This window comes from Oncorhynchus mykiss, chromosome 4 (assembly GCF_013265735.2).
Source record: "Oncorhynchus mykiss isolate Arlee chromosome 4, USDA_OmykA_1.1, whole genome shotgun sequence".
Taxonomy (NCBI): Eukaryota; Metazoa; Chordata; class Actinopteri; order Salmoniformes; family Salmonidae; genus Oncorhynchus; species Oncorhynchus mykiss.
Genome location: NC_048568.1, coordinates 31,975,176 through 32,119,354, shown reverse-complemented (window position 1 = coordinate 32,119,354; position 144,179 = coordinate 31,975,176). Strand labels below are relative to the sequence as shown.

The 144,179-nt window shown below is 42.6% G+C and overlaps 5 protein-coding genes, 1 non-coding gene and 1 pseudogene across 8 annotated transcripts; 3 read left to right on the top strand and 4 right to left on the bottom strand.

Annotated features, from left to right (window-relative positions):
- Window positions 1–26,908: 26,908 nt before the first annotated feature.
- LOC118964510 lies at window positions 26,909–27,195 on the bottom strand. The gene has a single exon (XR_005051571.1).
- A 3,581-nt stretch (window positions 27,196–30,776) lies between these two features.
- On the top strand, window positions 30,777–32,801 carry glrx5 (glutaredoxin 5 homolog (S. cerevisiae)). Its single transcript, NM_001160697.1, is given in 2 exon segments — window positions 30,777–31,137; window positions 31,694–32,801. Coding segments are annotated over 2 exon segments (474 nt in total). The 5' UTR covers window positions 30,777–30,836; the 3' UTR covers window positions 31,867–32,801.
- A 4,225-nt stretch (window positions 32,802–37,026) lies between these two features.
- Window positions 37,027–46,594, bottom strand: LOC110521080 (annotated as a pseudogene).
- Window positions 46,595–48,769: 2,175 nt separating this feature from the next.
- On the top strand, window positions 48,770–66,324 carry pla2g7 (phospholipase A2, group VII (platelet-activating factor acetylhydrolase, plasma)). Its single transcript, XM_021600941.2, has 11 exons — window positions 48,770–49,195; window positions 49,691–49,818; window positions 49,924–50,074; window positions 50,254–50,347; window positions 50,462–50,530; window positions 55,418–55,592; window positions 55,963–56,076; window positions 61,796–61,887; window positions 63,465–63,641; window positions 65,234–65,382; window positions 65,519–66,324. Exons 1-11 carry the CDS (start codon window positions 49,126–49,128, stop codon window positions 65,608–65,610), a joined length of 1,311 nt encoding a protein of 436 aa, XP_021456616.1. The 5' UTR covers window positions 48,770–49,125; the 3' UTR covers window positions 65,611–66,324.
- A 188-nt stretch (window positions 66,325–66,512) lies between these two features.
- On the bottom strand, window positions 66,513–91,315 carry tdrd6 (tudor domain containing 6). 3 transcript variants are annotated; one of them, XM_021600940.2, is made up of 17 exons: window positions 90,952–91,315; window positions 83,146–83,193; window positions 76,922–82,904; window positions 76,580–76,707; window positions 76,368–76,448; window positions 76,196–76,241; window positions 75,994–76,061; window positions 75,677–75,731; window positions 75,357–75,439; window positions 75,200–75,269; window positions 75,013–75,092; window positions 74,871–74,919; window positions 74,716–74,792; window positions 69,778–69,811; window positions 69,532–69,655; window positions 68,887–68,938; window positions 66,513–67,204 (listed from the first exon to the last, which is right to left on the bottom strand). In XM_021600940.2, the coding sequence occupies exons 3-17, from the start codon at window positions 82,821–82,823 to the stop codon at window positions 67,196–67,198; spliced, it is 6,858 nt and encodes a 2,285-aa protein (XP_021456615.2). In that variant the 5' UTR covers window positions 82,824–82,904; window positions 83,146–83,193; window positions 90,952–91,315; the 3' UTR covers window positions 66,513–67,195. The 3 variants fall into 3 exon arrangements, 2 of the variants coding, with proteins under 2 accessions (XP_021456615.2, XP_021456614.2); XM_021600939.2 differs by having other exon boundaries at window positions 69,579–69,655; window positions 90,952–91,314; XR_002473332.2 differs by having other exon boundaries at window positions 67,116–67,204; window positions 69,528–69,655.
- A 2,871-nt stretch (window positions 91,316–94,186) lies between these two features.
- On the top strand, window positions 94,187–102,939 carry pm14 (Pre-mRNA branch site protein p14). Its single transcript, NM_001160525.1, is given in 4 exon segments — window positions 94,187–94,245; window positions 94,676–94,794; window positions 101,349–101,487; window positions 102,348–102,939. Coding segments are annotated over 4 exon segments (378 nt in total). The 5' UTR covers window positions 94,187–94,215; the 3' UTR covers window positions 102,438–102,939.
- A 545-nt stretch (window positions 102,940–103,484) lies between these two features.
- On the bottom strand, window positions 103,485–138,760 carry LOC110522501 (visinin-like protein 1). Its single transcript, XM_021600937.2, has 4 exons — window positions 138,477–138,760; window positions 132,459–132,625; window positions 106,424–106,639; window positions 103,485–105,844 (listed from the first exon to the last, which is right to left on the bottom strand). Exons 2-4 carry the CDS (start codon window positions 132,618–132,620, stop codon window positions 105,647–105,649), a joined length of 576 nt encoding a protein of 191 aa, XP_021456612.1. The 5' UTR covers window positions 132,621–132,625; window positions 138,477–138,760; the 3' UTR covers window positions 103,485–105,646.
- Between the last annotated feature and the right edge of the window lie 5,419 nt (window positions 138,761–144,179).

Here is a 144,179-nt window from a genome sequence, read left to right as displayed (position 1 = left end):
TGGAAAAAGTCAACTAAGGAAATGCCTAATTTCGGCCCCAAATATTTTGATACACTACTTATACCCTACCATGACCCAAAAATGTGTTGTGTATCCTGAGCAGATTAACAGATAAACTATGATTTTTCCTTCTACAACATAATCTTCATCTATTGTTACTTTAAACAGCTTCCAAGTGGTACTCCTTCCTGAATGAGTTTCAGGGTATTCTTCAATGAAACCGCAGAGAAGTCGGTTGTGTTTGTAAAAATGGGCGAGACCCCAGCCGCTTTTTAGTAGACTTTCTAAACTAGGCTTTCTTCTTGAGGAACTTCTTGAGGTATTTCTGCCCGCCTGTGTGAAAATACCAATCAAGGTGTTAATGGACTGTGTTCAGGAAGCTGTTTTGTTATTGCATGAGTAAAGGTTTTTGTCACGGCCTGGCCATAGAGAGGATTTTATTCTCTATTTTGGTTAGGCCAGGGTGTGACTAGGCTGGGGATTCTAGTTTCTTTATTTCTATGTTTTCTGTTTCTATGTTTTGGCCGGGTATGGTTCTCAATCAGGGACAGCTGTCTATCGTTGTCTCTGATTGGGAATCATACTTAGGCAGCCTGTTTTTCCACCTTAGTTGTGGGTTGTTGTCTTTGTTAGTGGCCTGTATAGCCCTAGTAAGCGTCACTGTCGTTTTTTGGGGGGATTGTTTATTGTTGGCGACATTTAAAGAAATAAAGAGAAAATTTATTTATTGTATTTAACTAGGCAAGTCAATTAAAAACAAATTCGTATTTACAATGACAGCCTACCAAGAGGCAAAAGGCCTGCTGGGGGGAAAAAAATAGTTGGACAAAACACACATCATGAAAAGAGAGGCACCACAACACTACATAAAGAGAGACCTAAGACAACAACGCAACATGGCAGCAACACATGACAACACAGTATGGTACCAACACAACATGACAACAACGCGGTAGCAGCACAACATAGTAGCAGCACAAACATGGTACAAACATTGTTAGGCACAGAAAACAGCATGAAGGGCAAAAATCCAGAGACAACAATACATCAAGCTAAGCAGCAACAAGTGTCAGTTAGAGTGTCCATGATTGAGTCTTTGAATGTAGAAATGGAGATAAAACTGTTGAGTTTTAGTGGGGGGTTTTAAGTTCGTTCCAGTTGCTAGCAAACTGGAAAAATAGGAGCGACTCAGGGATGTGTGTGCTTTGGGGACCTTTAACAGAATGTGACTGTCAGAACAGGTGTTGTATGTGGAGGATGAGGGTTGCAGTAGATATCTCAGATAGGGGGGAGTGAGACCTAGGAGGGTTTAATAATTAAGCATCAACCAGTGGGTCTTGCGTCGGGTATACAGAGATGACCAGTTTACAGAGGAGTATAGAGTGCAGTGATGTGTCCTATAAGGAGCATTGGTGAAAAATCTGAAGGCCGAATGGTAAAGAACATCTAGCCGCTCAAAAGCACCCTTACATGCCAGTCTATAAATTATGTCACCGTAATCTAGCATGGGTAGGATGGTCATCTGAATCAGGGTTAGTTTGGCAGCTGGGGTGAAAGAGGAGCGATTACGTTAGTTTAAACCTTAGCCTGCAGCTTGGATATGTGCTGACAGAAGGACAGTGTACCATCCAGCCATTCTCCCAGCCATTCTCTAAACCCTCAGAGGTAGTAATCACACCTGTGGGGAGAGGGGCATACTTCTTACCGAACCACATGACCTGTGTTTTGGAGGTGTTCAGAACAAGGTTAAGGACAGAGAAAGCTTGTTGGACACTAAGAAAGCATTGTTGTAGATTGTTTAACACAAAATCTGGGGAGGGGCCAGCTGAGTATAACACTGTATCATCTGCATATAAATGGAGGAGAGAGCTTCCTACTGCCTGAGCTGTGTTGTTGATGTAAATTGGGAAGAGAGTGGGGCCTAGGATCGAGCCTTGAGGTACTCCCGGAAATCCAAGATGGCGTAGCAGTCCGGACGTGTGTTTGTCTTGTCCTGTCTTGTCCCATGTAAATAGTCGGTCTCATCGTTTTTTCGTACAGATTTTAATCTCACTTTCCACCTACGATCTAAATATACTTTCCTGCAACCCACCTCACCCAATGTGGTACGGATCTGCTATTTTTACACTTTATAACTGGAACCCCCATCAGAAGCTAGCCAGCTAACTAGCTACTAGCTGGAAGTCATTGTTAGCCACGGCTAGCGGTCTTCACCTTTAGCTCGGTCACCAGCCAGCTTTAGCTCGGTCAAAACCTACTAGTCTACACAGCGCTATATCGGACTGCTTTTCTCCACCACATCACCGGATTCCTGCCGCAGGCTCTGGGCTATTACATTGGATCATTGCAGCTAGCTAGCTGCAATTCAGTGGCCACCGCTGGGTAACGCCTCTGTCCCAAAGCAATCGCCAGTTAGCCTTGAGCTAGCCTCAAGTTAGGCCCATCTCCCGGCTAGCCAAAGAGGTATAACTTCTAATTCATGGGCTACAATACCTCTTTTGCCAATTGGCCTGGACACTTTATTGCCGGCACGGAGCCCCGCTGATCCATCACACTCTGCCGACGTAATCGTCCGATGTGGTTTCAAAAGGCTTTTCTGTTGCCTTGTCACCGAAGACCCATCTGCTAGCTCTGGCCCGCTAGCTTTCTGAACGCCGTGCTTCCCGCTCGCCTAGCATAGTAGTGACTACACAACGGCTCCTGGACTCACCTATTGCTGCTCATTGGACCCTATGATCACTCGGCTACACATGCCTCTCTCTAATGTCAATATGCCTTGTCTTCTGCTTTTTCGGTTAGTTATTGCCTTAGATCTTTTGTCACACATCCCACACATGGGGAGACCTCACCTGGCTTAGCTGGTGTCTCCAGAGATGCAAGCTCTCTCATTGTCACTCAATGCCTAGGTTTACCCCCGCTGTACTCACATCTTACTATACCCTTGTCTGTACATTATGCCCTGAATCCATTTTACCACGCCCAGAAATCTGCCCCTTTTATTCTCTGTTCCCAAATCACTAGACGACCAGTTCTTTTAGCCTTTAGCCGTACCCTTATCCTACTCCTCCTCTGTTCCTCTGGTGATTTAGAGGTTAACCCCAGGCCCTGTAGTCCCCAGCATCACACCTATTCCCCAGGCGCTCTCATTTGTTTACTTCTGTAACCATAAAAGGCCTTGGTTTCATTCATGTTAACATCAGAAGCCTCCTCCCTAATTTGTTTTATTCTCTGCTTTAGCACACTCTGCCAAACCTGATGTCCTAGCCATGTCTGAATCCTAGCTTAGGAAGGCCACCAAAAATTAAGAAATTTCTATCCCATACTGCAACATTTTCCATCAAGATAGAACTGCCAAAGAGGGCGGAGTTGCAATCTACTGCAGAGATAGCCTGCAGAGTTCTGTCATACTATCCAAGTCTGTGACTAAACAGTTTGAGCTTCTACTTTTAAAAATCCACTTTTCCAGAAATAAGTCTGTCACTGTTGCTGCTTTTTATAGACCCACCTCAGCCCCTAGCCATGCCCTGGACACCACATGTGAATTGATTGCCCCCCATCTATCTTCAGAGTTCGTACTGTTAGGTGACTTAAACTGGGATATGTTTAGCACCCCGGCCATCCTACAATCTAAGCTAGATGCCCTCAAACTCACACAAATTATCAAGGAACCTACCAGGTACAACCCTAAATCCATAAACATGGGCACCCTCATAGATATCATCCTGACCAACATGCCTTCTAAATACACTTCTGCTGTCTTCAACCACGATCTCAGCGATCACTGCCTCATTGCCTGCGTCCGTAAGGGGCCCGTGGTCAAACAACCACCCCTCATCACTGTCAAACACTACCTAACACACTTCAGTGACCATCTTAAATAAGCATGCCCCATTCAAAAAAAATTTGAACTAAGAACAGATATAGCCCTTGGTTCACTCCAGACTTGACTGACCTTGACCAGCACAAAAATATCCTGTGGCGTACTGCATTAACATTGAATAGCCCCTGCGTTACGCAACTTTTCAGGGAAGTCAGGAACCAATATACACAGTCAGTTATGAAAGTTAAGCCTAGCTTTTCAAACAGACATATGCATCCTGTAGCACCAATTCCAAAATGTTTTGGGGCACTGTAAAGTCTATGGAGAATAAGAGCACCTCCTCCCAGCCCACTGCACTGAGGCTAGGAAATACTGTCACCACTGATAAATCTACAATAATTGAGAATTTCAAGCATTTTTCTACGGCTGGCCATGCTTTCCACCTGGCTACCCCTACAATTGCCAACAGCTTTGCTCCCCTGACTAACCCAAGCCCCCCTGATCCTTGCAAATCAGCTTGGATAGAACAACAAGAAAATAGCTTAAAGTGTTTAGTCCAAATACTGGTGGAGTCAACAAATACAATAATGGACGACCTGACCAGAGAGGTCCAGAACCTAAAGAACAGTTTGCAGTTCTCCCATGGTCAGCTCAAGGAGTTTAAATAGGAGAACAGCAAGGTAAGAGCAATCTGTGTGTCTTTGAGAGAGGATATCAGTTCTGTATGTGAATCCATGATTACAATGACAGAGAAATCAGATTATCTCGGGGGACAATCAAGGCGGAACAACATGGTTGTGGACGGAATTGCAGAATCTCCGCATGAGACCTGGACGGAGTCTGAGGACAAAGTGAGGGAAATGATCTCAGAGAAACTGAATGTGGACCACAGGGAGACTGCGGTGGAGCCAATAACTATATATCTTCCTCAACGAGGACCTGAAGCTATGCGCCAGAAGAGGAAAAATCTTGTCCCAGACATGAAAGCTGCCAGAGCATGTGGGGACATTGCTTACATCTGCTATGACAGGCTCATTGTCCACCCTCCCTACCTCCCAAAAGCCTGGAAGGGATGAGAGAGCAAAGCCTATAGGTCCCTAGCTTCAACCCCGCAGCACACTCTCACACCAACTGACCAATGCACTGCTGAATGCATTTTCTTCTCTTGCTTTATTTGCTCCTTTCCATCAAATCAATAACTTGCTAACATCAGATAACATGAATATATTAGCCATTTCTGAGATTCACAGATAATTCATTTGGTGATACAGGAGTAGCAATACAAGGATATAACATCTATAGAAGAGACAGGAATGCTTATGGGGGAGGTGTTGCTGTATATATTATGAGCCATATCTTTGTAATGCTTAGAGAATATCTAATGTCAAGTGTTTTGATGTGTGGTTGCAGGTTCACCTGGCACATCTAAAGCCTTTTCTTTTGGGGTGTTGCTATAGACCACCAAGTGCTAACAGTCGGTATCTAAATAATATGTGTGAAATGCGTGTATGTGATGTAAACAGAGAGGTCTACTTTCTTGAGGACCTGAATATTGACTGGTTGTCATCAAGCTGTCCGCTCAAGAGAAAGCTTCTCACTGTAACCAGTGCCTGTAATCTTGTTCAGGTTGTTAATCAACCTGCCAGGGTGTTTACAAACACTACAGGAACAAGCTCATCCACATGTATCGATCACATTTTTACTAATACTGTAGAACTTTGTTCTAAAGCTGTATCCGTACCCATTGGATGCAGTGATCACAATATAGTGGCTATATCCAGGAAAGCAGAAGTTCCAAAAGCTGGGCCTAAAATAGTGTAGAAGAGATCATACATAATGTTTTGCTGTGACTCTTATTTGGGTGATGTTAAAATATTTGTTTGTCTGATGTGGTTAATAAGGAGCATCCAGACACTGCACTTGATGAATTTATTTACCTGTTAGAACTGTTAAGGCACCATGGATTGATGAGGAATTGAAAAACGGTATGGTTGAAAGAGATGAGGCAACAGGAGAGGCTAATAAGTCTGGCTGCACATCTGTGTAAGGGGGTGCGTGCTGGTGGCAGGGAAGTCAGGCACAGGAGATCGAACTTGGTATAAACGGAGCAGTTTAATAAGTGCTCAAAAACTCTGAAAACCAAAATATACAAAATAATACAAGTGGATACAAAACCCGTTGCACACCAGAAAATAACTTGCACATAGCTTACAAACAAACAATCACTGACAAGGACATGAGGGGGAACAGAGGGTTAAATACACAACATGTAATTGATGGGATTTGAACCAGGTGTGATACAAGACAAGACAAAACCAAAGGAAAATTAAAAGAGGATCAGCGATGGCTAGAAAACCGCCGAACGCCGCCCGAACAAGGAGAGGGACCAACTTCGGCGGAAGTCGTGACAATCTGACTGGCTAACTTCCTGCAAATTGAGAAATGATGTAACTTAACTCAACAAAAAGAAGAATAACCTGTAATATGAAGCCAAGATTAATGATATAAAGAATGATACAAAAAAAACTTTAAATTCAATTATGGGCAGAAAGACAAATTCAAATCCATCTTTCATTGAATAAGATGGCTTATTCATCACAAAACCATTTGATGTTGCCAATTATTTTATTTGATTACTTCATTGGCAACTGCTCTGCATCTGACCGTAAGGCGCTACAGAGGGTAGTGCCTACGACCCAGTACATCACTGGGGCCAAGCTTCCTGCAATCAAGGACCTATATAATAGGCGGTGTCAGAGGAAAGCACATAAAATCGTCAGAGACTCCAGTCACCTAAGTCATAATCTGTTTTCTCTGCTACCACACGGCAAGCGGTACCGGAGCGCCAAGTTCAGGACCAAAAGGCTCCTTAACAGCTTCTACCCCCAAGCCATAAGACTGCTGAACAATTAAGCAAATGGCCACCAGACTACTTACATTGACAACCCCCCTCCATTTGTTTTGTACACTGCTGCTACTGGCTGTTTATTATCTATGCATAGTCACTTCATCCCCACCTACATGTACAAATTTCCTCAACTAACCTGTAACCCTGCACACTGACTCAGTACCTGTACCCCCTGTATATAGCCTAGTTACTATTATTTTATTGTGTTACTTTTTATTCGTTTTTACTTTGGCTCTGTATAAACGGAGCAGTTTATTTGGTAAATATGTTCTTAACTCTTCTTGAACTGCACTGTTGGTAAAGGGCTTGCAAGTAAGCATTTCACGGTAAGGTCAACACTCGTTGTATTCAGCGCATGTGACAAATAAATAATTGATTTGATTTGATTGGCAAAGTGGTCAAACTTAGACATGAAATGCCAACAACGAACAGTGAGCCACCATAGTCATGTATACAAAAACAAATAATGAAATAAAAGCATTGCAAGTTTGAATTTTTTAAAGTTAGTGTGGGAGAGCTCTCTAGGCCTTGTACTCTTTTCTATTTTTTCCAGAAGAAATTCAAGGAAGTATTATACAGAGCCATGAGTGCATGGAACTCCCTTCCATCTTATATACAGTATTATACAGAGCCATGAGTGCATGGAACTCCCTTCCATCTTATATACAGTATTATACAGAGACATGAGTGCATGGAACTCCCTTCCATCTTATATACAGTATTATACAGAGCCATGAGTGCATGGAACTCCCTTCCATCTTATATACAGTATTATACAGAGCCATGAGTGCATGGAACTCCCTTCCATCTTATATACAGTATTATACAGAGCCATGAGTGCATGGAACTCCCTTCCATCTTATATACAGTATTATACAGAGCCATGAGTGCATGGAACTCCCTTCCATCTTATATACAGTATTATACAGAACCATTAGAGTGCATGGAACTCCCTTCCATCTTATATACAGTATTATACAGAGCCATGAGTGCATGGAACTCCCTTCCATCTTATATATCGCAAGTGAATAGAAAAACTGGTTTTAAAAAAACAAATAAAGCAACACCTCACGACACAACACCTCACGGCCCAACACCTCACGGCACAACACCTCTCCCCCATGTGACCTACTTGTGTGTATGTACTGACATGTACAGTGCCTTGCGAAAGTATTCGGCCCCCTTGAACTTTGCGACCTTTTGCCACATTTCAGGCTTCAAACATAAAGATATAAAACTGTATTTTTTTGTGAAGAATCAACAACAACTGGGACACAATCATGAAGTGGAACGACATTTATTGGATATTTCAAACTTTTTTAACAAATCAAAAACTGAAAAATTGGGCGTGCAAAATTATTCAGCCCCTTTACTTTCAGTGCAGCAAACTCTCTCCAGAAGTTCAGTGAGGATTTCTGAATGATCCAATGTTGACCTAAATGACTAATGATGATAAATACAATCCACCTGTGTGTAATCAAGTCTCCGTATAAATGCACCTGCCCTGTGATAGTCTCAGAGGTCCGTTAAAAGCGCAGAGAGCATCATGAAGAACAAGGAACACACCAGGCAGGTCCGAGATACTGTTGTGAAGAAGTTTAAAGCCGGATTTGGATACAAAAAGATTTCCCAAGCTTTTAACATCCCAAGGAGCACTGTGCAAGCGATAATATTGAAATGGAAGGAGTATCAGACCACTGCAAATCTACCAAGACCTGGCCGTCCCTCTAAACTTTCAGCTCATACAAGGAGAAGACTGATCAGAGATGCAGCCAAGAGGCCCATGATCACTCTGGATGAACTGCAGAGATCTACAGCTGAGGTGGGAGACTCTGTCCATAGGACAACAATCAGTCGTATATTGCACAAACCTGGCCTTTATGGAAGAGTGGCAAGAAGAAAGCCATTTCTTAAAGATATCCATAAAAAGTGTAGTTTAAAGTTTGCCACAAGCCACCTGGCAGACACACCAAACATGTGGAAGAAGGTGCTCTGGTCAGATGAAACCAAAATTGAACTTTTTGGCAACAATACAAAATGTTATGTTTGGCGTAAAAGCAACACAGCTCATCACCCTGAACACACCATCCCCACTGTCAAACATGGTGGTGGCAGCATCATGGTTTGGGCCTGCTTTTCTTCAGCAGGGACAGGGAAGATGGTTAAAATTGATGGGAAGATGGATGGAGCCAAATACAGGACCATTCTGGAAGAAAACCTGATGGAGTCTGCAAAAGACCTGAGACTGGGACGGAGATTTGTCTTCCAACAAGACAATGATCCAAAACATAAAGCAAAATCTACAATGGAATGGTTGAAAAATAAACATATCCAGGTGTTAGAATGGCCAAGTCAAAGTCCAGACCTGAATCCAATCAAGAATCTGTGGAAAGAACTGAAAACTGCTGTTCACAAATGCTCTCCATCCAACCTCACTGAGCTCGAGCTGTTTTGCAAGGAGGAATGGGAAAAAATGTCAGTCTCTCGATGTGCAAAACTGATAGAGACATACCCCAAGCGACTTACAGCTGTAATCGCAGGAAAAGGTGGCGCTACAAAGTATTAACTTAAGGGGGCTGAATAATTTTGCACGCCCAATTTTTCAGTTTTTGTTTTGTTAAAAAAGTTTGAAATATCCAATAAATGTTGTTCCACTTCATGATTGTGTCCCACTTGTTGTTGATTCTTCACAAAAAAATACAGTTTTATATCTTTATGTTTGAAGCCTGAAATGTGGCAAAAGGTCGCAAAGTTCAAGGGGGCCGAATACTTTCGCAAGGCACTGTTTGTGTAACTGATAGATGCACACAAACACGACATGTTAATGTTTTAAAAGCGTTGTAAATTGTAGTCTTTGGACTGTACTGTATTTTTTGTTACATGTCGGACCCCAGTAAGACTAGCTGTCGCCACAACACGTGTGGCCCTGTGGAAAAGGTCACTCAGCACATTGCACCATCAATATACACACACATCCACGCACACACATAATGCAAACCTAGACATGCACATATGCATGTACGTACGCACACACACACAAATGCAAATCCACCCACCTGCCCACACACACACCCATCCACCCACACACTCAAACAAACACCCAAACCCTCCCTCCCTCCCTTGAGGTGAGTCGAGGCCAGTGTACCCATGTTTGAGGTTTGAAAGCCAGAAGACCATCCTGGTTGTGGAGAGAGGCTCCTCCAGGGGCTGAACCTCTCCCTTGGGCAGCAGAATGAGGGAAGCCAGTCTGAGGGAAGCCCGGTGAAGTGGAAGGAAAGCCCGGCACGGCCCCCTCCACCATGCCTCCCCTAGGCTGGCTTCCCTCCACCAGGCCTCCCCCAGACAGGTAGTATCGTACGTCATGGTGACCTCCACGGTCGACGACAGGTGCACGTGGAAACGCCTGTTGATGGTGTGACACCTGTAGAATGGATGCTCCGACTTACCTGTAGGCAGATGCAAATGCACTGTAGACAGGGTAGCCACCACCCGCTCCTCGGTTACGTTCCCCAGTCCCATGACAGTGAGCAGCTCAGTCGGAGTGAGAGTGCCAGAGACCGTCAAGAGGAGACCAAGGGCCGAGACCAGGCCCAGGCTGTGGCCGGGCCGGATGCTGGCCAGGTCATGGTAGGGGCTGAAGGGCGGGGTTGAGGGCCAAGGTATCCAGCTGCTGGCCAGGTCATGGTAGGGGCTGAAGGGCAGGGTTGAGGGCCAAGGTGGCCAGCTGCTGGCCAGGTCATGGTAGGGGCTGAAGGGCAGGGTTGAGGGCCAAGGTGTCCAGCTGCTGGCCAGGTCATGGTAGGGGCTGAAGGGCAGGGTTGAGGGCCAAGGTGTCCAGCTGCTGGCCAGGTCATGGTAGGGGCTGAAGGGCAGGGTTGAGGGCCAAGGTGTCCAGCTGCTGGCCAGGTCATGGTAGGGGCTGAAGGGCAGGGTTGAGGGCCAAGGTGTCCAGCTGCTGGCCAGGTCATGGTAGGGGCTGAAGGGCAGGGTTGAGGGCCAAGGTGTCCAGCTGCTGACCAGGTCATGGTAGGGGCTGAAGGGCAGGGTTGAGGGCCAAGGTGGCCAGCTGCTGGCCAGGTCATGGTAGGGGCTGAAGGGCAGGGTTGAGGGCCAAGGTGTCCAGCTGCTGGCCAGGTCATGGTAGGGACTGAAGGGCAGGGTTGAGGGCCAAGGTGGCCAGCTGCTGGCCAGGTCATGGTAGGGGCTGAAGGGCAGGGTTGATGGCCAATGTTTACAGCTGCTGCAGTTGCCCTGCCTGGTGCCCTGGTCCTCCTCTCTCTTCGCCACCTCTGGGAGGGTCTTCTGGAAGTGCTGTCATGGCAACGGATAGTAGTCCTGAGAGCCCAGCTAGCGCTGTTAGCCATGTTATGCTATTCATTACTAACACCTACACTATATATACAAAATTATGAGGACACCCCTTTAACTTCTGCCACACATGTTGCTGACAGATGTATAAAATTGAGCACACAGCCATGCAAATCGCTCACTACCGGTTCCAAACTGCCTCTGGAAGCAACGTCAGCACAAGAACTGTTCGTCAGGAGGCTCATGAAATGGGTTTCCATGTCCGAAAAGCCTCCCACAAGACACAAGACTAAGCATCGGCTGGAGTGGTGTAAAGCTCGCCGCCAATGGACTCTGGAGCAGTGGAAACGCGTTTTCTGGAGTGATGAATTACACTTCACTATCTGGCATTCCGACAAACAACTCTGGGTTTGGTGAATGCCAGGAGAATGCCACCTGCTCCAATGCATAGTGCCAACTGTAATGTTTATCCTGGAGGAAGATACATGGTCTGGGGCTGTTGTTCATGGTTTGGCCTAGGTCCCTTAGTTCCAGTGAAGGGAAATCTTAATGCTACAGTATACAATGACATTCAAACGATTCTGTGCTTCTAACTTGTGGCAACAGTTTTAGGAAGGTCCTTTCCTGTTTCAACATGAAAATGCCCCCATGCACAAAGTTAGGTCCATTAAGAAATGGTTTGTCGGAGTTCTTGTAGAAGAACTTGACTGGCCTGCACAGAGCCCTGACCTTAACCCCATCGAACACCTTTGGGATGAATTGAAAGGACGACTGCGAGCCAGGTCTCATCGTCCAACATCAGTGCACAACCTCGCTAATGCTATTTTGGCTAAATGAATGCAAGTCCCCGCAGCAATGTTCCAACATCTAGTGGAAAGCCTTCCCAGAATAGTGGAGGCTGTTATAGCATCAAAGGGGGAAGCAACTCCATATTAATGCCCATGATTTTGGAATGAGATGTTAGATGAGCAGGTGTCCAGATACCTTTGGTCATGTAGTGCATTCTAATCTATTCATCAATGTCTTGCCTGGCCGATCCACAGAGGTCCGCGTGAGCTCTCATTCATATACGTAACTCTGTTCAAACTCCAGTCTCTGGTTGTTGTTTTCAAGCGTTGGCTGACTGGGTGGATGTTGAAATGTATTGATCTCTCTGACCAGTCATTGACCCACAGGCTGACGTTGAACAAACTGCACGTAGCTTGGTTCTAGGAACAAAAGACCCAGGGACACATGGTGGTGGGTGAGTAGCAGAGAGAGGGTGCACTCCGGACGTGGCCCCTTCTCATGATCCCTGCCTGCTGTGCTGCTCACACACAGAGTTTAAAGTAACAGTCACATCAGTGGTTTATGTGTGTAACTAATGTTACACAAACTCTCAGCCAAAGAAATCTGCGTTTATGCAAAGTAAAAATGACATCTGTTACTGTATTTTAATTAAGTGAGGACAATAGAATATTTACCCAGTTTTTTAATTTTCACAGTCAAAGGGGTGCTTAAAGTTGTAATGTTTACAGAATATATAAAGTTAATGAAATAATCAAAATAACACCTGATTTCACAGATAAAATGCATTTCATTTGTAATTAATCCCTAAAGTTCAGCTCATTATGTGAATATGTGTGCAGCTTGTGACAGAGCTTGTTACTGCTAGTGTGTCTGTTGAAATGTCAATGTGCTCATTAATCACTGCTTGCATGAACTCACAATGATACCCATGCTAATTACCTGTCTGGCAGTCTGTTTGTAACCAGGTTTACGGCATTGGAACTAATCTGAGATACACTAGCAAACTACTTACCTGGTCTTGTGTTGCCATCTTGTGGCTAATAATATACTGGTGTAATAGACCTGATTCCGTTGGACTGTGGTTGCTTTGTTGAAACTCATTTTATTAAGAGGTCTAGACTAGAGACAGCTCTGTTGGTTTTTGAGTTCATATACATGTACCTGAAACAGTTTCAGTTTCTGAGTTCATAGTACAGGTATAACAGTAAGTTATTTGAGTCTGAGGTGTCTGTAGAAGAAACTGCAGAAGTTCAGATGGGATGGATTAAGAGACCGCAGCATCAGCAGCAGCTCCATCGCCGATGTCATTACATCCACAAGGTGGCGCCACAGTCCCAGAAATAACACCATCACTAAAAGACCAGGCGGGTGTAGCGAAATGCTTGTGTTCCTAGCTCTAACAGTGCAGTAGTATCTAACAATTCACAACAATATAAACATCTAAAAGTAAAATAATGGAATTAAGAAATATATAAATATTAGGACGAGCAATGTTGTAGTGGCATTGACTAAACTACAGTAGAATACAGTGTATATATATATATATATATATATATATATATATATATGAAATGTATATATATATATATATATATATATATATATATATATATATATATATATATATATATATGAAATGTATATATATATATATATATATGAAATGAGTAAAGCAGTATGTAAACATTATTGAAGTGACTAGTGTTCCATTATTAAAGTGACCAGTGATTCCATGTCTAGGGCAGCAGCCTCTAAGGTGCAGGGTTGAGTAACTGGGTGGTAGTTGGATAACGATGGACCCAGCTTTGACGCACCTGTACTGACCTTGCATTCTGGATGATAGCCTTGAACAGGCCGTGGATGATGTCCTTGATAATATTTTTGGCCTTCCTGTGACATTGATTGCTGTAGGTGTTCCCAGTGATGCATTGGGCTGACCGCACCAACCTCTGGAGAGCCCTGCGGTTGAAGCCGGTGCAGTTGCAGTACCAGGTGGTGATATAGCCTGACAGGATGCTCTCAATTGTGCATCTGTAGAAGGTTGTGAGGGTCTTAGGGACCAAGTCAAATTTCTTCAGCCTCTCTGCCTTTTGAACAGCCTGCTGGAGAATCTGAGGGCCTCGGAAACTGTAACCATTTTTAAGAAAAATTTTAAGACACCTTATTGGCCAAGCTTTTAGGGTGCTTTTTATTCATACCATTTATTTTAAGCATTAGTCTCTCAGGTCCACTGTTTATTGTTTTACTATTTTAATTTGTCTCTTTTTAGAAAACATTTCGTATTTATCTTTCTCATCTGGTATTTTTTTATTTGTTGAGCACTTTGTAATGCATATTCTATAAGAAATGTGCTCTATTGTCACATTCTGACCATTATTTGAGTTGTTTGTTTCTATGTTTTGTTTGGTCAGGGTGTGATATGAGTGGGCATTCTATGTTGCATGTCTAGTTAGTCTGTTTCTATGTGTTTTGGCCTGATATGGTTCTCAATCAGTGGCAGGTGTTTGTCGTTGTCTCTGATTGGGAACCATATTTAGGTAGCCTGTTTTGTATTGTGGTTTGTGGGTTATTGTCTATGTGTAGTTGCCTGTGTCTGCACGCGGTGGCATGTTTTTTTCGTATCTCTAAGTGGTCGTCGTCATGGTTTTTTTTTGTCATTCAATAAAATAATGGATTCACACCACGCTACGCTTTGGTCTACTCCATACAACGATCGTGACTTCTATAAATAAAGTTTGATTTAATTAACCTAGAATTGACTGAAGGCAACTCCCTGAGACAATTGCAAGTGTTTCTGTAATGTTCAGAGTAAAGAATATTCACTGTAGATTAACATAACATGATGCCAGTGAATTTTCACTGTTTGCAGAAATCTATTTTTCTGAAAGAGTGAAGTCACTTTGTTGATGAGAAGGATGTGTGTCCAAATCCTCCATACTGTCTCCATGTGTGTCCTCCCTGAGATGGACTCCCTCTGTAGCCTCCTTCTCCTTTACAACTTCCCCCTCTTCTGTCTCTTTCATTTCCTCCAGCATAACCTCAGCCTCCTTTTTCTCATCTTTCTCCTCCTTCACAACTTTTTCTTCTTTCTCGGCCTCTTTCTCCTCCTCGTTCACAACTTCATCCTACTTTCTCCCTTTCACAACCTCATCCTCCTCTTCTCTTCTAAGTCTTCATCTGCATTTACTTCTTCCTCCATAGCTGTTTGTTCCTCCACAACCATCCTCTCTGTAATCTCTACCATAGCTGTTTGTTCCTCCACAACCATCCTCTCTGTAATCTCTACCATAGCTGTTTGTTCCTCCACAACCATCCTCTCTGTAATCTCTACCATACCTGTTTGTTCCTCCACAACCATCCTCTCTGTAATCTCTACCATAGCTGTTTGTTCCTCCACAACCATCCTCTCTATAATCTCTACCATAGCTGTTTGTTCCTCCACAACCATCCTCTCTGTAATCTCTACCATAGCTGTTTGTTCCTCCACAACCATCCTCTCTGTAATCTCTACCATAGCTGTTTGTTCCTCCACAACCATCCTCTCTGTAATCTCTACCATAGCTGTTTGTTCCTCCACAACCATCCTCTCTGTAATCTCTACCATAGCTGTTTGTTCCTCCACAACCATCCTCTCTGTAATCTCTACCATAGCTGTTTGTTCCTCCACAACCATCCTCTCTGTAATCTCTACCATAGCTGTTTGTTCCTCCACAACCATCCTCTCTGTAATCTCTACCATAGCTGTTTGTTCCTCCACAACCATCCTCTCTGTAATCTCTACCATAGCTGTTTGTTCCTCCACAACCATCCTCTCTGTAATCTCTACCATAGCTGTTTGTTCCTCCACAACCATCCTCTCTGTAATCTCTACCATAGCTGTTTGTTCCTCCACAACCATCCTCTCTGTAATCTCTACCATAGCTGTTTGTTCCTCCACAACCATCCTCTCTGTAATCTCTACCATAGCTGTTTGTTCCTCCACAACCATCCTCTCTATAATCTCTACCATAGCTGTTTGTTCCTCCAAAACCATCCTCTCTGTAATCTCTACCATAGCTGTTTGTTCCTCCACAACCATCCTCTCTGTAATCTCTACCATAGCTGTTTGTTCCTACACAACCATCCTCCCTAAAATCTCTACCATTTCTCTGGCACCATCTAACTCTACTCCATCTTCCTCCTCTGTCGTGAACTCTGCCCTCTCCAGATGAGGGACTGAGACCATTTCCTTCACTACCCCATACTTTTATTTTTCCTCTTCCTCCTCCTCTTCAAAATTTTCTCCTGCTGTCACTTCTTTATCTCTAACCCGCTCCTTGTCACTGTCCTGTACAATCTCTTCCAGTGATCTCCCTGAGATAATCTCCCTCTATACCCTCGTCCTCCCTCTCAAATTCCATCTTATTTCCCCTCCTTATTCTCCTCCTCTCCAAAGTCCTCTGTACTCACCTCTTCCTTCACAACCAACGTCTTTCTAACCTCTGTTAACATCTCCTCTGTCACACTCTCCTCCATCCTGAACTCCAGCCTCCCCTGTCCGGGGACTGTGAGTGTTTCCTGACCTCCTCCTCCTGTTCTTTCTTCTCCTCCTCGTTTACTTCCTCCTGTTCTAAGTTATCTTCTCCCTTAAAATATTACTGTTCTTTGCCACTGTGCTGTTCATGCTCTCCTGAATACAGCCCAGTGTTCTTGTTTTAAGACTGGGCTCCCTCCTCTCCTTCCAGCTCTACAGCACCATTCCTCAGGGTGACTGACGACTCTATAAACTGGGGCTCACATTCAGATTCACTGTCTTCTATCACCTCTGATTCAGATCTAATACCAACTGTGGGTTTGTCTGCAAGCTGCTCGCTGTCAGCTCTATCCCTGATACTACTCCTTAGTGCTGATTAATGATGGGGGGAAAAAATATCATTTTTGATTATGTATCGTTTTGACAGTATCGCAATATTATTTTTGCAGTAGTTGGCTGTACCTGCACCAAAACTCCTGTATTCTTCCTTCATAGCTTGTTCTCCGTCGTCTTTTCAATTAGGGAGACAATTTGTTTTCAGCAATTATTTACATACCTGTTCAAAACTTGTTTTCTTATGGCTCTCTTTGTCCCTCTGCAGCAGAAATACGCTGAGCAAAATGTTTGGAACATCGAATCGCAAAAAAATCACAGTATTGAATCGCAATACATATAGAATCATGATAATCACAATACATATCATACTGGCACCGTGAGGTCCCTGGCAATTCCCAGCCCTAGTGTTGATCAGAACATACTGACTGATGGCTGGCATCTTCCTTGTTCAGGATGTAACTGTGCGCATCCTCCTCGTTTGAGTCCAGTATTGATAATGTGTAGACCCCTTGCTGTGTAGTCTGCTCCTCAGCAGACTTCTCCATCCAGGTCCACATATTATACATTTATATTTGAGTCACTTAGTAGACGCTCTTATTCAGAGCAATTAGGGTTATGTACTTTGCTCAAGGAATTAGGGTTATGTACTTTGCTCAAGGAATTAGGGTTATGTACTTTGCTCAAGGAATTAGGGTTATGTACTTTGCTCAAGGAATTAGGGTTATGTACTTTGCTCAAGGAATTAGGGTTATGTATTTTGCTCAAGGAATTAGGGTTATGTACTTTGCTCAAGGGCACATTGAACCAGTGGCCTTTCGTTCACTGGCCAAATGCTCCTAACCGCTAGGCTACCTGCCACCCTGACCCTCAGCAGACAGCAGAGTCTAGATCCAGATTTAACCAGACGTTTTGCTCAGGGGCACTCAAAGAGCTCCAAGTATATTTACTCAGACCCAATGGGCTGACATACTGGGAATCATTGTATTCATGATGTTTTAATTCCTAGTGATGTGGAACTGATTCGAATCTCCCCTATGGCGCTCTGAGGGGTGGTCTGGTTAGGGTTGGGAACAGTGGTTTCTGCTGGGGTGAGGGTCTCTGGTGTTGGTTGGTAGTACGGTCTCTGAACAGGATTGAGCTCATTTCAAAGATGCAGTGTCCTAATGAAAAATAAATACAATAATTGAAAGAACCGGTTGTATTATTGTATAAAGGGCCACAATATGGCCACAATTAAGACATGACACTCACCTCATCCATTTGGAAGTGTGGTTCAAAAGTTTGGGTCACTTAGAAATGTCCTTGTTTTAGAAAAAGCAAATGTGTTGTCCATTAAAATAACATCAAAATGATCAGAAATACAGTGTAGATGGGCCTCCCGAGTGGGGCAGTGGTCTAAGGCACTGCATTGCAGTGCTAGCTGTGCCACTAGAGATTCTGAGTTCGAGTTCAGGCCGCTGCCGGCAGGCACATGGGGCGGTGCACAATTGGCCCAGCGTCGTCTGGGTTAGGGAGGGTTTGGCCGGCAGGGATATCCTTGTCTCATCGTGGACTAGTGACTCCTGTGGCAGGCCGGGCGCAGTGCATGCTGACACGGTCGCCAGTTGTATGGTGTTTTCTCCGACACATTGGTGCAGCTGGCTTCCGAGTTGGATTGGCATTGTGTCAAGAAGCAGTGCGGTTGGGTTGTGTTTCGGAGGATGCATGGCCCTCAACCTTCACCTCTCCCGAGTCCGTACGGGAGTTGCAGTGATGAGACAAGACTGTAACTACCAATTGGGGAAAAAAATAAATACAGTGTAGACATTGTTAATGTTGTAAATGACTATTGTAGCTGGAAACAGCTGATTTCTAATGGAATATCTACAGTTGAAGTCGGAAGTTTACATACACCTTAGCCAAATACATTTAAAAACTCAGTTTTTCACAATTCCTGACATTTAAACCTAGTACAATTATAAAAAAATTCTGTCTTAGGTCAGTTAGGATCATCACTTTATTTTAAGAATGTGAAATGTCCCAGTGGGTCAGAAGGTTGCATTCCCAGTGGGTCAGAAGTTTGCAGACACTCAATTATTATTTGGTAGCATTGCCTTAAATTGTTTAACTTAGGTCAAACGTTTCAGGTAGCCTTCCACAAGCTTCCCACACTAAGTTGGGTGATTTTTGGCCCATTCCTCCTGACAGAGCTGGTGTAACTGAGTCAGGTTTGTAGGCCTCCTTGCTCACACACACTTTTTCAGTTCTGCCCACAAATCTTCTACAGTATTGAGGTCAGGGCTTTGTGATGGCCACTCCAATACCTTGACTTTGTTGTCCTTAAGCCATTTTGCCACAACTTTGGAAGTATGCTTGGGGTTAATGTCCATTTGGAAGACCCATTTGCGACCAAGCTTCAACTTCAACTTCCATCTATTTTGTGAAGTGCACCAGTCCCTCCTGCAGCAACACACCCCCACGACATGATGCTGCCACCTCCGTGCTTCACGGTTGGGATGGTGTTCTTTGGCTTGCAAGCCTCCCCCTTTTTCCTCCAAACATAATGATGGTTATTATGGCCAAACAGTTCTATTTTTGTTTCATCAGACCAGAGGACATTTCTCCCAAAATTACAATCTTCATCCCCATGTGCAGTTGCAAATTGTAATCTGTATTTTTTATGGCAGTTTTGGAGCAGTGGCTTCTTCCTTGCTGAGTGGCCTTTCAGGTTATGTTGAAATATGACTAGTTTTACTGTGGATATAGATACTTTTGTACCTGTTTCCTCCAGCATCTTCAGAAGGTCCTTTGCTGTTGTTCTGGGATTGATTTGCACTTTTCGCACCAAAGCATGTTCATCTCTAGGAGACAGAACACGTCTCATTCCTGAGCGGTATGACGGCTGCGTGGTCCCATGGTGTTTATACTTGCGTACTATTTTTTGTACAGATGAACGTGGTACATTCAGGCGTTTGGAAATTGTTCCCAAGGATGAACCAGACTTGTGGAGGTCTTGGCTGATTTCTTTTGATTTTCCCAAAATGTCAAGCAAAGAGGCACTGAGTTTGAAGGTAGGCCTTGAAATATTTTTTTTATTATTATTTTTGAAATACATCCAGAGGTACACATCCAATTGATTCAAATGATGTCAATTAGCCTATCAGAAGCTTCTAAAGCCATGACATCATTTTCTGGAATTTTCCAAGCTCTTTAAAGGCACAGTCAACTTAGTGTATGTAAACTTCTGACCCACTGGAATTGTGATACAGTGAATTATAAGTGAAATAATCTGTCTGTAAACAATTTTTGGAAAAATGAATTGTGTCATGCACAAAGTAGATGTCCTAACCGACTTGCCAAATCTATAGTTTGTTAACAAGAAATTTGTGGAGAGGTTGAAAACTTCCGACTTCAACTGTACATAGACGTGCAGAGGCCCATTATCAGCAACCTGTATTCCAATGGCACGTTGTGTTAGCTAATCCAAGTTTATAATTTTAAAAGGATAATTGCTTGTTAGAAAATCCTTTTGCCATTATGTTACCACAGCTGAAAAATGTTGTCCTGATTAAAGAAGAAATAAAACTGGCCTTCTTTAGACTAGTTGAGAATCTGGAGCAACAGCATGTGGGTTCGATTACAGGCTCAAAATGGCTACAAAGAACTTCCTTCTGAAACTCGTCAGTCTATTCTTGTTCTGATGAAATGAAGGATATTCCATGTGAGAGATTGCCAAGAAACTGAGAAAAAAGGGAATCAGTCGCCGATCACTTATTTCTCAGATAAATGCTACCGTACCAAACAAATTGGCTTTCTTGTGCCTTGTCATCGGAACCCTTGGAGATGTTGAAGATGTCCAATGGGAGGAATATCCACCTTTCACCAAGCCATTGCATTTGTTCGTTATTAGTAGGACTGACAAAATTCAAACTAAGTAGTGAAATAACTTGTGTGTTAGTTCCACATCATTTAAAAAACAAGGTGGTGTTGTGTCAACCAGAGAATCTTGTTTGAACACACTATAACTCCTAGTGCGCAATCTGAAATGACCTGGCTAGTAAATTTCAGGGTTGGGGAGTAATGGATTACATGTAATCTGTTACATGATCCTGTCTAGTAACTGATTACAAAAAAACAAACTGTAATGTTATATTGTAATAAGATTATAGATATTTTTGTAGAAGTCAATTATTACTTCTAAGATTACTTTTAATTTCAGATAGGATGTTTTGCAGGGAAGAAATACATTGACACTTCAGTTCTTAATGACATTCAACTCAGCATTGAAAAAGGCACACTTTTAATGTAGTTTTTCCGCCTGAGCAATTCTGACCACACTCAGGGGACCATTCCAATTATTAAAGTTCCTCTTTACTGGAAATTTGACAAGACTAGGTTTATTATCCTAATCGTATTATCTGTATTAAAGTTGAAAGCAATGGGTTAGAAGCCTACATAACTACAAGTAAAATGCAACATCCATTTATGTCCAGCTATGCTAACATCAACATTGATTTATCCTGCAATAGATGTTGTTCGCTTTGAGGACAATACAGTGCCTCTGACACGGCCCGCTACCAAAGCCTGCGGGCTCTTCTTCACCGTGGCCAACATGAGTAAAACATTTAAACGTGTTAACCCTCGCAAGGCTGCCGGGTCAGACGGCATCCCTAGCCGCATCTTCAGAGCATGCTCAGACCAGCTGGCTGGTGTGTTTACGGACATATTCAATCAATCCCTATCCCAGTCTGCTGTTCCCACATGCTTCAAGATGGCCAGCATTGTTCCTGTTCGCAAAAAAGCACAGGTAACTGAACTAAATTACTATCACCCTAGACCCACTCCAATTTGCTTACCACCCCAATAGGTCCACAGACGACGCAATCGCCATCACACCGCACACTGCCCTAACCCATCTAGACAAGAGGAATACCTATGTAAGAATGCTGTTCATTGACTAAAGCACAGTATTTAACACCATAGTACCCTCCAAACTCATCATTAAGCTTGAGACCCTGGGTCTCGACCCCGCCCTGTGCAACTGGGTCCTGGACTTCCTGACGGGCCGCCCTCAGGTGGTGAGGGTAGGAAACAACATCTCCACCCCGCTGATCCTCAACACTGGGGCCCCACAAGGATGCGTTCTCAGCCCTCTCCTGTACTCCCTGTTCACCCTTGATTGCGTGGCCATGCACGTCTCCAACTCAATCATCAAGATTGCAAATTACACTACAGTGGTAGGCTTGACTACCAACAATGACGAGACGCCCTACAGGGAGGAGGTGAGGGCCCTCGGAGTGTGGTGTCAGGAAAATAACCTCTCACTCCTAGTCAAAAAAACAAAAGAGATGATTGTGGACATCAGGAAACAGCAGAGGTAGCATCCCCACATCCACGGGAAAGTAGTGGAGAAGGTGGAAAGTTTTAAGTTCCTCGGCGTACACATCACAGACAAATTAAAATGGTCCACCCACACAGACAGCGTGGTGAAGAAGGCACAACCGGGCCTCTTCAACCTCAGGAGGATGAAGAAATTTGGCTTGCCACCGAACGCTCACAAAATTTTACAGATGCACAATCGAGAGCATCCTATCGGGCTGTATCACGGCAACTGCTCCGCCCACAACCGCAAGGCTCTCCAGAGGGTGGTGCGGTCTGCACAACGCATCACCGGGGGCAAACTACCTGCCCTCCAGGACACCTACACCACCCAATGTCACAGGAAGGCCAAAATGATCATCAAGGACAACAACCACCTGAGCCACTGCCTGTTCACCCCGCTATCATTCAGAAGACAAGGTCAGTGCATCAAAGCTGGGACCGAGAGACTGAAAAACAGCTTCTATCTCAAGGCCATCAGACTGTTGAACAGCCATCACTGACATAGAGTGGCTGCTGCCAACATACAGACTCAAATCTCTAGCCACTTTAATAAATGTAATAAATGGAGTTAATAAAGGTATCACTGGTCACTTTAAATAACGCCACTTTAATAATGTTTACACATCCTACTGTCACGCCCTGACCGTAGAGATCTTTTTATTCTCTATGTTTGGTTGGTCAGGGTGTGACTCGGGTGGGAAACTCTATGTTCTCTGTTTCTATGTATTGGCTGGGTATGGTTCTCAATCAGGGACAGCTGTCTATCGTTGTCTCTGATTGGGAATCATACTTAGGCAGCCTTTTTTCCTTTTGTATTTGTGGGTAGTTGTCTTTGTTAGTGGCCTGTATAGCCCTAGTAAGCTTCACGCTCGTTTTGTTGTCGACATTCTTAGTAAAGTAAATGTACACTCACCACGCTGCACCTTGGTCCGGTCATTTTCAGGACGATGTGCGTGACAGAACTACCCACCACAAACGGACCAAGCGGCGTGGCCGGGAGGAGCAGGCAGAGTGGACATGGGAAGACATTCTGGAAAGAAAGGGATCCAGGACGTGGGAGGAGATCCTGGCTGGAAAGGATCGCCTGCCGTGGGAGCAGGTGGAAGCAGCGAGGAGGGCGGAAGCAGCTAGTCAAGGGGACCAGCGTTACATAGGGTCAAGGCTGGCAAGGAAGACCGGGAAGCCACTCCCCCAAAAAATGTGGGGCTCTACGCTTGAGACCTCCAGTGCGCCTCCACAGCCCAGTGTATCCGGTGCCTGCTCCACACACCAGGCTTCCAGTGCATCTCCCCAGTCTGGTGAGACCTGTTCCGGTTCCACGTACCAGGCCTCCAGTATGTCTCCCCAGCCTGTGGCAGCTCCACCCATACATCTCCTCAGTCCGGTGAGACCGGTGATGATCGATGGCCTGAAGCCTCCAGTGATGATCCATGGCACGAAGCCTCCAGTGATGATCCATGGCACGAAGCCTCCAGTGATGATCCATGGAAGGAAGCCTCCAGTGATGATTCATGGCACGGAGCCTCCAGTGATGATCCATGGCACGAAGCCTCCAGTGATGATACATGGCACAAAGCCTCCAGTAATGATCCATGGCCCGGAGCCTGCAGTGAGGATCCACGGCACGAAGCCTCCAGGGTTGATCCACAGTCCGGAGCCTCCAGCGACGGTCCCCAGTCCAGAGCCTCCAGTGACGGTCCCCAGTCCGGGGCCTCCGGCGAGGGTCCCCAGTCCGGGGCCTGCAACGAGGGTCCCCAATCCGGGGCTTGCAACAAGGGTCCCCAGTCCAGGGCCTACGGTGACGGTCCCCAGTCCGGGGCCTCCGGCGAGGGTTCCGAGTCCGGGGCCTGCAACGAGGGTCCCCAGTCCGGGGCCTGCAGAGAGGGTCCCCAGTCCAGGGCCTGCAGAGAGGGTCCCCAGTCCGGGGTCGGCGACAAGGGTCCCCAGTCCGGGGCCTGTAGAGAGGGTCCCCAGTCCGGGGTCTGTAGATAGGGTCCCCAGTCCGGGGTCTGCAGAGAGGGTCCCCAGTCCGGGGTCTGTAAAGAGGGTCCCCAGTCCGGGGTCTGCAGAGAGGGTCCCCAGTCCGGGGCCTGCAGAGAGGGTCCCCAGTCCGGGGCCTGTAGAGAGGGTCGCCAGTCCGGGGTCTGCAGAGAGGGTCCCCAGTCCGGGGTCTGCAGAGAGGGTCCCCAGTCCGGGGTCTGTAGAGAGGGTCCCTAGTCCGGGGCCTGTAGAGAGGGTCCCCAGTCCGGGGCCTGTAGAGAGGGTCCCCAGTCCGGGGCCTGCAGAGAGGGTCCCCAGTCCGGGGCCTGCAGAGAAGGTCCCCAGTCCGGGGCCTGCAGAGAGGGTCCCCAGTCCGGGGCCTGCAGAGAGGGTCCCCAGTCCGGGGCCTGTAGAGAGGGTCCCCAGTCCGGGGCCTGTAGAGAGGGTCCCCAGTCCGGGGTCAGAGACAAGGGTCCCCAGTCCGGGGCCTGTAGAGAGGGTCCCCAGTCCGGGGCCTGCAGAGAGGGTCCCCAGTCCGGGGTCTGCAGAGAGGGTCCCCAGTCCGGGGTCGGAGACAATGGTCCCTGCACCAGAGGCACCTCCTTTTTTCCTTTTGTATTTGTGGGTAGTTGTCTTTGTTAGTGGCCTGTATAGCCCTAGTCAGCTTCGCATTCGTTTTTGTGGTTTCTTGTTTTGATGGTGACATTTATAAGAAAGTAAAATGTACGCTCACAACGCTGCACCTTGGTCCGGTCATTTTCAAGACGACATTCATGACACCTACATTACTCATCTCATATGTATATACTGTATTCTATACCATCTACTGCATCTGGATTATGCTGCACGGCCATCACTCATCCATTTATTTATATGTACATATCCCTTTCCATTTGTGTTAAGGTATTCATTGTGAATTTGTTAGATTACTTGTTAGATATTACTGCACTGTCGGAACTAGAAGCACAAGCATTTTGCTACACTCGCATTACCATCTGGTAACCATGTGTATGTGACCAATAAAATGTGATTTGATTTTATTGGTAAAATGAATTTTTGTATTATTCTAATCCATTTTAAAAGGAAATTAATCAGATTACATTACTGAGTTTGGGTAATCCAAAAACTATGTTACGGATTACAATTTTGGACAGTTAACTAGTAACTGATTACATTTGAAAAGTAACCATCCCAACTCGTTACTCCCCAACTGTGATTACGATCCAGATAAATTTAGATTGCGCACTAGGAGATCTAGTGTGTTCAGGCAAGATTCTCTGGTTGACTCAACACCACCTTGTTTTTTTACTGATGTGGAACCAACTAACAAAAGTTATTTCTGTACAGTATGCATCCCACGTTGTCCTGTAGTGTGCCTGTTAGGAAGTAGGGCAGACAGTAGCCAACCTAGAACCACACAACGCATCATTGCACTGGCCTTCCTATCAGTCAAAACGAACAAAAGATCATTAACCGCAGTGCTTCAGCATGGACATTTAGTTAAAGGGAATGAATGGATTTATTGACTATGGAAAAAGCGACGTAGGCCCTCCAGGACTATGACAATGGTCTAGGGTCTATGGGAAATTATAACATATGTATATCCAAGAGCATAGCCTAATATATTAACGGTCTGTATTTGTGTGTGAACTGCACCACCCCAGGCTTGAGTCCTGCCAAGCCTGGCAGGGTGCTGGGTGTCCTGTATTTCCTGGTATTATGCTTCACTATGAGGGAAATGGGTTTCTGTGATGGGCAACATGCTTCAAAACCACTGTCATACTCAACACCCCATACTTGCTTAAACAACTCATAATTTTCCTTGCTGCACGCCTCAGTGATTCCTCCCACATCCCAGTCCCCAACCTCAACATCCCAGCAATGTGTCCCGAGTCAAAACCCACAGAGCCCAGCATCATCCTATTGTCATCCATCCTCTCCGGGTTGGCAGGAATTTTGTCATCATCTTCACTCTGGTTGTAACTCAAGCTGACCAGACAGGTGAGAGTGCACAGGGAGGCTGTGTTGGGGTCCAGAATCACAGGGCTGTGTTTAGCTATTCCCTACATCTTCTCTGATACACAGAAGGACAGATTGCCTAGGTGTTTGGCCAAGTCTATCAGCATCCTGAGTCCAACTTTGGGTCTGGTAGTCTGCACAGTTATTTTCACTGTGACCTTGTAGGTGTGCAGTAAAGAGATGCTTTCAGCTCCTCCTCTATGGTTGTGATTGTAACTGAAAGTGATGACATCTCTCTGTTCATCCTTTCAATCTTAATATACACTGTCGACTTATAGCAGGTCTGTTTCACTTCATCAAAGGCCATCATCTTCTTCTTTAGGGGCTCCAGTGAAGTTGACTGTCTCCTTACAATCATGTGCAGCTTCGTCAGTCAGGCAGAAGTTGTGAACTTTATGTAGGTTCAAGGTCTGATACCACACAGATGAGCTGTTTTCCCTCCACACAGAAAAGCATGAGTTTCTCCTCCCTGTGCAGACTGCAGAACACCCCAGACCCAGCAGTCTCTGAAGCTCTCCAACTCCTCTCCTGGAGAAAGGCGTCGCACAGGTTCTTTACGACCAGGTTACAGAGTGGATTGTATTTCTTAAATATTTTCCGACACACTGGTCATTCCCGAGGTCCCTTATGTCTCCATTTTTCCTGCAGACATGCTTTACACAAGCTGTGACTACAAAAGAGGATAACGGGATCCCTGAAGATGTCAACACACACACGACACCAGCCATGCTTTACAATACCTGTTCAGAGAGACACAGAAACAACAGGGTTTATAAAAAGGTATGACAGAGGTAATTAAATTCAAAAACAGAGCCAACCAACAGCTGTTGAGGGCCAAAGACTGAATCCTAGCTCTACAGGTATAGATACTAGAGAATGTGACAAATCAAGTGTTCGACAGGAAAACCTTCCCCTTCCAAACAATAGCTGGTTACCACACAAGGCTTTTTCTTCCTGCTTCAAGAAAGGTGAGGGTACATGATGGTCCGTCACCGCCGTGGAAAGCAGGGCTCTCTGAAGACAATCTGTCCAAGGAACATCGCACGTAGAACTCCTCAACCTCCAGAAGTCCCGCCTTAGCTTCCTTGTTTTGCTTTATGTAACCATGTTTCGCCACAAGCAATTGTCCTTGCAAGAGGCTGTATCACAAGGTTACAAATTATGAGCTATGACAGAGGACGACTGTGTATCACTTGGATGTTGCAGGACTCGACCAGCATGCCACAGCTAACTGTTAGCTAGCTACTCACACACAAACAATCTCAACTTCTTTCTAACCCCAAACCTTCTTATCAACTGTGTTGTTAAATATATAAAGCACGGTTTTCAGTGCAATACAATTAGTAGCACTACTCATAATATGTTACAAACCTGTGTTGTATAAATGATTGCACATTTTGACTGTCGGATGAACAACTTTTTTGTTTGTTTTTTACGCTAAAAGTGGGAAGCCACTGACGTCACAAAACCGGAAGCTAATGTTCACATGTTATGTTAAAATGTTTAAGAAAGACAAAATGTCTGACGTTTCTGTTTAATAATATATATATTTTTTTATCTAGGACTATTTATTATTATCAAAGTAAATATTTTGGTATGCTATTTCATCACCCACAATTGTGTAATTTACGTAATCGGTGTTAACTTGAAAGAATACCACACGTGCAGGAATTTATGCTGTCCAATCAACATTCAGATCTAGTTGCTTCCATTTTGTCACATGACATGGAGGTTGATATTTGTCTCAACTATAAATGTGTTGCTCTGCTCCCGAGCAGTGATGCAAACTTAGCTATTTTGTTGCTAGATTTAGCAACTTTTCAGAGTACCCTGGCAACTTTTTTTTCAAACAGCACCTTGCAACAAATTTAGCTACTTTAAAATATATATTTTCTGTGTCACACACTCAGTCACAACACACGTGCCTGGCTGCAAAACTGCATTGTGAGTGATGTCAGCAGCAGGCGCTCAGCTCGTGCACAGGCAGCAGCAGGCCAGCAGCAAATTGCAAATCATTGTTGGCTGACTGCAGCAGCAGTAGTATGCATTCGACGAGACAAACCCAATGAATATAGGTGGTCAAAAGTGTTTGATCTTGAACAGAACTTACAACATCAATCGACATGTCTCAATCAAAAATGTACAGACAGAAGTACAGAAAAGAGTGGGAGTCTTTACCTGAATTTAAAGGGTGGCTGAAGCCAGTAATTGGGGATGATTGTTGGGCATACTGTGCATTCTGCAAATCAGATATGCTTGCAAAAATGTATGACATCAAAAAACATTGTGCTACAGCAACGCATATAAATAAATCAAAACCGTACAACCCCACAACGCAGTCTACATTACCACAGTTGGTTACAAAAGTGGATAACTGCAAAAGAGCAGAAGCTACTATAGAAATGGCCATTGCGGAGCATTGTTCGCTGCTAGCATGCGACCATTTAGGTATGACTTGCAAAGCTGCCTTTTCAGATTCTGTGGCAGCAAACTTCCAAGTGCACAGAAATGATTAGGAGAGTACTGGCTCCTTAATCTCTCAAAAGGGTAACATCAGATGTGGGGGATGAGAAGTTCAGTCTCCTTTTGGATGAGTCCACTGATGTCAGTGTCTCGAAATACCTGGGTGTGGTGATTCAGTATTTCAGTGCTAAAAAAAGAACCGTTGTGTCCACATTTCTCAGCCTGGTTGAATTGGAGGGGGGTGATGCCAGATTAATAGCAAAGGCGGTAGTTGAGTTTCTTGAGAATTGTAACCTTAAAAAATAGAATCTTCAGGGTATTGGCACTGATAATGCGTCCGTGATGACTGGGGTGCACAACGGGGTGCACAAGATTTTAAAGGAAGAATGTGCATTGCCCAATTTGGTACTCATCCGCTGTGTGTGGCAGTCTTTACAATTGGCTGTCTGTGCAGCATCCAAAGAAACCATCCCTAGGAGTGTTGAGTACTTAATCAGGGAAACCTACAACTAGTTTTTGATTTCCCCAAGACGGCACGAGGCGTACAAAGCAGTGTATGCCACCATTAATTGTGGCCAGAAACCCCTGCAGATCACCAAAGTGTGTGCCACACGTTGGCTATCGATTGAGCCTGCGGTAAGTCGTATATTGAGCCAGTGGGAAGAACTGAAACTCCACTTTGAGGTGACCAAGGCCAGTGAGCATTGCTACATGACAGATGTGCTCCACGGCCATGTCCATGGACAAGTTGCAATGAAGTCATTTGAGAGAGAGCAAACAGATCTGGTCAAGCTTTTGGACAATCTGGGACACCTCTTAACATCAATTTGCAGCAGAGTAGTCAACCCTATGGCAAAAATTGATGTCCTGGAGGATGCCATTGATGGACATCTCAGTCCATTACCATACCTTCAGTACCTTTTCGAGAGCACAGTGTACCAACTCAGTCTTGCGCCAGAGGACAAAAAGGTCATTCGGAGACAGTGCATCAACTACATTGTTGCTTTAAGCAAGGAGCTGCAAGCAAGGCACCCAGACAACCTAGAAGCCTTGCGACACATGGCCTTGTTCAGTGTTAAGGAAACGCTAAAGCACAATAAAGGCACCACTGAAATTATTAAAGTAGCTGAGCTACTGGGATACCAGCCCCAAACAATTGATAAAATTGTTTCCCAATGGAGAAACGTCCATCTGTTTAGGTGGGACTCAACTGAAAATACAGTCGAGTTTTGGAGTGAAGTCAATAACTACACGGACTCTTCCAGGTCAAATCCATTTGAAGAACTGTGCAAAGCTGCACTTGCTGCCCTCTCCTTGCTACACTCAAATGCGGAGGTTGAAAGGCTAATAAATAGTTAATAAATAGAATGTCACTGCACACTCTCAACTCCATACTCCTGGTGTGATATGGACTGAATCTGGCTGGTGATACCTTTTACCAGCATAAACTACCAAGTGAAGTTCTGCAGCAGTTTGGCACCACAGCAGCATGCAGCTTTAAGGCCACTCCATCCTCTTCTGCTGGTTCCAGCTCCGTGACAATGCAGTTGGACAGTGAATATGAAGAGGATTTCCTTGCCAATCTATGATTCATGATGTTTACAGTACGTATGCAAGGAGTGGACTTTCTGGAACTGGCGGAGACACACAGCTGATGGTGGCAGTGTGCACTGCAGTGTGTGCGAGAACAGTGGCAATATCTGGAGGAAACCATTGAGCAGCTAGCCAGCCAAGCAGCACAACAACCTGGAGAGAGCTGGAGAGTGATGCCTAGCGCATACATCATTATTTTAGTTAAGTTGCTTGTTCAATAAGATAGCATATATACCTTGTTATTAGCCTGTACCTATAATTGTTGATCAGTTAGGTAGCATGTTAACTAACTACCAATACACTGCTTAAAACTATAATTGTTCAGAATGTGTAGGTTTACTAGTTAAAAATAAAATAAATAAAATGTAATAACATATTAATAATTCAATGTGTTGTGTTTAAAAATAAAAATGTGATCATAGAAAATGTGTTGTTTTATATTACTTTTACAAACAAAAAAATATATGATAATAAACAAACAAATCTAAACTAACAAATGTCAAATCATATTTTTCGCCGAGATGGCCAGTCAATTTGAGTAACGTTATTGTGTAATCTACGTAATGACGCTATTTTCGTTATTGCGTAATTGCGTCATCACCCAATGACATCACAACGTCATTTAGCAACTTTTAGCAACAAATCGACCTGCCTCTAGCAACTTTCCCTGAAAATTAGTTGGTAACACTGCTCCCGAGTGTGTGAAAGTGTCTCTGTCTGTTTATAACTTCCTTCAAACGAAGACAATGAACAACCTAATTCGGTCGACAGTTCGCTGTCTTCGGTTGAGTTCGTCGGTCTATCCACCGAAGCAAGTTGATGGACAACATGCATCGTTGGTGTCCTCGGCCCGGCTCATGTGTTCTGCGGCCTTACAGAAAGACCTTGGTGATATGGTGAAGAAGGACAAGGTGGTGGTGTTTATAAAAGGGACGCCTGCCCAGCCAATGTGTGGTTTCAGTAATGCCGTGGTTCAGATACTGAGGATGCATGGTGTGAATGAATATACTGCATATAACGTGTTGGATGACCAGGATCTCAGACAAGGTCAGTACAGCTCGCTACTTTTTACTTCAAAATACTAGCCTACATTTTATCCTGATCGTTTTTAACCTTGTAGTTAGTAACAATAGTTTCATTAAGATGACAGAAATTAACTATATGTGGCTGGCTGTATGTATGTATGGTACATCAACCTGTCCAAAAGTAGTTGTGCTCCTTTTCAAATCTAGCTAACTAGGTTCACAGTATTTTTTTTATCAGTGTTTTGCAGCAAGGACAAAGAGGGTGTGGTTAATTTCAAACATTATACTACTTATGTACTGACATTTATTAGGCTTGTTATAGCAATATGTTACTAGGTAGTCCCCTTAATGTTTTACTGTGGCTGTTGCTATACAATGGGACTAGTAGAGACAACATTGTGTAACAGTCTATGAACATAAGGAAATGCTAACTTGCAACACAAGTGCGTCAAAGGAATGTCAGTTGGGGAACTGTTATCTTACAGCATCATCATACTGCTGAAATTGGGCCATAATGGAAATGTTGTATGGATATTGTTAATAGTTACACATGTTAACTCTTTCTGTCTCTCTCACAGGAGTGAAGGACTTCTCCAACTGGCCCACGATCCCACAGATATTCTTAAATGGAGAGTTTGTGGGTGGCTGTGACATCTTCCTACAGATGCACCAGAATGGAGACTTGGTAGAGGAGCTCCAGAAGCTTGGGATCCGCTCTGCGCTGCTGGACGCTGAGAAAGAATCCAAGTAGACAAACCAGTCGGTCGGTTTCCAGTGTAGAGAAAGCTGGTGGTTGACTTAGCCCCATAACCCCCTAGGCACTTGTGTAGATCTTAGAAGATGTGTTATATGTACGTGAAAGCGCACCTTTTTCAGCCACATACTGAATGTTTTCAGAAGACACTGGCAAGGTGAAGCTACAAGCATGTTGTGCAGGTAGCTTAGTGGCTAAGAGCATTGTAACCCAAAAGGTTGCTTGTTTAAATTCCTGAGCCAACTAGGTGAAAAATCTGTCGATGTGCCCTTGAGCAAGACACCTAATTGCTCCTGAAAGTCGCTCTGGATAAGAGCGTCTGCTAAATGACTAAACTGTTCTGTACATAACCATCTATTTCAGATCTACAAAAGAGCCTGGGGGCTAAGGGTTGGTTTGGGCGTATGAAATGTTGCCCCTTCCACAAGTCCTATAAGAAGGTGTGTAATACAATAGAACCTGCAGAAGACCAAACTGCCCTCAGGTGCCTAGGATATGAGATATCAAACCAGCCAGGGGATCCCTTCAAAACGTACTGCCTGTATACGTTTACTGTTTGACTGCATTATTCCACAAACATGTTCTCGCTAAAGCATTTAGAGCCGCTCAAATGCAACAATCCACATCTTTCCTTTCTTCCGCAATATGATCACTGATCCAGTTTAATTATATAGCGAGAAGTAATGTGATGAAGCTTGCTTTTGTCAAGTCAATAGTCTCATGTGGAGGAAGGGAGAGTACACATTAAAACAATATTCAAACAGGACAGACTTCCTGACAATCAGTACATCAACATTTCCATCTGCTGCATACATACATTTATGTTATCTAATGCTCATGTAGTACACTGTATATTTAAGATATTGTACATTGAAATATTATTACATGTATTTTAGGTGCATGTAAACTCTCAATTAAATATTTTCCCACACAAATGGTCAGTGTTCTGGAAATTCTAGATTGTGAGTATGTTGCACTCTTTCCTCAGTGTGAGGAAAGTCTTTTGTAGTTGACTTGTGTGCATGTGCAGCAGTCTAATGCCCTTGTAACTATTGATGCTAATTTTGTTGGAGCTATTTGTTGCTTTAGAGGTCATTGTGCCCTGCCTGGAAAATGATCTAGACTTACTTGGCCTATTTTCTCCACCTGCTCTCTCAGGAGGGTTTTCTCATTTGGGCAAAAGTCCATCTTTTCGCTGTGAACTGAAAACGTTAAGTGATTGAGTGTGTCAATTTGTTGGTAGGCAAAAAGTGTCTTCCTCGATAGCCACATTTCATTGAGAATACTTGTATCCTACCGTGGAAGAGTTTTGACACTTCCTCTTTGAATCAGCTTTTGTTTTGTCAGAGGAGTCATTTTTATTTCAAATTTACTTAACCAGATAGGCTAGTTGAGAAGTTCTAATTTAAGACTGCGACCTGACCAAGATAAAGCAAAGCAGTGCGACACAAACAACAGTTACACATGGAATAAACAAAACATACAGTCACACATGGAATAAACAAAACATACAGTCAATAACACAAGGTAAGATAAGGGAGGTAAGGAAATAAATAGGCAATTTAGCAATTAAACACTGGAGTGATGTGCAGAAGCTGAATGTGCAAGTAGAGCTACTGGGGTGCAAAGGACCAAAAAAATAACAGTATGGGGATGAGGTAGTTAGATGGGCTATGTGCAGTGATCTGACAGCTGGTGCTTAAAGCTAGTGAGGGAGATATGAGTCCAGCTTCAGTGATTTTTGCAATTCGGCTTTGGGGGTGACCAGTGAAATATACCTGCTGGAGCGTGTGCTATGTATATGTATATGTATATGTCGTGTGGTGGGTGCTGCTATGGTGACCAGTGATCTAAGGCGGGGCTTTACCTAGCAAATACTTATATATGATCTGGAGCCAGTGGGTTTGGTGACGAATATGAAGCGAGGGCCAGCCAACGAGAGCATACAGGTCGCAGTGATGGGTAGTATATAGGGCTTTGGTGACAAAACGGATGGCACTGTGATAGACTGCATTCAATTTGCTGAGTAGACTGTTGGAGGCTATTTTGTAAATAACATCGCCAAAGTCAAGGATCGGTTGGATAGTCAGTTTTACGAGGGTGTGTTTGGCAGCATGAGTGAAGGAAGCTTTGTTGCGAAATAGGAAGCCAATTATAGATTTAATTTTGGATTGGAGATGCTTAATGTGAGTCTGGAAGGATAGTTTACAGTCTAATCAGACACCTAGGTGTTTGTAAATGTCCACATATTCTAAGTCAGAACCGTCCAGAGTAGTGATGCTAGATGGGCGGGCAGGTGCTGGTAGCGATCAGTTGAAGAGCATGCATTTAGTTTTACTTGCATTTTAGAGCAGTTGGAGGCCACAGAAGGAGAGTTGTATAGCATTTGAAGCTTGTCTGGAGGTTAGTTAACACAGTATCCAAAGAAGGGCCAGAAGTATACAGAATTGTATTGCGTAGAGGTGGATCAGAGAATCACCAGCAGCAAGAGCAACATCATTGATGTATACAGAGAAAAGAGTCAGTCCGAGAATTGAACCCTGTGGCACCCCCATAGAGACTGCCAGAGGTCCGGACAACAGGCCCTCCGATTTGACACACTGAACTCTGTCTGTGAAGTAGTTGGTGAACCAGGCGAGGCAGTCATTTAAGAAACCAAGGATGTTGAGTCTCCTGAAAATAATGTGGTGATTGACAGAGTCGAAAGCCTTGGCCAGGTCGATGAATACAGCTGCACAGTATTGTCTCTTTTCAATGGAGGTTATGATATCGTTTAGGACCTTGAGCGTTGCTGAGGTGCACCCATGACCAGCTCGGAAACCAGTTTGCTTAGCGGAGAAGGAACGGTGGGATTCGAAATGGTCGGTGATCTGTTTGATAACTTGGCTTTCGAAGACGTTAGAAAGGCAGGGTAGGATAGATATAGGTCTGTAGCAGTTTGGGTCTAGTGTGTCTCCCCCTTTGAAGAGGGTGATGACCGTGGCAGCTTTCCAATCTTTGGGGATCTCAGATTATATGAAAGAGAGGATGAACAGGCTAGTAATAGGGGTTGCAATAATTTCAGCTGATCATTTTAGTAAGAGTGTCCAGATTGTCTAGTCCTGCTGATTTGTAGGGGTCCAGATTTTGCAGCTCTTTCAGAACATCAGCTATCTGGATTTGGGTGAAGGAGAAATGGGGAGGCTTGGGCAAGTTGCTGTAGAGGGTGCAGGGCTGTTGACCGGGGTAGGGGTAGCCAGGTGGAAAGCATGGCCAGCTGTAGGAAAATGCTTATTGAAATTCTCAATTATCGTGGATTTATTGGTGGCGACAGTGTTTCCTTGCCTCAGTGCAGTGGGCAGCTGCGAGGAGGTGCTCTTATTCTCCATGGACTTTAGTGTCCCAGAACATTTGGGAGTTTGTGCTGCAGGATGCACATTTCTGTTTGAAAAAGCTAGCCTTTGCTTACTGCCTGTGTGTATTGGTTCCTAACTTCCCTGAAAAGTTGCATATCGCGGGGCTGTTTGATTCTAATGCAGAATGCCACAGGATGTTTTTGTGCTGGTCAAGGGCAATCAAGTCTGGCGTGAACCACAGGCTATATCTGTTCCTGGTTCAAAATTTTACTGAAGGAATGTGGCGTTGGTCAGCTTTAAGTCCCTTGGCTTGCACATCACTGACAATCTGAAATGGTCCATTCACACAGACAGTGGTGAAGAAACAACTCCCCTTCAACCTCAGGATGAAGAATTTCAAATGGGCCCTTAAGACCCTCACAAATTACAGATGCACCATAGAGAGCTTCTTGTCAGGCTGTATCACCGCTTGGTACGGCAATTTCACCGTCCGCACCCGCAGGGCACTCCAGAGGGTGGTGCGGTCGCATCACCGGGGGCACACTGCCTACCCTCCAGGACCTGGGGTCACAGTAAGGCCAAGGATCTGTCGCCCGAGCCACAGCCTGTTCACCCTGCTACCATCTAGAACATGGAGACGGTACAGGGGCATCCAAGCTGGTGTGTATGACCAATAAAATGTGATTATAGAGCGTTTAAGCTATAACAATTGTTGTGAAATTAAGATTGAATTGTTACTGTAAATTGTGGAAATAATGCATAATGTAGAAGATTAAGATGTCCTGAAGTATTTGTAACACCTTGGCATTGAAGTGATGTATTTTGACTAAATGGAGCCTAGTCTCTAGCAATGTACTATGGGAGCATGACCAAGCTGGTTTTCATGGCCTCCAAGTGGCAGTATTCAGGAACTGCAATGATCAATAATAATGGATTCTCCCCAAATGACTTCTGTAAAGCATTGTCACTTACTCCTTGGTGGAATAAACAATCGCTTTCTCACCTTTTGTTGATTTTCCCTGAGAGGCTTGAACAGGCTGGTGGGAGGAGCTATAGGACAGGGTCATTATAATGGCTGGAATGTAATCATTGGACTTGTACCAAACGCATGGAAACATTTGACTCTGTTGCATTAGATTCCAGTCAAGACAATGAGCCTGTTATACAACTACCAGCCTCCTCTGGACTAGAATGAACAGTGTACATTTTCTACTGCAGTATTACTTTAGTGCCTTATTGCAAAAAGGATGCATGTTTTGGAATATTTTTTATTCTGTACAGGTTTCCTTTTCACTCCGTTTAGGTTAGTATTGTGGAGTAACTACAAGGTTGTTGATCTATCCTCAGTTCTCCTATCAAAGCCATTAACCTGTTTTAAATCACCATTAGTTTCATGGTGAAATTCCTGAGCGTTTTGCTTCCTCTCTGTCAACTGAGTTAGGAAGGACGCCTGTATGTCTGAAGTGACCAAAGTGTATGTGATAACTTCACCATGCTCAAAGGGATATTCAATGTCTGCTTTTTAAATTTGTTTTACCCATTTACTAAAAGGTACCCTTCTTTACAAAGCATTGGAAAACCTCCCTGGTCTTTGTCGTTGAATATATGCTTGAAATTCACTGCTGGACTGAGGGGGTACAGAGATGGGTTATTTTAAACACCATTATTGCACACAGAGTTAGTCCATGCAACTTATTATCTGACTTGTTCAGCAAATGTTTACTCCTGAAGTTATTTATGCTTGCCAAAACAAATGGGTTGAATACTAATTAGCTCAAGACATTTCAGCTTTTCAATTTTTATACATTTGTTATGGCAAGCCTAAAACATAATTCCACTTTGGCATTACAGGGTATTGTGTGTAGATCAGTGACACAATCTAAATGTAATCTATTTGAAATTCAGGCTGCAACAACAAAATGTGGAACATGTCAGGGGGTGTGAAAACCTTCTGAAGGAACTGTACATGTATAATAGCAGTGCCTTCCTTATAAAAGTTCCAGGTGTGTATTGAGTACCTGGACCTCCGTGAGCAGCTTGGAGACCTGGTGGAAGTTGAGGCGAGTATCGATGGGACAGTACACACACTTCATGGCCAGTGGCTGGTACGGGGCTACCGCATCCAGGTAGGATGCATCCAGGAAGTCTGGTTCTGTGGGAGTAAGATAGAACCATTTAAAAAAAACATTCATAGTTCAGTAGACCACATATTTGGAACCATGGGATCTAACCTTCTGTTTTATATCGTCTAATGGTATACGAACAATGGAACAAAGTTTTAATGACAGGTCAAGTCTCTTGTGACAGACCAGCTAGCGCAGGATTTGGTTTTGGGTTCTGAGATTAGGGACAGGCTACCATGGTTGGTAAACTTGCCATGTTCTGGTACAGTTGTGCTCACCAGTGAAGACGATAGTGTTGAGGCTGGATTTGTCCCACAGTTCCATAAAGTGCACCACGTCCCCGAAGAGACGGGTGCCTGTTGAACACCACACACGGCTGCCGGACCTCACTACTGAAGTCGCCATGGGTACTAGGGTAGTGCTTCAACTTGTTGGTCTGGATCAACAGAGAGATACATAGACAGAAAGACAGACAAGTGTCTGAGATAGGCCAACATACAACTATAGCTAAATTATCAAATGAACAGTGTCCAAAAATCTGATAGATTGAGTAAATTAAAGATAAAACTGTTAAATATAGTGCAATGTAATTTCAATTGGCACCAACTCGCTTTTAAACAAATCAATTTAAAGACCAACAGCCTTACCTCAGAGTGAGGGAAAGGAGGTTCTGGAAGGTAAACCTTAGACTGCTTATAAAGCCTTCCAGAAGATAAGAAAAAGGGGAAAAGACTGGGTGTCACATCTCCACAGGCAGGTCTGCTACCAACAGTAAGTTTTAATTTAACCCATTTATGCACAGAGCCCACTGTAAATATTGGTACACCGAAGTCTTCTTTTGGCTCTATACTCCAAAAGTTTGAATTTGAAACGATGACTATGAGGTTAAAATGCAGCCTGTGAGCTTTCATTTGAGGGTATTTTTATACATATCAGGTGAGTCGTGTAGACATTACAGCACTTTATGTACATAGTCCACCCATTTCAGGGGACCAAAAGTTTTGGGACAAATTAACATATGTCTGTTGAAGTAGTAAAACATATTTGTTCCCCGTTTCTAATGGTAAATAAATGTGTCATTAAGGAGTCTCTTATTGTAAATAAGAATAGAATATGGAGCATATGCTGCAGATGTGCATGTAGATTGTGTGTGTGAGAGTATGCAGTGATAAGTAAATTGTCCGGAAAGGAAACGTCAACTATCAAATCAAATTTTATATATGTCACATACACATGGTTAGCAGATGTCTCGTCATTGTTGGTAATCAAGCCTACCACTGTAGTGTCGTCTGCAAACTTGATGATTGAGTTGGAGGCGTGCGTGGCCATGCAGTCATGGGTGAACAGGGAGTACAGGAGAGGGCTGAGAACGCACCCTTGTGGGGACGGGTGGAGATGTTGTTTCCCACCCTCACCACCTGGGGGCGGCCCGTCAGGAAGTCCAGGACCCAGTTGCACAGGGTGGGGTCGAGACCCAAGGTCTCGAGCTTAGTAACACGTTTCGAGGGTACTATGGTGTTAAATGCTGAGCTATAGTCGATGAACAGCATTCTTACATAGATATTCCTCTTGTCCAGATGGGTTAGGGCAGTGTGGAGTGTGATTGCGATTGCGTCATCTGTGGACCTATTGGGGCGGTAAGCAAATTGGAGTGGGTCTAGGGTGACAGGTAGGGTGGAGGTGATATGGTCCTTGACTAGTCTCTCAAAGCACTTCATGATGACGGAAGTGAGTGCTACGGGGCGATAGTCATTTAGCTCAGTTACCTTTGCTTTCTTGGGAACAGGAACAATGGTGGCCCTCTTGAAGCATGTGGGAACAGCAGAGTGGGATAAGGATCGATTGAATATGTCCGTAAACACTCCAGCCAGCTGGTCTGCGCATGCTCTGAGGACATGGCTGGGGATGCCGTCTGGGCCTGCAGCCTTGCGAGGGTTAACAAGTTTAAATGTTTTACTCACATTGGCTGCAGTGAAGGAGAACCTGCAGGTTTTGGTAGCGGGCCGTGTCGGTGGCACTGTATTGTCCTCAAAGCGAGCAAAGAAGTTTAGTTTGTCTGGGAACAAGACATTGTGGTCCGCATTTGGTTATATCCCCTCCAAAAATGCTAACCTTCCCAGTTATTGTAATGGTGAGTGGTTAGCATATCATTACCAGCTTGATGTAGACATTAAATTACATAAAATGATATGGGACCAAATACTAAACTTTTTACTACTTTAATACACATAAATGAATTTGTCCCAATCATTTTGGCCCCATAAATTGAGAGGGGGGAGGCCGATGTACAAAAACTGCTGATATTTCTAAACGGTTCAAATTAAAGTAGACAGTCTGCACTTTAACGTCATAGTCATTATTTGATTTGAACTTTTGGAGTACAAAATAAAAAAATACTGTCTCAATAATTATGGAGGACACTGTAGGTTAGTCTCATTAACACTGTAGGTTAGTCTCATTAACACTGTAGGTTAGTCTCATTAACACTGTAGGTTAGTCTCATTAACACTGTAGGTTAGTCTTATTAACAATGTAGGTTAGTCTCATTAACACTGTAGGTTAGTCTCATTAACACTGTAGGTTAGTCTCATTAACACTGTAGGTTAGTCTCATTAACACTGTAGGTTAGTCTCATTAACACTGTAGGTTAGTCTTATTAACACTGTAGGTTAGTCTCATTAACACTGTAGGTTAGTCTCATTAACACTGTAGGTTAGTCTCATTAACACTGTAGGTTAGTCTCATTAACACTGTAGGTTAGTCTTATTAACAATGTAGGTTAGTCTCATTAACACTGTAGGTTAGTCTCATTAACACTGTAGGTTAGTCTCGTTAACACTGTAGGTTAGTCTCATTAACACTGTAGGTTAGTCTCATTAACACTGTAGGTTAGTCTCATTAACACTGTAGGTTAGTCTCATTAACACTGTAGGTTAGTCTCATTAACACTGTAGGTTAGTCTCATTAACACTGTAGGTTAGTCTCATTAACACTGAAGGTTAGTCTCATTAACACTGTAGGTTAGTCTCATTAACACTGTAGGTTAGTCTCATTAACACTGTAGGTTAGTCTCATTAACACTGTAGGTTAGTCTCATTAACACTGTAGGTTAGTCTCATTAACACTGTAGGTTAGTCTCATTAACACTGTAGGTTAGTCTCATTAACACTGTAGGTTAGTCTCATTAACACTGTAGGTTAGTCTCATTAACACTGTAGGTTAGTCTCATTAACACTGAAGGTTAGTCTCATTAACACTGCAGGTTAGTCTCATTAACACTGTAGGTTAGTCTCAACACTGTAGGTTAGTCTCATTAACACTGTAGGTTAGTCTCATTAACACTGCAGGTTAGTCTCATTAACACTGTAGGTTAGTCTCAACACTGTAGGTTAGTCTCATTAACACTGTAGGTTAGTCTCATTAACACTGTAGGTTAGTCTCATTAACACTGTAGGTTAGTCTCATTAACACTGTAGGTTAGTCTCATTAACACTGTAGGTTAGTCTCATTAACCCCGTTTTCACACAGTTTTTATGAGTAGTCATTCCATATATATAAAAAATCACGACAGCTGTGATGGAAACGGTACAATTCGGTACAATTTTATAAAAGCCGACAGATAATTTGTTCATTTGAAATGGTGGGATCTTTTTTTGTCAGTATAACGTATGCATCCTGTATGCATCCTGCATCCTGTATGCATCCTGTAGCTCTAACTCCAAAAAGTTCTGGAACACTGAAGTCCATGGAGAACAAGAGCACCTCCTCCCAGCTGCCCACTGCACTGAGGCTAGGTAACACGGTCACCACCGATAAATCCATGATTATCGAAAACTTCAACAAGCATTTCTCAACGGCTGGCCATGCCTTCCTCCTGGCTACTCCAACCTCGGCCAACAGCTCCGCCCCCCCCGCAGCTACTCGCCCAAGCCTCTCCAGGTTCTCCTTTACCCAAATCCAGATAGCAGATGTTCTGAAAGAGCTGCAAAACCTGGACCCGTACAAATCAGCTGGGCTTGACAATCTGGACCCTCTATTTCTGAAACTATCCGCCGCCATTGTCGCAACCCCTATTACCAGCCTGTTCAACCTCTCTTTCATATCGTCTGAGATCCCCAAGGATTGGAAAGCTGCCGCAGTCCTCCCCCTCTTCAAAGGGGGAGACACCCTGGACCCAAACTGTTACAGACCTATATCCATCCTGCCCTGCCTATCTAAGGTCTTCGAAAGCCAAGTCAACAAACAGGTCACGGACCATCTCGAATCCCACCGTACCTTCTCCGCTGTGCAATCTGGTTTCCGAGCAGGTCACGGGTGCACCTCAGCCACGCTCAAGGTACTAAACGATATCATAACCGCCATCGATAAAAGACAGTACTGTGCAGCCGTCTTCATCGACCTTGCCAAGGCTTTCGACTCTGTCAATCACCATATTCTTATCGGCAGACTCAGTAGCCTCGGTTTTTCTGATGACTGCCTTGCCTGGTTCACCAACTACTTTGCAGACAGAGTTCAGTGTGTCAAATCGGAGGGCATGCTGTCCGGTCCCACTGGCTGTCTATGGGGGTGCCACAGGGTTCAATTCTCGGGACGACTTTTCTCTGTATATATCAATGATGTTGCTCTTGCTGCGGGCGATTCCCTGATCCACCTCTACGCAGACGACACCATTCTGTATACTTCCGGCCCGTCCTTGGACACTGTGCTATCTAACCTCCAAACGAGCTTCAATGCCATACAACACTCCTTCCGTGGCCTCCAACTGCTCTTAAACGCTAGTAAAACCAAATGCATGCTTTTAAACCGTTCGCTGCCTGCATCCGCACGCCCGACTAGCATCACCACCCTGGATGGTTCCGACCTAGAATATGTGGACATCTATAAGTACCTAGGTGTCTGGCTAGACTGTAAACTCTCCTTCCAGACTCATATCAAACATCTCCAATCTAAAATCAAATCTAGAGTCGGCTTTCTATTCCGCAACAAAGCCTCCTTCACTCACGCCGCCAAACTTACCCTAGTAAAACTGACTATCCTACCGATCCTCGACTTCGGCGATGTCATCTACAAAATAGCTTCCAATACTCTACTCAGCAAACTGGGTGCAGTTTATCACAGTGCCATCCGTTTTGTTACTAAAGCACCTTATACCACCCACCACTGCGACCTGTATGCTCTAGTCGGCTGGCCCTCGCTACATATTCGTCGCCAGACCCACTGGCTCCAGGTCATCTACAAGTCCATGCTAGGTAAAGCTCCGCCTTTTCTCAGTTCACTGCTCACGATGGCAACACCCACCCGTAGCACGCGCTCCAGCAGGTGTATCTCACTGATCATCCCTAAAGCCAACACCTCATTTGGCCGCCTTTCGTTCCAGTTCTCTGCTGCCTGTGACTGGAACGAATTGCAAAAATCGCTGAAGTTGGAGACTTATCTCCCTCACGAACTTCAAACATCTGCTATCTGAGCAGCTAAACGATTGCTGCAGCTGTACATAGTCTATCGGTAAATAGCCCACCCAATTTTACCTACCTCAACCCCATACTGTTTATATTTATTTACTTTTCGGCTCTTTGGCACACCAATATCTCTACCTGTACATGACCATCTGATCATTTATCACTCCAGTGTTAATCTGCAAAATTGTAATTATTCGCCTACCTCCTCATGCCTTTTGCACACAATGTATATAGACTCTTTTTTTTCTCTACTGTGTTATTGACTTGTTAATTGTTTACTCCGTGTGTAACTCTGTGTTGTCTGTTCACACTGCTATGCTTTATCTTGGCCAGGTCGCAGTTGCAAATGAGAACTTGTTCTCAACTAGCCTACCTGGTTAAATAAAGGTGAAATAAAACATAAAATAAAATATGAGAAATGGCGGTGGAAATTATTATATCAAATATTGATTTATTGAACTATCATATCGACGTAAACTTGGGAGTCAGGCGATGATGTGGTTGTGGTCCTCCCACTAGGACTCGGGAAACCATGCAGTTTATTAAGATACAGATTAAATAAGTTATGATTAACTTCACAGGGTGGTGAAGTGTACGGTGATCTTGATGCTCCTTTCCAATAAATATTGAGGGTCTGATTCTTGTGACATGATGATCGATGCTTGACTGCTGTTTCACAAATAAAAATATTCTGTCTCTTCTCCATAATAATGTCATCATGTAGACTAGCCTACCTGCACTGTATCTGCCAGCTGTTGGCTAGAGAACACATATCAAGACCAGAGTAAGGCACATTTGCTATTTAATGCAACAGTTTGTGACAAAAACTATTGGTAGTTTACTTTTATTCAGTACACGAAAACTTCAGCTAAAAAGTACATTTTGTGTGCACTATGTCATCACGCACTGATTTTTATCTGGCAACAAGTCTGTTTGGTGGAAACGCTACTGGTGGGGAAATTAGCATTTTTTCTTTATGTGGATTTTTTTATATTCGCATGAAAATCTGTCACCAAGTGGATCGAAACCAAGCTAGTGAGATTTAAAAAATCTATTTTACAAGAGACCTGTGAGATAGTAGTAGTCAAATCTACAGATGGCTCAAAAATCACAGGTCATAGAAATAGAATCGTAGAATAATTTTAATTCTATGGCTCTGGAACTCACCACTGCGAAAATCTGTGAGAACTCTAGAGAGCTGTTGGCCACAGGCGAGATAAAGTAGAAGGGGGTGGAGCTCAGGTTGGCGTTCTCTATGAACTGGTAAAGACACTCAAAGAGATCATAGATCAGCCCTGAGAAATAGCAAGGCACCAGCACGTTGCCCCCTGCACGGATCGTCATGGCTACAAGTACAACAGACTGTTTGGTCAGACACAACGCCATATGTCAACCTGTAATTAGTTTAATGTGTACCTATCTAAAGATATTCAATTTCATTACATTTCAAACCTGTTTCTAAACGTTTTTAGTCTCCACCACTTCTATCTTACATATGAATTCAATTTTGAATGCACTGTGTTTATGGGTACTATGCAAGATTCCAAAGATTAGGTAATTGTACTGTTGATGGCGCTATGAACATATAGCCAATGACTATAGGAGTTGGCGAGACAGCACAGACAGACTTGGGACCAGGACACAACATACCTAGGTTACTGCAGAAGTCCCCTAGCATGCCATCTGGGTTGGCGGTTGGCATCTGTGTGAGGCCAGTCAGAATAAGAACATCATAGCGCTCTGATCCATGGGCTGTGGATGTTTGGTGAGGAGGGAGGAGCCAGAGACATAGGAAACCTTCTCATAATGTGATTGGATGATCCAGTTAGAGCAACCCAATGAGTAGCCAGAGCTCAGTGGTGTGACCTGCACGGCACCAAACAGCTCCTGGAGAGAGAAATGATAGAAGACACACGTTAGCTTTAGTTATTAGGTGAATTAATGCATATGTGTGTTTGAATTATAGTGCACAAGACAGACTTCTTACTACTTTCTGCGAGTAGCCCACGAGTTGCACCTTGCTGAGAGCAGAGTTGACATCCTGAATACTGTAGCATCTCTTCCAAGTCGACACTTCTACAGCATCCTTCAGCGGGCTGGGAAGCAGCCTAAAAATAAATTGTCTCAATGTTTTTTTTCTCATGAAAATAGTGTGCTCTCAGTTTGTGAATTACAAGTATAACATCAGCTGACAAATCCTAAACTAATTTGTGCAGGGCATTGGTCTGGCAGGTCACCTTTTGATTTCCTTATTCTTCCAGCAGGTGGCAGACTGGGCCTTGGGAACTCTCTCCATGAAGTTCACCAGCTCCTCCATCAGAAGATTAAGGGCAGATAGGTAGAATCAGCCGGATGCTATCCAGAACAGTTTTTAGGCTTATTCAATCCCTTCTAAGATCCCCTTGTAATTTTTTCTGGAATGTTGACATTCTAATGGTTTTAGAATGTGAATTGCTAGAATCACATTATTGAATCATTACATTTTCCTGCAATGATACTAATCAAAGTGATTCTAGAATGTGTTTTTAAAATGTCAATTGCATTTTTCTGGAATGTTGCCAATTCTGGTGATTCTAGAATGTCGCAGATGATTCTAGTCACATCAAGTCACCCTCTCTACCTGCCGATCTGCAGCATTGGCTCTGTGGCATACACGGTCCCAGTGAAGCCTGTGTGCTCCGTGATGTAAGGCAGGGCCATCATGCAGTGGTAGTTGGAGATCAGGATGACGTCTATGGTGGACAGGTCCAGCAGCTCTTTCTGAGTGAGGAGGATGGAGGAGGATGGACAAGGATGCGAAAAGCAAGACCAATATATCACCACATTATCAGACGATGTTACCCATAGTGGCTTCTAGTGACCTCATACCTTCTCAAGGTTAATCATGCTGTCTTTAAACACCCATCCTGGGAGCTTGGAAAGCCTTGGGCTGGAAAATATACAGGGTACCCTCCTCATCATGGCATGGCACTTGTTGGGGCCAATATGTCTATTCACAGTAAATGTCTTTGCAACGTTAACCTAAGGAAGAAATACAGTATAAAGGAGGAACAACCCCGATGAATACTGCTGTGTGGCCGATGTACAGCTGCCTTCTTGTTAACATCACTTCTGTCTCACCTGTGTACCAGAGGCAGTGGTAGAAACTGTAGCACAGATGTGGTGTCCAGTCCACAGTCCAACATGATTGTGGTGGATTTTAATTTTAGGACATTGCAAGGCAGTGTGGGGTGACCTGACAGACAGTACTGAATGGAAGAGATGCTACACATGTCATCTCTCAACAGGCATGAAAACAAGTTAGCTAAAACAACAATAGCAACTTGCATAGCAAATGCAACAGAATAAAACGCTGCGATACTGTCTTGTCAATGATTGGTTGCTGACTTGTCAGTGTTCAAAAACTTGCAAATGTATGATAGCTAGCTAGCGTGGCAGCCATGGCTAACAACAAACGATTAAAAAACTACTGTAACGTTAGTTGGCTAGCCTAGCCAAGTAACGTTTACCATATCAACTACATTACTTAGCATACCAAAAAATAGCGTATCAGTTATGGGGTAAATTCTCGCCTCTCCGTGTTAAATCAACTCACCAATTTCATATTTATCTCAAGTTCATCTTCAGCATGTCAGCATTGTGGACACAAACGCCGAGTTTACCACGGAGTTTCTAAACTCAGAGGCACAACATCGCGAGACTTCTGGGACAACTTGCAAAACAAGCTAAGCAGATCAGACCGGGGTTTGGGGTTTTAGAAGTCAACGAGAGAAGTGAACAATTCTTACTTGGTTGTTAAGTTTCTCGAAATCTATAGGTACAATCTAGATTCTAACCAAGTTATTAAGTAGATCAACATGTTATTACTCCAATCTCGTGAAAAAGACAAACTGACATGTTTTAATTTTAGTAAAAAACAACTTTATTTCGAAGGAGTCCCTTTGATTTGAAGGTCTGTACATGCAAAGTTCGGCGTGAGACGACCGTTAGACTCAAATGTTTCTGAATATCTTCTTACTGTACTGTCTTTAGTCTTACTTCTGGACTACCCACATGTAGTGAGTGATAGAGGCCTCTAGTGGCCAAAAGGCTGTTATAAACTGGGTGGTTAGAGCCCTGAATGCTGATTGACTGACAGCCGTGGTATATCAGACCGTATACCATGGGTATGACAAAACAATGCTTTTTACTGCTCTAATTACTTGGTAACTGGTTTATAATAGCAATAAGGCACCTCTGGGGTTTGTGATATATTGCCAATATACCACATCTAAGGGCTGTATCCAGGCACTCCGCATGGTGTTGTACGTACGAACAGCCCTTAGCCGTGGTATATTGGCTATAGACCACACCCCCTCGTGCCTCATTGCTTAATTTTACCATGTTCAGCACAATTGAGGGCTTCCACCATTTAAAGTAGTCAAAGTAGTCAACTGGGTGGGGATTAGCCTCAATGACGCTGCCCATGCTGTCACAGACGGCGGCAGGGTAGCCTAGTGGTAAGAGCGTTGGATTAGGAACCGGAAGGTTGCAAGTTCAAACCCCTGAGCTGTCGTTCTGCCCCTGAACAGGCAGTTAACCCACTGTTCCTAGGCTGTCATTGAAAATAAGAATTTGTTCTTAACTGACTTGCCTAGTTAAATAAAGGTAAATAAATAACAGACATTATAATGGCACAGATATAAAGATGAGTTCTCTAACTCAGTGTTTCCCAGTCCTCCAGCACCCCCAATAGTAGGCGTTGTTGTTGACCTGGACAAACACACCTCATTGAGGGATTGTTGACAAGTTGAATCAAATGTGCTTGTCCAGTGTTACAATAAAATTGTGTACTGTTGGGGGTACTCAAGGAGCAGGGTTGGGAAACGTTGTAGCTGTATCTATAGGATTACCACTTTGTTGAAAACTTAATGACATCTTACGTGGAGTACCAAATAAATGAAATAAATGACATCAACTGTTGCATTTACAGCCCCCTACAAGGGGGATGTCAAATGTAAATGCCAAACAATTAGCCAGAAAAACGTTATGTTGTGTAAGGAATATGACATTTTAATCCTTACTTTACTGAAGGATTGGTCAAGCTTTTCATTACATGCACTAATATATATACAGTGATAGTGTAGAAATGTTTTAGATAGATGTAAAAATATGTATCAGTGATAAGGTGGGTAAACCTGTAAGCATTGCCAAATTTGATACATTTTTTATTTTACATACACACACAGTGACAGCCAATCATTTGTTAATTTATTAATTGATCTAATTGATTTAGAATATTAGGTAACATCCTTGAAAGGTATACATAGCAAATGATCAAAAAATAATCTACAGTATTTGTCAAAATCGAACTTGTCTAATTGTGTAATGTATACTTTTTCAGTGTCTCTCTGGTTTTATTTATTTACTTTTCTGTAATATTTTGTTATTTGTGATATTTGCATATTGATCTGTACAATGTTTGTGTCATGCAATAAATATGCAAATAATTACAAAGCGATTGCCAACCATCAACGACAGAACAATGAGACCGATATTTCACCAGATGTATTAATGTGAAGCATCTGCTTGGTGTTTCCACTCACGACCAAATATGATAGTTAGAGGAAATCCAATGGCCTGCAGTGGGAGAAGATGGAACGAGATGGATTTTCGCCGACATTCTGCAAATGTTCTCATCGACTAAACATTTGATCTCAATACAGTTTTATGTTCCCAAAACTAGAATATATTACGAACAGAGTGGACTGGTTTTGTAGACGTTACCTTTTGCTAAATGTTTAACAAATTACGTTGTTTAGAACGAGTGCAAAGGCGAATTGAGTTTTTGCACACGCGCACTTTAGAGTAGACGTTCCCCAACAGAAATATGCAAATATAAAATTGTACGCGCCAATAGGATCTTGCTAGCTCGTGCTTGGCTCTGCCCACCTCCTTGCTTGGTTATGCCCACTATGACTCATTTGTTCCCGTTTAAAACGACCGGTTGTGGTGTATCTTGGTGTAGTGGTTTAGCTATACAAGCATCTTTGCTACTACAGCGGACAGAAGCCATGAAGACACGAGACCATGCTTTTTGAAGGCAGTCTGTAGCCAGCAAGTGCTAATGCTAAGCTAACCAGCTAGTAGCTACGTCAGTTGGTGCATCACTAGTCCCGATTTGTCTAACCCAACTCTTACTAAATGTGTGTCCACAGACAGTGAATGCACCTAGGAAGCCACTCCCGAATGACATACTTTTAAACAGGTTTCACCTGATAATGTTGACCTAGCTAGCTAGCAACCCACGAGCAACTGGTCCGTCTTTCTAACTAACTTTATCAGGCAACCTAGAGGTCGATGTACGCTAATGGTGGACTCATACAGTTATTAGCTAAGAAGATTTATCAGTGGTCAAGGACAGGATCAGGTATGGATACGTTACTGAATTGAATCGAACTCATTTGTCATTGGTAGTTGTTAGCTTTAAAAGGTAAACCAAATTATAAAAACTAAATAGTTATAACTAGCATCATGAATCAACGTTTTAAACTTTTGGCATCTATCCATTCCTAGTTACTCATGATAGCTAACGTTAGTCAATTTCGTTCATACTTGCTAATGTTAATTCATTAATGCCATGATCTAGTTGGTTGTAAATAAATCAGTCTTAACGTCGTGGCTAGTTAGTTAATGATTTATGTCATGTTTTAACTGTCAGCTACATATACACATTGAGGATCCAAAGACATCTTGCTAGGTGCTGGCATTCATCACATAATTTGACTTCATGCTCCTTTATTGGGGAACTGTAGTCTCTCATGTAATATACGAAGAATGTTGAAATATACTTCCTACGCCGTATCTACCATCTAGATATGTGCTTATTCATGCTGACTCAACTGACATTCTAATGCGTTTACAGATCAAAGGTGCACATTGAGTCTCTTCGCAGCTATGGGAAACTCCTGTAGCAACAACCTAGGAATCCCACCAGCAAAAGGGCCTAATGCTGTGGGATGTTCAGATTTCATGATGGATCATACTGTAGAGGTAAACAGTGTTGTTATTTTTCAAATTTTCCTACTAGCTAGTAAAAATTATCTTTCCCAAATACCAAATCAACTGGTAACAACCATTTAAACTGTCTGTCACCAGGGAACATTCTTTAGGTTATACTATCCATGTGTAGTGTCCGACAATGCTGAAAAACCAGACTGGATCCCATGTAAAGGATATTTCTATGGGCTTGCAGACTTCATGAAAATCAACAGAGGCCTGAGTGAAAAGATTTTCAATTACCTCTTTGGTAAATACTTTTATTCTATGGTACACATGACCATTTAGTTATTTCAGCTATAGTGATCCTGGAACATCGAACTCAGGTGGGCTAGATTTACAGTGTTGCATGTAGTATACAGTAGAGGTTATTAAATCACAAACTGTGCTTGAGTTGTTATAACATGTTGTTTCTGGTGTTTTATAAAGGATCTTTTAAGATACCTGCTGCCCTGAATGGCTCATATAAACAAAATGGGAAGTATCCAGTAGTCATCTTCTCTCATGGACTTGGAGCTTTCAGGTACAAACAGAAGTTTATTGTTCGCCTTACATGTACATTCTCTATTATTTATATGGACATTATATTATGTTATTATATGGACATGATCTTATGCCTCACCTCTTTTTCTCCCAGAACTTTATATTCAGCCATATGCACTGAACTGGCCTCACAAGGCTTCATAGTAGCATCAGTGGAACACAGGTACTCCACACTCTCTACACACACACTGTAAACACAGTCTCTGTCCACTTCATTCATGAAAATAGACTTTGAGAAGCGCTCCCTAATCTAATGGACAGAGGAAGGGATGAGATTCCAGTCGACAGTTAATGTTCTTAAGCTAACAATGGCATAGGACTCTCCATAAATACACAGACAGTCACCCTCGTATAGGCAGCAGGCGTGAGCGGCCTGCCTGTTTATCTCAGGGTAGGAGTGGTACAATGGTACAAACTAGGTCATCACATTTTTATCAGTATGGACTGCTGGTACTATATGGATAGCATAATGGCTGGTCTGTGGCCTAACCCTGTCTGTCATGGGGTTATGGCCCAAAGCCCACCACAGCCTATACAGGTTAAGCTTGCTGCTGTGGACTTCTGTGAATTTCAGCAGCACTGAACTGGCTATTGTGTTGTGTTGTGTTACACATTTGTGTTGTGTTAAAGATGCAGTTAAATATATTGTCACTCTTGCACCTAACAATGGAATGCAATGGAGCAGAATTGTCTGTTTTCTCTTTTCAAAACGGGTTCAATTTTATTACTTTTTTTACCTTACCACAGATCAGATATATTACACATGAACGAGAATCACTTGCCTCCAACCAAATTAATTCAAATTTTGAATAATTTTGAATAATTTAATCTTGAACATTTTTGACTTTCAAGTGAAACATCTCTATTTCAGTTAAGATTATTTATTTTTTGTTCCTGTGCAGTTGTAAATCCAACAAATACACGTGCTAACACCAAACGTTGGTTGGCTTGTCAGCCGTTTTATCAATCTGTAGGAATCTGGTTGGTTTGTCAGCCGTTTTATCAATCTGTAGGAATCTGGTTGGCTTGTCAGCCAAACGAGTGAGTGTGATAATGGAAGTGTTAATGATATGTGTTAGGCCTAGATAGACAATCTCAGACTAATGTACAACATTACTGTTTATCTACACTTAATATGTCATATTATATGTATGTATTAATGACATTTCTGTTTATTTACACTTAATATGTCAAATTATATGTATGTACAATACCAGTCAAAAGTTTGAACACACCTACTCATTTTAAGTGTTTTTCCTTATTTTTACTATTTTCTACATTGTAGAATAATAGTGAAGACATCAAAACTTTGAAATAACACATATGGTATCATGTAGTAGTGTTCAACATATCAAAATATATGTGATATGTATCCACCCTTTGCCTTGATGACAGCTTTGCACATGCTTGGGATTCTCCCAACCAGCTTCATGAGGTAGTCACCTGGAATGCATTTCAATTAGCAGGTGTGCTTTGTTAAGAATTAAATAGTGGAATTTCTTTCCTTCTTAATGCGTTTGAGCCAATCAGTTGTTTTGTGACAAGGTAGGGTTGGTATACAGAAGAGAGCCCTATTTGGTAAAATACCAAGTCCATATTATGGCAAGAACAGCCCAAATAAGCAAAGAGAAACGACAGTCAATAATTACTCTAAGACATGAAGGTCGGTCAATACGGAACATTTCAAGAACTTTTCAAGTTTCTTCAAGTGCATCAAGCGCTATGATGAAACTGGATCTCATGAGGACTGCCAAAGTAAAGGAAGACTCAGAGTTACCTCTGTTGCAGAGGATAAGTTACCAGCCTCAGAAATCGCAGCCCAGATAAATGCTTCACAGAGTTCAAGTAACAGACACATCTCAACATCAACTGTTCAGAGGAGACTGCGTGAATCAGGCCTTTGTGGTCGAATTGCTGCAACAACAAAAAACACTACTAAAGGACACCAATAAGAAGAAGAGACCTGCTTGGGACAAGAAACACGAGTAATGGACGTTAGACCGGTGTAAATCTGTCCTTTGGTCTGATGAGTGAGATTTTTGGTTCCAACCACCATGCCTTTTTGTAAGACGCAGAGAAGGTGAACGGATGATCTCTACATGTTTTGTTCCCACCGTGAAGCATGGAGGAGGTGTGATGTTTGGTGGTGCTTTGCTGGTGACACTGATTCATTTAGAATTCAAGGCACAGTTAACCAGCACGGCTACCACAGTATTCTGCAGCGATACGACATCCCATCTGGTTTGCGCTTAGTGCGACTATCATTTGTTTTTCAACAGGACAATGACCCAACACCTCCAGTCTGTGTAAGGGCTATTTGGCCAAGAAGGAGAGAAGGAGAGTGATGGAGTGCTGCAGGAAATGACCTGGCCTCAATAACCTGACCTCAACCCAATTGAGATGGTTTGGGATGAGTTGGACCGCAGAGTGAAGGAAAAGCAGCCAAGTGCATAGCATATGTGGGAACTCCTTCAAGACTATTGGAAAAGCATTCCTCATCAAATCAAATTGTATTAGTCACATGCGCCGAATACAACAGGTTTAGACCTTACAGTGAAATGCTTACTTACGAGCCCCTAACCAACAATGCAGTAAAAAGTAACAAGTAATTAAAGAGCAGCAGTAAAATAGCAATAGCAAGACTATGTCTGTACCAGTACAGAGTCAATGTGCGGGGGCACCGGTTAGTTGAGGTAATATGTACATGTCGGTAGAGTTATTAAAGTGACTATGCATAGATGATAACAACCATTTGGCCATTTGATTATTTGTTCAGCGTCTTATGGCTTGGGGGTAGAAGCTGTTTAGAAGCCTCTTGGACCTAGACTTGGCGCTTCAGTACAGCTTGCCTTGCGGTAGCAGAGAGAACAGTCTATGACTAGGGTGGCTTGTGTCTTTGGTTATTTTTAGGGCCTTCCTCTGACTCTGCCTGGTATAGAGGTCCTAGATGGCAGGAAGCGTGGCCCCAGTGATGTACTGGTCTGTACGCACTACCCCCCCTGAGGGGCCCCTGTGTTGAGGATCAACGTGGCGGATGTGTTGTTACCTACCCTTACCACCTGGGGGCGGCCCATCAGGAAATCCAGGATCCAATTGCAGAGGCAGGTGTTTAGTCCCAGGGTCCTTAGCTTATTGATGAGCTTTGAGGGCACTATAGTGTTGAACACTGAGCTGTAGTCAATGAATAGCATTCTCACATAGGTGTTCCGTTTGTCCAGGTGGGAAAGGGCCATGTGGAGTGCAGTAGAGATTGCATCATCTGTGGATCTGTTTGGTCGGTATGCAAATTGGAGTTAGTATAGGGTTTCTGGGATGATGGTGTTGATGTGAGCCATGACCAGCCTTTCAAAGCACTTCATGGCTACAGATGTGAGTGCTACGGGTCGATAGTCATTTAGGCAGGTTACCTTAGTGTTCTTGGGCACAGAGACTATGGTGGTCTACTTAAAACATGTAGGTGTTACAGACTCGGACAGGGCGAGGTTGAAAGTGTCAGTGAAGACACTTGCCAGTTGGTCCGCGGATGCTCGCAATACATGTCCTGGTAATCCGTCTGGCCTTGCGGCCTTGTGAATGTTGACCTGTTTAAAGGTCTTACTCACATCGCATGCGGAGAGCATGATTACATAGTCTTCCGGAACAGCTGGTGCTCTCATGCATGTTTTAGTATTATTTGCCTCGAAGCGAACATAGAAGTGGTTTATCTCGTCTGGTAGGCTCGTGTCAATGGGCAGCTCTTGGCTGTGCTTCCCTTTTGTAGTCTGTAATGGTTTGCAAGCCCTGCCACATCCGACGAGTGTCAGAGCCGGTGTAGTACGATTTGATCTTAGTCCTGTATTGACGCTTTGCCTGTTTGATGGTTCGTCGGAGGGCATAGCAGGATTTCTTATAAGCTTCCGGGTTAGAGTCCCGCTCCTTGAAAGCGGCAGCTCTACCCTTTATCACAGTGCGGAAGTTGCCTGTAATCCATGGCTTCTGGTTGGGGTATGTACGGTCACTGTGGGGACGACGTCATCGATGCACTTATTGATGAAGCCAATGACTGATGTGGTGTACTCCTCAATGCCATCGGAGGAACCCCGGAACATATTCCAGTCTGTGCTAGAAAAACAGTCCTGCATCGGCTTCATCTGACCACTTTTTTTATAGACCGAGTCACTGGTGCTTCCTGCTTTAACTTTTGCTTGTAAGCAGGAATCAGGAGCATAGAATTATGGTCAGATTTGCCAAATGGAGGGCGAGGGAGAGCTTTGTATGCGTTTCTGTGTGTGGAGTAAAGGCGGTCCATAGTTTTTTTCCCCTCTGGTTGCACATTTAACATGCTGATAGAAATTTGGTAAGACGGATTTAAGTTTCCCTGCATTAAAGTCCCAAACTACTAGGTGCGCCGCCTCTGAATGAGCATTTTCCTGTTCGCTTATAATGGAATACAGCTCATTCAGTGTGGTCTTAGTGCCAGCATCAGTCTGTGATGGTATGTAGACAGCTACAAAAAATACAGATGAAAACTTGGTAGGTAGATAGTGTGGTCTACAGCTTATCATGAGATACTCTACCTCAGGCAGCAAAACCTTGAGAATTCCTTAGCTATCGTGCATGAAGCTTTTTGAGAGAATGCCAAGAGCGTGCAAAGCTGTCATCAAGGCAAAGGGTGGCTAATTTGAAGAATCTCAAATATAAAATATATTTGAATTTGTTTCACTTTTTTGGTTACTACATGATTCCATATGTGTTATTTCATAGTTTTGACCTCTTCACTATTATTCTACAATGTAGAAAGTAGTACAAATAAAGAACAACCCTTGAATGAGTAGGTGTTTTAAAACTTTTGACTGGTACTGCATGTATGTCATTACTGTTTATTTTCACTTAATATGTAATATTATACATGTACTCAACGTTTTCCTATATCCTATTCATTAAAGCAGACTTGTGTACTTTTTAAAGAAAACACTTTTTTCAGATCTCTGTCAGCATTGTACAACAACCGAAAGGATATAATGTCAGTATTGGTGCCGCTGAACGATATCTATTTGGTGTTTTACTCTAGGGATGAATCTGCCTCTGCAACATACTTCTACCATCAAAAGCCTCAAGAGCCTGAGAAAGATGAGGCTTCGCCGCCTAAACCCAACCCCGAGGCCCCAGAGAACCTGGTAGAGGAATGGATGTACTACCGGTCTCTGAAACCAGGCGAGAGTGAATTCCCCCTTAGGAATAAACAGGTACACATTTGAATATGTCACATTCGGTGTAGTCATGTGTAGACCCTTTTATCTGCTTGTCTGAGCCATTCCTCAGGAAAATACATTTGAGTAATACATTTGTTTTATGAATGTGATATCACTACTGCCATAACATGGAATATTGCATGTGTATTATATTTTTACATTTTAGTCATTTAGAAGATACTTTTATCCAGTGCATACATTTTTGTGATTGTCCCCTGTGGGAATCAAACCCACAACCCTGGAGTTGCAAGCGCCATGCTCTACCAACTGAGCCACACTGACTATATTACTCCGCATTGCATTCTGTTAGGAAGACAATTTCATGTTTGAGAACTAAGCATAATATTGAACTGTCTATTTGTAGGTGAAACAGCGAGCTGACGAGTGCATAAAGGCTTTGGATACACTCATCCAAATCAACGCAGGAAAAAATATGGAGAACGTGCTTCAGACAGAGTTTGACTGGACGACTTTGGAGGTGAATATTTTATGTCTCAAATGAAACAATCAGTGACCAGCGGCTTTGAACCCTTTTGTGTTCTCTGCCGCTGGGAATGGCTAAATGAACTGCTTTTAGACAATACTCCGCCTACTCACAACACCACGTGAACCCTTTATGTAGAGCAGGTGTTTCCAATCTGGGGTAATCGAAATGCCGTCGAGGGTACGCCAAATAAAAATGTGATTCACATTAAAAATATATATATATTTTCCATTTATATTTTCCAACGGGGCTATACATTTGGGTGAGTTTTTTTTCCCGCCTGAGTAGCCTCGTTTCACTGCCAAAAATACAATTAAACCATCTAGTGTTCAACAAAATAACAACACAATGTCAAATACAGGTAGCCTAGTCAAATAATGAACATCCAATCATATTAACCGTTAATCTCCCGCGGGAATTCCACTAACGGTCCCTATGTAGCCAAATGTAGCTGTTGCTCATTCTGTTAGCTCGAAAACGGATAAATGGTTAAGAAATGTAAGGCCCGTGTCCATAGAGACACATACCAGCTCTACTGGTAGTACTGCTACTACCAGCAGTACTACATCTGTACCTGTCGACGACACAAGTTGTTCTGCGTCCACGAGCACATCCAATGCTAGAATCAGTAATTTTACATTTGTTGTTAGCCTAGCTAGCATGGACACTGACAGTTGTGAATCTGATGCAGCCGAAGAGCTACTGCCCCCTTACCTGGGAAACCACCGAACAACAGACAGGGACGTTGGACCATCGAAGAATGCAAATATGATGAGAACTACATTGATTTGTGGTTCATTTATATTGGGAGAGGTGTCTTTCCTCAGCCACAGTATGTTATATGTGCAAAAGTACTATCTCACAACTCAATGAAACCTTCACTCTTGCGCAGACATTTAAAACAAAACATGCCAATTTGAAAAATAAGCCATAGGAGTTTTTTGAGTGAGAATTAAGACGACTTTCGAGTAGTAAGACATGTATAAAAGCAACAGATACCATTAATATGAAGGGGCTAGAAGCGTCTTATATGGTGAGCTACCGAGTGGCAAGGACAGGCAAGTCTCATACTATTGTGGAGAACTTAATTCTTCCTGCAACTGCGAATATGGCTGGGACAATCCTGGGGGAAAAGGCCCAAAAACTATACAGACAATATCTTCATCAAACAACACTGTTTCACGACACATCAGTGACATGGCAGGAGATGTTTTGAAACAATTACTGCTTCATATACAAGCCAGTGAATTATATGCGTTACAGCTAGATGAGTCAACAGACGTGGTGGGACTGGCACAGCTCCTGGTATATGTCTGTTACGTTTATGGGGGGTCAATTAAGGAAGACATCCTCTTCTGGAAACCAGGATGGTATATTTTGAAGACAGGACAGCTTTGTGACATCAAATGGACTTTGGTGGTCAAGATGTGTTGGTATCTGTACTTATGGCGCAAAAGCCATGACATGGAGACATAGTGGAGTGGTAACGCGCGTGCAAGCAGTTGCTTCCGACGCCACTTGGGTACACTGCAGCATCCACCAAGAGGCTCTTGCTGCCAAAGGAATGCCTCACTGCTTGAAATACGTTTTGGAGACTACAGTGAAAATGGTTAACTTTCTTAAAGCAAGGCCCCTGAACTCTCATGTATTTTCTGCACTATGCAATGATATGGGTAGCGACCATGTAACCCTTTTACAACATACAGAAGTGACCTGGTTATCAAGGGGCAAAGTATTGACTTTCTTTTTTTTTAATTGAGAGATGAGCTTACAGTTTTCTTGACTGACCATAATTTTCACTTGTCTGAACTCTTGCATGATGATGAGTTTCTCATACGACTGGTCTATCTGGTTGATGTTTTTTCTCGCCTGAATGATCTGAATCTAAGATTACAGGGACTCTCCACTATATTCAATGTGCGGGACAAAATTGAGGCTATGATTAAGAAGTTGGAGCTCTTCTCTGTCTGCATTAACAAGGACAACACAAAGGTCTTTCCATTGTATGACTTTTTGTGTGGAAATGAACTCAAGCTTATGGACAATGTCAAATGTGATATAGCGCAGCTCCTGAGTGAGTTGGGTGCGTAAATACGCAGGTACTTTCCCGAAATGGACGACACAAACAACTGGATTCTTTATCCCTTTCATGCCCTGCCTTCAGTCCACTTACCAATATCTGCACAAGAGAGCCTCATCGAAATTGCAACAAGCGGTTTTGTGAAAATTGAATTTAATCAGAAGCCACTGGCAGATTTTTGGATTGGGCTGCGCTCAAGAGTATCCTGCCTTGGCAAATCACACTGTTAAGACACCAATGCCTTTTGCAACCACGTACCTACTGTATGTGAGAGTGGATTCTCGGCCCTCACTAGCATGAAAACTAAATACAGGCAAAAACTGTGTGGAAAATGATTTAAGACTGAGACTCTCTCCAATCCAACCCATCATTGCAGATTTACATTTGAAGTTGGAAGTTTACCTACACTTACGTTGGAGTCATTAAAACTTGTTTTTCAACCACTCCACAAATTTCTTGTTGACAAACTATAGTTTTGTCAAGTACTTATGCATGACACAAGTAATTTTTCCAACAATTTTTTACAGACAGATTATTTCACATATAATTCACTGTATCACAATTCCAGTGGTCCAGAAGTTTACATGCACTAAGTTGACTGTGCCTTTAAACAGCTTGGAAAATTCCAGAATATGATGCCATGGCTTTAGAAGCTTCTGATAGGCCTTGCACATCATTTGAGTCAATAGGAGGTGTACCTGTGGATGTCTTTCAAGGCCTACCTTCAGTGCCTCTTTGCTTGACATCATGGGGAAAATTCAGCCAAGACCTCAGAAAAATTATTGTAGACCTCCACAAGTCTAGTTCCTCCTTGGGAGCAATTTCCAAACGTCTGTGAAGGTACCACGTTCATCTGTGCAAACAATAGTACGCAAATATAAACACCATGGGACCACGCAGCCGTCATACCGCTTAGGAAGGAGACGCGTTCTGTCTCCTAGAGATGAACGTGCTTTGGTGCGAAAAGTGCAAATCAATACCAGAACAACAGCAAAGGACCATGTGAAGATGCTGGAGGCAACGGGTACAAAAGTATCTATATCCACAGTAAAACGAGTCCTACATCGACATAACCTCTAAGGCCGCTCAGCAAGGAAGAAGCCACTGCTCCAAAACCACCATAAAAAAGCCAGACTACGGTTTGCAACTGCACATGGGGACAACGATCATACTTTTTGGAGAAATGTCCTCTGGTCTGATGAAACAAAAATAGAACTGTTTGGCCTTAATGACCATTTATGTTTGGAGGAAAAAGGGGGAGGCTTGCAAGCCGAAGAACACATCCCGACCGTGAAGCATGGGGGTGGCAACATCATGTTGTGGGGGTGCTTTGCTGCAGGAGGGACTGGTGCACTTCACAAAATAGATGGCATCATGAGGGAGGAAAATGATGTGGATATATTGAAGCAACATCTCAAGGCATCAGTCAGGAAGTTAAAGCTTGGTCGCAAATGGGTCTTCCAAATGGACAATGACCAAGCATACTTCCAAAGTTGTGACAAAAGGGCTTAACCTCTCTAGTGTATGTGGGACGCTGGCCAACATCCAGTGAGATTGCAGAGCGCCAAATTCAAATACAGAAATGGTAATTATAAAAATTCAGAAAAGATACAACTATTTTACATAGGTTTAAAGATTAACTTCTTGTGAATCCAACCACGGTGTCAGATTTAAAAAATGCTTAACGGCGAAAGCATACCTTAACAATTATTTGAGAACAAAGCCCAGCAGACAAATCATTACAAACAGTAACCAGCCAAGTAGAAGAGTTACACAAGTCAGAAATAGAGATCAAATTAATCACTTACCTTTGATGATCTTCATATGTTTGTACTCAGAAGACATTCATTTATTCAATATATGTTCCTTTTGTTCGATAAAGTCTCCCTCTATATCCGAAAACCTCTGTTTTGTTTGCGCGTTTTCTTCAGTAATCCACAGGCTCAAACGCAGTCACAACAGGCAGACAAAAATCCAAATTGTATCCGTAAAGTTCATAGAAACATGTCAAACAATGTTTATATTCAATCCTCAGGTTGTTTTTAGCCTAAATAATCGATCATATTTCAACCGGACAATAACGTTGTCAATATAAAAGGTAAACAAGAAAGGCACTCTCTCGGTCGTGCGCATGAAAAAGCTCTGTGACACGGCAGGGTCCACTCATTCAGACTGCTCTTACTCCCTAATTTTTCAGAATACAAGCCTGAAACAATTTCTAAAGACTGTTGACATCTAGTGGAAGGCATAGGAACTGCATTTTGAGTCCTAAGTCAATGGATACTGTAATGGCATTGAATAGAAAACTACAAACAAATCCATTCAGGAAGTAGGATTTTTTTTTCTCAGGTTTTTGCCTGCCAAATCAGTTCTGTTATACTCACAGACATTATTTTAACAGGTTTGGAAACTTTAGAGCGTTTTCTATCCAAATCTACTAATTATATGCATATCCTATCTTCTGGGCCTGAGTAGAAGGCAGTTTAATTTGGGCAATCTTTTCATCCAAAATTCCAAATGCTGCCCCCCTACCCTAGAGAAGTTAAGGACAACAAAGTCAAGGTATTGGAGTGACCATCACAAAGCCCTGACCTCAATCCTATAGAAGATTTGTGGGCAGAACTGAAAAGGCGTGTGCGAGCAAGGAGGCCTACAAACCTGACTCAGTTACACCAGCTCTGTCAGGAGGAATGGGACACAATTCACCCAACTTATTGTGGGAGGCTTGTGGAAGGATACCCGAAACGTTTGACTCTAGTTAAACAATTTAAAGGCAATACTATCAAATGCTCATTGAGTATATGTAAACTTCTGACCCACTGGGAATGTGATGAAAGAAATTAAAGCTGAAGTAAATCATTCTCTCTACTATTATTCTGACATTTCACATTCTTAAAATAAAGTGGTGATCCTAACTGCCCTAAGACAGGGAATTTTTACTTGGATTGAATGTCAGGAATTGTGAAAAACTGAGTTTAAATGTATTTGGTTAAGGTGTATGTAAACTTCTGACTTCAACTGTATGTGCATCCTTTCAAACACACCCTTCTCATTAATCTGTGGTGAGTTATTCACAATGTTTGATGAACAAATAAAGTTTTATATGTAAGATGGCTAAATAAAGAGCAATGTGATTGATTATTATTATTTGTGACCTGTTCCTATAAGAGCTCTTTATCACTTCCTATGAGCCGGGTTGTGACACAAACTCACACTCATTGTTCTGTTTAATAATTGTATTGTATAGTGTGTGTATGTGGCAAGCTTACAATGATGGCAAAAACAACATTTGAGAGTGCGCTGACCCTAGAGGGGGTACGAAGCTGGAGGTTGAATGTTTGAAGAGGTACGGGACTATAAAAAGTTTGGGAACCACTGATGTAGAGCAAACTAAAGAAACAAGGCCACCTGTTTTTAATTTGTTGAATGACAGTTTTGATAACTCTTTAGACATATTCCTCCACATTAGATAAAAAACAGGCCCTACAAGTTGTGCATGTTGGCTGAAAGTTCGATTGGTATTCGGTCATCTCGTGTTCAAACCTTTAGTACAATTACTTTTTCTGCTGTTTGAATCCTATCCGGTGTTACTGGTAATGAATGACATCACCCTGTATCTTCCCTCTTCCCCAGAACTCTATGGACTTGTGCCGGATAGCGGTGATGGGCCATTCTTTTGGGGGAGCAACAGTGGTAGAAGCCCTCTGCAAAGACGTCAACTTCAAGTAAGAGTTACCCCTCTCAATTTCATCACATTCAAAGTCGCTTCAGTTTTCACATCTTCATAACATTTTCCTCTCTACTAAAGTCTAATCAATTTCATTAAATGGCACATTAAGATGATGGTTCAAAATGTTTCCTTGGAACATGGTGCTTGAATAAAATAAAATAAAATTGTATTTGTCACACGCGCAGAGTACATCAAGTGTAGACTTTACCTTGAAGAAGATAAGAAAAATTCAAATAGATAAAAGTAAATAGTAACGCAATAAAACACCAGAGTTGTGACTTTGATTCCCCCCCGGCCCCATATTTTATACTGAAAATAATACACACTACACAGTGTCGCTTTTTATAAAAATATCTACTAAATTAGTATTTCTTAAACCTCAATGTGATGTTGCAGACCAGTCCCATCGTGGAAATTCAACACCTTGTCGTGGAAATTACCACCAGGGACACCTGAAGTCAATCTTGAATGAGTCATTGTTTATTAACAGCAAGCTGGAGAGCTCACAGTCAAACTTAGATGCATAAAGTGCCGGTCTGAACTGAGCTCTGTCGGCGCAGTCCCGTTTGTTCTCTTGTATACTGCTAACACAGACAAGTTATATTTGCATGGTTCATAGGGTTGGTTCCTGCATGTGTCTGGCACTGTCTCCTATCTTAAACAACATATTCTGCCAGATGGTCCTAAGGAGGGGGAGATGTCACCTCTCATATCTTTACCAAGCATAGGCAGGAACCAAGGATTATTTATGACATGAAAAATAAGAACATTTTCAAGGATGTCTCTTCACACAATAACATTTTCCATCACATCCCTCAGATGGTTGTTGGCGTACATCAATGAAGTCTGTTTTTCTAGTGCTAGAGAAGTACCTAGCTCTCTTGCTAAATTAACCCAGTGGTGTAAAGTACTGTTGTAGAAATACTTTACAGTACTACTTAAGTTGTTTTTTGGGGTATCAGTACTTTACTTTACTATTAATATTTTTGACTACTTTTACTTCACGACATTCACTTCACTACACTCCTTACATTTTCCTTGACACATAAAAGTACTCGTTACATTCTGAATGCCTAGCAGGGCAGGAAAATGGTCCAATTCATGCACTTATCAAAATTATACCTGGTCAACCCTACTGCCTCTGATCTGGCGGACGCTCTAAACACAAATGCATCATTTGTAAATGATGTTTGAGTGTTGTTGTGCCCCTTGCTATCCGTACATTTTTAAAACAAGAAAAGGGTGCCGTTTACTTTGCTTAATATAAGAAATTTGAAATTATTTATACTTTTACTTTTGATACTTAAGTATATTTAGAACCAAATACTTTTAGACTTTTACTTGAGTAACTTTCTATTAACGTGTCTATACTTTTTCCACCACTGAAATGACCATATTATACTATTGCAGCAACCTTAACATAACATCTAGAAACCTCGTCAAGAGGTTCAGATCTCTTGGCGTAACAGATAAGATGTTGGGTTGACAGTTGCTGGACCCAGGATCGAGTCCTGGTTGGGGCATCCCCCCGAACTCACAATATTATTTGCATATTTATGTTGATCTCCTCAGGTGTGGCATTGCCTTGGACGCATGGATGTTCCCCCTGGATGAAGAGATCTATGTCAGGGTAAAGCAGCCCATCTTCTTCATTAACTCTGAGAAGTTCCAGTGGGCCGGGAACATCAGTCGCATGAGGAAACTGGACTCCTCCTCCACCTCCATGCAGAGGAAAATGATCACCATCAAGTATGGAAAGAGTATACATTCACTGTTACTGAGATGACAATGTGAAAGACGATAGATTAGTAGATTTTGTTTCCACACCTATAGACTGATTGGTTGTTTAGCAAACCGATCCGTGCGCACCTATGGGGCAAAACGGACACAGTTGGCTTAAATTGTTGTAAGCTGTCTTTGGTCTCCAATGTTTATTGAAAACATAAATAAATTTGCAGTCTCAAATACATTTTATAATTGTTGGTTAGCTAGCTAGTGAATTTTAGCCATTTAGCGCGGTGGTTCCCTTTTGATTAGCCATATCAGTCAAAACAAGAGAAGGTGTCAAGAACCAGATGAAATGAGCCACTTTGTCATTCTTGCGAGTAATCTGGCTGTCCAGAATCAAAACAACCTCTCCCTCAACGTGATCAAGACAAGGGAGGTGATTGTGGACTACAGGAAAAGAAGGACCGAGCATGCCCCCATTCTCATTGACGGGGCTGTAGTGGAGCATGTTGAGAGCTAAGACAGTCGTGAAGAGGGCACGACAAAGCCTTTCAGTCTCCTAGGATCTTCAAAAGGTTCTACAGCGGCACCATCAAGATTATCTTGACTGGTTGCATCACTGCCTGGTATGGCAACCGCTCAGCCTTTCGACGTACGGCCCAGTACATCACTGGGGCCAAGCTTCCTGCCATCCAGGACCTCTATGTCAGGGGGTGTCAGAGGAAGGCCATAAAAATGGTCAGATTCCAGCCACCCTAGTCACAGACTGTTCTCTCTGCTACTGCACGGCAAGAGGTACCGGAGCGCCAAGTCTTGGTCCAAGAGGCTTCTAAACAGCTTCTACCCTCAAGCCATAAGACTCCTGAACAGCTAATCAAAGGGCTACTCAAACCCCTCTTTTACGCTGCTGCTACTCTGTTTATTATCTATGCATAGTCACTTTAACTCTACCTGCATGTACATATTACCTAAATTACCCAGTGCCCCCGCACATTGACTCTGTACCGGTACCCCCTGTATATAGCCTCGCTATTGTTATTTTACTGCTGCTCTTTATTTTTTAATGAACACCTGTTTTCATAACTTCTTAAAGCATTGTTGGTTAAGGGCTTGTAAGTAAGCATTTCAATGTAAGGTCTACACCTCTTGCATTCGGCGCATGTGACAAATCAAATTTGATTGGACTCCTGTCCCATGGAAGCACTCACATCGTTTTCGTGATGTTGTCGGCTCAGCCCTCTCTTTGGTCCAGTTGAGTAATGCAAGAGAACAAACAAGCACCCTTACTGAATCTGCTTTCCTGCTGGCCTTTATAACTCGTGTCAGGCACTTACAATGCCACTTCCTGATTTTGAAACCAGTATGGGTGCAATAAATACCTCCGTTGTTTATTGCCTTCCAAGGAGGATCTTTTCACTTTTTAAATGGTTTCAGTTCACCATTCAAAGAACACAGTTGCCTCAATTGTTATGCGAGGGGCACATCATGACGTAAAAAATATATTCTGTAGCTAACCGTTTCTCAGGGGGTTGGGTTAAGAATTGTTTTATTTATTTAATCTGAAAATGACAATGGACACTTGAGTAATCTTATATTCTCCTCTTCCCCCACAGGGGAACCGTTCACCAGAGCTTCCCAGACTTCACCTTCCTGACTGGCAACTGGATAGGGAAGATCCTGAAGCTGAAAGGAGAGATCGACCCTCAGGTCGGCATCGATCTCTGTAATAGAGCATCGCTAGCATTCCTGCAGAGACATCTAGGTAAGGATCTGTACAGAGTTCATTTGGTTCAACAGGTGCATCAGACATGTCCAAATGTCATTCTGCGTGCAGAAGCTTTTTTTCTTCGATTTTGTAAAACAGGAATGTGTCAAACGGGTTTGCCTTTGTTTTGCAGGTTTGGATAAAGACTTCAATCAATGGGACCATCTGATAGAGGGCAAGGACCACAACCTCATTCCAGGCACCAATGTTACTGAAATATCTTAGTTCAGTTCCATCTGCGCTATGGACCTCAGAGGGATGCATGGTTTCCAGCCAATTCCACTAACTCAAAGTGCCAATATTTATTGCACTGAGCCTTGAATGTAGTTTCAATCATGGATTTGTCAAATAGAGCACAGTGCTTTCTACTACAGTCAGTCTTCACCAGTACCAAATTATGATTGCTTGGAGAGGTATACTGTATCTCCAAGTAATGTCAAGCTAATCAAGTTTTACGGTTTTGTAGGAACACTGCACTCAACAGTATCTATGTACCTGAACTAATTATGGTTGTAGTGTATAACATTTTACACCTGTATGGGATATTAAGTCCATTTTGAAAAGGCAGGAGTCTTTGGAAATATAATTCCAAGACTTCCAGTTTATGACCCCTAGATGGTTAATTTATGTATCTAGCATGATTGCACAGATTGAAGCAAAATACTACTTGAAAAGACGCAACAGAAATAGCAAATTGATGACAATAGTCACAAGGATGAAATGTTTGATTCCTTTGAACCAGCTCCATAAATGTGCCTTAATCTACCTGTGTCATATTCATTAGGCACTAAAACAACCTGAACACTCATTTCAGTTGTTTGGCACACAAATACAGCCTTGGATCACTCAAATGTTTCAATTCTGAAATACTTTCATTTCTACACTACTGTAATCCAATGCATCTGATTTGTATACAACTATAAATGATGGATACTGTGAGTCCTTGATCAATTATTCTGTGGGGAGAAATTAGCATAATGGCCTATGTGAAGATGAACCATCTCTAGTAATGTTCTGGAATGTCACCAAATAATGCAAACAGCATTGACACGACATTGTAGTAGTGGTGGTGTTGCAAGATTGTTTTTAGTCATAGCTGCTGGTAGGACAAAGAACGACGCGTGGAAGGAAGTGCAAGATGATGTATTGTGTAAACAAAACAAAACATTCAGAACACCACCTTTCTTTACAGGAACAACCATCTTGTGAAAGTGTCCAATAATTGAATATGGAAATATATAGAACTTGGGCAAAATTACTCAAACTAAACACATCAATTGTGCAGTGTTCCATAAATACACTAGGCTGAAAGGAGTTCCATTTAGAATACATATTTCAAAGATTGTCAATTTTTCTAAACTTGGTATAGACAGTAATATACTACAAGGCATGATTACGAGTTAGCTAACTAATAGGCATAGTCTAATTGATTCAGCCAACTAAAACATCTAAATTTCACTTTTATAATCAATAGCTAGTTCTGGCTAACTCGATGAACATGCTTTATAGTATACCCTCTGGGGTATTTCTGATCTTGAGCCAAATGAGGTAAAGATGGATGCTTACAGCTAAATAAAGAAGCAACGCAAATGACCAAATAAACTGGACACAGAATGCAAACAAAATGCCACTGAACAGATTGATTTAACATCCCAGATTACAACATGGAATAGAACTGAATGTGTGCCCTCACAACAACACTAGTCACTGGACTGGCTTTGTTCCTGGGTGGTACGAATCTCTGACACAAAGATGACGTCATCATCGGAGTTCTCCTCCACTCTCAGGGAGAGATGAGTCACCTGTGACATCACAACTTCTGTATGGGAGAAAGGTGAGGGCAGAGAGATGTGATGAGAAAATCAGAAATACAAATATCCTGTTTTTCCTGGTTACGAATGGTTTATCATATCATTGAGCTCTAGGCCCTCTATTCTTTTCACCAATGACCTGCCACTGGCAATAAACAAAGAGTGTGTGTTGACACAGTTGACAGTGCATGTCAGAGCAAAATCCAAGCCATGTGGTCAAAGGAATTGTCCATAGAGCTCCAAGACAGGATTGTGTCAAGGGAAAGATCTGGGGAAGGGTACCAAAACAATTCTGTAACATTGAAAGTCCCCAAGAACACAGTGGCCTCAATTTTTAAACAGGAAGTTTGAAACCCCCAAGACTCTTAGAGCTGGCCGCCCGACCAAACTGAGCAATCGGGGGAGAAGGGCCTTGGTCAGGGAGGTGATCAAGAAGCCAATGGTCACTGACAGAGCTCCAGAGTTCCTTTGTGGAGATGGGAGAACCTCCAGAAGGACAACCATCTCTGCAGCACTCCACCAATCAGGCCTTTATGGTAGTGGCCAAACAAAAGCCAATACTTAGTAAAAAGGCACGACAGCCCACTTGGAGTTTGCCAAAAGGCACCGAAAGGACTCTCAGCAACCACAGCTAATGAAGTCACTGAAACACTTTAAGAGTTGCATTCTGTTTTGAAATGTGTAGCCAGTAATAAACATGTCCTGAACATCTCTTCAAATAAGAGCATTGTACTTGGTACAAATAACTTCCTAAATTCTAGACCTCAGCTGAATCTGGTAATGAATGGTTTGGCAGTTGAACAAGTTGAAGAGACTAAATTACTTGGCGTTACCTTAGATTGTAAACAGTCATGGTCAAAAGAGATTCAATGGCTGTAAAGATGGGGAGAGGTCTGTAATCAATAAAGAGATGCTCTGCTTTATTGACACTCCACAAAGCAAGTCCTGCAGGCTCTAGTTTTGTCTTATCTTGATTATCGTAGTGTCATGTGGTCGAGTGCTGCAATGAAAGACATAAAGCTGCAGCTGGCCCAGAACAGAGCATGTCTTGCTCGTCATTGTAATCGGAGGGCTAATATCAATACTATGTATGCCAGTCTCTCTTGGCTAAGAGTTGAGGAAAGACTGACTGCATCACTTATCTTTATAAGAAACAATGTTTTGAAAATTCCAAATTGTTAGCTTAGTCAACTTAAACACAGTTCTGACACAGACACTTACCCCACCAGGAGTCTTTTCACAGACCCCAAATCCAGAACAAATTCAATAAAGTGTACAGTATTATATAAAGCCGTTATTGCATGGAACTCCCAACTCATATTGCTCAAATGAACAGCAAACCTGGTTTCAAAAAACAACAGATAAAGCAACCCCTCACGGCACAACGCCTCTCCCCCATTTGACCGAGACTAGTTTGTGTGTATGTATTGACATGTAGGCTATGTAAGCCATTTTTAAATTGATGTAGTTCTGTCCTTGTCTATTAATGTTCTATATTATGTCATGTTTCATGTGTAACTCAGGAAGAGTAGCTGCTGCTTCTGTAACAGCTAATGGGGATCCTAATAAAATACCAAATGAGTGTCAGCAATTAATTTTTAAAAAGTTATCCCTTTATCATTGGCCTGTTTTATCAGACAGTATTATTGACCAACTAGTAACTATGGATCCCGAAGATATGAACACATACCTGCAGAGTCTTCGCCAGGAAAAGACATCTCTTGCTCAAGCTGCACATCATTCTTAAATTGAATAGAAAATCATTAGTGTCATTCAAAGTTCAGACAATGAGTGCGGTTACATGCACACAATAATGTGATTATGGATAGTCAGATTATTATAATAGTTTAATTAAAATGTTAGCATGCTTTCAAGAAGAACGATGTCCCTAATAATCCTGTTTACATGGAATCAGGCTACCTGATGTCACTGATAAATGAAAAAAGAAATTATAAGAATCACTCCTCAAAACAAATGTACCACAGTGAACATGTTATTTTTGGGAAGCATATTTGACTCAGAGTTTGGACAGTTTGTATGTGAAAACTAAGACGCATACATTGTTGTTCTGAACACACTTCTACACGCGCTAAAGCGGGAGGCTCACTTGGCTGATGCTAACACATGCGCAGATCAAATACACAGCTGGAACAACGATTAAAGTTAACAATTGTAAATATTGCTCAGAAAACCAGGTGTTTTAATCAACGTATGCCAACTTCGATTTTGACCTTACGAGAAGCAGTAGAAGGTGTTTACATGACTATTTCATAATTTGACTACTGCCATAATCAGTTTAATATTGAAATATTAGTGTGCATGTTAACGTACTCACTGTGAAGAAGCACCCCTCCCTCCAGTGTTACTCAGCAGTTCTGTTACCTTGTCCTGTGTAGCAGCACTGGATACTACTTCCACATCGGTCACCTCTTCAATCTCAGCAAACTGTTCTGCACAATCTAAAGACATTTACACTGACAACTCACGTCAACAAGTCACTAAACACAAACAGTCAACCCACAATTGAAAAAAATGTCTGAGTTAGTGATGGAAGTCTGTTGTGTGAAGAGAAATCTTATACCTGAACAGACTTCTTCATGACAGAGCAGATCATCCTAAAATGGCACAGAATAATATTAGTGAAAGTTTGTTGCAGAAAACGTTAAGATTCCCCTCTACTACAACTCAAATAACTTTTTTTTGCTGTGTGTGTGTGTGTGTGTGTGTGTGTATACACTGCTCAAAAAAATAAAGGGAACACTAAAATAACATCCTAGATCTGAATGAATTATTCTTATTAAATACTTTTTCTTTACAAATTTGAATGTGCTGACAACAAAATCACAAATTATCAATGGAAATCAAATTTATCAACGCATGGAGGTCTGGATTTGGAGTCACACTAAATTAAAGTGGAAAACCACACTACAGGCTGATCCAACTTTGATGTAATGTCCTTAAAACAAGTCAAAAGTGTGTGTGGCCTCCACGACCTCCCTACAACACCTGGGCATGCTCCTGATGAGGTGGCGGATGGTCTCCTGAGGGATCTCCTCCCAGACCTGGACTAAAGCATCCGCCAACTCCTGGACAGTCTGTGGTGCAACGTGGCGCTGGTGGATGGAGCGAGACATGATGTCCCAGATGTGCTCAATTGGATTCAGGTCTGGGGAACGGACGGGCCAGTAAATAGCATCAATGCCTTCCTCTTGCAGGAACTGCTGACACACTCCAGCCACATGAGGTCTAGCATTGTCTTGCATTAGGAGGAACCCAGGGCCAACCGCACCAGCATATGGTCTCACAAGGGGTCTGAGGATCTCATCTTGGTACCTAATGGCAGTCAGGCTACCTCTGGTGAGCACATGGGGGGCTGTGCGGCCCCCCAAAGAAATACCACCCCACACCATGACTGACCCACCGCCAAACCGGTCATGCTGGAGGATGTTGCATGCAGCAGAACGTTCTCCACGGCATCTCCAGACTGTCACGTCTGTCACATGTGCTCAGTGTGAACCTGCTTTCATCTGTGAAGAGCTCAGGGCGCCAGTGGCGAATTTGCCAATCTTGGTGTTCTCTGGCAAATGCCAAACGTCCTGCACGGTGTTGGGCTGTAAGCACAACCCCCACCTGTGGACGTCGGGCCCTCATACCACCCTCATGGAGTCTGTTTCTGACCGTTTGAGCAGACACATGCACATTTGTGGCCTGCTGTAGGTCATTTTGCAGGGCTCTGGCAGTGCTCCTCCTGCTCCTCCTTGCACAAAGGCGGAGGTAGCGGTCCTGCTGCTGGGTTGTTGCCATCAGAGGTATTATTACTGCCATCAGTAAAAGTTGCTGCCATCAGAGGTATTATGGTGGTCAAATTTAGAGCTTTCAAATGTCTGATATTTAGACTTCAAGTAAAAGGTTCTAGTAATATTTGTTTTATTACCTTGCCTGTTTGCCTGTGAGCCAACGCCACAGATGTTAGAAAATTGAGACAAGATATGTGTGTAGTAAATCTGAGTAGGTTGATGTTTATGATATTGGATGTGATTTAGTGAGTGTGTACGATGCCTGTATAAGAGTAAGACTATAATGTGTTATGTCCAAATAAATAATAACTTCGCCAATTTGCATGATTGAGTGTCTATGTGTGTAACATGTAGTGCGTATAGCCTTAATATTCATGACAATTGTAATCCATATCGTATCACCGACATAGTTGCATCATAATTACATTTAACATCATCGAAAAACAAATCCCAGTATTTCCATAGCAATTGACATTTCACATGATCATGAAAGAGACCTTGCATTACTCTAGAGACGGCTTCACTACAGTACAAATGTATTCCGTGCAATATGTTATATCCTCAATGCCCCTATTCTGATACCTTCCTCTTGATTGTTTTAAATATATATATAAACTTGTAGAAAAAATACATTTAAAAAATTAGACAAACAAAACACATTAAATTATAAAACAGTTCGACAATAGAGAGGGAGAATAGAGAAAAGAGAGAAGAGCGAGAGAGAGAAGAGAGCGAGATCAGGTGTGTGTGTATATGTGTATGGAAGCGAGCATGTAATTGAGTACGTGTGTGTTCATATTCACTTCAGTGTTCAGATATTTTTACAGTTCCCATACTTTCTTTTCTCATAACCTGAAGTCCCTGTAGAATTTTGTACAGCAATGGTGTTATGCAGCTGTCGCAGAATAGCTGTCCACCTATAAAGAGTTTGTCCACAATGAGAAAGGCAGGCTTACCCTTCTCCCTCTGTTGCCTTTGTACTGGATACAGTATCTTACGACGTTTGTTTATCTCCCTTGGAAATTGGTCATTGAGACCAAATTTGGTCCCTTTAAGCTCTCTTCCCCTGCTTTTGATCAGCTCCCTTTGTTGGTTGTGTTCAAATTTTTCGATGATCGGTCAGGGACCCTTGGTCTTGCTGCTCCAAGCTCCAAGTCTGTGTACTCGGTGGAAAGCCACTGTTTGCAGTCTCTATAGGAAGTTTCAAGGAAGATTGCATGAATTCTCTGATCGCGCCCTCTGGATTATTGGAATCCCAGAAGGAATCTCATTATACGAATCCCAGAAAAAATTACATTTTCACGTATTCTACGACTTTGTATGTCTAGTAGTGACTCCATCACCCCATTTTCCTTGAGTAGACAATCCATGTTGGAATTGTGGATTTTTACCTTGGCTGTCAGTGCCTTGTTCTCTCCTTGGAGCATGAGAATTTCACTCTGGCTAAACTCCAAACTCCCCCTCAGCCCAGATACCTCCTCACAAAACATTTCCAGTGCTGCATGGATTCCAGCCAGAGCACTAGCCTCTACATCAACGGTAAGTTAATCGTCCGTGTCTGTAGATAAATTGTTTTTTATTTTTCGTGTTAAAGTTCTTTTGTGAGGTAGTTGAATCTTTCCATGATGGAGTATGTTGTTCCTCCATAGCGTAAAACTGTTGGTACTAGTTGATTTCCCTCAGGCTCTCCTTGGAATCCAGGTAGGCTCTACACTGCAACCAGTTGTTTTACAAAAAGATAACAATGAGTCTTTCTCACGACGACAAGTGTCTGTAGTACAGCGAGCTAGCACTCGCGGAATCCATGCAAAAAAATGGAACACAAATTGCAGTCCCAGTCGTGAAGGCTAACCACGTCGTGGAATCCTTAGCAACAAAACTTTAGTTCTGATTCAAATGTATTTAATAAAAAACCGAGTGTAGACAGTACAATGTTCTGTTGCGTGCTCTGATGATGCATCTTATCCTATGCAGGTGTTGTTACACATGGTCTGCCACTGCGAGGACGATCAGCTGTCCATCCCCTCTCCCTATAGCGCCGTCTTAGGCGTCTCACAGCACGGACACAGCACAGACTGGTCACATCTGCAGTCCTCATGCCTCCTTGCAGCATGCCAAAGGCACGTTCACGCAGATGAGCAGGGACCCTGGGCATCTTTCTTTTGGTATTTTTCCAGAGTCAGTAGAAAGGTCTGTTTTAATGTCCTAAGTGTTCATAACTGTGACCTTAATTGCGTACCGTCTGTAAGCTGTTAGTGTCTTAACGACCGTTCCACAGGTGCATGTTCATTAATTGTTTATGGGGAAACAGTGTTTAACCCTTTACAATGAAGATATGTGAATTATTTGGATTTTACAAATTATCTTTGAAAGACAGGGTCCTAAAAAAGAAACAACCCTTTTATATATACACTGCTCAAAAAAATAAAGGGAACACTTAAACAACACAATTTAACTCCAAGTCAATCACACTTCTGTGAAATCAAACTGTCCACTTAGGAAGCAATACTGACTGACAATACATTTTACATGCTGTTGTGCAAATGGAATAGACAACAAGTGGAAATTATAGGCATTTAGCAAGACACCCCCAATTAAGGAGTGGTTCTGCAGGTGGGGACGACAGACCACTTCTCAGTTCCTATGCTTCCTGGCTGATGTTTTGGTCACTTTTGACGTCCACAGGTGGGGGTTGTGCTTACAGCCCAACACCGTGCAGGACGTTTGGCATTTGCCAGAGAACACCAAGGTTGGCAAATTCACCACTGGCGCCCAGTGCTCTTCACAGATGAAAGCAGGTTCACACTGAGCACGTGACAGATGTGACAGTCTGGATACGCCGTGGAGAATGTTCGGCTGCCTGCAACATCCTCCAGCATGACCGGTTTGGCTGTGGGTCAGTCATGGTGTGGGGTGGCATTTATTTGGGGGGCCGCACAGCCCTCCATGTGCTCACCAGAGGTAGCCTGACTGCCAATAGGTACCGAGATGAGATCCTCAGACCCCTTGTGAGACCATATGCTGGTGCGGTTGGCCCTGGGTTCCTCCTAATGCAAGACAATGCTAGACCTCATGTGGCTGGAGTGTGTCAGCAGTTCCTGCAAGAGGAAGGCATTGATGCTATGGACTGGCCCGCCCGTTCCCCAGACCTGAATCCAATTGAGCACATCTAGGACATCATGTCTCGCTCCATCCACCAACGCCACATTGCACCACAGACTGTCCAGGAGTTGGCGGATGCTTTAGTCCAGGTCTGGGAGGAGATCCCTCAGGAGACCATCCGCCACCTCATCAGGAGCATGCCCAGGCGTTGTAGGGAGGTCATACAGGCACGTGGAGGCCACACACACTACTGAGCCTCATTGACTTGTTTTAAGGACATTACATCAAAGTTGGATCAGCCTGTAGTGTGGTTTTCCACTTTAATTTTGAGTGTCACTCCAAATCCAGACCTCCATGGGTTGATAAATTTGATTTCCATTGATAATTTGTGTGATTTTTGTCAGCACATTCAACTATGTAAAGAAAAAAGTATTTAATAAGAATATTTCATTCAGATCTAGGATGTTATTTCAGTGTTCCCTTTATTTTTTTGAGCCGTGTATATAAAACAAAATGTACTGCAATGAGGGCACTAGCACACAAACATTTCACTAGACCTTTTATACCTTCTGTAGAGTATGTAGGTCACGAATAGAATTCGATTTGAAGAGTTCTGTTACCTTGTCCTGTGTGGGAGCACTGGATGTAACCTCCACAACAATTGCCTCTTGAGCATCAGTTCTCTGTTCTGTGGACACTACAAAAGGCATTTACATTGGCATCAATAACTACACAGAAATACTACAGCCTGAATCCACAAAATGTCATCACAAACCTAAACAGTCTTCATCAGGACTAGACTTTGATTCCCCTAGAAGGTCGTCCTAAAAATGAACAGAATATCAAAAGTGTCCCAATCAAAGTGGATACAAAAAAACAACGCAACAACTCCTCTCTACCACTACAAATATGCTTACCCTTTCCTGCGGGGTAGCACTTGATATACCATCTGCACAGGTTGCTTTCTTAATCTCAGCACCATCATCTGTGGATGTAACTGTAAAGGATACTTACGTTCATCGTTTAAAATCAACAAACAATAAGAGTGCATTTGTCCATGTATGGATTTGTCTGACACCAATCAAATCAGATGTGATCACATACCTAAACCGTCTCCAATGGGACATGAAGTCACTTCTCTAAGACATGAGTCTTCCTCAAGCACGTCATCATCCTAAAAATGTAACCGAATATTAAGAGTATTCATAGTTCCGTTTTATGACGACAATGTGAATGTCACTTATTACAACCAACTTCTTACCTTATTATCCTGTGTGGGAACACGGGATACAACTTCTACATCAGTTGCTGGTTCAGTATCAACTAGCTGTTCTGAAATCACATCTGCAAAGGCATTGATCATGTTCAGAAACAGTACTTTTTTGGTTGTTTGCATTTAGCTAAACCTGTCAAATGATCAAAGTTGGCAAAATGGGCTCTAGCAATGTTCCACTTTCATGTGTCTTCAGTACACCGGCATAAATTAAGACTGAGAATCAACATCATACAATCTTTGCTGATGTGTCATGTACTGCATTAGATTAAAACCTATGAACTACAGAATTATGAAATACCACTCACCACTAGATTCATCTAATGGTGCACAAACATCAGCTAGAGTAGAGTCATCCTGGACCTGCGATAGAGCATGCTGGAGTTTAATTGTGAGTAACAGGAAATCATTCTCATGTGGAGGAAAAATGGGAAAAGCAATGTATTAACATCTTGTTACAAAACACGCCCTGGTTTTGCACACTACAACAACGTTTTTGCACGGATCTACAATCTCAGTGTCGAGATACACCAGAAAGCCCTATAAAATACATTTTACAATGACTCCATTTTAAAAACAGAGAAAATGCATAGAATCGATACAAAAAGTTTACAATTACACCTACCTCTGAGGCAGCCTTGCTCAGGTCATCTCCTGCAACGGTGTTGTCACTGTCATCTGTGTCTTCATGATCTGTATGATAGCAAACCTGGGATAAGACTCCAAAATAGTGCAAGAAACTTTCACGTCACTGTGTTCTATATCAAGATTAATCCTTTGAGTCATATCAAAACACTACGTCTTTAAGAGATCTGAGACATGCTTACCACGTTCTGACCCAGCATTCGACGATGCTGTATCGAAGTCACCGCTCTGGTCAAGTTCAAAGTGTAAACATATGATGCTCAAATTAACAAACATAACAATGAAAAGGCCATTATCTCTATAGGAAATCTTTGTCATGTGAAGATGGAGGGAGAAACATTCCTTGTTACAAACCTCTTCTGTTTCTGAAGACAACGGCTCAAATATATTGTGTGGGTCTACTATCATTTCAGTGTCGTGATCCAGCAGCAGAACCTAGCGTTTAAAAAATATATATTTTCCAGATAACAGCTCAGGGTTATATTGCAGATACAAATATATGCAGTGATACGTCTCACACATCAGTTGGTCGTTTTTAAACACAGGGTGTGGGGGAGCTTGCTTACCTTTATGGAGTCCTCAAAGATCTTCAAAATCTTTGCTTTACACCAACTCTTCTTAGCAGAGGACCAAACGACACAGGATGATGACCCAACTGGAACAGTTAGCTCAACTCTCTGAAGTTTACCAAACTCTAAAACAGACACACAAAAAAAGCTAAACCTTTCAATATTAAACTAACACACCCAGTGTAATACGTACCATAAAGTACAAAAAATGTATGTACTCTACTGCACGTCGCTCTGGTTATGAGTATCTGCCAAATGACAAATTTAAAATGTAATAAGTACTCAAATTTGATAGAAAAGAATGCAAAGTTCAAATAGTAAATAACGTGTAGAACTCACCAGACTCAGCTACAACAGCAGAGATGTTTACATCCTCATCTCGGATTCCAGATTCCTCTTTTTTGGTCTCCAACTCCAAAGCCAAGGTCTCCAGTTCCTCATCTTTGGTCTCTGACTCCTCTGTGACAGCATGTTCTGACTTTGCACTCTCGGCGACAGGCTCAGCACAGAGTTTGAAAACTTCCTCATAGATGTCGTCTTGACCTTGGTAGATGATTGAAAGAGAAGTCTGGTCAAAGTGTTCGTCGAAGTACAGACGTGACTCTGAGTCATCCAGACTGAAGGCTTTTTCCAGTACTGATACACTCCCACTTTCGTCTTTGTCTACTTCCAATGTGTCCTTTTTAGTCCTTGAAACCAAGATGTCTTTGTTCCCTTGGGAGGTTGCCACTTGAGCCTCACATGAGACTCCACTCTCTGAGACACATTCGAGTCCTGCGTCACTTGGTTCCTCACAGATGATGATTATGGGAATGGACTTAGTCTCTATCCCTTCGTTGGGTGTCTTTGCACTCAGAACCTGTATGGCGGTCATGGATTCTTGGATCTCATTTGTGTAAGACTGTTTTTCTTCCTCTTTGTCATCGTCAATTGACTCAGTGTTACCAAGGTGATCAAAACAGTCTGCATCTACTTGGAAACTTATCAGATCCACATCCTCTGCATGACCTTCATCTGTTGCTTGGGTGAGTACTGAGCTGTCCTGTTGCTCATCAGAAATGTCTGTGCATTTGTCCTCATCCAATAACTCATGAGTTTCACTATGGGCCAAAGCATAGTCTGTGTCATGCTCTCTGACTTTTTTATATGGCTCTTCGGGACTTGAGTTGGGCACTGCTGCCGCTTCCTCAACCAACTTAAATTCACCTACCAGTGAAGGCGTGTCACCTGACATTGCAACTCCTGTAGGATCGGACTTGTCTTCGTCTTCAGACGTTACTTTGTCAATAGAGCTCTTCCAGTACAGCTTCATAGTGTCATTTATCATTTCTTCCTCGCATTTCACCTTGAGGAAACATGTGATCCCACCCCGCTTTTGACTGGATACTCTCATAACTGTCAGGTGTAGAAGTTTGTCTTTTATGAGTTCTGATAACTGGTCAGCAGCAGTGTCATGCCAGGATCCTTGTGAATAATCAAACCCTTCAAGCTGACACTGGAACGCCTGTGGGGGAGTGTCAATGAGCACAGTTGGCATTGGCCTCACAGCTTTCAGATTGACTGTAGACTCATTTCCATAGTCCACAAAGAGAATGGATAGGGCATCTCCATCTTTCCTTAGGACTTCTGCACGGTACCACTGTTCATCGTCCACAAATAGAGCAATGCAAGGGCTTCCAGTGCACAGGGTTTCCATGTCAATTAACGTTGATGCCACAGCATTCCCAGCGTCTGCAACAACTTCAGTGATCTTATCAAGTTTGTCTGATTCAGCAGATTGACACCAAAAGGACTGAGGTCCATTTATAGTAGAGGCATAGACTTCTACGGTCTGTCCCTCTGAAATGTCAGGCTTACTATAACGAGCAGTCTTAACGTCGACCAAAGTGCTCATCTCTGGTGGCACAATTCTAGCAGAAAGGCTTTGTTGGGGCTCTTCTGCCTCTTGGTTGGAGCCTTCTGATGTCTCATGTATCACATCAGACGAGGCTGTTGCGCTGCAGGGAGATATGTTGCATGTGATTGCTTTGCTGCCGTGCACTAGGCCAACCTCCCAAAAAGATCCAGACTGTTTCATGAACATGCACCCTAACCGTTTGTTACCGTTTAAACCAACTTTCTCTTTGAAGTTGGACACAACTTCCGGATTCAGTTCTGCTTGGTTTCCGACTGTTGTCACTCCACTTAGGAAGCAGTGAATACTGAACCTGGGAATTTCAAGGAAGTGTTTGTCGAGTTGACATATCTTGGAGACTGAAACTGTTGCTGTATTTCCAAAGTCTATGAACTCAACAAGAGCTGTTTCGTTTCCCAGTATTTCACTTACAACTGCACGGTACCATGACGAATCATCTGGAAACTCTGCATTGACCAAGTCTCCTTGACTCAAGTCCTTAGTGTGAATGGTTGCAGCAGTTGACTGTTCAACATTGAGTTTCTCCACAATGGAATAAATGTCATCTTCCTCCTTGATCAACTGTACAAAGAAACTCTGTGGACTATTGCAATGTGAGACAAAGACATCGGCTACCATGCCTGGATTTATGGATTTTGAGGGCAGGTCTGAGAGTTTTGGAAGATCTTTCACCTTTGCTTTGGGAACTTCAATCTCCTTTTGTGGTTCACTGAGGGATGGCTTTGGCGCTTGTGGGCCTTTAGTTTCCACCTGAGGAATTGGTTTTTCTGGTTGTTTCCTGGCCTCTGAACAAACTCGCTCATTAGGTCTCCTCAAAGGTACCCGTTTTTGATATGTTGTGTAGGGTGCTCGAGGGAGTTTCTCAAACTTTTGGGTGTCCTCGTCGGTTTTTTGTAACACCTCTTTAGTTGTAGACAGAGGTTTGGCCTCAAGAGCTGATGTGTGGCTGCTGGTTCCATCATGTGGTCTCCTGCTTCGGTGTACCACTTGCTCCTCTCTGTGCATCTCAAGGTTGAACTTCTCCTTTATCTTTGCATTCACTTGCATTTTCCTGTCATAGAGCTCAACCAGCAACTTGCCCCCAGGGTCTTTTGCCACCACAAGAGCCCTGAAGTTCCGGTCAGTCATACTGGTCTCAAACCAGCCGTTCACCTCACTTGTAACCTCTCCGGGGATATCAGAAAGCCCACACTGGACAGCTTGTACAGGCACAGACATGATCTCACTGGCCTCAATGGGAATGGGAAGCAGATCTGATTTTATTACTTCCAATGTGTCGCCATAATCCACAAAGTGCACCAGGATTGTTGGATTTCTAGACTTGATCTGCCCTCTGTACCACTCTCCGTCCGTGTATTTCGCAAAGCACACAGTTCCAAAAGTTTGGGGACAGTTGGTGATCTCCAACTGGCGACAAAGCGTGTTGATGGTCTCTGCAAGTCCTTTAACTGTATCTGCATTCCTTTTCAACTGGCAGTAGAAGTGATTGACATTTTTCACACTTGTCACACTGACCTCTTCTTCACTCCCCGTTTTGATGTTGTGAGTGGAGTAGTAGTAGGTGTCCAACCGGAAAGGGGAGGAAGGGACTTTTTTGGCAGGTGCACGGTTTGCCAGTCCTTTCTGAACCATCAAGTTGCAGACACTCTGAAAGGGTGTTTCCAGATCCACCACATTGAATACCACTTTCTGGGCATTGTACATGACAGCATATATGGTGCACTTCAAGACCCTGTGGTCGGATGCTGCGGTGTCCACAAAGTCGTGGAACTGTCTAATGGCATCTTCAGGCCATTCAGTGGTGTGAGAAGTAGGGAGGATAAGGTTGTACAAGCTGCAACGAAAGGCTTGACCTTTAAGTTGCATGAAGTTGGGATCTATGCGGCGTAAGTCTTGCAGGGAGACTGTTTTTGTCTGACCATAGTCTATGAACAGCACATCAACGTGCAGTGTTGCATGCTTCTGAATGACCAGGGCTCTGTACCACATTCCGTTGTCTGGGTGGCGGGCAACACAGGCAGGTTCCACAGGTTGCCCAAACTCAGTGTCAGCATAATGCTGCTGTATGTCTTGCATGAGCCATTTTAGATGATTCGAATTTTGTGCTAGTTGGCACCAAAAGTCATTTGGACTCTCAATGTAAGACACATTGGCTTCAACTGAACTTCCTATTGGAAACAGGTATTCCTTGAAGGCAGTTCTGGACTCTTTGACAGTGGAATCACTGGTGGACAATCCTTGAGGGCCAACACTTGCCTTGAACACATCATAAGGAATGGCACGTGGGCTCTGTGTTGTGGGGGCGATGATAGGCCTTGAAGAGGCCTTGTGAGGGGTCTTACTTGTGTCGCCCTTCTCTGCATAGCCAGCATTGCAAAGCAGCTTACTGACATCTCGCTCTCCATGTGCAGAGGAATCCATCAGTTGAACAATGTAAGCACCATGAGACTTTGCAGTTACGTGTACATCCAGGATCTTGTCTGCGATTGATTTTGTGAAGAAGTCTGTAGCATTTCGGCTCCATTTCTCCTCTTTTGGTCTAATACCGGCCAGCCTACACTTTAGTGCAAGTGCTGGCAACTCTTTAAACTTGTCAGGAAGGACTCCTAGATTGAACCAGTCAATCATCTCTGTGTTTCCGTAGTCAAAAAAGAAGACCCTGGCCTTGTTCCCAGTGACTTCAGACACAGTCGCCCTGTAAAAAGAGTTATCTTGTGATCTGGCAGCACAATAAAGGCCAACTTTTGGACATTCGACAACTCCTGCACTGACTGGGTTGCTGTACAAATCAGCAAGATCATTCATCATTTGATTAAATGCATCTGCATACATCTGTGTATGAATCCAGAATTCTGAAGGGTTCTCCACATGTTGTACAACTGCCACATGTGAAGAATTCAGAGGGAGATCTTCGGCATGATATTTAGCCTTAATTTCCATGGGATCACCAGAGTTTGGTGGTGCAGTTTCCTGAAATTTGATTCCATCTGGATGTGGAGGACTTGCACAGTTGTTGCGAACAGCATAATCTCCATGCACCTTCTCAGAGTCCAGCAAACATCTCTCCTTTGTGCCAAACAGTTTGTTGATGTTTGTGTTTTCATTCCCATAGAGTGTTACGTAGTGGACTCCCTCTGACAGACTCTGGTACTCGAACTTGGCGATCACAGTCCTGTTCAGAAGTAGGGATTTCAGATATTCAATCTGGGCAGCCGTCCATCCAACGCCTTTGTCGATGACGCCGTGGAGGGAGCAGACGTATGTGACAACAGGCATTCTGAAGAACTCTGTGGCCAGTGGTCTGATGTTCTCCACTTGGACAAACTGTTTCTTCCCATAGTCGACATGGAGCACTTCAACCACATTATTGGCTGGAAAGACATGTTGTAACATAGACCGATACCATCTTCCGTCACTTGCTCTTGAGGCACATGGGGAACCCAATGTTTCGGGTCTGGTGATGCCCGTTTCCACTCGTCCTTCATAGTGTTGTGTAATCTGCTCCGTTAGTTTCTTCAACTCTTGAGAAAACACCTTCAACTGACAGAAGACGCGCAGTGGGTTGGTTACCTCCGTGACAATGACCGTCTCTACGGTTTCCGTTTGCAGCTCTGGATACATGTAGTGCTGCTGCTTCTCAATTTGCTCACGGGTCTCTAGTGGGTCATTTCTCACAGAGGACTTCTGTGGATATTCTGTAGAGTTTGAAGCCCCACTCTGCAATGACTTTGAAACGTAGAGCTTGAACTTATCGGTGCTCAGCTTCTTAGCAAACCCCATTTCGTGCATCTGTCTAGATACGCAGGGCACATCCAGGAGGAAGGTTCTATGGGGCACCAAGATGTCCTGGACACATGCATCAACCGTCTTTCCGCAGAGGGATTTCAGAAATTCTAAGGCCACTGGAGACCACCTGTTCTCAGGTGACACGGGCAACACATTGGAGAGAACACAGAATTCTACCTCAGGGGGTAGGTGGAAAAACTCTTTCTGACCCCAAGCCAACATGCTAGTGGTGACACCAAGCATTCGCCCTTCGTCAATTAGGAACACATTGTAACTTGAGCCATTTCTTGAGACTATGCGTACCCTATACCAAGTTTCATATATCTGAACCAGGCACACATCTCCAGGATTTCCCTCCAACTCACGAAAGGTTTCTCTGGGAAACTGAATGTCTTTTCGCAGGTGTTGATAGGCAATTTTTCGCTCTTGATCAAAATTGCCCCATAGCTCCACAATATCACATTGGGGATTGCAGTTCACCCTTGTTATGAGAACTGAAACTTTTGAACCTGGTGTTGGGAGCCCAGGGATTGAACACATTTTGACGTTGTCAAAGTATTCCGTCTTCCATCAACTATCAATGTCCATCCAACAAATCATAAATGTCAAGGTCCAATGAGTCTAAGAAAAGAAGTCAGTAGATTAAATTCTGGATTTTGGACACAGTGCCATTGAGAAACGTTGATAACAATAAAATCAAAAATACTCAGCAAATAAGTCGTTGGGCACATTGAAGGAGAAATTACCTTTTTTAAAATATTTTTTTAAACCTTTTACCAAATCGAAACTTTATGTAAATGATATGTAAATGGTAGGAAGGATCCAGACACTTTTTTTTTGCGATTTTTTTTGAGAAACTTACCCCAACCCGGCGAGTCACTTCGTCATCCTTGTTGTGCTGTACAGGGCTCTGAAAAAAACATGAACAAATGCAGATTGAGTCGCACCTTGCAGATAAAGTTCGGAATGACAAATTCATATGTCTAAAGACCTGCATCACTATAATGAGAGCTTTTCAGTTTCTAAAAGGAAATATTTGTATGTTTTCAGAGCCCCTGTACTGCACAACCAGGATAAGGACTTTATCATTATAATGATAAAGGTGGGTGCTTATATTTGTCGTATTTCACAAATGTACATTTGTGCATTACAGGCATCTATGATTTGGAAATGTGTTTATGCATATCCCAACTCCCCCATAGACATTCTCGGAGAGTGGGGTCGCAGCCAGGATCTGCCATTATCAATGGCAATCCTAAACCAATTAGGGCACCGACAAATGTTGCACCTTGTCAGCTCAGGGATTCAAACTGGCGACCATTCGAATTTCTGGCCCAACGCTCTTACCACTAAGTTATCAGCTGACTTGCTGGTTGAGGTAAGATTCTCTAAAACAAGTGAAATGGCAAAAAAAAAACATGTCTGGACCCTTCAATAACATGCCATTTACACTAACGATAGAGATTTGGTTGTAAAAAGCCAACTTCTCCTTTAATTTTGATTGTATTATTCAATCAAAACTAGAGGTCGACCGACCGTGATTTTCCAACGGCGATAACAATTATTGGAGGACCAAAAAAAGCCGACACCGATTAATCTGACGAGATATAGATAGATAGATAGTCAGATTATTATAATAAATGTCAATTACAACAAAACTGAATGAACATTACTCTTATTTTAACGTAATACATAAATAAAATCAATTTAGTCTCAAATATAATGAAACGTTCAATTTGGTTTAAATAATGCAAAAACACAGTGTTGGAGAAGAAAGTAAATGTGCAATATGTGCCATGTAAAAAAAGCTAACATTGAAGTTCCTTGCTCAGAACATGAGAACATATGAAAGCTGGTGGTTCCTTTTAACATGAGTCTTCAATATTCCCAGGTAAAAAGTTTTAGGTTCTATAACATTTGTATTTCATATACCTTTGACTACTGGAAGTTCTTGTAGGCACTTTAGTATTGCCAGCCTAATCTCGGGAGTTTATAGGCTTGAAGTCAAACAGCGCTGTGCTTCAAGCATTGCGAAAAGCTGCTGGCACACGCAGGAAAGGGCGGTTTGAATGAATGCTTAGGAGCCTGCTGCTGCCTACCACTACTCAGACTGCTCTATCAAATATCAAATCATAGACTTAATTATAATATAATAAACACACAGAAATACGAGCTTATGTCATTAACCTCTCTGGGATATGTGGGACTTGCGTCCCACCTGGCCAAAAGCCAGTGAAAATGCAGAGCGCCAAATTACTATAAAAATGAAACTTTCATGAAATCACACATGTAAGATACCAAATTAAAGCTACACTTGTTGTGAATAGAGCCAACATGTCAGATTTCAAAAAGGCTTTTCATCGAAAGCAAAACATGCTGTTATCTGAAGGTAGCACCTCCATAAACAAAGAGAGAAAGCATATTTCAACCCTGCGGGCACAACACAAAACGTAGAAATAAAAATATATTTCATGCCTTACCTTTGACGAGCTTCTTTTGTTAGCACTCCAATATGTCCCATAAACATCACAAATGGTCCTTTTGTTCGATTAATTCCGTCGATATATATCCAAAATGTCCATTTATTTGGTGCGTTTGATCCAGAAAAATCCCTGTTCCAACTTGCGCAACGTGACTACAAGATATCTCAAAAGTTACCTGTAAACTTTGCCAAAGCATTTTAAACTACTTTTGTAATACAACTTTAGGTATTTTTTTTACGTAAATAATCGATAAAATTGAAGACGGATGATCTTTGTTCAATACAGGAGGAAAACAAACTGTAGCTAGCTTTCTGGTCTCGCGCCTCTATCTAACAGTACACTTCAAGTGATCCTCGTTCAAGATGGCCGTACTTCTTCATTTCATAAAGGAAAAACCTCAACCAATTTCTAAAGACTGGTGACATCCAGTGGAAGCGGTAGGAACTGCAAGAAGGTCCCTTAGAAATCTGGATTCCCAATGAAAACCCATTGAATAGAGTGAATTTAAAATTTAAAAAATCTGAATGGTTTGTCCTCAGGGTTTCTCCTGCTAAATAAGTTATGTTATACTCACAGACATGATTCAAACAGTTTTAGAAACTTCAGTGGTGTTTTCTATCCAAATCTACTAATAATATGCATTTATTATCTTCTGGGGATGAGTAGCAGGCAGTTGAATTTGGGCATGCATTTCATCCGGACGTGAAAATACTGCCTCGTCACCAAGAAGTTAATATGGTAAAATCCAGAAACTATCGTTTCGAAAACAAAATGTTTATTCTTTCAGTGAAATACGGAACCGTTGCGTATTTTATCGAACGGGTGGCAACCCTAAGTCTGAATTTTGCGGTTACATTGCACAACATTCAATGCTATGTCATAATTATGTAAAATTAATTACGGTCTTTGTTAAGAAGAAATGGTCTTCACACAGTTCGCGTCGAGCCAGGCGACCCAAACTGCTGCATATACCCCGACTCTGCTTACACAAAACGCAAGAGAAGTGACACAATTTCAGGCACCGCATTGATTATATGCAAAGCAGGACAAGCTAGTTAAACTAGAAATATCAATCACTAGTTATGTTAAGATTGTTTTTTTATAAGATAAGTTTAATGCTAGCTAGCAACTTACCATGGCTCCTTGCTGTCTGCACTCGCATAACAGGTGGTCAGCCTGCCACACAGTCTCCTAGTGGATTGCAATATAATCGGCAGGCATCCAAAAATGTCGATTACCGATTGTTACGAAAACTTGAAATCGGCCCTAATTAAAATCGGCCATTCCGATTAATCGGTCGACCTCTAATCAAAACCAGTAATTGGTGTTGAAGTAAAGGTCGAAAATAACTTCATGTACTGAGGGAATACATATTTTAATCACAGCCGAGTTGATTTGTTCCATACTGATAACATTGGTTGAGTAGACAACACGAGTCAGAGCATGTTCTATCGCATTAGGAATGCCCAGATAAAAATGTTGAGTAGCCTACATTAATCAAAACATGTATTAACTAGTAGAATGCATAAAAGGAACAGTGTTATTGATCGCTCCTTACCAGGTTGAATGAATATTGCACCATGTATCAAATTGATCTTTACAGCTGTTTAACAAGAACTAAATCAGTTCTCATCTAAAACTACTCAATACACCGACTGATCATTTAACTTCTTATGGCTGGGTGCAGTATTGAGTAGCTTGGATGAATAAGGTGCCCCGAGTAAACTGCCTGCTACTCAGTCCCAGAAGCTAAGATATTAATAGTATTAGTATATTTGGATAGAAAACACTCTGAAGCTTCTAAAACTGTTTGAATGATGTCTGTGAGTATAACAGAACTCATATGGCAGGCAGAAACCTGAGAAAAAAATCAAAACAGGAAGTGGGAAATCTGAGGCTTGTAGGTTTTCAACTCATCCCCTATTGAAGACAGTGGGATATGGTCATATTGCACTTCCTAAGGCTTCCACTAGATGTCAACAGTCTTTAGAACCTTGTTTGATGCTTCTACTGTGAAGGGGGGCCGATGAGCAGCCATGAGCGCAGTCTCACGAGTTCACGTGATAGTTAGCTTGCGTTCCATTGCATTTCTACAGACAAAGGAATTCTCCGGTTGGAAGATTATTGAAGATTTATGTTAAAAACATCCTAAAGATTGATTCTATACTTCGTTTGACATGTTTCTACGGACTGTAACGGAACTTTTTTACTTTGTCTGCTCGTGCGTCATGAATTTAGATTACAGGGCTGAACGGGCTAACAAAAGGAGGTATTTGGACATAAATTATGAACTTTATCAAACTAATCAAACATTTATTGTGGAACTGGAATACCTGGGAGTCCATTCTGATGAAGATCATCAAAGGTAAGTGAATATTTATAATGCTATTTCTGACTTCTGTTGACTCCACAACATGGCGTCTCTCTCTTTGGCTGTTTTGGTCTCGGCGCGCCATACTCAGATTATTGCATGGTGTGCTTTTTCCGTAAAGTTTTCCTGAAATCTGACACAGTGGTTGCATTAAGGAGAAGTTTATCTAAAGTTCTATGTATAATAGTTGTATCTCTTATCAATGTTTATTATGAGTATTTCTGTAAATTGATGTGGCTTCTCTGCAAAATCACTGCATGTTTTGGAACTACTGAACATAACACGCCAATGTAACATTTTTATTTTTGGATATAAATATGCACTTTATCGAACACAACATACATGTATTGTGTAACATGAAGTCCTATGAGTGTCATCTGATGAAGATCCAAGGTTAGTAATTAATTTTATCTCTATTTATGCTTTTGTGACTCCTCTCTTTGGCTGGAAAAATGGCTGTGTTTTTCCGTGACTTGGCGGTGACCTAACATAATCGTTTGTGGTGCTTTCGCTGTAAAGGCTTTTTGAAATTGGACACTGTGGTGGGATTAACAACAAGATTATCTTTAAAATGGTATAAGATACTTGTATGTTTGAGGAATTTTAATTATGAGATTTCTGTTTGAATTTGGCGCCCTGCACTGTCACTGGCTGTTGTCATATCGATCCCGTTAGCGGGATCTCAGTTAATAGAAACTGTCAATTGAATATGAATAGGCCAATCTGAATTTTGCCAAGGTGGTGCCTGGTTTACATTAGGGCACTGCACAATGGTTCAGGGAATAAAAATTGGTACTCCTGTTTTCAATACCTCACCTTGTCCTGGGTAAAATAAAGTTAATGATGCCTTTGACCTTAACAAGGGCCCAAGGACCAGTGGAAGCAAAATAGCCCCATAACATCAAAGCTACACCCCCATATGTTACCGTAGGTATGAGGTACTTTTCTGCATATGCTTCTGTTTTTCGACGCCAAACCCACCACTGTTGTGCCCTTGTTAAGGTCAACGGCATCATGAATTGTACTAAATACCAGGACATCTTAGCCAAAAACCTGGTTGCCTCTGCCAGGAGGCAAACACTTGGCTGCAAGTGAATCTTTCAGGAAGACAATAACCCAGAGCACTAATCAATATCCAGAAAGATATAGTTAATTACAGTCTCTGGACTTGAAGCCCATTGAAAACCTGTGGTTTGAATTGAAGAGGGCAGTCCATAAGTGCAGACGAATGATATCAAGGATCTGGAAGGATTCTTTATGGAGGAACGGTCTATGATCCCTCCCAATGTGTTCTCCAATCTCAAAACATTTGAGAAAAAGGCTCAGTGTCGTTAGGGGAGGGTGCTAGAGTATTGAAAACAGGGTGCCAATCATTTTGACCCCCATCTTTTTTAGATTTGTTTTACTTGTTAAACAAAATCACTTTTTCTTGGCAATTGTATTATTACACAAAATAACTTCCCCATTTAACTCCCATCCGGCCATGATTGGGAGTCCCATAGGGCTGCGCGCAATTGGCCCAGCATCGTCCGGGTTTGGCCGTCATGGTAAATAAGAACGTGTTCTTAACTGACTTGCCTAGTTAAAAGGTTACATTTTATATATAAAAAATATTGAGCATACAATATAGCTAGTAATTGTATTAGTCTTTTTGCTCATCTTTATCAAGAGTGCCAATAAATATGGACCTGACAGTATATAAACTGATTATGCACTAATGTAAAATAAGATTGGCATATCAAGGGAATTCAACATCCAGCAAGATTTGTGTTAAGTAGGCCTAAGCAATTGTTTTATATTTTTACTGCAATTCTTACTTCAACCTCAATCACACGGGAGATATGAACATTCAACATTAATGTATTGTATTGGCATGACCTTGTGCAGTCTTCACCCGCAATGTTGATCTTACAAGGAAAAAGAACCTGTGAAATGACAAAGCTATTAAACGTGTCCTATTGGGTGTACTAGACAGAGCAGGGTTCCCTGGTTAATTTTATTTGGCCTCCCAAGTTCTGGGCTTTAAAAATAAATAAATAAATAAATAAATAAATATATATATATATATATATTTATATTTGTATTGTTGGACATAAGATGTAAAAACACCAGCAAATCAAATCCAAGTTATTTAAATGTAGGAAATCTGTCCAAAGTATTCCCTCACATACTAGAGATATACACTGAGTGTCCAAAACATTAAGGACACCTGCTCTTTACATGATAAACTGACCAGGTGAATGCCATGATCCCTTATTGATGTCACTTGTGAAATACACTACAATCACTGTAGATGAAGGGGAGGAGACAGGTTAAAGAAGGATTATTAAGTCTTGAGACAATTGAAACATGGATTGTGTATGTGTGCTGTTCAGAGGGTGAATGGGCAAGACAAAATAATTAAGTGCCCTTGAACGGGTACGGTACAGTAGTAGCTGCCAGGCACACCGGTTTGAGTGTGTCAAGAACTGAAACGCTGCTGGGTTTTTCACCCTCAACAGTTTCCTGTGTGCATCAAGAATGGTCCACCAGCCAACTTGACTTGGGAAGCAATGGAGTGAACATGAGCCAGCATCCATGTGGAACGCTTTTGAAGAGTCCATGCCCCGATGAACTGAGGCTGTTCTGAGGGCAAAAGTGGGTGCAACCCCATATTAGGAAGGTGTTCCTAATGTTTTGTATACTCAGTGTATGTGAGCTTAAATGTAAGCAAGGTTTGAAATTATTATAGTTTTAGTCAAATGTTTTACATTTTTGGGCTTGTTGCAATCAATTTGCAGTCTACACATGTGTAATTATGTACCAGGCCCCTGACCATCTGCTCAAGAAAAATGTATCAGCTTGGGGCTTAATCTAGTTGATGATCCCTGTACTAGAGAAATATAGTGAAATTCACAATCTTGACATTATGTAGCTTGACATGTAGCTTACCTTAACCTAGGCAATATTTTCAAATAAGTCCCATTAGCCTACTCTCTAGGAAAATCATACACAATCGATAATAACCCTTCCATGATCAAATCTCTCATTTAGGCCTATTTTACAGACATTTAAATAATGTAACATAGCAGGCAAATTATACAACAGGCATCTCTTCTAAACAACTTTGTACATAGTCAAAATAGTTGTAGCCAACCAATGAAATGTTATGATACCATCAAATCTGTCAGTCCGGTTATTTCCTCCCATAAAGTCACTATCAACTTTGACGTTACTGCCACCATGTGGGTTAAAATGGTAATGGTTAGTATTCTTATTCGACTCCACCAAATTGACATGTCTTTGAGCTATTATGGGTTCACAATCACAACAATTGTTGTCGGTCAAATGTGTTTATCGTGCAGTAACATGTGGTATACCGTTTTAAAAACACCAACCCTGAAAGGCGACGCTCTAACTACTAACGTTAGCTTGCTAACTACAGACCAGAAAGAATTACAGCACATGGCCAATGCAACTGCCTGTCGAACCAGTTGGGATAGCCAACTTAGCTGGGTAGCCATCTCAATAGCGATCTATGAATAAACCATATTCAGTAAAAACCCGTTAACTACACAATTTCACAGTTAAAATGCCATGTATTAGCTGACAATTCACACAAACGACGAATGTACAATAACTATAGTAGCTAGTTTGCTAACGTTTGTTTGGCTAAAATGCAACCAAGTTAGCCGGAGCAGCGTGCAGGAGACATTAGCTAAAGAAAGGCAAGCAGAAGTCAAAATAAATTGGCTAACTAACTTTAGATAGATGAATTAGGATTCATCATCCACGTCAAAATAATAATAATTATCAGTAGTAGCTAGCTGCTCACCCTTGCTTTGCAAATAGTTGTCCTTCTAGCGCTGATCAACGACGTTTCTTCAAAAAGGGCAGAACAAGCACTTTCAAAACTTCCCTCAATTAACTTGTTAGCGGCGTCGCGCCATGGCGGGAGACTTCTCGTTCTCAAAATGAATAATAACGTTACTCACGTCATCAACGTTCGGAAGCTAGTATTATTGTCCAAGTTATACCAAATATTTGATGCGATCTGCTTATCAATAGGCTACAGTTACATTTGAAACTGTTGGAAATTTGCAGGCAGGGAAAGTAATACGATGCTTTGAAGATGCCGCTGTTGTATGCAACTAGCTAGCTTCTTTTGCAGTAAGTGGAGTGAGTGACCGGATGAAAAAATGCAACAGCAAAAAAAATGTTGCACTTGGCTTCTGTTTTCGTCTCCACCCCACTCAACAGGAGGGGACTAATGGTATCATCAAATCACATATAAAGAGTTTTATTATCATCCGTATATTTAGCTTTCCATGCCTGCACATTGAGAAAGGGCATATGCCCTACACAAACCTACAAAAATCATGTAAAAAAAAAAATGAATGCTGTTGGATGGAAAACCTGGGTTACTTATAATATAATGAAAGGCCGAAAGGTCAAATACATTTACCCTAAATTCTTTGAGGGACATGATGATCTGGGTTCTAGGACCAAAGAAGGTAGCCTGGTTGCTGTCTCTGTTCAGCTATTACATTCCACCCCTTGCCACTCCTAAATTTGGCAAATGACCGGAGTGACAAGGAGTAGAATATTAGCTAGAAAGACTGGTACCCACACTACAAAGACGGGTCCACAGAAAACCATGTTTGACGGGTCTTTGCATATCAGTTTTATTATCAAGAGGCACTGCATAAAGACATTTCATCCTCATTGCAGGCAGAGGGGCTTGAGTTTGACCCTGAATTACAAGGCAAGGCCCCAACACATATGCCTATGTTTCCAAATCAAATTGTATTAATCACATGCTTTGTAAACAACAGGTGTAGACTAACAGTGAAATGCTTACTTGTGGGCACTTCCCAACAATGCAGAGAAAGAAAATAGATAAATAATAGAACATTAATACATAATAAAAGTAATACGTTTGCACTCCCCTCATCTCCAAAGTTGATCTGAATAGGTGAAAGCAATATTGTGGGAGTGTATTACATAGTGTAATACATTGGGAGATCATTCAAAGAGTTTGAGTCAGATAAAAATGGTGGGAAAACGGGAGATGGTTTGTCAAAGAAGAATGGTAGAAAGTGTAAGCAGAGGGAGCTGAAGACAGGAGGAGAAATGGAAGTGAATGAGGGTGAAGTATCGAAGGTGGTAGGTGCGGTAAAGTTATCGGAGACCGAGGTATGCAGAAGAGTCTTTGACAATAGGAGTGAAGTTTATGAAAAAAGTGGACTCTTGCCTTTTGGCTGATCCATTTGTGGTTTCACGGTGGGTGAAATCGGTGAGGGTAACTAGAAGTGGTCTAGTGATAATTGTTTGTGTTTCTGATGGGCAGAGGAAGAATGCACTCAAAGTAAAACTAATGGGGGTAAGTAAAGTGAAGTGTTTCGTTCTCAAGAAAAAGTCACCAATGAAAGGAGTGATAACTGGGGTAGCAGTAGATATAAACGTTGACCAGCTGAGGGCAAAGATTCCCGGTGTATGTGATGCCTGTTGTTTGCGACATAGACAGGGTGGCGAGAGTGGGGAAACAGAAGAGTCTTTGTCTGTTCTTTTGAGTTTTGAAGTTGAGTCTGACAAAGTGAAGTTAGGATATATAAGTTATCATGTACGAGCATATGTGCCGAATACATTAAGAAGTTACTTGTGTCAAGCTTATGGACATGTGGCAGCAGTGTGTAGGAGGGAGGGTCCAAGGTGTGAGAAATGTGCAGAAGGGCATGAGACAAAGGAATGTGTAGTATTGAGGAAAGTAGTGGAATGTGTTAATTGTAGGGGTGCCCATTGAGCTGGGAATCAGACATTTCCTGTGCGAGAGAGGCAGGTTGAGGTTTCCAGGGTTAGAGTAGAGCAGAAGATGTCATATGCTGAGGCAGTGAAGAATGTAGAGGAAGATGGGTTAAGGGGGAGGAGTGGTGAGAGTAGTAAAGATATACCAGTAAAGAGGGATAGGCCAAAAAGTGAAATACGTTTCAGTAAGATTGGATTTTTAGCATTTATAAAAATGGTTATTAATGGTACTGCAGGGATGGATCAGAAGTCTCCGAAAATTGAGGTTGTGGTGGCAGCTGCAGAGAGGTAATTGGGTGTGCGAGACTTGACAGCAGAAGAGTTACAGGATGTGTTAAGTGGTGATGTCTCATCCTTTCAGGGTGATGGCATGAGGTAGGAATAAATACATTTAATTAGTGGAGTAGGGGGGTGTTCATTTTATTTTATATAATTTTGAAATTGGTGTGTATAGCGTTAGATGGTAGGGTATTTATATAGTTAATTTGTCTTTTTCAAGTAAAGTAAAATGGAGTTGTACTCCAGTCTAGTAGGTGGCAGTAATGCAACAAATTGGATGCCAACCGCAGTTAAACCTCATATAACAAGAAGATATCACTCAATGACCAGAACAGTTACTGACAGTTGTGGCTGCTTCATGTGATGTATTGTTGTCTCTACCTTCTTGCTGTTGTCTGCGCCCAATAATATTTGTACCATATTTTGTGCTGCTACCATACTATGTTGTTGTTTTAGGTCTCTCTTGTCGTGATGTGTGTTTTGTCCTATATTTTTATTGTATTTTTTATTTCTAATCCCAGCCCCCTTTCCCGCAGGAGGCCTTTTGTCTTTTGGTAGGCCATCATTATAATAATAATTTGTTTTTAACTGACTTTCCTAGTTAAATAAAGGTTAAAAAAAGATTGCTACAATTCAATTCACTTTTCACATGAGTGCAGTGTATGCCCACCCTGCCAAAAAGGGTAGTTTTTATGCCAAAACCAGGTGGTAGGATCGTCATACGACCACTAAATCATCAAACACAGGTCTGAGGATCACTAAGTCATCAAACACAGACTGAGGATGAATAATACAAAAAAACAAATTGAGGATAAAAATCAAATTAATATTTAGAAGTACAGTCTATGAAAACTTTACTGACGGAAATATAATTTAATTTAAATAGCACTTGATCCTTAAATGACGTAACCGGAACTGTATCGTCTGGAATCGGAAATACGTTAAAAAAATATCTGCGTTCGTGTGTTGTCGAATATATTTTTCTTAGCACATTTTGTACACGAAATATACAAGCATGGCTATGCAAGCAGCTAAACGAGCTAATGTAAGTTGGCATGTATCATGTTTTTGGATTCAAATGATAGCTATAGCTAATCAACCTCGTCAGGTTTAGTTTATAGTTAGCGTGGTAGTTGGGTGGCTAACGAAGCTAGCTCGCTAACTAGACACTTACGCTATGATAAAGACAGGCGATTGGCTTGATCGATTTAATAATAATTTGATGGGTGCTTGTATTTGTCCTATTTCACACATGTACAAGCTTTTTTTGTGGGGGAAATGTTAATGTTATCTAACGTTCATTATTTTTACTCAAGTTCGCTATCTAACTTGCTTTAAACTGCGTAACTAACATCACTTAGTAGCTTGATCATGAAACGTTACTGTTTACGCAACTTGTCACAGTTTATACTCATTTTACGTCATTTAGTTAAGTAAATTGAGCGTATCCGTTGCAAATGCTGTTTTCTATGCAGATTCGATTACCACCTGAAGTCAACAGAATACTCTACATTAGAAATCTACCATACAAGATCACAGCTGAGGAAATGTACGACATCTTTGGGAAGTATGGACCAATACGGCAGATTCGAACGTAAGTGGAAGATTGTTGATCTGGATGGAATGCTCAGATATACCATGGGTGATGTAGTTTACATAGTTTATTTGATTTAACTAGGCAAGTCAGTTAAGAACAAATTCTTATTTACAATGACGGCCTACCATAAGGCAAAAAAGGCCTCCTGTGTGGACGGGGGCCTGGGATTTAAAAAATAATTTCAATGTAAATATAGGACAAAACACACATCACAACAAGATAGAGACATTACATAAAGAGATACCTAAGACAACAACATAACAAGGCAGCAGCACATGACAACACAGCATGGTAGCGAAACAACATGGTAGCAACACAACATGGTAGCAACATTATTGGGCAAAGTCAACAGCATAAAGGTCAAGAAGATCGAGACAACAATACAGCATACAAAGCAGCCACAACTGTCAGTAAGAGTGTCCATGATTGAGTCTTTGAATGAAGATATTGAGATAAAACTGTCCAGTTTGAGTGTTTGTTGCAGCTCGTTCCAGTCGCTAGCTGCAGTGAACTGCAAAGAGGAGGGACCCAGGGATGTGTGGGCTTTGGGGACCTTTATTTTTATTTCACCTTTATTTAACCAGGTAGGCTAGTTGAGAACCAAGTTCTCATTTGCAACTGCGACCTGGCCAAGATAAAGCATAGCAGTTTGACACATACAACAACACAGAGTTACACATGGAATGAACACAACATACAGTCAATAATACAGTAGAAAAAAAGTAATTACAATATGGCAATTAAACACTGGAATGGTAGATGTGCAAAAGATGGATGTGCAAGTAGAGATACTGTGGTGCAAAAGGAGCAAAATAAATAAATACAGTATGGGAATGAGGTAGATAGATGGGCTGTATACAGATGGGCTATCAACAGGTGCAGTGATCTGTGAGCTGCTCTGACAGCTGGTTCTTAAAGCTAGTGAGGGAGATGGGAATCTCCAGCTTCAGTGATTTGTGCAGTTCGTTCCAGTCAGTGGCAGCAGAGAACTGGAAGGAGAGGTGACCAAAGGAGGAGTTGGCTTTGGGGGTGACCAGTGAGATATACCTGCTGGAGCGTGTGCTGCTATGATGACCTGCGAGCTGAGATAGGGCGGGGCTTTACCTAGCAGAGACTTGTAGATAACCTGTAGCCAGTGAGTTCGGCGACGAGTATGAAGCGAGGGCCAGCCAATGAGAATGTACAGTTCACAGTGGTGGGTAGTATATGGGGCTTTGGTGACAACGGATGGCACTGTGATAGACTATATCCAGTTTGCTGAGTAGAGTGTTGGAGGCTATTTTATAGATGACATCGCCGAAGGCAAGGATCGGTAGGATGGTCAGTTTTACGACGGTATGTTTGGCAGCATGAGTGAAGGAAGCTTTGTTGTGAAATTGGAAGCCACGTATTCTAAGTAAGAGCCGTCCAGAGTAGTGATGCTGGATGGGCGGGCAGGTGCGGGCAATGATCGGTTGAATAGCATGCATTTAGTTTTATTTCCGTTTAAGAGCAGTTGGAGGCCACTGAAGGAGAGTTATGACATTGAAGCTCGTCTGGAGGTTAGTTAACACAGTGTCCAAAGAAGGGCCAGAAGTATACAGAATGGTGTCGTCTGCGTAGAGGTGGATTAGAGAATCGCCAGCAGCAAGAGCAACATCATTGAGGTATACAGAGAAGAGTCGGCCCGAGAATTTAACCCTGTGGCACCCCCATAGAGACTGCCAGAGGTCCGGACAACAGGCCCTCCGATTTGACACACTGAGCTCTATCAGAGAAGTAGTTGGTGAACCATGCGAGGGAATCATTTGAGAAACCAAGGCTGTTGAGTCTGCCAATAACAATGTGGTGATTGACAGAGTCGAAAGCCTTGGCCAGGTCGATGAATACAGCTGCATAGTAATGTCTCTTATCGATGGCGGTTATGATATCGGAATGTGACTGGCAGAATGGGTGTTGAATGAGGGCTGCAGTAGATATCTTAGATGGGTGGAGTGAGCCCTAAGAGGGTTTTTATAAATAAGCATCAACCAGTGAGTCTTGCGACGGGTATACAGTGATGACCAGTTTACAGAGGAGTATAGAGTGCAGTGATATGTCCTATAAGGAGCATTGGTGGCAAATCTCATGGCCTAATGTTAAAGAACATCTTGCCGCACGAGAGCACCCTTACCTGCGGATCTATAAATTATGTCTCTGTAATCTAGCTTGGGTAGGATGGCAGCTGGGGTGAGCGATTACGCTCCTCTTTCAAGTCTAGATTTAACTTTAGCCTGCAGCTTTGATATGTGCAGAGAGAAGGACAGTATACTGTTTGGCCATACTCCCAAGTACTTGTATGCAGTGACTACCTCAAGCTCTGAACCCTCAGATGTAGTAATAACACCTGTGGGGAGAGGGGCATTCTTTTTACCAAACCACATGACCTTTGTTTTGGAGGTGGTCAAAAACTTCTTATGGCTGGGGGGCAGTATTGAGTAGCTTGGATGAATAAGGTGCCCAGAGTAAACTGCCTGCTCCTCAGTCCCAGTTGCTAATATATGAATATTATTAGTATATTTGGATAGAAAACACTCTGAAGTGTCTAAAACTGTTTGAATGATGTCTGTGAGTATAACAGAACTCATATGGCAGGCAAAAACCTGAGAAAAAATCCAACCAGGCAGTGGGAAATCTAAGGTTGGTCGATTTTCAACTCGGCCTCTATCGAAGATACACTGGGATATTTGTCATGTTGCACTTCCTAAGGCTTCCACTAGATGTCAACCGTCTTCAGAAACTTGTTTGATGCTTCTACTATAAAGGGGGCTGAATGAGAGGGGAATGAGTCAGAGGTCTGTCAGCAGTCACGTGCATTTCACATGAGGTATCTCCCGTTCCTTTGCTTTTCTGAAGACAAAGGAATTCTCCGGTTGGAATGTTATTGAAGATTTATGTTAAAAACATCCTAAAGATTGATTCCATACATCGTTTGACAAGTTTCTACAGACTGTAATGGAACTTTTTGACATTTTGTTTGCAACTAGTGAACGCGCATCGTTAGTTTTGATTTGTTTACCAAACACGCTAACAAAAGTAGCTATTTGGACATAAATGATGGACATTATCAAACAAATCAAACATTTGTTGTGGAACTGGGATTCCTGGTGATGCATTCTGATGAAGATCATCAAAGGTAAGTGAATATTTATAATGTTATTTCTGACTTCTGTTGACTCCAACATGGTGGATATATGTATTTTAATCTCTGAGCACCGTACTGTGTTGTTTTTCTGTGGCTTGGCTCTGACCTAACATAATCGTTTGTTTGTGGTGCTTTCGCTGTAAACGCCTATTTGAAATCGGACACTGTGGTGGGATTAACAACAAGATTACCTTTAAAATGGTATAAAATACTTGTATGTTTGAGGAATTTTAATTATGAGATTTCTGTTTTGAATTTGTTGCCCTGCACTTTCACTGGCTGTTGTCATATCGATCCTGTTAACGGGATTTCAGCCCTAAGACGTTCTAAGGGTAGAGAAAGCTTGTTGGACACTAAGTAAGCTTTGTTGTAGAGCATTTAATACAAAACCCGGGGAGGAGCCAGCTGAGTATAAGACTATCTGCATATAAATGGAGGAGAGCTTCCTACTCCCTGAGCTATGTTGATGTAAATTGAGAGGAGCGTGGGGCCTAGGATTGAGCCTTGGAGTACTCCCTTGGTGACAGGCAGTGGCTGAGACAGCAGATTTTCTGACTTTATACACTGCACTCTTTGAGAGAGGTAGTTAGCAAACCAGGCCAAAGACACCTCAGAGACACCAATACTCCTTAGTCGGCCCACAAGAATGGAATGGTCTACCGTATCAAAAGCTTTGGCCAAGTCAATAGAAATAGCAGCACAATGTTGCTTAGTATCAAGGGCAATCGTGACATCATTAAGGACCTTTATTAAGGTTGCAGTGACACATCCATAACCTGAGCAGAAACCATATTGCATACCCGAGAGAATAATATAGACATCAAGGAAGCCAGTCAGTTGATTTTTGAAAAGTTTTTCCAACACTTTTGATAAATGGGGCAAAAGAGAAATGGGCCTATAACAGTTAGGATCAGCTTGATCTCCCCTTTAAATAATGGACAAACTGTGGCTGCCTTCCAAGCAATGGGAAACTCCCCAGAAAGGACAGACAGGCGTTTGACATAAGGTCATCAACCTTAAAGAAGAAATGGTCTAAACCATCTGACCTAGATTGTTTTTTGGGGTCAAGTTTAAGGAGCTTCATTAGGAGCTCTGACTCAGTGACTGCCTGCAGGGAGAAATGTTGTAGCGGGGCAGGGGAAAAAGAGGGAGAAGCATTGGGGGTAGTCGCATTAGGAGGGGTGGGAGATGAGGAAATGTTGGACGGGCAAGGAGGCAAGGCTGAGTCAGGATTTCTATTTGACTTAATGAAGTGGTGATTAGAGCTCAGCCATGTGCTTCTTGTCAGTAACAACCACATCAACTTTAAGGGACATGGGCAACTGTGAGGAGGAGGGTGTATTCTCCAGGTCTTTAACTGTTTTCTAGAACTTCTTGGGGTTAGACCAACAAGGAGAGAACTGCTCCTTAAAGTAACTAACTTTGGCCTTCCGGATAGCCTGAGTGCACTTATTTCTCAATTGCCTGAACGAGAGCCAGACAGCCTGAGTATGCGTGTGCCGAGCCTTTCGCCAAATGCAATTCTTGAGGTGGAGTAACTCTGACAGATCACGGTCGAACCAGGGGCTGAACCTGTTTTTTTTATGGGGGTGTGTTTGTTAACAATACCACTGAATTTGTTAACAATACCACTGAAAATATAAAAAAAGAAGTTCCAAGCATCATCGACAGAGGTGATCAAGCTGATTCTTTACCATTTTAGAGGCCAGGTCATGAAGGAAGGCTTGCTCATTAGTTTTTTAGCAAGCATCTATGACAAATCAGGAAAGGGCGTTTCACTGAGCAGCCATTACGAACACAGGCTGTAAAACAGTAGTCACTACACTAAGGTCATTGCAGAAAACACCAGACATACCTATCAGGATCATTTGTGAGGATAACATCGAGGAGAGTAGCCTTTTCTGGGTGTTTGGAGTCATACCTTGTGGGATTGGTGATAATCTGAGAAAGATTTAGGGAGTGCCATTGCTTTAGGACTTGGTCAGGTGGTTTAAGCATGTCCCAGTTTAGGTCACCTAGCAGGACAAATTCAGACTTTGTAAGGGGCCAGGAGAGAGCTTAGGGCAGGTAGGATACAGGCAGGTGCTGATGGAAGACGATAGCACCCAGCAACAGTCAACAAAGAGCTATTTGAAAGTTTAATTCTTTAAAACCAGCTAAACAAATTGTTTGGGGACAGACTTGGCGGAGACAACCGAGCACTGAAGGTCATCCTTGGTAAAGATTGCCACTCACCCACCTTTGGAAGATCTGTCTTGCCGAAAAAGGTTATAGCCAGAAAGGTTAACATCAGTATTCAAAACACTCTTCCTTAAACACGTCTCAGTAATGACCAACACATCTGGATTGGAGCTGTGAATCCACACTTTCAATGGATCCATTTTAGATAATAAGCTTCTAGTGTTAACATGCAGAAAACCCATGTTTTTTCGAGAGCAGAAATCAGTGAAGCAGATATCAGAGCACAAGTCAGAATTGGGGCTAGCAACAGTAGATGGGCCAGGGTGTACATGCACATTTCCAGATATCATCAACAGTAATACAATCGGGGCACGGCAGAGGACAGGGAGAGCTCTGCAGTGTTGATTTGACATCTGAATGTGCATCAGATGGCAACAAGATCATATTGTACAGCAATTTCATCAGGTAACATGAATACAAAGCCAGTGAGAGATGGTTAGAATAGGATGGGAGGCCAAAAGTCTATGTAACCAATAGTCAGAGTCCCGAGTGTGGGGACAAACAGTCTGTCCCACGGTTGGGTGAAGAAAGTTTGTAGTCAACAAAGTATGCAGGATTCATGAGGCAAAATGCACAAGAAAAAAATTAAATATATAACGACTTGGGGCTAGCCATTGTAAGTTCAGAGTCACTCGCCCCAACAGTGCTTGTGTGCTGGGGGCGAGCGAAAGCACGGGAGAGAGGGGTGAGTCTGTACCAGACAGGGGGAGACAGGCCAGGGCAGACAGTGAACAAATTGCCAGGTGGAATCCAAGCAGCAGTGCAGCAGGCAATGGGAGCAGGTGTCACACCCACTTGGAAGAAGCTTTTATTTCTGGAGGCAGATTTCTTGTAGAAAATGCCAGTGAATGGTCTTTGAACAGTAGGAAGGGGCTTCAGAGGACACTTCAAAGACTCCTGACACTTGTTGGGTCAAAAGCCCTTTTACTTTACACCTTAGTGCTAATTGAATTTGTATCTGGTCTGTCCTTTCAAGCCTGTGAGCTCAGTTCCAGGTTGGATGGTGTCCTCAGGTCCCTGCTGTTTGCTAGTTCATGTATCATCTCCTTGTGTGTAGGCTAGTCTGCAGAACTGTGGCAGGTATTCAACCACAAAGTCTCATCATTGTCTTGTCTAAATGTATGTATTCTTATGCACTGTCTTTCAGTGGAAACACACCGGAATCAAGAGGGACAGCTTATGTGGTCTACGAGGACATATTTGATGCCAAGAATGCCTGCGATCACCTTTCTGGATTCAACGTCTGCAACAGATATCTTGTAGTTTTATACTACAATGCAAACCGGGTACGTAGGCCTATAATCTCATCAATCAAGGACCTGACAAAGTCTCCTCTAACCATTGTTGATATATTTTCTCAACGGGACTAGTAACTTTCATCGTTTTGCATATGGAGAAAATACTATACTGAACAAACATTGTAGGCCAGGGTTCTCCAACCCTGTTCCCGGAGAGCTACCGTCCTGTAGTTTTTCACTCCAACCCTGTTCCTGGAGAGCTACTGTCCTGTAGGTTTTCACTCCAACCCTGTTCCTGGAGAGCTACTGTCCTGTAGGTTTTCACTTCAACCCTAATTGAGCGCAGCTGGTTGTGATAATTATCTGGTTGATAAGTTGAGTCAGGTTAGATACAGCTGTGGTTGCAGCGAAAACATACTTGAGGGTAACTCTCCATGAACAGGGTTGTTGAGCCCTGGTGTTGCCATTAGTCAATGCTGGTATATTACATTTGTAGGTGTCTGGAGGAAGAGTCAAACTGCTTATTTTTATTGAACTGAGAGTCTGCAATATTATGCTGCTGCGAGCAACTGGATGAACCACAGATATCGCAGACGAGTGACACAGAGGATCTGCACATGTACACAGATGTGCCTCACTCTGCTGTGATAGCTGCTAGACCAAAACGGCGAAGAAGTTTAGCCTTGCGCTTCGCACTCTTAGTTGTTGCGGAAGTCGGCCTGATATTTTTGTGTACTTTGTTCATCACTGACTAACTTTTAAGGCTCTAATGTGAGGTAAATGTAGGAATCAATATGGTATTTTCTTTCTGACAGTTCGGCCTGTGTCTGGGTGTCACATGTAAACACTGTAAAGTTTTGCACTTAAACATGCATAACTCATGATTTTCATTCCACTGTTTCTCACAGGCTTTCCAGAAGATGGACACCAAGAAGAAAGAGGAGCAGCTGAAGCTTCTGAAGGAGAAATATGGCATAAACACAGATCCCCCAAAATAGTCTCCCCTCTTCCCCCTTTGGCACAGAATGTGCATTTAGACATCTGTACAAATTCACCTCTTGCTTGTTGTAAGCCAATAATGTTTGCTTGTAGGACTCTTGTCTCCTGAAATGCTTTTTATTTTATTTTGATTATTTTTTAAATTCTAAATAATTTGTACATCTTAATTTGTCCAATTGCTAAAGTTAACTGATTTGTGTTTTGTAATTGGTTACTATCTTGGTTATCAAGTATATTAGGGTGCATTTTGGGAGGGGGGGGGGGGGGGTGTTTTTCTACTGATAGTGGTTGCATTTTACAGGCTTTGACAGTCTTTTTGTTTAATTTCAGTTTTGGTATGTCTCTTTGGTGTGCATTTTGAACACATACAATCTCTGTGGAAAAAATCTGCAGTTTGATGTAAACATATTCATAAAAAAATGGTAATTCATACAAATTCACTTGCGTTTTTAGATTCTGTCAAATAAATTGGTATTTTCTGTAAAATAAATGGTCCTTGTATAAAAGATGCTGGCCATACGTCTTGCATGAATGCACTTCTGTCATAGCACTGTCCTCTTCCTGAACCCAGAAAGGTCAACAGTAGTAGGTAGGTAGGTTCCAGCCCAGGTCAAAGTAGAGGCATAGGTCACGGTCACTCCTAGACAGGCACACACACGACTGCCAGCAGCTCTATTGTAATTCTACATACGCAATGCACAGGGTCTTTCACACTATCCTCAACCAGGGCTCTTTTCAGTCAGTATTGCACAGTTTAGTCAGCCTGCTTTCCTTTCACATAGCTTTGTATCATGGCCAAGACTATATTTGTCACTGGGCCAGTTCAACTTGCATTTAGAGTGGAGATGTTCTGGATTGTGGTAGATCTATACCCAAGACATCCTCAAGAAGACAATCTCTACCGTTGGTTTGCCTGCTTATTCTAATACGAACACAACTATACAGATTGTGGTTTTATATGCAGTACTGCATACTATCACAACCCCCCTCAACTCAATCTAGTATAGTTTCATTTTGTGCAATCTTAATTCACACCTTCAGAAAACAGCCCATAGAGTTATTTTATTAGTTTAAATCACAACACAAGGACTAGCGCAGCCATGTCATCAGGGACACAATACATGCTACATGTACAACATAATCATTTAGTTTACATGGTTGCCATTGTTTACATTTGGTATCTGATAGTTTTTTTTCAGTACAAACATTTCTGGGCAAATATGTTCATGGAAAGTTTTAGATGACAGTCAGCCTAATCTCTTGAGGAATTGTGATGGATTTGGTCTTGGCATTGCAGGTCAATTTGAATACGATTAGCATAACTCCTCCCAAATATGCAGATGACATGTGAAACAAAATGGGTAGTTAGTTACTAAATTGTAATAGTGATTTATACAAGCAGGGTCTACTTTAAACTAATATGTACAGGGGAATTATTAAATATTATCCAGTCAGGCTGGGGTCTCACAGCCTGGTCCCAGATCTGTTTGTGCCATCTTGCCAACTCCTATGTTGTGCCGTTACAATGACCAATAGGAGTTGTAAGCCCGCACAAACCAATCTGGGACCAGGCTAGGTGTCCGAGGCTATTTCCAAGCTGGTGTCTTGCGTGGATGATAGGATACACTGCACCTGAAAAGGAAGAAGCTACTGTACAGTTTGTATGCTTCAGTATGTGAGAGAGGAATAAAAAAGTAGAAAAATTCTAACAATAAAGAGCAGCGTATTGTTAGGTACACTTTGGGCAAACTGTATAGCCTACCAAAACACATGGCTTAAGGGGTTTAGTCCTCTTGGCTTGGTTCATTAGGAATGGCATTCACTAGTTCCTTTAAGACATTGTTTTTAAACACTCATTTTTTTAACTGAGAGAGACAAAACAGTATGAGGTTATACTGATCGATGTTTAACACAATGTTATACTGGCCTTAGTTATTTTTTTCTTTACACCTATGAGTGGTATTAATAAACTCATGACAGGAACTTCGTCGAATTCAGCACATTGATATGCAACCTGTATCTTCATTGAAGAAATGGTGTGATGACATAGGACTAAAACTAATTGGACCAATAGTAGGTAGGATAAAATACAGTTAAAACCTCTTCATTGTTAAAGGGCTGAGATTCATTTTCAGATAGCTTTTTATATTACAACCTCTCATTGGTTATGACTCACAGGGTATAATTCCCCTGACAATACTGATGCTTTTATTTCAATTTATTTCATTTCTTTAAGACAAATATTTTTGTTGACTATTGGTTTTGTCATTGTTAAATATGCCACATTCAATATCTCCTCATTCCTAAATAGAGATGCAACAGGGATTTCTTAGCATCATAACTATTATTATTATCTACATGTTTCATGCTCCCACAGGTACGGCAGTCAAAAAGAATGTCATGACCAAACACAAAAAATACATCCCATACATCAATACTTGTAGAAGGATCTATACGGTAATATGATTTTTCCTATTAAATTATTATTATATTTTATGTTTAACTAACTGCATTTCATTAATAAGGCTTTGTCTTCATTATTCTAATATAATGCAAAATTAAGGAGATTATCTTTAAGGCGAAACCTAAACGCATGCAAATTAACTACATTTATTTTCACCAACAGTACAAGCACGTTTGGAAGGAAAAGTGTTTGATGAATAGGCTACTAATCCATCTCTTCATCTATCCAAATCTAATCTTTTAGAAGAATGGATTCATGGTTTATCAGAAACAGTTACGTTACCATAGGAATTTGGTTTGGTTGACATTACTCAATATATGAAACACATAGCTAGTGTCAGTAAACTCAGAACAATAAGTAGTAGCGTAATTCAACATAGCACATCACTGATGCTAAAGCGCCAGTGGATTGAGACGGTATCTATGGAAAATACATTGCACACTTTACATTTTGGCAGTTGATTTTAAATAATTTAAATAATATTTATATATCTCTAAATATATTTGTGCGTGGTGTGAATATGTAGTGAGTGTGTGGTGATGCGTGTGTATCTTCGTGGGGTGTGTCTCAGTAGGTGTGTGTGTATATGTAAATATTTTATAGCAAATTAACATTCTCATGCACACAAGTGTTTCAAACACAAGAAGCGGATCCATTGAAAGGTAGTCCAAGCAATATTTTTTTCCAGTGGAAATAGCTGCAAACTGAATGGAGTCCGTGGTGGTTCTCAATCCTCCCTCTCCTCTATTTCTGCAGGTCACACTGCAGGAGTAATACAATGGAAGGGTCGCTCTTTGCTGCCTCTTTGAACTCGTCCAGTGATATCTGGTCGTCGTTGTTCTTGTCCATCTTGCTGAAGATCTTGTCCACTCGCTGCTGGGGCGTCAGGCCATCCTCGTTCATCTTCATCATGATCACAGTCCCCACCATCTTGTAGATGGCCTTAACAGAGGGGGAGAAATGATAGTTCAGTCATTGTTTACTTAAGTAGAGACATTTATAGGTCAAACACACTCTCTGAAAAACCCAACCTGATTAGTATTCAAGGCACACAAGAGGGCATTTGGGGCTAGAGGAGGAAATGTCAAAGATTCAGAAGGTAAAGAGTAGGGCCGGGACGATACTCCTTAGTATCTTGGCAAGGAAACAAAACAGCCCGAATGTTGGAAACAAACATCTTTATGTTGTTGTCCTCCAGTCACATGTATTTATTTTCTAAGCCATAGAAAGACAATGTTTTACATACAGCAGGTTTTTAAAGGACCAAAGAGTTTGGTCTACTTCGTGTTTTTATTTTTGCCATGGAAAACATATTGCGATATTGGTATTGTCCCGGCCCTAGTAAAGAGTAAACCCTGGCCACTAATTTCCATGAATAATATCTCAACACTAATATGACACGAATGGCCTAAATGGCACACTATTCCCTATAAAGTGCACTACTATTACAGAATAGGGTGCCATTTGGCACTGAGCATATGATTCATGATTAATCTCTATGGGCTGAACTCTGAACTTTACCTCGATGATCTCCAGCATCTCCACCCGTGTGATCTTGCCGTCTCCGTCCAGGTCGTACATGTTGAAGGCCCAGTTGAGTTTCTGTTCGAAGCTGCCTCGCGATGTGATGGATAGGGCACAGATGAACTCTCTGAAGTCGATGGTGCCGTCTCCGTTCTTATCAAAGGTCCTGAACGCATGCTGGGCAAACTTTGATGCATCTCCGTACGGGAAAAACTGAAAGAGAGAATGAAAACAGAAGAGATCCCATTTGAATGAGTTAGAAGGTGAACCCTGGCTTATAGACAGCTTAATCAATCATTCAAGACAATATCACATGTAGCTGGCTATACCTTTGATACACAGGAGGCTGGTGGGAGGAGCTATAGGAGGATGGGTTCATTGTAAAGACTGGAATAGAATAGGTGGAACGGTACCGTGTGTGTGCATGCAACTCTGATTGTATGTCTGACACTCAGTGTGTATGATACCAGCCCTGCAGCATATGGTTGAGATCCAGCAGAGGACTGCAATGCAGACCTAAGCTTTGTAGTCAGTCTGAGAGAGAAAGAGGAGGAGGAGAGCTGAGGAGAGGAGAAAAGTGGAGAGGAGACAGGGAGAGGGAGAGAGAGGTGAGAGGCAAGGCGCATAGAAAAAGGAGAAGAGGAGTGAGAGGAGAGGAGGGAGCAGGGAGAATCCTCCATTCATCAGAGGGAACATTGTGGTGTTTTAACATGATTAAGCTCTCAAAAGGGCTCGGGGCTCCAAAGTGGCGCAGCGGTCTAAGGCACTGCATCTCAGTGCTTCAGGCATCACTACAGACCCTGGTTTGATTCCAGGCTGCGCACAATTGGCCCAGCGTTGTCCGGGTTCGGGTTTGGCCGGGGTAGGCCGCCATTGTAAATAAGAATTTGTTCTTAACTGACTTGCCTAATTAAATAAAGGTTAAAAAATATAATAAATAAAAGGCAGCCATTTCCAGCCATTAACTTTAAACAGAGCCTTTCTACTTTAGAGCAGTGGTCTGACTTAAGGCTTCTTAAGGATATATTTTTTGTTTTGATTCTACTTTTTTCTCCAGAAAAAATAACTGTTGTGTCACGTTCTGACCTTTATTTCCTTTGTCTTGTCTTTTTTCAGTATGGTCAGGGTGTGAGTTGGGGTGGGCAGTCTATGTTTGTGTTTCTATGTTTTTTCTATTTCTGTGTTTGGCCTGATGTGGTTCTCAATCAGAGGCAGCTGTTTATCATTGTCCCTGATTGAGAACCATATTTAGGTAGCCTGGGTTTCACTGTTGGTTTGTGGGTGTTTGTTTCCTGTGTCAGTGTTTGTGCCACACGGGACTGTTTCGTTTATAGCTGCTAGAGTCTCCCGTCTGTCCAGAGCCGCCAGCCAGCCAGCCAGGAGCCGCCAGAGCCGCCAGCCAGCCAGGAGCCGCCAGAGCCGCCAGCCAGCCAGGCTATGCCAGAATAGCCATTCACTCCGGAGCTGCCGGAGTCTCCCGCCTGTTAGGCGCTGCCGGAGGTGTCCTTCACTCCAGCGCTGCCGGAGTCTCCCGCCTGTCAGGCGCTGCCGGAGGCGTCCTTCACTCCAGCGCTGCCGGAGTCTCCCGCCTGTCAGGCGCTGCCGGAGGCGTCCTTCACTCCAGCGCTGCCGGAGTCTCCCGCCTGTCAGGCGCTGCCGGAGGCGTCCTTCACTCCGGAGCTGCCGGAGTCTCCCGCCTGTCAGGCGCTGCCGGAGGCGTCCTTCACTCCGGAGCTGCCGGAGTCTCCCGCCTGTCAGGCGCTGCCGGAGGCGTCCTTCACTCCAGCGCTGCCGGAGTCTCCCGCCTATTCGGGACCCATTTCTAGAGTCCCTAGTCCAAGGTCTGTGGCGAGGGTCGCCGCTTTAAAGAGACCACGGAGGCGGGCGACGAGGCGCACTAGAACTATGGTGAAGTGGGGTCCACGTCCCGCGCCAGAACCGCCACCGTGGACAGATGCCCACCCAGATCCGGGGGGGTGGGGTGGGGTACTACTGTCACGTTCTGACCTTTATTCCCTTTGTTTTGTCTTTATTTAGTATGGTCAGGGCGTGAGTTGGGGTGGGCAGTCTGTTTCTATGTTTATTCTATTTCTGTATTTGGCCTGATATGGTTCTCCAATCAGAGGCAGCTGTTTATCGTTGTCCCTGATTGAGAACCATATTTAGGTAGCCTGGGTTTCACTGTTGGTCTGTGGGTGTTTGTTTCCTGTGTCAGTGTTTGTGCCACACGGGACTGTTTAGTTTATATTCACTTTGTTATTGTATTCTTTCGTGTTCAGTTTATACTATTAAAACATGGACACTTACCACGCTGCGTTTTGGTCCGATCCTTGCTACACCTCTTCAGACGAAGAAGAGACTCTGTCGTTACATGTTGGGGGTATATATGATATTGTAAGCAATTTTACACTACAAAAGGCCTTTAATCTGTTAAATACACTGATAAAACTGACTCTTAAATTGACAGCTAAGATATTTTATGTAAAAAAATGCTACCACTCCGCGAATGTTGGTTTGGTGGTCCCCGGAACAAAAGGTTGGTCTGAAATGGCTACCCACTAGGTCTTGTCAAAAGTAGTGCACTACAAAGGGAATAAATCAAATCAAATTTTATTTGTCACATACACATGGTTAGCATAGGGTGCCAATTGGGATGCACACCTTGAGTGTTCCTCCCTCTAAGCTCACAGTCAGTGGTGTAGTGGAGGGTAAACAGTTTACCCACCTTTTGCAGAAAAATGAATTAAAAGTATTGGGAGTTACTTTTTTCACCGCAACCGGTGAGTTTACACACGTTTTCATCACTACGCTACCGACTCAGTGGTCTTGTGGTTAGAGCGTCCGCCCTGAGGTTAGAAGGTTGTGAATTCAATCCCTGGCCTAGTCATACTGTAACAGCTTTCTTGTGGTGAAGTAGAAGCGGACCAAAACGCAGCGTGGTGATGATTCATGTTTGTTTAATAAAGGAAAACTATACATGAATAAACTACAAAACAATGAAATGTGAAAACCCAAAACAGCCCTATCTGGTGCAAAACACAGAGACAGGAACAATCACCCACAAACACACAGTGAAACCCAGGCTACCTAAATATGGTTCCCAATCAGAGACAATGACTAACACCTGCCTCTGATTGAGAACCATATCAGGCCAGACATAGAAATAGACAAACAAGACATCCAACATAGAATGCCCACTCAGATCACACCCTGACCAACCAAAACATAGAAACATACAAAGCAAACTATGGTCAGGGTGTGACACATACCAAAAATGGGACCTGATGCATCTCCGTTTGGCACTCCAAGCTATTGATAGATTGGGGGTAAAGCCCTGTGATAGGCTAGTGTCCTGTCCAGGGTGTGTACATCAAGCTGCCTCATGCTACAGAAACAGGAGATAGGCTCCTGCCCTATGAGCCTCTAAGGCTTGTGCAAGGCTATTTAGATCACTGCACCCAGTGATAAACAAAAGACTTTATCAATAATATAATTGATAATTCTGCCTAAATCTTAGCATATATTTCCAGAATTTTTATTATCACGTCACATTTCAAGGACATCATCGTCAATAAATCATTCATTTGTTCATCTGTTTTAGGGAGGATGATGTCCCTAAATTTAAAAGTTCTTAACTACACTGGGATCAGTAACAAACAAAAAAATCCCAGGACAAAGACATATCTGATATGGGCAGAAATTATTTTTAATCTAACTGCACTGTCAAATTTGCAGTAGCGATTACAGTGAAAGAATGCCATGCTATTGTTTGAGGAGAGTGCACAATTATGAATGTGAAAATGTATTAATAAACTAATTAGGCACATTTGGGCAGTCTTGATACAACATTTTCAACATATATGCAATGGGTCATTGGATCAGTCTAAAACTTTTGCATACACTGCTGCCATCTAGTGGCCAAAATCTAAATTGCATCTGGAATAATACATTATGTGCTTTCTCTTGCATTTCAAAGATGATGGTACAACAATGAAAAATACATTATTTTTATTATCTTTTACCATATTTAATGTGTTATATTCTCCTACATTCATTTCACATTTCCACAAACTTCAAAGTGTTTCGTTTCAAATGATATCAAGAATATGCATATCCTTGCTTCAGGTCCTGTTCTACAGGCAGTTAGATTTGGGTATGTCATTTTAGGTGACAATTTAAAAAAAGAGTTGGATCCATAAGAGGATTTATTAACTTCTACATAGTTAACTGAAACCCTTCTTGTTGAGTGCTGAATAAAACAAACATTCCCCAAATTCCCTGTTTTTTCAGAAATCCTGATTGAAAGATTCTGTATGTCATCCTTAATTCCAAGAACCTTCAAACCTGGATTTTTTTTTTTTTTGCAACCCTAACACTGAACCATATCCCTATTCCTGGACTTACTTTAGGCTGTGGTTCAAATAGTGCATCCATAAGCAATACACAGATGGACAGGGTAGAGGCTAATGGGCTACAAATAAACACTATGTAGAATATGATGAGTTTCTGTAATCTAGATGGGAGGTTGTGGTTTGGTTGGGTTTTCCAGGGGACCAGGCTAATTCATTAGAGCAGACCTTCCACTTGCCCTATCTGATAGCAGGAGTAGAGGTGTTGGGGAGCCCTGCTCAACTCTCAAAACACATACAACACAATGGGATGTGCCACTGCCAGACTAATCACTTCAGATCTAATTGTTGTGAAAATGTTGCTTTGGTGTGTGGCACTGCCAGGATGTAATGCACACTGTGATGCAGCATGCACAAATGCAAAGTGACTCCCTCACAGGGCTGGCCCTGCTGCTCCATATAGCCTGGCACTGTCTGGCTGTTCCTGTTCAGCACATGTCCCTAATCAGTACCTGTCCATGTTCAGTACTTTTTCCTTTTCATCACCTGTCCCTGTTCAGTACCTGTCCCTGTTCCAGTACCTGTCCCTGTTCAGTACCTGTTCCTTTTCATCACCTGTCCCTGTTCAGTACCTGTCCCTGTTCAGTACCTGTTCCTGTTCATAACCTGTCCCTGTTCAGTACCTGTCCCTGTTCATCACCTGTTCCTGTTCATCACCTGTCCCTGTTCAGTACCTGTCCCTGTTCCAGTACCTGTCCCTGTTCAGTACCTGTCCCTGTTCAGTACATGTCCCTGTTCAGTATCTGTTCCCGTTCAGCACCTGTCCAGTACCTTACCCTGTCCAGTACATGTCCCTGTTCAGTATCTGTTCCTGTTCAGCACATGTCCAGTACCTTACCCTGTCCAGTACATGTCCCTGTTCAGTACCTGTCCCTGTTCAGCACCTGTCCAGTACCTTACCCTGTCCAGTACCTGTCCCTGTTCAGTACCTGTCCCTGTTCAGTATCTGTTCCTGTTCAGCACTTGTCCAGTACCTTACCCTGTCCAGTAAATGTCCCTGTTCAGTACCTGTCCCTGTTCTGCACCTGTCCCTGATCAGTACCTGTCCCTGTTCAGTAACTGTTCCTGTTCAGTCAGGAGGGTCAGGACAGTAGAGAGGGAAAGAAAGACCTGCAGAAGTGGAGAGAGAGGGGCAGGGAGAGAGAGATAGAGAGAGCCAGAGATAGCAACACATAAATAGAGAGATGGAGAGGGTAAGATAGAGAGTAGAGGGAGAGAGAAAGAGAGGGAGAGGGAAGAGAGACTGCATCTCCCTGAGAATATATCCAGTTATGAAACACTTATGATTGTTTTATTTTTTTATTTAATAAATGACTGCTAAATGACTAAAACCTAAACATAAAATGTAAAAGCTATAGAGAGAAGTGGGCCGGGACAATTGGACTGACTGACTGTGAAACGTCTCCTTTTAAGCCCTCATTTACCTGGTCCTTTCCCTTCCTGTCCTTATCTGATATGGAGGCTATGCATTGGTTAAAAAACAAGACAGAAAAAAGAGCAATAATACCTGCCACTACTATGAATTATAGTAGTGGCAGGTACTGGTCATAGTAGCCTAGTAGTGGCAAGTACTGGTCATAGTAGCCTGGTAGTGGCAAGTACTGGTCATAGTAGCCTAGTAGTGGCAATTACTGGTCATAGTAGCCTAGTAGTGGCAAGTACTGGTCATAGTAGCCTAGTAGTGGCAAGTACTGGTCATCGTAGCCTAGTAGTGGCAAGTACTGGTCATAGTAGCCTGGTAGTGGCAAGTACTGGTCATAGTAGCCTAGTAGTGGCAAGTACTGGTCATAGTAGCCTGGTAGTGGCAAGTACTGGTCATAGTAGCCTAGTAGTGGCAAGTACTGGTCATAGTAGCCTGGTAGTGGCAAGTACTGGTCATAGTAGCCTAGTAGTGGCAAGTACTGGTCATAGTAGCCTGGTAGTGGCAGGAACTGGTCATAGTAGCCTGGAATTGAAACTGATATGCTCAGTTTCATAATTGTTAAAAGAGCACATAGCACTGTGAATATTATAACAGCCCATTTTCGCTTAACAACGTGATGATGACCCAACACACACAATGCCTCTATGAATTACCAGTTAATATCCCCTGATAACGGACAGCTCATTAGAAAATAGCCATAACTTATATTTTATCACCACCATATTTTACAATAGGTGTGGGTTTCTTTTCTGCTTCTGCTTACCCCTCTAGCACTGAGATGCAGTGCCTTAGACCGCTGAACCAGGGTTTGTAGTGACCCCTCTAGCACTGAGATGCAGTGCCTTAGACCGCTGAACCAGGGTTTGTAGTGACCCCTCTAGCACTGAGATGCAGTGCCTTAGACCGCTGAACCAGGGTTTGTAGTGACCCCTCTAGCACTGAGATGCAGTGCCTTAGACTGCTGAACCAGGGTTTGTAGTGACCCCTCTAGCACTGAGATGCAGTGCCTTAGACCGCTGAACTAGGGTTTGTAGTGACCCCTCTAGCACTGAGATGCAGTGCCTTAGACCGCTGAACCAGGGTTTGTAGTGACCCCTCTAGCACTGAGATGCAGTGCCTTAGACTGCTGAACTAGGGTTTGTAGTGACCCCTCTAGCACTGAGATGCAGTGCCTTTGACCGCTGAACCAGGGTTTGTAGTGACCCCTCTAGCACTGAGATGCAGTGCCTTAGACCGCTGAACCAGGGTTTGTAGTGACCCCTCTAGCACTGAGATGCAGTGCCTTAGAATGCTGAAACAGGGTCTGTAGTGACCTCTCTAGCATTGAGATGCAGTGCCTTAGACCGCTGAACCAGGGTTTGTAGTGACCCCTCTAGCACTGAGATGCAGTGCCTTAGACCGCTGAAACAGGGTCTGTAGTGACCCCTCTAGCACTGAGATGCAGTGCCTTAGACCGCTGAACCAGGGTTTGTAGTGACCCCTCTAGCACTGAGATTCAGTGCCTTAGACCGCTGCGCCACATCCAACAAATGTAAACACCTGGAATTTCCTAAACGGCACTGGCACTTGGATCGGAACCGATGCTTTGGTCAGATGACATGAAAAAAATATATTTTTGGCCACGCACACAAGTGGTGGGTTTGGCATCGAAATGAGAATGCATGAGCAGAAAAGAAACCCATACCTACCTTTTGGGGGATTTTTGATGTTATGGGGCTATTTTGTTTCCACTGGTCGTGTGGCCCTTGTTAAGGTCAACGGCATCATGAACTATCCAGTACCAAGCTAATTTGGTTGAAAACTTGGTTGCCTCTGCCAGAAGGCTGAAAACGCAAGTGGATCTTCCAGCAAGACAATAACCCCAAGCACTAATCCAAATCCACAAAGAAATGGTTAATTGGCCACATAATCAACATTTTGCAATGGCCATCTCAGTCTCTGGACTTGAAACCCATTGAAAACCTGTGGTTTGAATTGAAGAGGGCCGTCCATAAGCACAGATGAAGGATATCAAGGATCTGGAAGGATTCTGTATGGAGGAACGATGTAAGATCCCTCCCAATGTGTTCTCCAATCTCATAAAACATTTGAGAAAAGGCTCAGTGTTGTTATCCTTGCAAGGTGAGGTATTGAAAGGCATTGAAAACAGAGGTGTAAATCTTGACCTCTACCTTTTTGATAAAATAAATGTATTACTTGTTAGACTAAATATCTTTCTCTGAGCAATTGTATTAGTATAAAATAATATAATCTCCCCAAAAATGTGAACAACATAGCTCGGTATTTGAAATATTTATTTTATAAAGTCTGGAGAGTTTGGAATCTGATTGATTGATTGCTTCTGTGGACAGGTATCTTGTATACAGGTAACAAACTGAGATTAGGAGCACTCCCTTTAAGAGTGTGCTCCTAATCTCAGCTCGTTACCTGTATAAAAGACACCAGGGAGCCAGAAATCTTAAATACTTATTTCCCTCATTAAAATGCAAATCAATTTATAACATTTTTTTTTTATAACATTTTTGACATGCATTTTTCTTGATTTTTTTGATGTTATTCTGTCTCTCACTGTTCAAATAAACCTACCATTAAAATTATAGATGGATCATTTCTTTGTCAGTGGGCAAATGTTCAAAATCCGCAGGGGATCAAATACTTTTTTCCCTCACTGTATAGACCCAGGCTCAGACAAACACAGCTGGCCTAGTAAACACGGATGTCAGTGGGGTAGAGAGGAATAGAGCACAGGTGAACAACGCCACAAGCACAGCCAAGGGATGGAGAGAGATTGGAACAGGAAAGAGGGTGAGAGAGATGATCTATTTCACTTCCTTTGGCAATGTAAACATATGTTCCACATGCCAATAAAGCCCTTTAAATTGAATTGAATTGAGAAAGCGATAGACAGATAGACAGAGGGATAAAGAAAGAGAGAACTGCAGAGAGAGAGAGAGAGAGAGAGAGAGAGAGAGAGAGAGAGAGAGAGAGAGAGAGATGCAGAGACCTCGCTCGCTGTGGCCACATTAACTATGCAGTCACACTCATAATGGAGGCCATTTCACACTCTCATAACAGCAGTGGCCATGATCAGGCTCTGGATGGAACAAGGCTTATACAAGCAGAATGACTCTCTGAGACATTATTTCTCTTAACAATGATAACAGGAGAACAAGTCAGAATAAAATCTTTCACTGTAGCCTACATAATCTGAAACAGTTAGGATATCTTTCAAACAGCTATATTGTTATTTTAGTGACATGCTAACTGGAAGTGGATGAAAGGTAGAGACTGGGTGGATACCATCATAAGACCATGGCCATTACTATGCAACAACATAAACATCCATGGAGACTTCCCATAGGGAATAGGGTGCTATAACACAACAACATAAACATCCATGGAGACTTCCCACAGGGAATAGGGTGCTATAACACAACAACATAAACATCCATGGAGACTTCCCACAGGGAATAGGGTGCTATAACACAACAACATAAACATCCATGGAGACTTCCCACAGGGAATAGGGTGCTATAACACAACAACATAAACATCCATGGAGACTTCCCATAGGGAATAGGGTGCTATAACACAACAACATAAACATCCATGGAGACTTCCCATAGGGAATAGGGTGCTATAACACAACAACATAAACATCCATGGAGACTTCCCAAAGGGAATAGGGTGCTATAACACAACAACATAAACATCCATGGAGACTTCCCATAGGGAATAGGGTGCTATAACACAACAACATAAACATCCATGGAGACTTCCCACAGGGAATAGGGTGCTATAACACAACAACATAAACATCCATGGAGACTTCCCACAGGGAATAGGGTGCTATAACACAACAACATAAACATCCATGGAGACTTCCCATAGGGAATAGGGTGCTATAACACAACAACATAAACATCCATGGAGACTTCCCACAGGGAATAGGGTGCTATAACACAACAACATAAACATCCATGGAGACTTCCCATAGGGAATAGAGTGCTATAACACAACAACATAAACATCCATGGAGACTTCCCATAGGGAATAGGGTGCTATAACACAACAACATAAACATCCATGGAGACTTCCCATAGGGAATAGGGTGCTATAACACAACAACATAAACATCCATGGAGACTTCCCATAGGGAATAGGGTGCTATAACACAACAACATAAACATCCATGGAGACTTCCCACAGGGAATAGGGTGCTATAACACAACAACATAAACATCCATGGAGACTTCCCACAGGGAATAGGGTGCTATAACACAACAACATAAACATCCATGGAGACTTCCCATAGGGAATAGGGTGCTATAACACAACAACATAAACATCCATGGAGACTTCCCACAGGGAATAGGGTGCTATAACACAACAACATAAACATCCATGGAGACTTCCCATAGGGAATAGGGTGCTATAACACAACAACATAAACATCCATGGAGACTTCCCACAGGGAATAGGGTGCTATAACACAACAACATAAACATCCATGGAGACTTCCCATAGGGAATAGGGTGCTATAACACAACAACATAAACATCCATGGAGACTTCCCACAGGGAATAGGGTGCTATAACACAACAACATAAACATCCATGGAGACTTCCCATAGGGAATAGGGTGCTATAACACAACAACATAAACATCCATGGAGACTTCCCATAGGGAATAGGGTGCTATAACACAACAACATAAACATCCATGGAGACTTCCCATAGGGAATAGGGTGCTATAACACAACAACATAAACATCCATGGAGACTTCCCACAGGGAATAGGGTGCTATAACACAACAACATAAACATCCATGGAGACTTCCCATAGGGAATAGGGTGCTATAACACAACAACATAAACATCCATGGAGACTTCCCATAGGGAATAGGGTGCTATAACACAACAACATAAACATCCATGGAGACTTCCCACAGGGAATAGGGTGCTATAACACAACAACATAAACATCCATGGAGACTTCCCATAGGGAATAGGGTGCTATAACACAACAACATAAACATCCATGGAGACTTCCCATAGGGAATAGGGTGCTATAACACAACAACATAAACATCCATGGAGACTTCCCATAGGGAATAGGGTGCTATAACACAACAACATAAACATCCATGGAGACTTCCCATAGGGAATAGGGTGCTATAACACAACAACATAAACATCCATGGAGACTTCCCACAGGGAATAGGGTGCTATAACACAACAACATAAACATCCATGGAGACTTCCCATAGGGAATAGGGTGCTATAACACAACAACATAAACATCCATGGAGACTTCCCACAGGGAATAGGGTGCTATAACACAACAACATAAACATCCATGGAGACTTCCCATAGGGAATAGGGTGCTATAACACAACAACATAAACATCCATGGAGACTTCCCATAGGGAATAGGGTGCTATAACACAACAACATAAACATCCATGGAGACTTCCCATAGGGAATAGGGTGCTATAACACAACAACATAAACATCCATGGAGACTTCCCACAGGGAATAGGGTGCTATAACACAACAACATAAACATCCATGGAGACTTCCCACAGGGAATAGAGTGCTATAACACAACAACATAAACATCCATGGAGACTTCCCACAGGGAATAGGGTGCTATTTGCGACGGAACCCTGGGCTGGATGGCCTGCCATCTCGCTAGTCTCTGCTCTAAACATGGCATGCTGAGTGACAACGCACATAGGACAACCAATAATGCCTGGGCCGGACGGGTGCTATGGCGACTCTCTCTGTCTCTGTGACACAACATTTTCCACTGGCAGTATGTCACATGGAGACATGGAGAGGAAGAGCATGTTTGTGCTAGAGGCTAGCCTTGGATGGGCCAGTGATATACAGCTAAATTAATGGAGTTGTAACCTGCATCTTTCATCAAAGAAACAGTTTTCCTCATCACTTATTGATTAAAAAAATATTTAAAAAATAAAGAAATCAAATCAAATCAACTTTTATTGGTCACACTCACATGGTTAGCAGATGTTAATGCGAGTGTAGCGAAATGCTTGTGCTTCTAGTTCCGACAATGCAGTAATAACTAACGAGTAGTCTAACCTAACAATTCCACAACTACTACCTTATACACACAAGTGAAAAGGGATAAAGAATATGTACATAAACATATATGAATGAGTGATGGTACAGAACGGCATAGGCAAGATGCAGATGATGGTATAGAGTACAGTATATACATATGAGATGAGTAATGTAGGGTATATAAACATAAAGTGACATAGTTTAAAGTGGCTAGTGATACATGTATTACATAAATATGGCAAGATGCAGTAGATGATATAGAGTACAGTATATACATATACATATGAGATGAGTAATGTAGGGTATGTAAACATTATATTAAGTGGCATTTTTTAAAGTGGCTAGTGATACATTTTTTACATTAATTTCCATCAATTTCCATTATTAAAGTGGCTGGAGTTGAGTCAGTGTGTTGGCAGCAGCCACTCAATGTTAGTGGTGGCTGTTTAACAGTCTGATGGCCTTGAGATAGAAGCTGTTTTTCAGTCTCTCGGTTCCTGCTTTGATGCACCTGTACTGACCTCGCCTTCTGGATGATAGCGGGGTGAACAGGCAGTGGCTCGGGTGGTTGTTGTCCTTGATGATCTTTATGGCCTTCCTGTGACATCGGGAGGGGTAGGTGTCCTGGACGGCAGGTAGTTTGCCCCCGGTGATGCGTTGTGCAGACCTCACTGCGCTCTGGAGAGCCTTATGGTTGTGGGCGGAGCAGTTGCCGTACCAGGCGGTGATACAGCCCGACAGGATGCTCTCGATTGTGCATCTGTAGAAGTTTGTGAGTGCTTTTGGTGACAAGCCGAATTTCTTCAGCCTCCTGAGGTTGAAGAGGCGCTGCTGCGCCTTCTTCACAACGCTGTCTGTGTGGGTGGACCAATTCAGTTTGTCTGTGATGTGTATGCCTAGGAACTTAAAACCTACTACCCTCTCCACTACTGTCCCGTCGATGTGGATAGGGGGGTGCTCCCTCTGCTGTTTCCTGAACAGATCGGTAACTGTCAAACAAAATCCTGACATTGAGTCTACAGGGAAGAGTACACAAGTCGAGATTGTCATAAAACAAATCCTTCACTGAAAGTACAGAGTCATCAATAGATGCCTTGTCCCTTCCAAATAAGCCTACTGGCATACTACAATAGAATTAATCACCTGCAGGTATTCCCAAACTGGGGAATCACTTTTTTTTTTTTTTCGCATTTTCAAACAGTCCATTTATATTTTCCAACTATAGTGCTATAGTACACTGGTTATCAAGGGGCAAAGTATTGATATGTTTTCTTTAATTGAGAGACGAGCTTAAAAGTATTGACCATAATTTTTACTTGTCTGACCGCTTGCATGATGACGAGTTTCTCACACGACTGGCCTATCTGGGTGATGTTTTTTCTCGCCTGAATGATATGAATCTAGGATTACAGGGACTCTCTGCAACTATATTCATGGTGCGGAACAAAATTGAGGCTATGATTAAGAAGTTGGAGCTCTTCTCTGTCTCCATTAACAAGGATAACACACAGGTCTTTCCATCATTGCATGATTTTTCGTGTGCAAATTAAGTCAAGCTTATGGGACACCATTTATCCCTTTACAATTGTGTGTATAAGGTAGTAGTTTTGGAATTGTTAGTTAGATTACTCGTTGGTTAATACTGCATTGTCGGAACTAGAAGCACAAGCATTCCGCTACACTCGCATTAACATCTGCTAACCATGTGTATGTGACAAATAACATTTGATTTGATTTGATTTGTTATCATGTTACTGCATATAGCTGTTGGCAGGGAGAGGGAACTGTTAGCATGTTACTGCATATAGCTGTTGGCAGGGAGCTGTTAGCATGTAACTGCATATGGCTGTTGGCAGGGATAGGGAACTGTTATCATGTTACTGCATATAGCTGTTGGCAGGGAGAGGGAGCTGTCAGCATGTTACTGCATATAGCTGTTGGCAGGGAGCTGTTAGCATGTTACTGCATATAGCTGTTGGCAGGGAGCTGTTAGCATGTAACTGCATATGGCTGTTGGCAGGGATAGGGAACTGTTATCATGTTACTGCATATAGCTGTTGGCAGGGAGAGGGAGCTGTCAGCATGTTACTGCATATAGCTGTTGGCAGGGAGAGGGAGCTGTCAGCATGTTACTGCATATAGCTGTTGTCAGGAAGAGGGAGCTGTTAGCATTTTACTGCATATAGCTGTTATCAGGGAGAGGGAGCTGTCAGCATGTTACTGCATATAGCTGTTATCAGGGAGAGGGAGCTGTTAGCATGTTACTGCATATAGCTGTTGGCAGGGAGAGGGAGCTGTCAGCATGTTACTGCATATAGCTGTTGTCAGGAAGAGGGAGATGTCAGCATGTTACTGCATATAGCTGTTATCAGGGAGAGGGAGCTGTTAGCATTTTACTGCATATAGCTGTTGACAGGGAGAGGGAGCTGTTAGCATGTTACTGCATATAGCTGTTGGCAGGGAGCTGTTAGCATGTTACTGCATATGGCTGTTGGCAGGGAGCTGTTAGCATGTTACTGCATATAGCTGTTGGCAGGGAGAGGGAACTGTTAGCATGTTACTGCATATAGCTGTTGGCAGGGAGAGGGAACTGTTAGCATGTTACTGCATATGGCTGTTGGCAGGGAGCTGTTAGCATGTTACTGCATATAGCTGTTGGCAGGGAGAGGGAACTGTTAGCATGTTACTGCATATGGCTGTTGGCAGGGAGAGGGAACTGTTAGCATGTTACTGCATATAGCTGTTGGCAGGGAGAGGGAACCGTTAGCATGTTACTGCATATGGCTGTTGGCAGGGCGCTGTTATCATGTTACTGCATATGGCTGTTGGCAGGGAGAGGGAGCTGTTAGCATGTAACTGCGTATGGCTGTTGGCAGGGAGCTGTTAGCATGTTACTGCATATGGCTGTTGGCAGGGAGCTGTTAGCATGTTACTGCATATGGCTGTTGGCAGGGAGCTGTTAGCATGTTACTGCATATGGCTGTTGGCAGGGAGAGGTAGCTGTTAGCATGTAACTGCATATAGCTGTTGGCAGGGAGAGGGAACTGTTAGCATGTTGATGCATATAGCTGTTAATCTTGGTTATGTCTCAAACGGCACCATATTGGGTGTCCCTATGGGCCCTGATCAAAAGTAGTGCACTATACAAGGACTAGAGTGCCATTTGAGACGCAACGCCTTGTCCTGCCAGCGCATCACTCACACAAAGACGCTGGCTTGTTCACAGAGCAGAAAGAGAGAGAGAGGGCTGCTGAGTACATGCATAATTCAGCATCCATCATTTGGATGTTTCAAGTTTTGTGTGACAGACTGACCGACCTACTGATGGGGGCTCTAAGATGCTTTCTGAATTCTTACATAAACGTCAGTGACATGCAAGGCAGAGAAAGGAGAGGGAGAGAGGAGAGAGAGAAGAGAGAGAGAGGAGAGAGAGAAGAGAGAGAGAGATGAGAGAGCTAAACTCAGGCAGCATAGCCAGCAAGCACCCTTCGGGACCCCAGTCTCAGTTATAAAACTCACGCACACAACCACACAGAGAGAGAGCGAGAGAGAGAAAGAGAGATGAGGCTACAGGGAAAGAGTTCACAGCAGTGCACCCACTCCCCAGTATCCACCATTATGGAAACATGAGAAAATACCAAACTAATTATGACAGATTATAGAAAAAAAACTGTACACTACAGATATCCTCTAAAACAGCAGGGAGGATAGAAAGATAAACAAACTGACTATCCCAAATGGCACGCTGCTCCCTATATAGTTCACTCATTTTGACCAGGGAGCTGGTCAATGGTAGTGCACTACAGTATATAGTGACGAGGGTTCAATTTGGATGCACTCTAAATGCCAGTATTATGCAAGTAACTTTTGTCCAAAGTCTCTTAGGATCATTCAGGTCTTGAAAAATGAAACACTGATTGTGAAAGCCTTCACAGGGGAAGTCACTAAATGAAATAACACAGCCTTGTCAGATTATTTTATCAGTAATATTGCTTGTCTCTGTATTAACCAGCTAGTAAGTGAAGGTGTTTGTTTGTTTCAGCATTATGAAACAAAAGTGTTCAGCATAGCCCATGGGAGTAGGGTGAAGTTGTCCCTAGACGCTGATCTTGGATCAGTTTGTCATTTTCCCCACTAATGGTTAAAGTTGGGGTTGATCAGTAACTAGGAGAAACTTCACCCTGGTCATCATCTCGGCATAATACAGTCAGTGTGTTTATCAGCCAGCAGAGGGGGGCAGTGAGAGAGGAAGCAGAGGAAGGAGGGCCATCCAAAATGCCGGCATTCCTCCCTCTGACTCAGCGTTTAGTGGCTGTCAGGTAGACCCGGGGACAGCCCTAGTTTCTTACCCTAACCCTTGAAGTGGCTACCAGATACCTTCTTCATTTGCACAAGGGGCGACATTTAAGGCTGAGGAGTGAGTTTTACACCTCTCCATCTGCTACATATACATGTGAAGCATCTAGTCATAATTAAAATATATGCCATTTAGCAGTAGCTTTTATGTGCATACATTTTTTACCTACGGTTTGTCCCGGGAATCAAACCCACTATCCTGGCATTGCAAGAGCCATGCTCACAATATAGGCTTTACTTAACAAGCCACAAGTTAACCAGCTTCATGATGCATTATGTAACATAACATTAGATTTTTCTAACTAATGTCTCCTACCATTGTTAAAATCACACCACATATATTTAGTGACAAGGAACACTAATTAAGAGAGCATTCAATTGTTATGAAGTTAATTCTTTTGTAAAAGTTCATTTCACACCATCAACATATTTAGTGTAGCATCTAACTCTCTTTCTCTCCCTCTCTCACCCTTCCTCCACCCTCTCACACCCCCCCTTCTCTCTCTCTCACCCCCCCTTCTCTCTCTCTCACCCCCTCCCCTTCTCTCTCTCTCTCACCCCCTCCCCTTCTCTTTCTCTCTCACCCCCTCCCCTTCTCTCTCTCTCTCTCTCACCCCCTCCCCTTCTCTTTCTCTCTCACCCCCCCTTCTCTTTCTCTCTCACCCCCTCCCCTTCTCTTTCTCTCACCCCCCCTTCTTTCTCTCTCACCCCCTCCCCTTCTCTCTCTCTCACCCCCCCTTCTCTCTCTCTCACCCCTCCCCTTCTCTCTCTCTCTCACCCCCCCTTCTCTCTCTCTCTCACCCCCCTTCTCTCTCTCTCTCACCCCCCTTCTTTCTCTCTCTCACCCCCCCTTCTCTCTCTCTCTCACCCCCCCTTCTCTCTCTCTCTCACCCCCTCCCCTTCTCTCTCTCTCTCACCCTTCCTCCACCCTCTCACACCCCCCTTCTCTCTCTCTCACCCCCTCCCCTTCTCTCTCTCTCACCCCCCCTTCTCTCTCTCTCACCCCCCTTCTCTCTCTCTCTCACCCCCCCTTCTCTCTTTCTCTCACCCCCCCTTCTCTCTCTCTCTCACCCCCCCTTCTCTCTCTCTCTCTCACCCCTCCCCTTCTCTCTCTCTCTCACCCTTCCTCCACCCTCTCACACCCCCCCTTCTCTCTCTCTCACCCCCTCCCCTTCTCTCTCTCTCACCCCCCCTTCTCACTCTCTCACCCCCCTTCTCTCTCTCTCTCACCCCCCCTTCTCTCTCTCTCTCACCCCCCTTCTCTCTCTCTCTCACCCCCCCTTCTCTCGCTCTCTCACCCCCCCTTCTCTCTCTCTCACCCCCCCTTCTCTCTCTCACTCTCTCACCACTCCCCTTCTCTCTCTCTCTCACCCCCCCTTCTCTCTCTCTCACCCCCCTTCTCTCTCTCTCACCCCCCCTTCTCTCTCTCTCTCACCCCCTCTTCTCTCTCTCTCACCCCCTCCCCCCCCCCCTCTCTCTCTCACCCCCCCTCTCTCTGTGTTTCTTTCGCTCTCTCCCATTTCTATAGTCAGAGGAGCAGTGGATGGGTATGTTGCCCTTTCTCTAGTGATTGAATTAGATGTGCAGTTGGCCTGCGGGATAACAAGGCCTGGCTGGCACAACACAGCACAACCCCCCTCTACTCTACTGCTCCAGACCTGCACACACACATACAGTGTGCCCCCACACGCACAACACATATGCACACACATTATTATATAAAGGCTTTTCAGCTTGTCTCAAGTGGCCATAGCTAAACTAACTCAGTACCCTCCCCTCCCCTAGCCCAGTACCCTCCCCTCCCCTAGCCCAGCCCAGTACCCTCCCCTAGCCCAGTACCCTCCCCTCCCCCAGTACCATCCCCTCCCCTCCCCTAGTACCCTCCCCTCGCCCAGCACCCTCCCCTCGCCCAGCCCAGTACCCTCCCCTCCCCTTGCCCAGCCCAGTACCCTCCCCTAGCCCAGTACCATTCCCTCCCCTAGTCCAGCCCCTTCCTCGCCCAGCCCAGTACGCTCCCCTCCTCGCCCAGTACCCTCCCCTCCCCTCGCCCAGTACCCTCCCCTCACCATGCCCAGTACCCTCCCCTCCCCTCGCCTAGCCCAGTACCCTCCCCTCGCCCAGCCCAGTACTCTCTCCTCGCCTAGCCCAGTACCCTCATCTCCCCTCGTCCAGTAACCTCTCCTCCCAGAGAGAGAGAGAGAGAGAGAGAGAGAGAGAGAGAGAGATACGGGGGCACCCAGGCCGTCATTTGATTTTCAGGAAAGGCTTTACAAACAATGTAGTAAAAAAGGTATATTCTGGGTAATAATGGAGTAATAATAATGTTGTACTAATCTCATCAGGCATTTCTAAGTTATTTTCCTCAAGAGTCAACTGGTATAGGCTTCATCATTATTGAACAGCAGGTAATATTGCAGATTGCACCTTTAAGCCAGTGCCTGCTCTCCAGAACTCTAGTACCAGTGACAAAGACAGAGTGTAACATACAGCATCTGTCATGGTGGTATTACGTCCTGTCTGTCAAACATCTGATCACATTATTACATCCCTCGTCATATTATGGATTGTTGCTGCCCTCCTCTCTGTCCGTCACTGACCATAGGACTGTTTCCATTTGTGGAAATTAAAGCATCCCACAGGGTCATTAATTCCAAACTTATGATAGTAATGCTGGGACTGTCTGGGAGAGGGGGTGGGTCACACACACACACACACACACACACACACACACACACACACACACACACACACACACACACACACACACACACACACACACACACACACACACACACAGCATCAAATGCCCTGCAGGTATTGAAGTGAGAATCGCCAAACCAGAATCTATCCATCCAGCCCATCAATCCAGGTCAGGGCACTGCGCTGTGTGTCCTGGTGTGGTGCAGTGTTAGGGATAGGTTTCCATCAGAGTGTGTGTGTGTGTGTGTGTGGGGGGGGGGGGGGGGTGGGGGGGGGGTGTTCGATCTGTGTGATTGCCTGCTGTGTAGAGAGAGACTAAGTTCCTGCATGGTGCTGTATGGGGTATTGGTGATGTCACTATAAAGGCTTCTGCATGGTGCTGTATGGGGTATTGGTGATGTCACTATAAAGGCTTCTGCATTGTGCTGTATGGGGTATTGGTGATGTCACTATAAAGGCTTCTGCATTGTGCTGTATGGGTGGTTGGTGATGTCACAATAAAGGCTTCTGTATGGTGCTGTATGGGGTGTTGGTGATGTCACTATAAAGGCTTCTGCAGGGTGCTGTATGGGGTATTGGTGATGTCACTATAAAGGCTTCTACATTGTGCTGTATGGGTGGTTGGTGATGTCACAATAAAGGCTTCTGTATGGTGCTGTATGGGTGGTTGGTGATGTCACAATAAAGGCTTCTGCATGGTGCTGTATGGGGTATTGGTGATGTCACTATAAAGGCTTCTGCATTGTGCTGTATGGGGTATTGGTGATGTCACTATAAAGGCTTCTGCATGGTGCTGTATGGGGTATTGGTGATGTCGCTATAAAGGCTTCTGCATGGTGCTGTATGGGGTATTGGTGATGTCACTATAAAGGCTTCTGCATGGTGCTGTATGGGGTATTGGTGATGTCACTATAAAGGCTTCTGCATTGTGCTGTATGGGGTATTGGTGATGTCACTATAAAGGCTTCTGCATGGTGCTGTATGGGGTGTTGGTGATGTCACTATAAAGGCTTCTGCATTGTGCTGTATGGGGTATTGGTGATGTCACTATAAAGGCTTCTGCATGGTGCTGTATGGGGTATTGGTGATGTCGCTATAAAGGCTTCTGCATGGTGCTGTATGGGGTATTGGTGATGTCACTATAAAGGCTTCTGCATGGTGCTGTATGGGTGGTTGGTGATGTCACAATAAAGGCTTCTGCATGGTGCTGTATGGGGTATTGGTGATGTCACTATAAAGGCTTCTGCATGGTGCTGTATGGGGTATTGGTGATGTCACTATAAAGGCTTCTGCATGGTGCTGTATGGGGTATTGGTGATGTCACTATAAAGGCTTCTGCATGGTGCTGTATGGGGTATTGGTGATGTCACTATAAAGGCTTCTGCATTGTGCTGTATGGGGTATTGGTGATGTCACTATAAAGGCTTCTGCATTGTGCTGTATGGGGTATTGGTGATGTCACTATAAAGGCTTCTGCATTGTGCTGTATGGGTGGTTGGTGATGTCACTATAAAGGCTTCTGTATGGTGCTGTATGGGGTGTTGGTGATGTCACTATAAAGGCTTCTGCATGATGCTGTATGGGGTGTTGGTGATGTCACTATAAAGGCTTCTGCATGATGCTGTATGGGTGGTTAATGATGTCATTATAAAGGCTTCTGCATGGTGCTGTACAACCCAGTGCATAAGCTCCCCTCAGGCCAATTACAGTCTGATAGCTGTATTCAGCAGGAACCATACATTAGGTCCGTTACTCTGCAGCTTATCACTGATGACACAGCAACATCTATATCATCACAACAAGACCAAACACACACTGGGAGCCCAGTCACTTACCTGACACTAATGTCATCACCCCGGACCCTAGGCTCTCTCTGTGTGTGTGTGTGTGTGTGTGTGTGTGTGTGTGTGTGTGTGTGTGTGTGTGTGTGTGTGTGTGGAATGCCACAACATCTACTTAAAACTCAAAAGTAAAATGTCACTGAAAATGTAGTTGTACAGTATCTTCTGTACACTGGGATTACATACAACTCCTTCGAAACTGAAATTCAGCTCTGAGCAACGTGTTTTCTCTGTGTTTTGATGGAAGCCAATGACGTAATAATCACCAACCATAATGGCCTTTTTTAACGATACTACCACTGACCTTTTGTCTACTGTTAAACCACAAGTCCAACATTCTAAATGGTACACTTTCTTACTTCAACGTATCCCATTCCAAACCCAGTCCAGACACCCCTTGCCGTCAACACTCATTAGTTTAAGTTGAAAACAAACATGCTAGCAGTTCATTGTGCTCACAATAGCGCAACTCAATCTATAAAGCTGATCGATTTCTGAGTTCAGTCTGGAAAACTATAATTGGAAATCATTGGTACGGAGCTACACACGTAGAATAGAAATTGAATCTACCACCACAGAGGGGGGAAAAAAAGCACCAAAGCCCTCAACATGCACTGATATTGTGCTCACTCAAAAAGCGTTCACTCCCTTGACGCCGACAAAATTATTGCCACTACAAACGCAGTTGAAATGAAAAGGAAGAGACTTGTTTTAACCTTGCCTATTTGAGCACACTGGGACTCAATAGACGTATAATAATTCAGTATTTAGCACAGTGACAGAAATGGCATCTGGACAGTTGGCTCAGGTGGATGGAATGTGAACGAATCAAAGGCATGATGTCACGGTCGACTGCCCCTATCTCCCTTCTATCAATGTTTGTAGCATGTTCCTTAATTCCATTCTTTACATTTAGGTTGTGTGTATTATGTGTATTTTTGTCAATTGTTAGAAATTACTGCACTGTACAAGCATTTCACTACACTAGAGGTCGACCGATTAATCATGGCCGATTAATTAGGTCAGTTTTCAAGTTTTCATAACAATCGGTAATCTGCATTTTTGGACGCCGATTATGGCCGATTACATTGCACTCCACAAGGAGACTGCGTGGCAGGCTGACCACCTGTTACGCGAGTGCAGCAAGGAGCCATGGTAAGTTGCTAGCTAGCATTAAACTTATCTTATAAAAAACAATCAATCTTAACATAATCACTAGTTAACTACACATGGTTGATGATATTACTAGTTTAACTAGCTTGTCCTGCGTTGCAAAAAATCAATGCAGTGGCTGTTAATTTACCATCAAATCACAGCCTACTTCGCCAAACGAGTGATGATTTAACAAAAGCGCATTCACAAAAAAGCACTGTCATTGCACCAATGTATCTAACCATAAACATCCATGCCTTTCTTAAAATCAATACACAAGTGTATATTTTTAAACCTGCATATTTAGTCAAAAGACATTCATGTTAGCAGGCAATATTAACTAGGGAAATTGTGTCACTTCTCTTGCGTTCTGTGCAAGCAGAGTCAGGGTATATGCAGCAGATTGGGCTGCCTGGCTCGTTGCGAACTGTGTGAAGAAGACCATTTCTTCCTAACAAAGACCGTAATTAATTTGCCAGAATTTTACATAATTATGACATAACATTGAAGGTTGTGCAATGTAACTGCAATATTTAGACTTGGGGATGCCACCTGTTCGATAAAATACATAACGGTTCCGTATTTCACTGAAAAAATAAACGTCTTGTTTTTGAAATGATAGTTTCGGATTTGACCATATTAATGACCTAAGGCTCGTATTTCTGTGTGTTATTATATTATAATTAAGTCTATGATTTGATATTTGATAGAGCAGTCTGACTGAGCGGTGGTAGGCAGCAGCAGGCTCATAAGCATTCATTCAAACAGCACTTTCCTACGTTTGCCAGCAGCTCTTCGCAATGCTTGAAGCACAGCGATGTTTATGACTTCAAACCTATCAACTCCCGAGATTTGGCTGGCAATACTATAGTGCCTATAAGAACATCCAATAGTCAAAGGTATATGAAATACAAATGGTATAGAGAGATATAGTCCTATAATTCCTATAATAACTACAACCTAAAACTTCTTACCTGGGAATATTGAAGACTCATGTTAAAAGGAACCACCATCTTTCTCATGTTCTGAGCAAGGAACTTAAACGTTAGCATTTTTACACTGCAAATATTGCACTTTTACTTTCTTCTCCAACACTTTGTTTTTGCATTATTTAAAGTATTTATGTATTATATTAAGTTAAAATAAGTGTTCATTCAGTATTGTTGTAATTGTCATTATTACAAATATATATATAAAAATCGTCCGATTAATCGGTTTCTGCTTTTTTTTGGTCCTCCAATAATCGGTATCGGTATCGGCATTGAAAAATCATAATCGGTCGACCTCTACATTACACCGCAATAACATCTGCATGTGACAATAAAATTAGATTAGATTTTGCGCCCTCACTCACAGTCATTGAAATGACCTAAGTCACACAGAACATACCTTCACACACACACGCACATCATTGGGACACACACACACGTGAGGGAGCATGCACACACACACACACGAGTGCACACACACACACCCATTGGGACACACACGAGTGAACGCGGACACACACACACACACACACCATTCCTTTTCAGAGGAACAGTCTGTCCAGCTAATGTGAGGTAATCAATGTTCTCACTATCAGAGCCTTTGGATTTAAATAAAACCCTTTCACTGATATCCTGTTGCCTGGAAACACAATAGGACGCCGCGATAAAAGGTTAACTCGCCAGCAGCCATCAGCCTCTGAAACCTCTTTGGAACACCACTCTGTATGGTACATCAGTTTCACCCACAGTGCACTCGATGCATTGGTTGTCAATTATAGTAAGACGGTCTCCAGCATGTAGATGTTCATACACTCTGTCAGCCTGTCACAAAGAACCCCAAATGGGGTTACGAGGGTGTACATGTAGGTCTACACCACAGATATTTGAATGTGTGTTTTTGTCTTGTGGCGTTTTCTAAAGCCTCTCAGCTAATGCAGACTAGGTGTGCTTCCGAAAATGGCACCCTTTTCCCTTTATAGTGCACAACTTTTGACTTTGACTGATAGGGAATTAGGTGCCATTTGGGACACAACCTAGAGCAGCATTGATATTTCTAGCCATGCCTTTAGATACTCTCTAACATGGTTTAATATCTTTCATTATGGGGCATTTCCTGAGAGGACCGACCAGGGTTAGGATGTTAGTAGCTATACAGTGCCTTCAAAAATTATTCATACCCTTTGACTTATTCCAAATTTGCTTTTGTTACTGTAAGGTATGTGTAACTGGCTGCAGGGAAGTCAGCCACAGGAGAGCAGAACTGGGTAGCCAAACGGAGCCCCTTTATTACGGTGAACAGACACACGGCACTAAGAACAATAAACAAATACGGGTTGACATAACCCAGCGCAAACTAGTCTGACGTGCACATACACGTAACAACAAACAATTCCACACACAGACATGGGGGGAACAGAGGGTTAAATACACATCAAATAATGAGGGAATGTAAACTATGTGTGCAGGAAAACAAGACAAAACAAATGTAAAATGAAAAGTGGATCGGCGATGGCTAGAAGACCGGTGACGTCGACAGCCGAACGCCGCCCGAACAAGGAGCGGAACCGACTTCAGCGGATGTCGTGACAGTTACAGCCTGAATTCAAAATTGATTCAATACACACAACACACCATAATGTGTATTAAGGCACTGCATCTAAGTGCTAGAGGCGTCACTACCGACCCTGGTTCGATTCCAGGCTGTATCACAACCGGCCGTGATTGGGAGTCCCATAGGGCAGCACACAATTGGCCCAGCGTCGTCGGGGTTAGGGGTTGACCGGGGTGGGCGGTCATTGTAAATAACAATTTGCCTAGTTAAATAAAGGTTAAATAAAAAATAAATACAAATTATGTGACTTGTTAAGCACATTTTTAATCCTATTTAGGCTTGCAATAACATAGGGGTTGAATACTTATTGACTCAAGACATTTCAGCTTTTCATTTTTCATTAATTTGTACAAATTTCTAACAACATAATTCCGCTTTGACATTATGGAGTATTGTGTGTAGACCAGTGACACAAAATCTCAGGCTGTAAAACAACAAAATGTGGAAAAAGTCAAGGGGTGTGAATACTTTCTGAAGGCACTGTCATCCACAAACAACAAATCTACACTCCAGGACGCATGATACTTCATTAATGGTCAATATTCATACATGGCTGTAGCTATAAGATCTTAACAATCTTATTTCAATTAATTAAATAGAAGATTATAAAGATTACATTTACCCATATAAAATTAACTGAAAGTTTCATTAAACCTCTGTATTTAGGACTAGAAAATATAAAATTCTTCTCACCTCTCGCCTGTGAATAATAATTTCTCCCCGAGCCCCTCTACAGATGAGGAGATAAATATTAAAGGAGATTATAATCAAAGTGCTCTTGAGTTGTTCTTGAGTTGCTTCACCGTCGATTAGTTTCCTGCCCGGATACAGGAGGGAAAGAATAACATAACGGATACAGCTGAGGGAACGAATAAGACAGGAGAGTGATATCACATACTGTAATGTACTCGTTACTAATTACAGTACTGTTATTGAGCTTGCCATAGGATCATGTTGTTTTGATTGCTTTTCCACTGCGATGACATATGCTTCTGTTATACTTACAAAGCTCCAAAACCTCTGCATTTCTGCTAGTTCTCAACATTTCTGTAGAGTATTGAGATGTATGGTTTTTGAACACATTCACTTGTGGAGAAATTGAAAGAATGTTGTGCGACATCACTTCCTCAACTACCAAGCCTTGGGGGTCCTATATCTATCCTTGTGTATTTCAATCCACTGCTAAACCAATTGGCCTATCGCACCAATAACGAGTGTACTACTCTACTCTACTCTACTCTACTCTACTCTACTCTACTATATGGAGATATTGCTGATAAAAGGGTCTGTGTCTGTGCAGATGTTGGCAAAGTGACAGGGTGCATCCAAAATGGCACCCTTATTCCCTAAATAGTGCACTACTTCTGATGAGATCCTGATGGGCTCTGGCCAAAAGTAGGGCACTTTATAGGGAATAAGGTGCATTTAGATGTTGGCAGAGTGACAGTGTTCTGTAGCTACCTTCACATAGAGTTGTTGGAACTCGTCCAGATTGAGTCGTCCACTGGGGCAGTCTTTGAGGAAGCCTTTGTACCACTGTTTCAGCTCGTGCTCGTTAAATTCTGTGCTCTTTACCAGATCCTCCATCACCTCTGGGGTCAGCTTGCTGTTTTTCGCTCCCATTTTATCTGTAAAAGAATGGCAGGAGAATTATTTTAGAATGTCAGAGGAAGAAAAAATAATGGGACATTATTCTTTGAGAATGTATGGATGGAAAGAAAGAATGGTGCCTGATTACTTTGGAAAGTATGCAAAGAATGAATGGAAAACATTCTTTCTCTATCAGAACAGGTTAAATACCTGTGGCAGTCTGGACTAACAGTGACAGAAATCTCTAAAAGGTATCAGCAAAATCATTCATCAGGCTTGAATTGAAGACAGGAGAATTTTCTAGCACGGGTAATTATATTCTAAACACCACCTCAACCCAGCTGTAGCTAAAAATAGCTGTAATGTATAAAAAATCACCTCAATCCAATGAATTATGTGATATTTAGGGCAAAGTAATAATGTTGAACACTATGTGTGGATTTATATACCATGTCTCTATTTGGCTACACCAGGGCCGATAAAACACAGATGATCGAAGAATATTCCTGGATAGCTTCGATGATTGTCTTAACGTGTCTTAACGTTTTAAGACGTTTGACACATTGATAGATCTTACGAGCACTAGGTAGTGGCCTACCTCTACTTAGCTGGCTGCTACACCAACTCATACTGTATAATTAAAACAAAAATAAAGCCATGGTTGTCTGGAAATAAAGCATATACCATCACTTCTGCTCTGCCTAAGTATCTACAATCACTCAACAACAAACATGCACCAGGTCAGACCACTGGAGATTGAACTAGCAAACGAGTCTGTATCCAACAGCAATTCCTTGAGGTTGTTAGGCTGAGTGTCCCAGGTTGTTTGTTTTATTGTGATCTGATGCCATAATTGTGACTTTGTGTCTAATTTCCCTTTCGGCCCACTTTGCTTAGCCTTAGGGCAAGGGAGATTGGGCTATCTCCTTTTCTTAGCCTTAGCCCTATCTCCTTTGCTTAGCCTTAGCCCTATCTCCTTTGCTTAGCCTTAGCCCTATCTCCTTTTCTTAGCCTTAGCCCTATCTCCTTTGCTTAGCCTTAGCCCTATCTCCTTTGCTTAGCCTTAGCCCTATCTCCTTTGCTTAGCCTTAGCCCTATCTCCTTTGCTTAGCCTTAGCCCTATCTCCACAGCCTGCTGCTGTTTGCACCGCAGCCTCTGTATCCAGCCCAGCTCACACTGCTTCACACACACACACACACACACACACACACACACACACACACACACACACACACACACACACACACACACACACACACACTGCTTCTAATTCAGCCAGATTAGTTCATTAAGCACCCTGTCATTAGTATAATGAGCATGCCAAACGAACCAATGCTACAATGTGACTTTTACCATTTAGAAAATCTGGCCCCTCTCACTAGTCAGCAATGCTCTCACTGAATCACAAAAGGTCCCGAGCAGAGAAAGCAGATCTGAAATCTGGAGATTTTATTGTCAATGTGTAATGGTTGTGTAATTCTTAGTACGCTAGATTCATGTAAAAGGGGGAAAGAGCTAAAATGAATTCTGCTCGTATTAAACAATGAGAGATTATATGATACCATCGGAAAGGCCATATCAATTAATTGGGTGCGTCCTATAGCAAACAAACGACTAGCACTTTAAAGGGTAAATTCTATTGTTTCTGATTGAATTATCACAGATATGACGAAGAGTATTCTCTATAAGATAATACATTGCAGATGATGATTTAATTACATGCAGCATTTTAACTTTGTCTATGCTAAGGGGAAAACAACCACAGAAAAAATGATTATTCATCCAACACCGAACGCTTAATAACACAGAGTTCAGAACGAAAAATGATTTAATTTAATTTAATGGTTTAGAGGTAAAACCCAATGCGAGACAATCACAATCACATTGCCATCACCAAAAACAATGATAGAGATTGCGAGCTAGCCACAGAACAGAACTGAATAACAATGGTGTGACATCACCAATAGAATACCTAGCCTAGTGCAAGGCGAGGCCTCAGATTGCCTGATAAATGAACTGGATGTCAGCCTCTCTGATCTATGGAGTGCAGTAGATAGATGCTCTTTGTCCTTGGAGATTACCTCAGCGTACAATGGCCTATTCCCTTGAGATGTAGAGGGTACACTCACTATCACCTGCGCCTTGGCTCGCACTGACGAGCGGGGCAAAACAACAAGTCTCATACACTTTCATTGTAGTGAGTGAGGTAGCTATGATACAAATACTCTGTTCCATGTCCCATACTCTTTCATTGTACTGAGGAAGCAGCATGAGCCAGAACGAGAGAGTTAATTACACTGAACAAAAATATAAACGCAACATGTAAAGAGTTGGTCCCATGTTTCATGAGCTGAAATAAAAGATACAAGAAATGTTCCATAAGCACAAAAAGCTAACACTAGATACTAACTGGTTTTCTGATCCACGCCCCTACCTTTTTTTTAAAGGTATCTGTGACTAACTGTTTCCAGTCATGTAAAATCCATAGATTAGGGCCTAATGAATTTATTTAATATTGACTGATTTCCTTGTATCAACTGTAACTAATTAAAGTCGTTTTAATGGTTGCATGTTGCTTTAATATTTTCAGTGTTCAGTGTATATAATGTGAATTAATTACTGTAATATATTCAATTTAATGCTGACCCAAGTGATTCTTAGCCTCAACGGACAAGGCTTCAGTGAACGCCAAGGTAGCGATTGTTAGGCTACATCAAAGGACCATCACCAGACCCCTTGACATTTTTTATGTCATGGACACATTTGCAGTTCTGACAAGCACATACTGATTGCCTTCCCCAAAAAACAACTCTATCATGTTCTTCTTGTGGTTCTTAGAATAACTGAAGAAGACATTCCACTTACTCTATTTCTGGAACTTTCATGTCATGGAATGAGATTGTACTCTAATGACAAATCATCAAAATGAACAGATATCAACTCTAAGTACACCTTCTGAGTACCCAAAGTAGTGGAGATAGTTTGGAGAACTGTGTTCTTGTGATGAGTAACCATGGCTATGCTTTAGCTCAGTGGGCTATAAATCTGGCCATGGTATAGGCCTAGTAAATGCTGGGGGGGATAGTTCTCATTTCCATCTAGCCATTACTGTCTCCATGCCTCTAATGTCAATTATCTCTGGATCCTTATTAACTAGGGCACAAGAGGACTGAACACACACACACACAGGACCACACTATGAACACACACAGGACCACACTATGAACACACACACACACACACACACACACACACAGAGGACCATGCTATGAACACACACAGGACCATGATATGAACACACACACACACACACACACACACACACACACACAGAGGACCATGGTATGAACACGCAAAGGTAGTAGCCTAGCAGTGTGAGAAAACACAAGATGATCATTCTCCTGACCCAGCATTGCAGCAAACCAGTGAACATGTTGACAGTGATAGTCAAAGCACATCTCCAGAAGAAGTTGTGTTGTTGTTAGCATAGAGTTACCCATAAGACAAACATCCAGGGATAGATGGTGCTGTGTTCTCGAAGCAAGCAGTAGCCTATGTTCTGAGACATATAAACTGGTGACATTTTCCTTGTCACAATACGTGCCGTCACTCTCAATGAACTATGGGCCTCAAGACAGCAGCAGCAGCACCAGACAGATCAGTCCCATGTGAGCAATGATGAGCATGTATAATCCACTACCGGGCTACTCCACTCAGAGGTGTGACACTTTAAAAGATCTTCCATTCACACAATGGTGGAGGAGCAGAGTACAGACTGCTCCAAGAGGTGCACCTGTATGCCCCAGTCTCATGTTTTGCATAGCACTCGAACACGGCACCGTTGTCAAGAGACTTAGGCGGCAGAGTAGGCTTTACGCTGATGATCAAAATGTCTGTTTTGCTTCCCTACAGGTCCATTTCAGAGCAGCAGCATCATCATCAGATGCTCAAGGGCACATTGGCAGATTTCTTACCTAGTCAACTCAGGGATTCAAACCAGCAACCTTTTGGTTACTGGCTAAACTCCACTAACCAAAGTATATGGGTGTTAAATGCAATGTAAAGGTGAATGGAGGGAGGAGTAGAAGAGATGGGGCGGCAGGTAGCCTAGTGGTTAAGATCATTGAGCCAGTAACTGAAAGGTCGCTAGTTTGAATCCTCGACTAGGTGAAAAATCTGTCGATGTGCCCTTGAGCTCCTGTAAGTCTGCTAAATGACTCAAATTTAAATGTAATGATGTGAAGGAGAAGAGATCATGTGAAGAATAAAAAATGGAAATTGGAAGTCAGTTAAGAACAAATTCTTATTTACAATGATGGCCTACCGAGGAACAGTGGGTTAACTGTCTTGTTCTGGGGCAGAACGACAGATTTTTACCTTGTCAGCTCGGGGATTGGATCCAGCCACCTTTCGGTTACTGGCCCAAAGCTCAACCACTGGGCTACCTGCCACCCCAAAAGGAAATGCTTTGACTTGACAATGACTAATTCCAGGAAAATCAGAGTCTGAATCTACTGCTGCAGTCGTGTTAGTGATGACAAAAGACCCAGATAGTGCCACTCGGTCACAAAGAAGTCTGTCTGCAGTGCATTGCAGAGGGCAGCATGCTGTCATCCACTCAGTATACTGAGACAGGGCCAAATAGATACATACAGTACATGTTTCTAAGGATATTGGGCAGCCTCTTGGTACATTTTGGTCATTTAGCAGACGCTCTTATCCAGAGAGACTTACAGGAGCAATTATGGTTAAGTCCCTTGCTCAAGGGCACATTGGCAGATTTCTTACCTAGTCAACTCAGGGATTCAAATCAGCAACCTTTTGGTTACTGGCTAAACTCCACTAACCAAAGTATAGTCATCAGCTGATTCTCTAATATGAACTAATAGTCCTCCTCTCTCTGTACACTGACCAGCCACATTATGTAACAGCATGTCCCTTTTCCATCATTTTCCAATAGAGAATGACCTTGAGAGTCAAAATCCAACAACACCCATACATACATTAACACATGCTCAGATATATACATACAAGCACTATCGATGACATGTTTAATATGCACTGCAAATCTTGCAATCATGATTTCTTAGCACTACCACAAAAAAGAGCATGGTTTTATGAAAATATATCAGTCTAAGATGAAAGGACATACGATATAAAACAAATCTACATTTAAAAGTCAGTTTTCAGTTTTGGGATTATTTCTATCATTATTTCACCATGCCACGCATGCATTTGTTTCTAAACTAGCATCGCCCGGCAAATCAAATGGTTCCATCCTTGCAGCCAAGCCAGCGCGAGCCCAGTGAGCGCATACAAACGTGCCAGAAGCGAGGCAGCATCCCCTAAGCACTACATCAGAACCACAACAAGAGGAAAGAAAGAAAGCTCAGAGGAAAATGCCACATTACAACTGCATTTTAAAATGTCATATATTGCATTTGGAAAATGAATGAAAACAACACCACACATTAACTGTATCTATTGACATGTAGCCTTTTTCTAGTTGTAGGCCACTCTTGATACTTTTGTTTTTGAAAAATCCACCAGTGAAGTAGGCTAAACCACTCCCGCCCCATTCAGTACCAGGCTATTTGTTTGGGAAACAAAGGGCCATAACTGACATTATTGTTTTCTGTATTCTCTTAATAAATATATTATATGATTTGCAGTCCTGCTGTTGATCCATTATGATATAGCCTCTTAAGAAGATTGAGATATGCTTCCCCAATGTAAAATTACATCTAGCCTAACCTAATTAATTAATACAACTGTATTAGTCTGTAGTATAATGTATAAAGATTATCTTTACAAATCATAATTGAATAGAGGGAAAGTTTCACAATGCATTTTACAGTAATCCACAATAAATAAAAAAACATATTTACCTTGCAAGAGTGCGAAGTTAACTGGTCTTTGCTCTCTTCTTCAGAGTAGGTTATATGTGCGGACAGAGACTATTAGTCAAACGTCTTGTCGAGGCTTGTGGTGACGTTTTCTTGGGAAGAAATGAGCCTCGTCGAAAATCACTGATGCAGTTCCAAGGATTCTGCAAGTAAGTAGGACCGTCCACACACACACACACGCTCGCTGAGGACACAATGAAGCGCAGCGTCAGACCGTGTGTATCACGACTCTCTCTCTCCCTGTCGCCCTCACACAGAGTGGTTGATGCCAGGCATGCAATGGACCACTGTTTTGGTGGGGTGTTTTTTGAGTTTGCGCATGAGGAAATGAATACGCCTTCTACTGCACCTATGCTATCTGTGAAGTAGAATGATTTTTATGTGGATTAAATGTGCAGTCTCATGAGGGTCGTTGTCAACATATATAGCATATGATAGGAATATAAATTGAAAAATATATTAATATCAAAGTACATTCCCCAGATCCTGGTGGTAGGTAGGGGTAGGTCTACTACATATAATCTGCTATTATGCCTATTGATTATATTCTGCCATTACTATCAAATCAGTCCTACTTTCAAAGTGAACAACAACATTTGAACAATCAACAAATACCGACTGACAATGTAACAAAGCATCTCTTTATGCTTATTTTTTTTAAAGGCTGCCACTACCAAAAGTTAGGCTGATTATCTATTCTTACAGCATATCTGACGCCAAGGCTTTACTTACCTTCGTTGCCTCACGCGCAAGTGGCATTTCGCGCCAAACAGCAACACAGCTGGTGGTGGCAGCAGCATCAGCACCGCACAGACCACAGCGTCCAGTTTCGCTACAAAATAAATGGCTAACTAGCTAACTTTAGCTAGTTACTTTGTTTTGAATCTGTAAAAGTTTTCTCTGGTAAGTCATCAAATTAGTGTCGGGTTGTGAAAACGCTATTATTGTAGGTAGCCACTTGTATTTTACAAACTATACACATCTACAATATTACGAGCTAGCTAGTTTGGTTGGTAGGGTAACTTAAAGTTTGCTAGTTAGCTAGCTAAGCTTGCTAGCTATTATTTTCAAAAAGTTGTCAGGGATGTCAATAATGACATTATCTGAATCCATCTAAAACGGCTCTTCAATTTTGTATATATTTAGATTTTGAACCAATACAAAGCAGGGACTTTTGTTCAATAATACAATGATGTGTTTGTGGTGGCAGCCAATTCATATGGTTTTTTATTAAATACAGAAGGTACAGTCGTGGCCAAAAGTTTTGAGAATGACACAAATATAAATTTTCACAAATTCTGCTGCCTCAGTTTGTATGATGGCAATTTGCTTATACTCCAGAGTGTTCTGAAGAGTGATCAGATGAATTGCAAAGTCCCTCTTTGCCATGCAAATGAACTGAATCCCCAAAAAACATTTCCACTGCATTTCAGCCCTGCCACAAACGGACCAGCTGACATCATGTCAGTGATTCTCTCGTTAACACAGGTGTGGGTATTGACGAGGACAAGGCTGGAGATCACTCTGTCACGCTGATTGAGTTTCAATAACAGACTGGAAGCTTCAAAAGGAGGGTGGTGCTTGGAATCATTGTTCTTCCTCTGTCAACCATGGTTACCTGCAAGGAAACACGTGCCGTCATCATTGCTTTGCACTAAAAAGGCTTCACAGGCAAGGATATTGCTGCCAGTAAGATTGCACCTAAATCAACCATTTATCGGATCATCAAGAACTTCAAGGAGAGCGGTTCAATTGTTGTGAAGAAGGCTTCAGGGTGCCCAAGAAAGTCCAGCAAGCGCCAGGACCATTTCCTAAAGTTGATTCAGCTGCGGGATCAGGGCACCACCAGTACAGAGCTTGCTCAGTAATGGCAGCAGGCAGGTGTGAGTGCATCTGCATGCACAGTGAGGTGAAGACTTTGAGGATGGCCTGGTGTCAAGAAGGGCAGCAAAGAAGCCACTTCTCTCCAGGAAAAACATCAGGGCAGACTGATATTCTGCAAAAGGTACAGAGATTGGACTGCTGAGGACTGGGGTAAAATCATTTTCTCTGATGAATCCCCTTTCCGATTGTTTGGGGCATCTGGAAAAAGCTTGTCCGGAGAAGACAAAGTGAGCGCTACCATCAGTCCTGTGTCATGCCAACAGTAAAGCATCCTGAGACCATTCGTGTGTGGGGTTGCTTCTCAGCCAAGGGAGTGGGCTCACTCACAATTTTGTCTAAGAGCACAGCCATGAATAAAGAATGGTACCAACACATCCTCCGAGAGCAACTTCTCCCAACCATCCAGGAACAGTTTGGTGACGAACAATGCCATTTCCAGCATGATGGAGCTCCTTGCCATAAGGCAAAAGTGAAAACTAAGTGGCTCGGGGAACAAAACATATTTTTTTTTTAACCAACAAATTCTGACAAACTCCAAGCATTGATTATGCAATAATGGGCTGCCATCAGTCAGAATGTGGCCCAGAAGTTCATTGACAGCATGCCAGGGTGGATTGCAGAGGTCTTGAAATAGAAGTGTCAACACTGCAAATATTGACTCTTTGCATCAACTTCATGTAATTGTCAATAAAAGCCTTTGACACTTATGAAATGCTTGTAATTATAATTCAGTATTCCATAGTAACATCTAATAAAAATATCTAAAGACACTGAATCAGCCAACTTTGTGGAAATTTATATTTGTGTCATTCTCAAAACATTTGGCCACGACTGTACAATAGCAAATGGAAATGAGTGATGGGCATTCCGAGCCGGCTCCTTTGTCTCCCAAACAGCTCTTCGTTGAAAATGGTTAAAATCGAACTAGAACCATGAACAAGTTGCAAATCTCTAATGTAAATACCATTATGTCAGATCATGAAATTCAAATACAATTTTACCTGGCCAAATTATTAGATGGTCAGCTATTGTTTATGTGTGGACCAGATTGACGCGCTTTCCACACAATTTATTGTTTCTGAAATGAGGATAATTATTTTGTAACTTATTTGCAGAAAAATGTTGTTTTGAGCTCAAAAAGTAGTAGCACTATGCAAATCAGGGAGCCAAATTAACGCCTCTTTCACCGATGCGATTCGGTTCCCGACATTCACCAAAATGATCCGTTCAAATAGAGCAGTTTGTTCACGAAAGACTCATCACTAATGGAAATCAGACACATACAATTTACATTGGTTACATATTCAAACCGTTTCTTACCTGCTGTAATGTTATGTAAACATATATTATGTTTATGGACCGTTTGTTTATTCAGTGCTACAGTATTAAATCCAGTAACTGATGATTATATATTTTGCTTTGAAGGTTTTTGCTGAAGTACCTTTCATCTGTTAAGATTTGGTTTCACTGAAAGGTGAGTCATAGGAATAAACTACTGCTTTGATGTATTTTCAGGGTGCAAAGCTCCATTTTCAGCAGTTGGTTGTAAATGCTGAAAGAGGTATACAGTTGAAGTCGGAAGTTTACATACGCTTACGTTGGACTCATTAAAACTCGTTTTTCAACCACTCCACAAATTTCTTGTTAACAAACAATAGTTTTGGCAAGTCGGTTAGGACATCTACTTTGTGCATGACACAAGTAATTTTTCCAACAATTGTTTATAGACAGATTCCAGTGGGTCAGAAGTTTACATACACAAAGTTGATGTGCCTTTAAACAGCTTGGAAAATTCCAGAAAATGATGTCATGGCTTTAGAAGCTTTTGATATGCTAATTTACATCATTTGAGTCAATTGGAGGTGTACGTACCTATGGATGTATTTCAAGGCCTACCTTCAAACTCAGTGCCTCTTTGCTTGACATTTTGGGAAAATCTAAAGAAATCAGCTAAGACCTCCACAAGTCTGGTTCATCCTTGGGAGCAATTTCCAAACGCCTGAAGGTACCATGATCATCTGTACAAACAATAGTACGCAAGTATAAACACCACGAAACCACTCAGCCGTCATACCGCTCAGGAAGGAGACACGTTCTGTCTCCTAGAGATGAAGGTACTTTGGTGAGAAAAGTGCAAATCAATCACAGAACAACAGCAAAGGACCTTGTGAAGATGCTGGAGGAAACAGGTACAAAAGTATCTATATCCACAGTAAAACAAATCCTATATTGACAACCTGAAAGGCCGCTCATCAAGGAAGAAGCCACTGTTCCAAAACCGCCATAAAAAAAGCCAGATTACGGTTTGCAACTGCACATGGGGACAAAGATCGCACTTTTTGGAGAAATGTCCTCTGGTTTGATGAAACAAAAATAGAACTGTTTGACCATAATGACCATTGTTATGTTTGGAGGAAAAAGGGGGAGGCTTGCAAGCTGAAGAACACATCCCAACCGTGGGGGTGGCAGCATCATGTTGTAGGGGTGGTTTGCTGCAGGAGGGACTGGAGCACTTCACAAAATAGATGGCATCATGAGAACGGAAAATTATGTGGATATATTGAAGCAACATCTCAAGACATCAGTCAGGAAGTTAAAGCTTGGTCGCAAATGGGTCTTCCAAATGGACAATGACCCCAAGCATACTTACAAAGTTGTGACAAAATGGCTTAAGGAAAACAAAGTCAAGGTATTGGAGTGGCCATCACAAAGCCCTGACCTCAATCCTATAGACAATTTGTAGGCAGAACTGAAAACGTGTGTGCGAGCAAGGAGGCCTACAAACCTGACTCAGTTACACCAGCTCTGTCAGGAGAATGGATCAAAATTCAAAACTTTCCCCGAAAAGTTTGACTCAAGTTAAACAATTTAAAGGCAATGCTACCAAATAGTAATTGCGTGTAGAACTTCTCACCCACTGGGAATTTGATGAAAGAAATTAAAGCTGAAATAAATCACTATCCTATTATTCTATTATTTTACTAGAATGAAATGTCAGGAATTGTGAAAAACTGAGTTTAAATGTATTTGGCTAAGGTGTATGTGAACTTCCGACTTCAGCTGTACAGTTACTATCAAATCATACAGTAATGCTGTATTCCATTTAGCTGGCCAAATGTATTGCAGTTGCCATAAGCCTATATGTAAATTATCAACCATATTGAAATAAGAAGCTACAAAAGATTTCCTTTGCTTTTAATTCTGTAATCATTAGCTCATCAGTCTATAAGTGTGTTTCTCAAATGAATTGCATCTTTGATATGCCATACACACTTTATAAACAACATATCTTACTCAATGTGTTCTCTCTGAAATAAATATAGGTTGAAAGTAAATCTGTCTTTGTTTTAGGTGTAGTGGATAAAAAAAGGAATGGATCAACACACACAAGATGTCTGTTTTCCCATTGAGGAAGATACCGCTCCATTGTCTCCTAAACGACTAAGGACAGATTGCACAATAACAAACAAACACAGTTGCAAAACCCATTTCAAATTCCCAGAACCATTGAGTTTCCGGAACAACGATGGTGTCACATCACTGCAGAATAGGCCTATTCTTCAGGAGGACAAAACACATAGAGTTGAATCTGACCATGAATATCTCAAATACACAGTGACAGGATTTCATTGTGAAGAAATGGGAAAAGAGGAGAATACAGCTCTCGGAGATAATCAGACATGCGCAGGTTCATGTGTAATCAGTCCTCACAGTACAGATGGAGACTCTCAAGGTCTATGTCAAGGGCTAGATGAGCAACATGATCCACTTAGTGAAACAGGCACCTCTTCTTACAGCTTT

Coding starts and splice junctions, on each gene's coding strand:
- pla2g7 (XM_021600941.2), top strand. CDS start 49,126: ATGTACGCTAATGGTGGACTCATACAGTTATTAGCTAAGAAGATTTAT. Junction 49,819..49,923: donor TGATGGATCATACTGTAGAG/GTAAACAGTGTT, acceptor GTCTGTCACCAG/GGAACATTCTTTAGGTTATA. Junction 50,531..55,417: donor GTAGCATCAGTGGAACACAG/GTACTCCACACT, acceptor GTTTTACTCTAG/GGATGAATCTGCCTCTGCAA.
- tdrd6 (XM_021600939.2), bottom strand. CDS start 82,823: ATGTGTTCAATCCCTGGGCTCCCAACACCAGGTTCAAAAGTTTCAGTT. Junction 75,270..75,356: donor TTCCCACACAGGATAATAAG/GTAAGAAGTTGG, acceptor TTACATTTTTAG/GATGATGACGTGCTTGAGGA. Junction 68,939..69,578: donor GTGCTGCTACACAGGACAAG/GTAACAGAACTG, acceptor ATTCAATTTAAG/AATGATGTGCAGCTTGAGCA.
- LOC110522501 (XM_021600937.2), bottom strand. CDS start 132,620: ATGGGAGCGAAAAACAGCAAGCTGACCCCAGAGGTGATGGAGGATCTG. Junction 106,640..132,458: donor TCCAACAACTCTATGTGAAG/GTAGCTACAGAA, acceptor TCTCTCTTTCAG/TTTTTCCCGTACGGAGATGC. Junction 105,845..106,423: donor AGATGCTGGAGATCATCGAG/GTAAAGTTCAGA, acceptor CCCTCTGTTAAG/GCCATCTACAAGATGGTGGG.